The following is a 102,553-nucleotide window of genomic DNA, read 5'->3' on the forward strand; positions in this document are numbered from 1 at the left end:
AGCCACTTGGGGAATGAATCAGTGGATGGAAGATCTTTGTCTCTCCTTCTCTCTGCATATATGATTTTCCACTAAAAATAAATAAATCTTGGGCCTGGCATGGTAGTCTAGTGGCTAGAATCCTCGCCTTGAACGTGCTGGGATCCCATATGGGCACTGGTTCTAATCCCGGCAGCTCCGCTTCCCATCCAGCTCCCTGCTTGTGGCCTTGGAAAGCAGTCGAGGACGGCCCAGAGCTTTGGGACCCTGCACCCACATGGGAGACCTGGAAGAAGTTCCTGGCTCCTGGCTTCGGACTGGCGCAGCACCAGCCATTGTGGTCACTTGGGGAGTAAATTATCAGATAGAGAATCTTCCTCTCTCTCCTCCTCTCTGTATATCTTTGCAATAAAAATAAATCTTTAAAACAATAAATCTTTAAAAATGCATATTATGAGAAATCTGTAAATGGATTTCAAAAATTTTGCATGAAAACAAACATAATTTAAACATTTCCACAAACTTTTTAAAGTATCTGCCTGTATACTGAATACATGTCTATTGCATTATTCTGTAGTACTCTCACAGGGTGAGAGGTGTGATCCAGCCCCTGACACTCTACTATACAATATGTGCATTATTTTCCAAGCTACCGGGAATCTTGTTATTTTTCCATTTGTCAGGTCTTTATTCAGTCCTTACCTATATTGAAACTATAGTTTGTTTTTAAATGTAGATATGGAACCTTTGTTGTGTGATATTTGATGTGACAAAGCTAGTATCACTATGGAACTATTTGGGATGTATTTGAGATAGAACAGTTCATAAGTTTATGATAAATTTTAAAGTTGATTCATTTGAACTGGGAAGCCTGGCATGTGTTCTGTTTATAACACCGACAGATGGGTACTTCCTGTAAAAGAAAGCTGCTACCATCTGTAATATGAGAGGTCAGAAAGAAGCAGTTAGGGACTCCATATTAGCAATGTAAAAATTGACAGCACCTGTTCAAATGAAATGTGATATCTGTGACAGATGAAAACATGGAACCCTGATGGCCTTGGGCAGCCTAATTCAAAAATTCAACCCACCATTGTTTAAAGATTTTAGCACCATGGTCATTGTTACTCTCCAAGACTACTCACTACTCCGATACTGTTGTGTTATCATTCTGGTGGTAATTCTCACACAGTGCACCAAATACATGTGAACTATGTGGACGGGCTTTTCAAAATCTTTACTGACTTTCAATTCCTCGAGTTCTCCTCTTCAAGGGATACTGTGCCCTCTACTACTTCAGCTGTGCATTCTCAGGATAGATAGCATATCAATAACTTCAACCTGTCCCATAATCTGACTCCAAGTTTTCTCTCTCTGGTTCCTTCCCTGGAGTAGCCAAACTTCAGCAATCCAGCAACCTGAACAGAAGCACCAATCTGGTCACGCTGCCACCTCTGAGCCACTCCCCAGCCCCCTCTTGCCACCTCTGATATCATAATGTCTCCTTTGCTGTTACCTTCAAGCACTCTGCCCTCCTCTCCACAGGATACTTGCCTGGCCAAACCTCAGTTGCGGCGACTACCAAACTACAACTCAATACTTGCACATGAGTCAGTGAATAAGGTTGGGGGAAAATGCACAACCAACTAACTGGTCTCACTCTAAATTCATGACCACTTATGCAAGGGAGTCCTTATTATTATTTGGAAAACTTACAATATTTCCTTGTCAATTCACTCTCCCTCCATAGACTTTTTTATATATACCTTTCTCATCATCCCTGAGAGCTCCCCGCTTAATGACTACCTCAGCTATAGTCTAATTTACTGTAACAAACAGACCGCACCATGGCATGGTTGCCACACAATAAAAATTTATACCTGTTCAGACAATTGAGTCAGGGTGCAGCTCTCCTTCATCCAGGTAGCGACTTTCTTGTGGCTCTGCCAGCCTGAGGGCCTGGCCGTCATCTGCACAATCACAGTACAGTCACCGTGTCCAAGGTCCAGCTGGCAGAAAGGAAAATGCTTGAAGGAGGTGGCCTGATGGTGGTGGGTTTAACTTTTGTCCACATTCAACTGCCAGTAACTTAATCCTTGACCATATCCAGCTTAAAGGGAGGCTATGCAGTAAGTAATCTACATGTTCTGGGACACAGCAAGACTGAATTGTGATGGGTTAGCCACCTGCCCTGACAATCGTGCGGCTTGTCTCATCGGGAAATCACAAGCAGCTAGGACAGAATGATGTTCTCCTGCTCTCAGCTCTACCTGTTCCCTTTGGCATGCCCCATACACACAGGAGCCAGGGGGACTGGATCCACAAGGCCATTCCTGGTCAGGAAGCTGCCGGTTCCAAGCCTTCAATTAGAATCACGTGGTCATAATGACCCTCCCAGCTCATCACAAAGGGCCTTCCTTCCTTGAGCTTTTCTGCCTCTGCGGAATACTATTGGATACTACTAACCAACACTTTCTGCCTGGCTTTAGTGAAACCCCAGTTCACCTTGCTTCGATGACTCGGTCTAACCCTGGTTCTCTCACCACCTCTTCCCCCTTTCTTTGTTGGCGTCTTTCATCTCGATCAGAGCTCCTCAAAATTCGATGTGGTACAAAGCTCCCACGTGTCTGTCCCATGGAAGGTGCTGATTTGCAGCTCCAGGGTGGGGGACAAGGGTCCGTGTTCCAGCATGCTGCTGGGCCACCCGCCACACCGTGAGTGGCAAGACTCTACACTCTTTTTCCCTGGTTCTTCCTTCCTCTCGGAGTGCGGTTCCTGCTAGGCAGGTTCTCTCCCAATCTCATGTCTACTTCAGTAGTCTTTACGTCAAAACCTGTCTCATTAGCGCCATGCACCCCTTCACAGCCTTAAAACGAATCTAAACCAATGATCTTTTTTCAAAATCCATCTTTCTCTAACAATTGTCTCTTCCTACCTCTTGAGTAGCTACACACTCAAACCTCTGCTATCTTTCTCTTTTCCTACTCCCAATTCACGGATCAGTGGCCAAATTCTTTAGATTCAGTTTCTACACAGAGTGTGTTCTCACAACCACACTCAAATTCCTTCTGTCCCACATCTAGCTCTGTTAGCCTTCCTGGGACCCACTGAAGCTGTCAGTTTGTCCATTTCTGATTTCCGCGTACCTTCACAGAGATCAACAGTTGGGGAGAAAAGGGGGAAACCTTCCTTTCTTTGCTTCTCCACACCAATTTTTAACTTCAGAGAAGGCCAACTAACGGAAGTGATTACACTCCCCAACCCATCTGTGGGTCTATTTTCCTTCACCTCCATCGCTTCTCAACATACCCCGAGTCTTGCTAGTTCTGGAACAGGCTTGGCTTCTGAATGCCAGTGTGTTCTTCCATCCCCAAGGGTCCATTCCAAACGCATCCTCTTCCGTGCTGTCTTCCTTCCTGTCTGCCCCTCTCCCCCTGACAGCCCCCAGAGGTTTTCGGATGCTCTGCTGCGTATTTTGCACGTGACATCTGTCACTGTTTATCTCTCATCACTGTTTTAATGCCCTACTCATTGAGGATGAGGAAAACATATCTTCACCGCCGCTTTGTAACCCCCGGAGTATATTATTCTCCTATTTGTGGAGTCGAAGTGATTGATATAAGGGGGTCGTGCGAGGCTGCGGCAGGCGCCAAGGGTCAGCTGAGGTGCAGCTCAGGCATTGATTAGCTGGGGGGGAGGGGGAGGGCTTTGGGTAAGTCGCTCCACTTCGCCTGCAAAATGAGACGTCTACCGCGGGATGGAGCATCACGTGAAAGGGCCATCTTTAGCCTGGCGCTCCAGAGAACCGAGGAATGTTCGTTAGGGACCTCCACAGGGAGCGGATGCAGTCCTGCCATTGGAAATCCTCCCCGGCAGTACCGGTCCGACTTTTCTGACTACAGGTCGGTGCCCGAGAAGCCGGGAAGCCGGGCCTCCAGGGCCCCTCGAACGGCTCTCGGCGATGCTGCGGGGGCGTGGCATGGCGGCCCCTTCCCTCAGCCAGGCCTCTCTCCTCTCCCGCCGCTCGGGGAGCGAACGCTCACTTCGCCGTGACCCCGAGGACCGCTGGCGCCGCCGCCTACGTGAGACGTTTGGACCCTGCCCGGCCCCCGTAGCTCCCCTTTCTCCAGCAGGTGGTTCTAGTCCTCTCCTCCCAACTCGGGGCGCTGGCGTCAGCCGCGAGCTTCTAGAACCCCGCGCCAGCGACGCCGTCAACCGAGAAAATAAACAAACCCCCGGCGCGCGGCGGCGGCCGGCGCGCCAGGCCCCGCCCCCTCCCGCGGCTCTCACGCCGCCCCCTCCGCCGGGCTTCCCTCCCGCCCTGCGCCCGCCCGCCCGCCCGCGGCCGCGCTCGCTCTGCCCGCCCTCACCGCAGCCTGCAGCCGCGCTCCCCGCCGCCCGCCGCCCGGCCCCGCGGACCCGTTAGTGCCCGGCGGCGTCCAGCCCGCCCGCCGAGCCCACACGCGCGGCTCCCCGGCCCCGTCGCGAGCTCGGCCTCCGCCCCCTCCCCGCTCCCGACACTTGACCCCAACCCAGTCCCAACGCCCAGTGCGGCCACCTCGGGAGCCGCGACCGGAGGAGGGCCGAGCCGGCGGCCGGTGAGGCCCGGTGAGTACGGGAGGCGGACCGGCCTCGCGGCAGTCCGCTCCGGAGGCGCCCGGGGCGGTTGTGGCGGTTCGAACGCGCTCGTGTGCCTCGAGCGCCCCGGGCTCGGCTCGGTGAGGACACGGCCTGAGGCGGCGGGCCCGTCTGGGCAGAGCGTCGCCGGGCAGCAGGGCGCGGGAGGGCCGAGGCGGAGCGGGCCGGACCCCAGGCCGCGTCGTCCGGGGCCCAGACCCCGCGGGGGCCGCCCGAGTGACAGGTGCCCGCGCCGCCTCCCCGGGAGCCCGGCGCTTGGAAATTTCTGGAGCGACGACCTGACTGGTTTGTGTTGTGCCCCTGTTTTTCAGCTTCGGAAGCCGCTTCTCTGGCGGAGTTGGGTCTCGCCGGGCCCTGGTTGCTTCTCTCTGCACTTCGCGAGTAAGTTGTGGGGCATCGGGTAAAATTTGGCTTTCGTTCATGAACGAGGTAGAGCGGATTACTTTTTGAATCTTGTGCTCCTCCTCCGGGCCAGCTATTGAAACTGAGCGAGCCGAGTCTTGAGGTGTTTCCCCCAGGCGCCCCCGGCCCCGTCCTTTGCGTTTTTTGGTGCAGGGCTAGTTTTCAGCACCGTCTTTCAGAGTCTGTATCAGACCGCAGGCGTTTTGGGTGCTTAATCAATACTGACCAGTAATGACGAAAATAGCCTGTCGGCTTCTTGCTCTTCCCTTTTCCTCCCTTTTAAATCTTTGCCTCAGTCGGATTTTTCAATTGAGTGGGTGTTAATGCTTTCGTAAGAAGTGATAATGAAAAGTCATCTTTCTTCTACTGAAAAGCCGGTGATGTTTTCTTACTCACACCCTTTTAGCATTGTCTCTGTGTGGTAAATGTTTGTGCTCTGATTATAACTGAAATCATCGTTTAAGACGTTTGGGATGTATAGCTGTAAAAATATTGGAGAAATATAGCAAGTGGAAATACTAGAAGCCTTGAGCCATAAAGTCTACATGGAAGTAAAGAACACTGTGGGCAGGTGAAAAGATGAATGCTTTATTCGTGGAAGACTCCCAGAAGTCCCCTCTCAGTACCTGCTTGTACTCCTTCTTTTGCTCTCCCAGTCCACAGAAATTAGAAGCTATAGACTAGAAGGGGCAAGGCAGTACTTCATTATGAGGGAAACGATGGAGTTTGGATACATTATGTGGTTTGCAGAGTTTCCATATGCTCTTGGCATTTGCTGTGAACATTAGTTTTTAAGAAGCCAAGGTGAAGGATATGTTGAGAAACAGAACCCAAAGTGATAAAAAGTTTTTTATCCACTGTGTGTTAAGTCAGTGGTGCTCAGGGCCATTTTGTTTTAGGTGCTGTATATTTTTCTAAATCTACATTTTAGTGAGGCCATACTAATTGGCCTTTTTTTTTTTTCAGTGAGACTTTCTGATTGATATTTGGTGGGGGGAGTCTAAAGACAGGGAGTATATATACATATGTATTTTAAATATTTATTTACTTAATTTGAAGAGAGGGAGAAATGGAGACCTTCCATCTGCTGGTTCACTTCCTGAATGGCTGCTGCAATGGCTGGAGCTGAGCTGAGCTGTTCTGAAGCCAGGAGCCAGGAGCTTCTTCCAGGTCTCCCATGTCAGTGCAGGGGCCCAAGTACTTGAACCATCCTCTGCTGCTTTCCCAAGGTGTAAACAGAGAGCTGGATTGGAAAGTGGAGCAGCCAGGACTCAAGCATGCACCCATGTGAGATGCTGGCATCATAGGTGGAGGATTAGCTTATTATGCCACCATGTGGAGATGGAAGTACTAACATTACAGCATAGCAGTTTAAGGCATTGCCAGCATCCCATATGGGCGCTGGTTTGTATCCCTGCTGCTCCCCTGCTGATCCAGCTCCCTGCCAGCAGCCTAGGGAAAGCATTGCATTAAGGCCCTCTGAGAGACCTAGGTGAAGCTCCTGGTTTCCTGCTGTCCCAACAGTGGTCTTTACGCCCATCTGGGGAGCACACCAGCAGATGGGAGATCTCTCTCCCACTTTCTTGGTAACTCTCCGTAAATTAGTAAATCTTAAGGGCACTAGGGTGTGTGTGTGTGTGTAATATAGTGCTGTTGTTGCCACACAGCTGGTTAAGCTGCCACTTGAGAATTTTGAATTTTGAGTCCTGGCTGCACTGCTTCCAGTCCAGCTTCCTGCTAATGTGCCTGGAAGGCAGCAGACTTCTGCCATCTGGGTGGGAAATCAGGACAGGGTTCCTGGAGCCTGACTTAGGGCTGGCCCAGACCTGGCTGTTGTAGCCATTTGGAGATTGAGCCAGCAAATGCAAGAACTGTCTGTCCCTCTCTGTCAGTGTGCCTTTCATGTAAATAAACCTGAGAAGACAAATGGGATATATTTGCTTGTTCTGGTGTAAGGAATGTGCACACATAAATGTGCAGTCTGTTTGAGATGCCCTGATTTTGACTCGCTGGACTGAAATACACTGGCTTGCCATCTTTGCTGACTGTTAATGAGGTCAGAGTTTACAGATGAGGTCAGATGCCTGAGGTAGAGCCCAAGCATAACAACCTTTTAAAAACTCTGCTGGGGCCCAGCGCAGTGGCCTAGTGGCTAAAGTCCTCACCTTGAATGCTCTGGGATCCCATATGGGCGCCGGTTCTAATCCCAGCAGCCCTGCTTCCCATCCAGCTCCCTGCTCGTAGCTGGGAAAGCAGTCGAGGACGGCCCAAAGCTTTGGGACCCTGTACTGTGTGGGAGACCTGGAGAAGGCTCCTGGCTCCTGGCTTTGGATCGACGCAGTACCGGTCGTTGTGCTCACTTGGGGAGTGAATCATCGGACAGAGAATCTTCTCTGTCTCTCCTCCTCTTTGTTTGTATATCTCACTTTGCAATAAAAATAAATCTTTCAAAAAAAAACCCTGCTGCTTACAGTTTAGGCTATTCACATTTAATCTGATGCATCCAAGTTCAAGTCAGAACTTTAAAACCAAATGTGATTCCTACACAAATATGCTCTCTGACAAAATTAATTGGTAGAATAGTACTTACCATCATAGAACTGGAAGTAATCCTTGTTAATCCATGTTGCATTATAGGAATGGAGATGACCTGTTGTGGTTTGTGTTTTTCTGAAGTGCATCTTTGAATGCATAGATGATTGTTTACTTGGGGAAATTGAAGCATGAAATAAACACTAGGTCCAACAAATTTCTTTTCTGCACACAGGTCCTATGGTGGTTATTAAGAATAGGAATAAGCCCTTGAATTTCAGGATCTGAAAATCAGAATCCCGGAGGCAAGGCACAAAAGTGGATTTTTCAGTGCCATCCATTCAGTAGCAGAAAGGTGGAGTATGGAGCGCTCTCAGGAGGGAGTGAATCCCCGGGGAAGCACCTTACAGGATGCTTCCTAGAGCTCCTCGCACCTGGGCAGGCTTTGGGGCTGTGAAGAGATGAAGGGCATTGCCAGCAATGGCAGTGGGGTAGAGGAAGGTATGAACAAGTCAGTTGATTCTGTATTCAGGACAATATCCTGGAGTACATGTAAAATCTGAGGAGTGCTGCTGTTGAAAAGTCTAATATTAAAGTCAAAGAATTGGCTTTTGATGTATTGACTAAAATGTAGACTTCATTACACTTTTGACGTTTTTGTGACCTGAAGTACAGAATTAATAGTTTTTACTAAGTGGTGATCATTAAAGTATAGGAGGCAGTGGAGTAATGGAAGATACATTATTGTATGTGAGATGCTTTTATATTTGTAATTATGCTTTGTGTTTCTTTTGCATTCTGATCTTTTAAAACTTTTTAAAAAAAGATTTACTTATTTTTTTTGGAAAGACAGATCAGATTAATGGAAAGGAGAGGGAGAAAGATCTTCTACCCAGTGGTTTACTTCCCAGATGGCTGCAACGACCAGGACTGAGGCATTCGTAAGCCAGAAGACAGGAGCTTCTCCCGGGTCTCCCACATGGGTGCAGGGTCCCATGGCTTTGGGCCATCCTCTGTTGCTTTCCCAGACCATAAACAGGGAGCTGGATGGGCAGTGGAGCAGTTGGGACATGAACTAGCTCCCATATGGGATCCCAGCGATTCCAAGGTTAGGATTTAGCTGTTGAGCCCTTATGGCTCAAAATTATTTTTAAATTGTGAATTTCTTCCATCATCCTTCAACTATTTATATTAGCTTTGAATTTTTTTTTTTTCCAGTGGGCAAAGCAAGATTCATGTAAGGGGGAGTGAGAGAAGTCCACTACCTTAGTGACAGGAGGAGACTCCAAGGAAGGAAAGATCGAAAATTATTAAAAAAATTTTTTTTGTTTGAAATGTAGAGTTATAAAGAAAGGGAAAGAGATATCTTTCATCCATTGGTTCGTTCTGCAAAAGGCCACAACAGCTGGAGGTGTGCAGGTCCAAAGCCAGGAGCTTCTTTTTTTTTTTTTTTTTTAAAGATTTATTCATTTTATTACAGCCAGATATACACAGAGGAGGAGAGACAGAGAGGAAGATCTTCCATCCGATGTTTCACTCCCCAAGTGAGCCGCAATGGGCCGGTGAGCGCCGATCCGATGCCGGGAACCAGCAACCTCTTCCGGGTCTCTCACGCGGGTGCAGTGTCCCAATGCCTTGGGCCGTCCTCGACTGCTTTCCCAGGCCACAAGCAGGGAGCTGGATGGGAAGTGGAGCTGCTGGGATTAGAACCGGCGCCCATATGGGATCCCGGGGCTTTCAAGGCGAGGACTTTAGCCGCTAGGCCACCCTACTGGGCCCAGCCAGGAGCTTCTTTCAGGTCTGCCACATGGGTGCAAGGGGCCCTATGCAGTCATCCTGTGTTGCTTTCCTAGGCCCATTAGCAGGGAGTTGGATCAAAAGTGGAATAGTCAGGATCCAAACGAACCCAAATGGTATGCTGGTGCAGCAAGTGGTGGCTTAGCCTGCTGTGTCACCGCACTGGCCCCTAAAATTACTTTGAAAAGCAGACTTGAAAGGAAGAGGTGAAAAAAAACTGTTTCTGGACTAAAACCCCTGATTAGTATTTTAGAAATATGCAAATACCTGTTTAATGCTGCCATATTGAAAGGCTAATGTAGAGATAGCTTAGTGGTGGTTCAGTTAGTGTGTTTTATTTCTTAAGATTGATTGATTTATTAGAAATAGACTGAGAAAGGAGGAGATCGAACTTTCATTCACTGTTTCACTCCCCAAATGGGACAAAAGCCAGGATTCACCAGGCCAAAGCCAGAAACTATCCAAGTCTCCCACGTGGGTTGTCACCTGTGAATTTCCAGATATGTTAGTGGTAGGATGGATTGGAAACACATAATCCTGTGTGGAAATTGAGGTGTCCTAAGTGGCAGATAAACATGCTGTTCAACAGCCTTGGCCTCTGCTCTATTTTTATTCACATTGTGTATTCCTTATTGTGACATTTAAATGTACCTAAGTGCGTATATATCTGAATTTTAAAGACCAACTTTGTTTTTTAAATTTTATCTTACTTAATTGGAAAGCAATTAGAGAGAGGTAAAGATAGAGAGACATTAAGTGGCCATAGTGGTTAGAGATGGGCCAGGCAGAATCCAAGAGCCGTGAACTCCATTCAGGTGTCCCACGTGAGTGACAAGAGCCCCAATGCCTAAAACATGTTCTCCTGCCTTCCCAGGCAGATTGACGTGGAGCTGCGTTGAAGTGGAGCCTGGGAACTTGAACTGGTGCTCATTTGGGTGGTGCAGGTGGTGGCCTAACTCGTTGTACAACACTGGCCTCAGACCAACTGTGTTTGAAAGAGCAAGAAAATAGAGGAAGAAGAAGAGCTGTATTTCAATTTATGCTAATATTTCTTAAACATGGTTGTAGGTAGAGATGTAAAAGTTTAGGACCCCAGATTAAAAAAATAATACCCATAGTATCTTTGAAAAGCTTTTTGATCTTTGTGATGTATCTGTCCTTTTTTCTTGTCAAGATTTTTAAAAAGTCACAAAGGAATTCCTGGATTGTTTCACATGACTTTCTTTTCTGTGCAGTCCTGGTCTTTGATGGATTATATCTGTAGTTTGACTTCTGTGTCACTAACATTAAAAACCAGAGGCATCTCGGTGTAAATTCTACCTATAGTTAACTCTTCCTAAATTTTGACATGATACAAAAGTCAGTATTCTGCTGATTACATTATGTTTACTTTTTTCAATTTGGAAATACATGACCATTTTCTCACTTTAAGATTTATGTTCTTGAAGAAGTTACATGATATAGAACATTTGAGGAAATAATTAAAACTACAGAAAGGAAAAGAAACAAAATAATTCCATGTATTTCTTTCTTTTCTTCACTACCTGTTTTTTTCTCATCTGTCATTTAAAATGAGTATGTCTTCCTTTTCCATTTCCTTTTTTTTTTTTGAAGATGTATTTATTTTTATTGGAAAGGCAGATTTATAGAAAGAGAGAAGAACAGAGAGAAAAATTGTTCATCCGCTGATTCACTCCCCAAGTGGCCACAATGGCTGGAGCTAAGCTAGGAGCCATTAGCTTCTTCCAGTTCTCCCATGCAGTTGCAGGATCCCAAAGCCTCAGGCCATCTTTGACTGCTTTCCCAGGCCACAAGCAGGGAGCTGGAAAGGAAGTGGAGCAGCTGAGACATGAGCCAATGCCCATATGGCATCTTGGCTTAGCCATTAGGCTATTGCACCAGGCTCCTGCTTCATTTCTGAAGTACTGATTTATGTACTTTTGACACAATATGCACATTTCTCTTGTAGCTGTGGAAGTAGATGATATGTTGCCTATTAATTTTTTTTGATAAAATATAGCTTAGGGGACTGGCGTTATGGCTTAGCAGTTAAGCTTCCACCGGTGACACTGGTATCTCAGATGGGTGTCAGTTTATGTCCCAGCTCTTCTACTTCTGATGCAGCTCCCTGCTGATGCGTGTGGGAGAGCAGCAGCAGATGGCCTTAGCACTTGGGTCTCTGCACTCACGTGAGAGCCTGGCTGAAGCTCTGGCTGCAGCCTGGCCCAGCACCCACCAGTGTAGTCATTTGGACGATGAACCACCAGATGGAAGTTCTTCTGTCTGTCTCTTTGTAACTCTGCCTTTCAAATGAACAAGTAAATCATTTATTCTTTAAAAAAGAAAGTACTACTTGTTCACAGAATGGATAGTTGTTTCATCTCCTTAGCTCTAGAATAAAAAAAAAAATTTGATATTTACTATTCTTTGAAGTATAATTCAGGTGAATTCTCTTTTTTGCAGTTATTTTCAATTAAATGAGAAATCATATGTGAGCATTTACCCCACCATTCTTGTTGTTGTTACTAAGATTTATTTATTTCTATTGGAAAGGCAGATGAAATTTACGGAGAGAAGGAGAAGCAGAAAGATCTTCCATCTGCTGGTTCACTCCCCAAATGGCCACAGTGACTGGAGCTGAGCCGATCTGAAGCCAGGAGGCTAGAGCTTCTGGGTCTCCTATGGACTTCAGTTGAAAACACTTAACAGTGGATTTCTACATGCTTAATCACATTTTTAAATGGCTTATGCTAATTCTGTTAGACCTCATAGCATCTCAAGACACATTTCGGTCTAATAATTAGAATACCAGTAGATAGATGTTTATACTTGAGTGCTACTGGTCTGGGCATTTTATATATATTAACTGTTTTAGTCTTCACAACAGTTCAGTGAACCAGGCGCTGTTGTCTCTGTTTCAGAGAGTTTGAATAGGGTGCACACGGGCTCTCATTAATCAGCAGGCTTGATATGACCAGGCAGCTGGCTCTATGACAGCACTCTTGTGCTGGTGCCCTCTGCAGTGTGACCTTTTTTTTTTTAAAAAAAAAGATTTATTTATTGTATTACAAAGTCAGATATACAAAGAGGAGGAGAAACAGAGAGGAAGATCTTCCGTCCGATGATTTACTCCCCAAGTGACCGCAACGGCTGGTGCTATGCCAATCCGAAGCAGGGAACCAGGAACTTCTTCCAGGTCTCCCATGCAGGTGCAGGGTCCCAAAGCTCTGGGCCGTCCTCGACTGCTTTCCCAGGCCACAAGCATGGAGCTGGATGGGAAGTGGAGCTGCCGGGATTAGAACCGGCGCCCATATGGGATCCCGGGGCGGTCAAGGTGAGGACTTCAGCTGCTAGGCTACGCCGCCGGGCCCTTTTTTTTTTTTTTTTTTTTTTGAAAGTCAGATATACTGAGAGGAAGATCTTCTGTCCACTGATTTTACTCCCTAAGTGGCCACAGTGGCTGGAGCTAAGCCAGTGCAGTGCCAGGAACCTCCTCCAGGTCTCCCATGCGGGTGCAGGGTCCCAAGCCTTTGGGCCATCCTCCACTGTTTTCCAAGGCCACAAGCAGGAAGCTGGATGGGAAGCAGGGCAACTGTGATACGAACCAGTGCCCATATGGCTGGCATGTGCAAGGTGAGGATGTTGGCTGCTAGGCCACCGCGCAGGGCCATAGCACATGACTTCTGCATTACTAACAAGAAGGACCAAAAGCATCTCATAATCATGAAATTGGAAGGAGAACCACGTCTTCTTGGAGTGGACTAGAGAAGTAAAACTGCTTGTAAAACATTAGAGAAAGGCACTAAAATGAAATAAGTGTTGAATTTCTCAGAAACTTCAAAATGTTTACAAAGGTTCTGATAGAAGAAATCTTGCTTCTATGAGCATACATTTTTAAATATCAGGATTGCCCATAAAATGAGACTATACAATTCATGGGTGTTTAAATTTATATATCTGATTGAGGGCCCGGCGGCGTGGCCTAGCAGCTAAAGTCCTCGCCTTGAACGCTCTGGGATCCCATACGTGCGCCGGTTCTAATCCCAGCAGCTCCACTTCCCATCCAGCTCCCTGCTTGTGCCTGGGAAAGCTGTCGAGGACGGCCCAATGCATTGGGACCCTGCACCCGCATGGGAGACCCTTAAGAGGTTCCTGGTTCCCGGCATCGGATCGGCGCAGCACCGGCCGTTGCGCTCACTTGGGGAGTGAATCATCGGACGGAAGATCTTCCTCTCTGTCCCTCCTCCTCTCTGTGTATCTGACTTTGTAATAAAAATAAATAGATCTTTAAAAAAAATAAATTTATATATCTGTTTGAGAGGCAGGGAGATAAAAGAGAATGCCCATATTCTGGTTCACTCCCAGAATGTCTGGCTGAAGCTGGGAGCTGTGAACACGTCTCCCACAATGGTAGCAGGAACTGTTTGAGCCATTAGTACTGCTCTGTGAGGCTCACATCAGCATGAAGCCAGAACCATCTAGAACAGGGAAGCTAACACAGGGACTTAGAGTGGGCTGCAGGCTTCTCCAGTGCCAGACCAGACACCACTTTCTGACCTAGACTGTTAATGAGTGCTTCTTCACATTGAGTCCTCATTACAGTTAAGTAAAAAAGCAAATAATTTTTATTTTCTAAGCATTCAGTAATTTGCAACAGTTGAAATTATTTTTATAGGAATCTAAAGCTCTTAGCACACAGAGAAAGTACAGAGATATAAAGCCGTTTCTTAGAAGCTTACTCAGTAAGATGTAGTGCGTTCTTACTATTTGGATCCTGGAATATGAACACTGCCAGCAGTCCTGTGCGGATAGCTGTGATGAGAGTGTGGAGTGATCCTTTGTCACCTTCTACCCACTGCCAAGCACCAGATGAGACTCTTGTGTATGTAAGTGGCTGTCCCCAGGCCTGAAAATAGACTGGTAGTTTGAAAGTGTCTGTGAGCTTCACAGGTATGTTTTAGTTTGAATGTTTAGCCCCAGCAGGGATTCCAAATAAAAAATCACGGTTTCAATATCAGCTGTAGAATGAAAAGGAAATTTATTTGTATAAGATGTAAGTTATGAAAATTCTAGGTGATACTGCAGTAGCCAGTTGACATTGCTCTCAGCATAAAACAGCACAGTTTCCTTCTTGTTTAAGCTACATGTCCATCTCAGGTTTGTGAGGGGACTTTGTTCATTGTAGTATCAGGCTCATGAAGGCTCTGTCTTCATTTGTACTTCTGCAGTTCAGAAGCAGGGAAAGGAAAATGTAGTGAATCATGTGTCGACTTTGAAAGCTTTTTAGAGCTTATATTTTGCGGGACAAAGTCAGTTACATGGTTATGCCTGCATTCAATAGGAGGAAGATAAATAATTCTGTACCAGGGAGGGGCTGCATTAGTGAATAGTAATAGGGCTACCACTTAAAATTTACAGTTCCAATAGTTAAAGTTAAATCCAGTCTTAGTATTTGAACAGCTTTGTAGGATAATTTTATGCCAAGCTACTCAAAGCAAAATCAACCTCTTGTGGAAGTATTTTTTTTAAGATTTATGTATTTCGGGGCCTGACGCGATAGCGTGGTAGTTAAAGTCCTTTCCTTGCACATGCCAGGATCCCATATGGGCACCGGTTCTAATCCCGGCGGCCCTGCTTCCCATCCAACTCCCTGCTTGTGGCTTGGGACAGCAGTTGAGGACGGCCCAAATCCTTGGGACCCTGCACCCGCGTGGGAGACCCGGAAGAAGCTCCTGGCTCCTGGCTTCGGATTGGCTCAGCTCCAGCCTTTGCGGCCACTTGGGGAGTGAATCATCAGGCAGAAGATCTTCCTCTCTGTCTCTCCTCATCTCTGTATATCTGCCTTTCCAATAAAAATAAACAAACCTTAAAAAAAAAGATTTATGTATTTAGTTGAAAGGCATAGTTAAGCATATTTCTATACAGAGAGAGCTTCCATCTGCTGTTTCATTCTCCCAGTGATTGGGACTGGGCCAGGCCAAAGCCAGGTGCCTAGAACTCCATCTAGGTATCTCGCATGGGTAATGAGGGTCCAAGTACTTGGGTCATCTTTTGCTACCTCTCCTGGCAGAGGAACAGAAGTTGGATTAGAAGCAAATCAGCTTGGATTTGAACCAATGCTCATACAATATGCCAGCATCATAGGCAACAGTTTAGCTAGCTGTACCACAAAACCAACCCCTATTGAAGCTTAAAAATATGTCATAATTTATCACTGTGATATATCCTCTAGCCATTGTGCTTTATCTTAATTAGCATATTTTTGGGTACAGGAACAGTGAATAATTTTTTTAAAAGATTTATTCTTATTGCAAAATCAGATATACAGAGAAGAGACAGAGGAAGATCTTCTTTCCGCTGATTCACTCCCCAAGTGCCACAATGGCCGGAGCTGCACCAATGTAAAGCCAGGAGCCAGGAGCTTCTTCCAGGTCTCCCATGTGTATGCAGGGTCCCAAGGCTTTGGGCTATCCTCTACTGCTTTCCCAGACCACAAGTAGGGAGCTGGATGGGAAGCAGGGCAGCTGGGACAAGAACCGGTGCCCATATGGGATCTGGTGCATGCAAGGCGAGGACTTTAGCCACTAGGCTACGACGCCAAGCCCAGGAACAGTGAATCTTGAGAGCTTGTTTGGAGGTTCTAGCAGGGGAGCGCAGCTACTCGTATACCCTTGACCGAAGACCGGTCCTCCTCTAGGGGGGATGGTCGTCCTCTTCGACCGAGCGCGCAGCTTCGGGAGGGACGCACATGGAGCGGTGAGGGAGGAAGGGGACACCCGCCTAGCCAGCCAGATCAGCCGAATCAACCCTGGCGATCAATGGGGTGACAGATGTCGCAGCCAGATCGCCCTCACATCCAGGAACAGTGAATCTTAACATGATACAATAATAAAAATACCGTGGTCTAATGACTACCAGATGACCTCTCCTGTGGCTTTTCTTCATTATATAACCAACATATAGAAATCTTTTCAAACATTTTTCCAGATTGATAGAATTTATGTCTCATTTTTTGTTGCTTCCTGAAAATACACAAGCTGTAATGTGCAGTGAACTTTCACAGTCAGCCTACGTGTTCTTCACTTTTACGTAGCCTTCTCCCACATTGAGCATGGTGGTAAGTGTGTAACCAGCAGCATATTGTAGGAATGACACCAGCTTATCAGGTATGAGCCGTGTGGCCCAAGACAAATAATGATGAAACTGTAAAGAAAAGCAAAGGAAGAAATTAGACTGGAATGAAAGTGATCTGGATGGTGGCAGTCAGAGAATGCTGGCAGAAGGCACAGGGGTTCATTAATGTTTGATCAGTCTTGATCATAATTAGGGTGTTTATTTTGGCTTTTATTAATTTTCACTTATTTATATATTTGAAAGCCAGGTGACAGAGAGGAAGAGACCAAGAGAAAGAGAGTTTCTGTCTGGAAGTTCAATCCCCCATGGGTAACCAGACTGAAACCAAAGCCTGCAACTGCATCTGAATCTTCCACATGCTTAGAGCCCAGGCACCTAAGCCATCTTCTGCTGCTTTCCGGAAACATTAGCAGGTAGCTCAATCAGGAGTAGAGTAGCTGGGACTCAAGCTGGTATTCCAATATGAGATGCTGGCCTCTTGACCGGAGGTTTAACTCACTACACCACAAAGACCACCCCTCTGTTTTTAAAAAATAAATATTCTGTTTATGTTTGTCTAATATATATATATATATATATATATATATATATATATATTTTTTTTTTTTTTTAATATTACCTAGTTGATTAGGGTACAAAGGGTCAAGGGCTACAGGAAAGTGGGTAAGACCATTGTTCCCACACTAATATTTTTTTCCTGTATCTGGGGTCAGAGGAGAAACAAAGGGAAAAGCCCCACCCACTCTCCCACCCATCCCAGGTTCCCAATGTGAGGCACGCTCTGAGGGTCCTGCTCAAGCAGTTTTGATAGTTCAACAGGTCTGAATTGCTGCCATTCTCGCCATTGCAATCGCGATGAAACCTATTCAGAATCCATTGGCTGACATAGTCTCTTCCTGGTTGGGGTTCTGAGATAAGCAGTTCAGTTGGAGGGATCTCCAAAGAAACTTCATCTGAGATGATCCCAAACCTGATTCTTGTGTAAGTTTGCCAGAACAGGGTCTGGCACTGTCCGTTGCCCCAGTCAGCTTATGCTCATGCTGGTCGTTGCGCTTGCTGGGTCAATTCTCCTGTTTCCAGCCCTATCTTCCATTTGAACCAGTGGGTGTTGTAGTCCAGCTCAATCCTACCCACTTCTTACTTGATCCTCACGCAAACCAGTGGGAGCTGCAGCCTAGTTGGGGCGACTCCACACAACCTCCATCAGGCCTGCCCCCTACCCTGGTTCCATGCATTGCCAGTATGTACCGCAGACTTGTTCAGTCTGTCCCACATCCCATTTAGCTCTGATACTTGTCAAAGGGCATTGAAGCCTAGTTCAACCCGACCGACCTACGCTCCAGCCCACACACATACTGGCAAGTGCCTTTCTGTCTAGCCATGCCTGCCTAGTCCTGGTTTTCATGCTCTCCAGTGGGAGTGGTAACCCAAGAGGGAGGTGCCCACTATCTCCCTACTAGGCCACTTCAACTCCCGGATTATGCACTCTCCAGGTGGTTCTGGAGTTTAATTTGACAGATTTAGTCCCCAGTGCCAGCCTCTGCCAACTGAAGCTGCGGCAAAGTCCAACCTATCCTCACCCACTCTAATTTTTGCTTACACCAGCCGGAACAGTCAGCCCAACCTGGTCCTTCCCTAATCTAGCTCACATGAGGCCCACAGGTGTTGTTGCCCTGCCTGGTCTGGTCTGCCCCCATCCCAACTCACACTCTCCAGTGGGAGTGGTTGTCCAGCAGGGGAGCCCACATTCCCCTGCCGGCTTTGCTTCCTCCCCCCTGGTTCTCACGTGTGCTGTTTGGGCGCTGCAAACACATCTGGTACGGCTCTCCTCATCTTGGCATTCCTTAATGTGCACTGGTTTGCGTTGTGACCGAAGCTGGCCTGACCCACACTCTATGCTGGTGCTTGTATTTGCATGCGGTTGATGTGAACGGGTTCACTCTGGTCTGCCTCCTACCTATGCCATATGTATGATGGTGGGTATCTTCCTCTGGCCTGGTCTGGGTTGCTCCTTATCGTGGTTCTTGCGCTCACCTGTAGGGACTGTGTTCCAACAGAGGAGTTTCCCAAGCTCCTCCATCAGAACTTCTCCCTATGCCAGGTCTTGCGCATACTAGTAGGTTTCATGGGCCAGCCCTCCTTGCTGGCCTTCAGTCCAAGCAGGGAGTTGGATGGGAAGTGGGGCAGCCAGGATTAGAACTGGCACCCATATGGGATCCCATAAGGGATATGCTAGCGCGCTGGGCCCAATTCTTCCGCTTCTAATCCAGCTCTCTACTAGTGGCCTGGGAAAAGCAGCCAGAGTTTGCCCGAGTGCTTGTGCGCCTGCTACCCATGTGGGAGACCTGGAAAAAGCTCCTAGCTTCAGCCTGGCCCAGTCCTGTCATTGTACCAGTTGGGGAGTGAACCAGCAGAGGGAGCGCTGGCTCTATTTGTCTCTCCCTCTCCGTATGTAACACTGACTTTCAAATCTTTTTAAGAAAGATACTCCTGGGCCCGACGTGATAGCATAGTGGTTAAAGTCCTTTCCTTGCACATGCCAGGATCCCATATGGGCACTGGTTCTAATCCCGGCAGCTCCACTTCCCGTCCAACTCCCTGCTTGTGGCCTGGGAAAGCAGTCGAGGACGCCCTAAAGCCTTGGGACCCTGCACCCGTGTGGGAGACCCAGAAGAAGCTCCTGGCTCCTGGCTTCAGATCAACTCAGCTCCAGCTTTTGCGGCCACTTGGGGAGTGAATCATCGGAGGGAAGATCTTTCTCTCTGTCTCTCTTCATCTCTGTATATCTGCCTTTCCAATAAAAATAAACAAACCTTAAAAAAAAAATACTCCTAGGCCTGGCAAAATGGCTTAGTGACTAAATCCTCACCTTGCATGTGTTAGGATTCCATCTGGGTGCTGGTTCGTCTACCGGCTGTTCAACTTCCCATCCAGCTCCCTGCTGGTCGCCTTGGGACCCTGCACCTGCATGGGAGACCCAGAAGAGGCTCCGGGCTTCTAGATTTGAGTTGGCCCAGCTCTAACCATTGCAGCCACTTGAGGAGTTGGTGGAAGATCTTTCTCTTGATCTCTCCTCTTTGTAAATCTGCCTTTCCAATAAAAACAAATAATTTAAAAAAGATATTGCCAATAAGACTGTGTGTATTTGAATTGTAATTATTACTAAATATGATGTCAGAATTGTAGAGTGTGTGTGTGTGTGTATAGTTCTGGATTCTGAAACATTTTCCTATTCTTGTATACCCATGAGCCCCTTTTTTTTCCTCTCTCCACAGAAATAATTATTTTTGACAGAAGCATTTTAAAAAGAAAAATCCTGACAATGGCCTCGGCAGTACTTAGTTCTGTTCCCACTACTGCTTCTCGCTTCGCCTTGTTGCAAGTAGATAGTGGCAGTGGTTCTGATTCAGAGCCTGGAAAAGGCAAAGGCCGGAATTCTGGGAAGTCTCAAGCTTTGGGAAACAAATCAACTACAAATGAGAAGAAGAGAGAGAAGAGAAGGAAGAAGAAGGAACAGCAACAGAGTGAAGCAAATGAGGTAACAATGGCAGTTGTTTGTGTTGCTGGCTTTCCAAGTAGACTGTGATTACAGGTGCTGTCTTGTTCACTCACGTATTCATAGTACCTGCTCCATAGGTACTCAATAAATATTACCTGAATGAATGCATATAAGTGTGTGTATAATTAAAGGCAAATTGGGCCCGGCGGCGTGGCCTAGCAGCTAAAGTCCTCGCCTTGAACGCCCCGGGATCCCATATGGGCGCCGGTTCTAATCCCAGCAGCTCCACTTCCCATCCAACTCCCTGCTTATGGCCTGGGAAAGCAGTTGAGGACGGCTCAAAGCTTTGGGACCCTGCACCCGTGTGGGAGACCCGGAAGAGGATCCTGGTTCCCGGCATCGGATCGGCGCAGCACCGGCCGTTGCGGCTCGCTTGGGGAGTGAATCATTGGACGGAAGATCTTCCTCTCTGTCTCTCCTCTGTATATCTGACTTTGTAATAAAATAAATAAATCTTTAAAAAAAAAAAGGCAAATGCCATGAATGTTTTTTTAAATGATTTATTTATTTTTATTGGAAAGGCACATATACGGATAGAAGGAGAGACAGAGAGGAAGATCTTCTGTCTGATGGTTCACTCCCCAAGTGAACCAATCTGGAGCTGGAGCTGAACCAATCTAAAGCCAGGAGCCAGGAGCTGGATGGGAAGTGGGGCTGTCGGAAGTAGAACCGGTGCACATATTGGATCTCGGGGCGTTCAAGGCCAGAACTTTAACTGTTGAGCCATCATGCCGGGCCCCCCATGAATATTTTTTTCCTGATTGGAAGCTTAGTGTTTAGTTCATGAAGTTTAAAATGCGAACGTCTTAGAAGAAACTAAGTCATTTATATATAGATCTAGAGATATAAGAAATTAATACTTTGGGGACTGGTGCAGTAGCCTAGTGGCTGAAGTCCTCAGCCTTGCAAGCATCGGGATCCCATATGGGTACCGGTTCGTGTCCTGGTAGCCCTGCTTCCCATCCAGCTCCCTGCTTATGGTCTGGGAAAACAGTGGAGAACAGCCCAAAGCCTTGGGACCCTGCACCTGTTGGGAGACCCAGAAGAGGCTCCTGGCTTCGGATTGGTTTAGCTCTGGCCTTTGTAGCTAGCCGCTTGGGGAGTGAACCAATGAATGGAAGATCTTTCTCTGTCCTCCTCTCTCTACATCTAACTTTCCAATAAAAACAAGTAAACCTTTAAAAATCAATATTTTGGTTATATTTTCTGTACATATATCTGTATTCATAGTTTGTTTATAAATGGATAGTAATGTTTTAAAAGTGGTTTTTCAAAATCTAGAGATGTGCAATTTTATATAGTATTAAATATAGCTCTGCGTTATGTTTAATAATCTGTTTTTTAATTATATGTTTATGTCCTGCTTTATGGATTGAATTGTATCCTCTCTACAGATATGCTGAAGCCCTAACCCCAGGTCAGAGTGTTGAAAAGCCATTCTCTGCTCTCTCTCTCTCTTTACCACCTCTTTCTGGCTCTGACTGGTGGCCTCTAGCCTTTGCCTTCCTTGACTTGTGGCCTCATCACAACAGTCTGTGCTGTGTTGTTATGTGTTTTTTTTTTTTTTTAAGATTTATTTATTTAAAAGATAAAGTTACAGAGAGAGGAGGAGACAGATCTTCCATCCACTGTTCATTCTCCCAATACCCACAGTAGCCAGGGTTGAATCAGACTGAAGCCAGGAGTCACGAGCTTCTTCCTGGTGTCCCACATTGATGCAGGGTCCATGGATTTGAGCCATCCTCCACTGTTTTCCAAGGAGCATTAGCAGGGAGCTGGATTGGAATTGGAGCACCTAGGACTCAAATTAGTGCCTAGATGGGATGCAGGCATCACAGGTGGCTGCTTAACCAGCTGTTGCACAACACTGTCCCCTATCACATTTTTGTTTATCTTTTCTTCGCACCTTTGAGATACAGTCACACTGGATTAAGGGCTGTTCTAGCTTGGTATGATCTTAACTTGATTTTATCTGCAGAGACCCTGTATGCAAATAAGGTCATGTTCACAGATAATTGGGGTTAGGGCTTCTGCATATCTGTAGAGGGGTTACAATTCAATCCATAAAAAGCTCACTCTTTTTCTCTTTTGTTTCAGGTATCTTATTGGTGGAAATGATAGGACCCTTACTGTTATAGAATATGATTGTACCTTGGATTATAACCCTGCATTTAAAAAAATACTTATTTTTACTTGGAAGTCAGAGTTACAGAGAGAGGGCGGAAAGAAGCAGAGAAAGATCTTGCAGCTGCTTGTTCGCTCCCCAAATGGCCACCACGACCAGAACTGAGCTGGTCCGTGGCTGGGATCCAGGAGCTTCAGGGCTCCATGTGGGTGCAGGTTTCCGGGCCATCCTCTGCTGCCTTTCCAGACCATTAGTAGGGAGGTGGATCAGAAGTGGAGCAGTTGGCACATGTACTGATGCCAGCGCAGGGGATAGTTAGCCTACTGTGCCACCACACTGGCCCCTAAGCCATGTATTTTTTTTAGGACTAGTATTGTTGCCAGTGTGGCTTTAGGCAGTGTCTCACTGTTTAAACTTACTTTGTTGTTTGCATTTCCATAACATTGCTTGTTTTACTTGTAAACCTCTAAAGTAGCAAACCGAAATGAATTGTTAAAACAGTTGTGTGATAGCACAGCCCTTTTCATTGAATCATGTTTAGTTCACCAACACCTCATATACTGGCAGAATCAATATTCAGATTGTAAAAACCACAAATAGCAACTTAGAGTTTAGTATTAGGAGTGTTTAGGTGTTGAAGTAAAAAGAAAACACTTCCTTTACCCCTTTTTCTAAAAATCAAAAGTACTCTAGGATTAGCAAACTGAATTTAACATACTTTTTGCCTGTTTTATAGCTCAGGAATCTTGCTTTCAAGAAAATTCCGCAGAAATCCTCCCATACCACTTATAACACTCAGCATGAGCTTTCACTGTCAAATCCAGCGCAGAAGGAGTCACGGGAAGAAAACTGGCAGGAGTGGAGACAGAAAGATGAGCAGGTACAGTTAAAAAAACACAACTGGTTTTCTTTGTTTTTCAGTGAATTTTGGATTTTTAAGAAGGCAGTACAATTGAGTCCATATCACTAGATTTGTGGTCAACAGTCTGATTGGAATAATTCACATGTGTTTGATGCCTTTAATAAGATGTTCTTTTTTTGTCTACTGGAAAAGCAGGTCATTGTATTTATTTATGCCACTTTTAGCCATTCAAAGAAGTTATGTTGTGGTTTTTCAAATTCATTGGCTTTTTACAAATGGCCTTTTTACAAATGAGAGAGGGAATGTAAAGGAACAGAAACACATTATGTCTAGTAATAAAAAAAAAATCACATTTACATAGAGCTAGAGTTGTGAAAAACATCTCCTGGAAGTTTCACTTAAAAAAGGAGGACTTTGAAGAGAAAATTTTCCTTTCCAACTTTGATGGAAAACTGTTGGTTGTTTCTTTTGTTAACTTATTCACATGATATTTTATTTCTTTCAGTCTCTATTAAATATCATTAAAACAACCAAGTAAAATAGATAAATTTATTAAAACCAACACATTTCTTTTTTTTTTACTGTGTGTAAGAAGAAAACATACTAATCCTGGGATATACTCTAGGAGATACCGTATGTATAGAAAGTAAAGTGTATTTGCTTATCTATTTGATCTCTTAGAAATAGGTACCACTCTGGCTGATGTTTGGTAAAGTGGAGTGACTTACTATCGTTCCTGGGTATTCAGCTGTACTGTTAATGTACACTGTATTCATTATAACATTTTCTTTAGGATTTTGTATTGCTTCAGACTTGTCATATGAATGTCATTATTAATAGAGACATGCCATAATGGTGCTCAAAAGATATTTCCAGGCACTGTTAAACTGTATAAATCATCTTTTATTTTTACAGGCTATTTATTTTGGAGTCTAATATTTAATTGTGACAATTTTTTTTTTTTTTTTTTTTTTACAAATATACGTATAATAATGATCTGCTTATCCGCTCCAGAAAGAATTTCTTCCAGTGTCCCAAAGGTTACTGGAAAACTAGTGAAGGAAGCTGCTTACATTTGCACCAGGGTCAGGCATTTGGTGCAGTAACTTAAATCCCCTTGGGATGCCTGTATCCCATCTCCTGGGACTATTGTCCTGATCCCACTTCCAAGTCTAGCTTCCTACCAATGTGCACTCTGGGAGGGGGCAGTTCTTGCTCAGGTCCCTGGGTCTGTGCCACTTACTTAGGAGACCTAGATAGAATTCCTGGCTTTGGGCTCTGGCTTCAGTCTAAGTATTACCAGCAAATGGAAGATTTCTGTCTCTTTCTCTCTCTCTCTCTGTTTCTCTGCCTTTCAAATTTAAAAAGGTAATTAACATTTCTTAAAATTACGCCCGAAACTGTATCACATAATACAATGTAATCAATGAATAAAAAAAAAAAATTACGCCAAAGTGAATGTCATGGGTATGGGATGGGAGCTTGAGCCAAATCCCTCATTGTCTTTTCTCCCTTTTGTCACTAATTACTATCCAAATGGCCAGGTAATTTGAGTTTTTGCCCTTGTATAGAAATGCCATTAGAGGCTTAGGAACTTTGAGGAGTGTCTGCTGGATATAGTATTGATGAGTACTTAGAAAGTTTGTGTTAGTTATTTAAAACAGTTTTAGAGTTCTAGTTCATAGGATGTTAGGATATTATTACGCGCAGCTAATTCCCGCAACCTGGTTCTTTACCATGAGCTGAAAACACCAGACGCAACGAGGTATCTTAGGAGGTTTATTCCAGCAGGGCAGGAACAGGGTGGAGGTGGTGGAGAGAAGAAGGGGAAGGGGAAGGGGAGGAAGGGAAGGGAGGCCGGAAGGAGAGAGAGAGCCGCACCTGGTGGCCCTTCTTGTCTGCAAGGTGTGGGGGGCGGGGATTGGGAGGGATTGAGGGTAGGCCCCAGGGGATTGGTGCCTGCAGGTGAATGCCTAGGGATGATTGGTGAGTGGGCAGGGTTGGGGAAGGGGCTGGAAGATTGGGGGTGGGATTCTCAGGTGGATTGCCAGGTTACATCTGATTGGTGGATGGCTAGGCCAGCGTGAATTTCGTGAGCTATGAGGAAGAAGAAATGGCACCGGGTCCAGGGTGGGATATTTGAATAACTCCTTACAGTTTGTACCTATTTGGAAGTTGTTGTGTCCAGATTCTGAGATCCCCAGAAATCACCAGGAGTCTGAAGTCGATCCAGGTGCACAAGGATGGTCTATTCAAGCTCAGCACATCTGAGCCTGGGTTCTTGGTTGAAAGCAGGCAGCTGACTGATTGACCAGCCAGCAGCAGACCGGGACCAACACGCCTTACTGGGAGTGTGGCCCCGAACAGAACATTCATAGGGTTTTTTTTTTTTTTAAATTTTATTGTATAGTTGTTGACAATCTTTTCATAATTATGGTTAACAAAAAAAGGTTCAGGGGGTATAGGGAAGTGGGTAATACCACTATGTCCATATTGTTTCCATTGTGTATCTGAGGCAAAGGGGGATATTGAGGGAGAAGCCCCACCCGGTTTCCCGCCCACCCCAGGTCCCGGATGTGGGGCATGCTCTGAGATATTTGCTCAAGTGGTTTTAATAGTTCTCCAGTTACGAATCACTGCCAGGTTCGCTCGATGAGGTCGTCCACTGATTGATATGGTCCATCATAAAGTCTCCGTTTGCCCCATATTTCGCTGCCAACATATAGCTGAGATGAATGATTGACCTGTTCTGTCTTCTGTCTTTTCTTGGTTAGAGTTCTGAGTCCAGCAGTTCGATTGGGGAGATCTCCAAAGAAACTTTGAGGTATTCCCTGACTAGTTTCTTGTATGTTCTAGCAAGCACAGGGCCCAGCACAGTCCATCTCCACGATCAGCTGGTGGTTTCAATTGCTGGGTTGTTTCTGTTTTCGGTCCCAAGTTGCACTGGAACCAATGGGTGTTGCAGTCCAGTCTGGTTCTGCCCGGCACATACTCGGCCCTTCAACCAGTGGGAGCTGCAGCCTAGTCGGGGCGACCCACAATAACCCCCAGGCCCGCCCCCTACCCTGGCTTGCCAGTACGTGTAGCAGTAGACCAGTCTGTCCACCATCCCATTTGGCTCTTGTACTTGTCAATGGCTATTAAAGCTTTGTTCCATCTAACCAACTCAACTCTCCAGCCCTCACGGATGTTGTTGAGTGCCTCTCTGTCTAGCCACCCCAGCCCCCGTCCTAGTTTTCATGCCCTCCCGTGGGAGTAGTAACCCAAGAGGGGGGAACCCACTATTTCCCTCCTGGGTCTCTCTCAATCCCAGTTGATGCACTCTTTGGGTGGTTCTGTGGTTTGATTTGACAGATTTATCCCCCAGTGCCAGCTTCTGCCATCTGATGCTGTGGCTAAGCCCTAACAACCCTCACCCACTCTAATTTATGCTTGCACCAGTAGGAACAATCAGCCCAGCCTGGCTTTTCCCTGATCTAGTCCACATGCGGTGCACAGGTGTTGTAGCCCTGCTTAGTCTGGTCTGTCCCCATCCGAGCCCACGCTCTCCAGTGGGAGTAGCTGTCCGGCGAGGGGACCAGCCCCTTAATCCCCCTGCCAGCTCTGCCCCTCCCTTCCTGGATCTCACGTGTGCTGGTTGAGTGCTACAGTGAAATCCAGTACAGGCAACCACACCCTGACATTCCATAATGTGTACTGGTTTTGTCACAACCAAACCTGGCTCAACCCACACTCTGTTCTGGTGATCGGATTTGCCAGTGGGTGACATGAACTGATTTAGCCTGGTCTGCCCCTGACCCATGCTGAATGTGTGCCAGTGGGAAACTTTCCATGGCCTATTCTGGGCTGTTTCCTATCATGCTTCTTGTGCTTACTTGCAGGGACTGTGTCCTGCCAGAGGAGTTGCCCAGGCTCCTCCATCAGAACCCCTCCCAATGCCAGATTTTGCACGTACCAGGGTTCCTTGAGCCAACCCTACTCAGTTCACCTCCTGTCCTAGCAGCAACAGTGGCTTTTCCTGGCTGGCTTTCACCCCATTCTGGTTCTTGCTGTTGGATGTTTCAGCCCAGCCATGGCTCGTCCATACCCACATACAGCTCACACATGGCTCAGTAGGGGGTTGAGACCCAGCCTAGTCAGTCCCACATCTACCCTGGTTTTCCATGACACCAGATGGTGTTGGGGTCTGAACTGGCCTGGTGCATCCAGTCCCAGCCCACACCAGTGCCTCGGGTGACTACAACTGTTTCCTAGATAGAACGCAGCCCCCATTCCAGCACACGCGCCCCTTGGTGGGAACCTCAACCCAGTTAGGGTGTCCCCTTACCTTCCCATTTGGGCCTGTTCCTAGCCGTAAATCACGCACCTGCCCGTGGTTGCTCTGAGGACCATTAGGTGCAAGAGCCTAGCTCGGTATGACCTGTGCTCCATGCTGGTTTCTAGTTTTGCTTGTAGGCTAAGGTTTGCTCAGTCCTGCCCAGTACATTCCGTTCCATTACCAATTTACACATCTTGGAGCTACTATGCCCTGCTTGTGCGACCCCCAGATCTGGACCACGTACGTGTTCACCAGCGAGAGCTATGACTTGCCAGGGGAGTTTCCCAAGTTCCTCCACTTGATCCACTCCCAGACCCAGTTCTCATACATGCCAATGGGTTTTAGGCCAGTGCCCGGTGTACTCTGGCCTTCCATTTGGCCTTGTATGAGCTGGTGAATGTTGCAGCCCGGCCCACCCCACACCCTCTTCAGGATGCACATTTGGGTGCTGCTGCCTTGCCCAGTCCAGTCTGTCGCGGGTCCCTTTACCTGTGATTGATGGCAGGCTCCTTGGTCACACCTAGCTTAGTCCATAACCACCCAAACTTTTAGGTTTACCAGTGGGGCTAAACTTTCTACAGGGTGTGGCCCACACATCCTGCACAGAATCCACCCCAGGATAAGGTTCTAGAGTGCTAGTTGATATTATGGCCCTGCCTAATGTGACCAGTCTCCTGAACCATCATCATGTCAGCGATACAATATCCTGTTAGACAAGCCTGAGCTTATCTTTTGCAGGATAGGTGTTCACAGCTCAGCATTGATAAGTGATTAGAAGTTCTTCAAAGGAAGAATTACTGGCATTGGGGATCTTTAGGATTGACTCAGATCCCAGAAACAGTAGGGTCAGCCTGGAGCTACCAAAGCAGCGATTTGGACAACCAATACCCCAGAGCTCCCCTGCCGGGTGGACAGTAGACACAACCTGGCGCCAAATGGCGCACTGGCCGCCCGGGCCCAGCTCACCATGAGCACATGGCAGCTGGGATCGGGATCCGAGCAAGACGCTCCCTCCTGCAGCCCCCAGCAGTCTCCCGGCTGCTGAAGTTTAAACCCACAGGCCCAAGGTTGCGCCCCACCCCAATCCTGTCCACCGCCTAATGAGGGCGGTGGGGGGGCCCCGGACCCACCCAGTCCCAGAGACTCCCCCCGCTCGGTGTACTCACCCGAAAGAAAGTAGTCCCTGAATCCAGGTGGGCCCGGGCCCAGCTCACCATGAGCACATGGCAGCTGGGATCGGGATCCGAGCAAGACGCTCCCTCCTGCAGCCCCCAGCAGCCTCCCGGCTGCTGAAGTTTAAACCCACAGGCCCAAGGTTGCGCCCCACCCCAATCCTGTCCACCGCCTAATGAGGGCGGTGGGGGGGCCCCGGACCCACCCAGTCCCAGAGACTCTCCCCGCTCGGTGTACTCACCCGAAAGGAAGTAGTCCCTGAATCCAGGTGGGCCCGGGCCCAGCTCACCATGAGCACATGGCAGCTGGGATCGGGATCCGAGCAAGACGCTCTTTCCTGCAGCCCCCCATTCATAGGGTTTTTATAGGGGCAGTCCACAATAGCTTGAAAAGGGGCAATTCACAATAGTTGCAAGGTGAGGGGAGATACCATACATTCCCTACCTATCTTGGCTGGACAGCCCATACCTCCAACAACTAAGGTAAGCACCCACTGAATTACTTGGAGCCACCTGTGAGATAACCAGACTTAGGTGGGCCTTGATTCATTAAAGGTCACATAGGCCGCTAAAGGTCACATAGGCCATTTGGCCTGCAAGCTCACATGGTTTCTTAGTAGCAATGAGCCTTGAGCAAATGGTTGGGATTTTGATACTGAGGTTCTTCAAAGTCTTATTTGGAAAAAGTCGTCAAGGTCATGGGGAATAGATTTTAATGACTGAGAAGTCAGAAATTGATAATGGAAGCCCTTGTAATGGGCAGTGTCCCACTTGGAACCCGTTTCACTGTGAGGAGTAGTCAATTTCTGAAGCAACTACATTTGGAGGAACTAAGCAGTGACTTTACCAGAGAGAAAGGATACAGTATAGTGGGTGTGCTAAAATTCTAGGTATGATAGCTGGGTTAGACAAAAGCTGAATATGGAATTCTTGTCTGTTATGTGGCTGTTTCTTTCAAACATTCAAAAGAGGAACTGTCAGATAGTTTCTACTTCTGGTCTGGTGGATGGCTCAATTAACTGATCCTTCCCTTACAAGCTCCAGGATCCCATATGGGCTCCAGTTTGTATCCCAGCTGCTCCACTTCCCATCCAGCTCGCTGCGCTTGTGGTCTGGGAAAGCAGTGGAGGATGGCTCAAAGCCTTGGGACCCTAATTCCAAGTGGGAGACCCAGAGGAAGCTCCTGGCTTTGGATCAGCTCAATTCCAGCCATTGGATCCACTTGGGGAACCAGTAGATGGAAGACCTCTCTCTGTCTCCTCCTTTCTGTAAATCTGCCTTTCCAATAAAAATAAATAAATATTTAACAGTTTCTATTCCTAAATCACCATATTTGTAATGCAAATTTGGATCAGCTAAACCTCTCATTTTATATGATAATTCTAGTTAAACAACTACCAGATGGATAGTAAGGAAACATCTGTTACACTTATAATGAACAAACTGTATTGTAGCTGATCTCAGATATTAGCTAATTTCAGATCAACTGAGGAAAAGTTTTTGCCACGTGAAAGAGAAGCAACATTCTACTTAATTTTCAGAGTGAAACCATACTTTGAATACAGTTAACTGCAGGGAACAGAAGTTAATTTTAGATAGCACTTTCTGCTTTAATAAAAAGCAAGGGGCTGAAACATTTTTGTGAAAGTAAAGGGGCAGTATTGTTATATAACAAGGTGAGATACCATTATGGACTGAAATGAAACAGTGGTTGAGAAACAGGAGTTGAAAGGGAAATGGAAGAATTGTTTAAATTAATAAATGCATGACAGATAAAAACTTCATTAGAAAGACCAAGAAACAAGAGTACACTGTGAAAAAAATTAATTAATTGTATGAAGGAAAAGTTGAGATTCTGCTGACAACACTGCCATGATAGATTAGAGAAACAGAGACATGTGTTAAAGATGATGGTCATAAAAATTTTCCTGAGCTTAAGACTGGACTATAAACTTAGAAGAGCTGAAGTCAACTTTAAGTCTCTTAAAAAGTTTTTAAGAACAAGAAATAAGGCAATAATACTGTGTGTACGCAGAAGAAAATAGATTGCTCATAAACAATGAAAAATCAGGTTGGCCACTTTAAATCCAAGACTGACTGACAGGAGCAATACCGTTAGCTAAGAAGTCATTTATTTGAGTTAAATACTTTCTGAGATATACAGGACTGAGAAAACTTTCTACCATTATCCTTTCTGTAAACATTTTTTAGATAGCCAATTAAAAGTTAAATAAATCCAACTTACCGGTGATGCATCCCATATTGGAGTACCTGTGTTTTGCTTAACTCCAGCTTCCTGGCATTGTAGACTCAGGGAAGCAGAGGTGATGACTCAAGTACTTGTTTTCCCAGCTCACCCACATGGAAGACGTAAGTTGAGTTCCTAGTTTCCAGCCACTGCTGTTGAAGGTGTTAGGGAAGTGTGTCAGGGAAGTGTGTCAGCAGATGGGAACTCTATTGTTTTTTTTTTTTTTAAGATTTATTTATTTTATTACAAAGTCAGATACACAGAGGAGGAGAGACAGAGAGGAAGATCTTCTGTCCAATGATTCACTCCCCAAGTGAGCCGCAACGGCTGGTGCTGCGCCGATCCGATGCCGGGAACCAGGAACCTCTTCCGGGTCTCCCACACGGGTGCAGGGTCCCAATGCATTGGGCCGTCCTCGACTGCTTTCCCAGGCCACAAGCAGGGAGCTGGATGGGAAGTGGAGCTGCTGGGATTAGAACTGGCGCCCCACATGGGATCCCGGGGCGTTCAAGGCAAGGACTTTAGCCGCTGGGCCATGCCCCCGGGCCCCAACTCTATTTGTTTTGCTCTCTTTCTTCCTCTCAGAAAATTTTGGGGGGAGATGGGTAAATCAAAATAAGGATCATACCAGTTGGAAAAACAGTGGTGAACACTGAAGCTAGTTCAAGGAAAGATTAACTGTATTGGTTGTAAATGCCTTCATTAAAGCTAGTATAAGTTGTTTGAAGAATTTATCTGAAATAAAATCTGTTTATGAATATATCGTAGAGGAAGAAGAGTCAGTACATATTTAAAATTTTGTATATTGGTAACAATATATAGTTCAGAGTGTGATTTTTAAAATTCAAAAAGACTGATAATGACACTTTCATTCTGTGAGATACAAAAACTGCTTGAAAAAAAATAATATAGACATGGTCTGTATAGCAGAAGACACAAAGCAAAGGAAGTAGCAGAAAAGACTGAAATAAGGTTAAAAAAAGATAATAGACACTTTGTCCTATTGATAATTATAAATAGTTGATTTACCCATTAAAAAGCATAAACTAATGGAGATAAACTGTCTGAAACATAGTTTGATCTTAGTTCTGATCTTTACCTAGACATTAAAAGTGTTATATATATATGTGTGTGTATGTGTATATATATTTAGATTATATATGTATAGAGAAAAGGAAAAGATAGGCTCTAGCTGTTTGAGCTGCTGTCTGTTTCATGAGATATGCTGCCAGATGTGCTGAACACCATAGGGAATTTGATTGCATTATAAAGGTCTTTAAAGAAAAGCTTCTTAATCTTGTTTTTCATTTCATAAACTTACATATTTCCCAGAACAGCTCATTGTGGAAAAGTGGTTTTGCATTCTATGTCCACTTTGCCCAGATATATATGTCAAATGAGATACACATGTCTCATGCTTGAAATGGGTTAGGTTTATGTGATAGGTGGTATATTAATAGGTGAATTACATTAAAATTAAGCTGTTTTAAAACATATAGCGAGTAAAAAAAAAAAACATATAGCGAGTATGGCTTTGATTTGATTGTATTCTTAACTTTCAGTATTTCTTTTTAATACTGTGTCAAGATCAAATGATGTGTTCAACAACAGTTATTGTCCGTGAATAAATCTCAGGTATAAAATCATTTATTCATGATTCATTGATGTTGTTTATTCTAGTGTATCTTGTTTAAAATATTATATCCTCATTCAAAAATAATTAACAATAAACACATCAAGTTTCATTGTGTATATCTTACTATATTGACTCAGATTCCACATCATGGGTTTTATCCATCTCTAACATGAACTAAATGTCTATTAGCATGTGCACAAGTAATTGCTGTAACATCAGGGAAAAAAACAAATTGATGACTCCATAAAGCAAAATTGTGAATATTCACTGTCTTAATTTTCTATTTAGAATTTCCATTTTCAGCTGCTTGTATGACATCACTCTTGCTTAAAACATACAGATAATCTGTATTATATGTGTTTATGTTATCTATTCTGTTTACCATATTAGTCATTAATTTTTATTTTTGTAAGTTGTATTATATACATTTCTCTTTTCAGTAGTACTTTTAATCTTTCAGTGAATTGTTTACCCATTTTTGTACGTTGGAGATACATTAAAGAATATAATGGAGGCCAGTGTTATAGCTGGTAAAGCCACCACCTGTGAAGCCAACATCCAGTGAAGGTGCTAGCGCGTGTCCTGGCTGCTCCATTTCCTTTTTTTTTTTTTTTTTTAAAGATTTATTCTTAAGATGATATGATGTTATGTATAACATGTTATGTTATGTATGTTATATGTTGTGTATAAACTAAAATCGAAATGTCAATGAGATGGTCACAGAAGGTGGCTAAGAACTCGCATTTACTTTTAACATATTGGTTACTCATTACTATGTCAATTAATTCCATAATGATGTAAATTTTTGCTGATGGTATGTTGGAGCTTTCAATTGACTGGGATGATACTCTGCTGGCTCTGTCTTCAGACCAGAGAGGGTATACCTAAGAAGCCGTTGAACTTGACTGGACAATAAGATGCTGGACTCTAGGTTTGGTGTATGCTTGCAATGGGGGAATCTCAACTGAACTGTGGTTATGCAACAAGGTGGAGGAATCCACCATGGTGGGAGGGTTTGGGGAGGGGAGGGGAGAATCCCAGTATCTAAGAAACTGTGTCACATAATACAATGTAATTAATGAATTAAAAAAAAGAATAAAATTAAAAAAAAGTAAAGATTAAAGATAACTCAAAAAAAATAATTGGGAACAGCTTATTTTATTTTTTAGAGATACACTTCTAGTACTTGAAAGTCAGAGTTACAGAGAGGGAAAGGCAGAGGGAGAGAGAGAGGTTTCATCCACTGGTTCATTCTACAAAGCTGGGGATGGGACAGTCTAAAGCCGTGGGTCCAGGAGCTTCTGCCAAGTCTCCTTCACTTGGATCATCTTCTACTGTTTTCCAGGCACATTAGCAGGACACTGAATAGGAAGTAAAATATCTGGGATATGACCTGGCACTCACATGGGATGCCAGTTTCCCAGGTGGCAGCTAAACATGCTGTATCACTATGCCAAATCCAAAATACTCTGTTTTAAATACTATGCATTGTGTGCTTTCCCTTTTGCATTTGTAAAGCAAATACTTGATTTTTTCACTCTTTGTACATGTAAACCACACTTTGCTATTTTTTCATCTTAAAAGATAAAATGCAGTGGTATGATGTGGATGGAGATAAATTTTCTCACTCTTACAGATGGTGGGAGAATTTTTCTATTTTATTTTCTTTGTTTCATTTTTGTAGGATATGAGAAACTTATGATAGATCATATGGTTTCATTGAGATATAACTTTTATACCCTAAAACAATTTATCATTTACAATGTCATAATTCAGCACAGGTATTTTGGTGCACTAAAACACTGCTTAGGCTGCCCACACCCCATGCGCACGTGGGGCTGAATCGAAGCCCTGATCCTACTTCCAGTTGTTTGATAGTGCAAGCAGATGACCCAAGCACCCAGTCCCTGTTACCCCAGTGGGAGACCCTATGGAGCTCTGGGCTCGTGGCTTTGGTCTAGCCCAGTCCTGACTATAGCAGACATCTGGGAACTGAACTGACAAACTAATATTGACAGATGGAAGACTCTCTTTCTCTCTCTCTTTTTCTCATTTTCTGCCTTTCAGATAGAGTGAAAAGAAGTAAATAATTTTTAAAAGAAATGTATGTATTAAAGGCCTCCCTTTTCCCACTTCTGTGTAATTGTTCAAGGGATACACTTGTTCACTTGTTTTTCAGGATAAAAATCAAAACATGTACCATGTCCCAGAAGGCCTTGCATGCTACAGTTCCTGTCTCTATGAATCTATGTCTAGACAGCACTAACACAGTGCTTGACTTACAATCTCTATGCAATAAATACATGGGATGAATAAAAAATGAATATCCTCAGAAAGACTTACTTTGAAAGTTGGGCTACAGTTATATAACATGCAGGAAAAATAAGCCTTAGCACCCCAGAAAGATTTTCTGTTGTAAAGAGGAAATGACTTTTCTGGTATTTTTCCTCACAAAATCACCTACCTTCCGCTGATGAGGGCAGCACAGCGACTTTGATCAGACCTCTGCCTAATTCTTGGCCTTCTCCGATGAAGCAGTTGGTGAAATTTGCTTCAAATGCTGCTGTTTCTTTGTGTTCTAATACGTGAAAATCTTACTACACTTTCTTGTTTAGATTTTGATTTGTGGAAAAGTACATGACTGAGCCTTAGAGAAAACTAGGAAATGGAAAATGAAAACTACAAAATTATAGAAAGAAGTGTATTTCTGGAAGTAAATGTGGAATTGATTTTGATATTTTATTGAAAATTAAAAGTGAAATTTAGCTTTAAATTGCACTCCTTGTGATAAGTAGTTTTTGTTGAACTTGCAGAATGATCTAAAAAGGGAGATTGTTATATAATGGTTTTTAATAACATGTAGAAGTACTGCTGAAAGTTTCTGCAAATTAGAATTCAAAGACATACTTATTTTGGTGTGAAAAAACCTTAATTCATGCATAGGCATTTAATAATAAACATTCCTAGTAGACTAAAATTAAGAACAGATTAAAAATAAAAAAAGAACAGGAAAAAAGATTTATTCAGTTTATTACAAAGTCAGATATACAGAGAGGAGGAGAGACAGAGAGGAAGATCTTCTCTCCGATGATTCACTCCCCAAGTGAACCGCAACGGCCAGTGCGCGCCGATCCGATGCCGGGAACCTGGAACCTCTTCTGGGTCTCCCACGCGGGTGCAGGTCCCAATGCATTGGGCCATCCTCGACTGCCTTCCCAGGCCACAAGCAGGGAGCTGGATGGGAAGTGGAGCAGCCGGGATTAGAACCGGCGCCCATATGGGATCCCAGGGCTTTCAAGGCGAGGACTTTAGCTACTAGGCCACGCCGCCGGGCCTGAGCATTATGATTTTAAATGTTGTCCATGTTCTAAACAAAACTACTGCTCATCCTAATTACTATGTTCAGTTCATCTGTGTTAATGTATTTTATAGTCATTCTCTAAATGCGTCTACACTTATTAAGTCTGCATTTTTGTTGTACTTTTTAAGTACAACAAAAGAGGTTCCTGGTTCCCGGCATCGGATCAGCGCGTACCGGCCCGTTGCGGCTCACTTGGGGAGTGAAACATTGGATGGAAGATCTTCCTCTCTGTCTCTCCTCCTCACTGTATATCTGGCTTTCCAATAATAATAATAAAATCTTTAAAAAAAAAATCAGTGCTCAGGAACACAGTTATAACATTTCTGAGGAAGTAATTCTAACTTCTGAATTAGTGAAAGATTATAGTATACTTTGAAAATTATTGGAGGACTAGCCCTATTGCTATTATGGCTAATCAGTTGGCTATAAGTAAGATGTCTTCAGAATAATGCTCTGTGTTATTTTCTAACAGTATTCCCAAAGTACCTGTGAGAAATAAAGAGCAATTTCATCTGGAACTTCGTTTGGATTTAAATGGGTGAAATTGTTGTACTGAGATTAAATCATTTTTTCTACTTTGGTTGCAAAATATCTACTGTCCTTCAGGGTTGTGTTACTGGCTCTTCATGCTCCCTAACTATTCATAAACCCTTGAGGTTTGCTTCAATAGAAAAAAAAAGTCAGGGGTTGGTATTGTGATGTAGAGGGTAAGCCACTGCCTGTGACTCCGGCATCTCTTATACTTACCAGTTGGAGACCCAACTGCCCCACTTGCATTCAGCTCCTTGCTAATGTGCCTTGGAAAGCAGTGGAAGATGAGCCAAATGCTGGGCTCCTGCACTGATGTGAGAGGCCTGGAAGAAACTCCACGCTCCTGGCCTTGGTGTGGTGCAACCCTAGCTAGCTGTTGCTGCCGTTTGAGGAGTCAGCCACTGGATAGAAGATCTGTCACTCTCTGTGTGTCTCCATCTCTCTCTCTGTGTAACTCTGCTTTTCAAATGAATAAGCAGCTCTTTTAAAATGTGTATTTACTACTAGATGGAGAGTAGGGGGCAATGAAGGAAGCCAAGGACTCTATCTTGGGCACTTGTATGTATCTAATTCAATTCCGTAGGCCTTTTATCTTACTTGAAGATCATTTATTTGAAAGGCAGAGTTGGAGAAGGAGGGACAGAATGAGATCTTCAGCAGGTTCACTCCCAAGATGGCTGCAACAGCTGGGTCTGTGCCAGGCTGAAGAGGAGCCAGGAGCTTCTGGGTCACACAGGCAGTGGGCAGGAGCCTGAGCACTTGGGACATCTTCCTCTGATTCCTCAGGCCATCAATACAGAGTTGGATTGGAAGTAGAGCAGCCAGACTTGAACAGGCACCTCTGTGGAAAAAAAGGATAATTTGCTTTACAATTTTTTAACTTTTTGGTGATGGAAGAACAGCATGCATTCTCTTAAAACTGTATATAGAATCTTGAATTATGATCTTTTTTTCTTGACCAGTAGAATTGGGCATGATACTCTCTTGCTGTAGCTCAATCAGTGCTTACACTTGATCACAAATTTAAGCACCACTGCTGTACAGTGTCCTGTGTGGCATTGCTTGGAAATTTTGTATCCACTGTACTGTCTTCTATATCATACATTCTTTTACAGTACAGTCTTCAATTTCACGAGATATTCAGTACTTTGTATTAGATTATTTGCCCAACTCTTAAGTACATTTGAAGATGGTTAGACTAAGCTATATTCAGTAGATTAGCAGTATTTTCAGTGGATTAGGTATATTGACTTTTTGGCTTGCATATTTTTTTATTTACAGTGGCTTATTGGAACATTAAAAATAAGATTTTATTTTGTTTACATTTTATTGCTTAGGGCCTGTTTCGTAGTTAGACGCTTGTATTTCTGGACAACTATATTTATAACAGTTTTTTAAAAGGAAGGAAGGCTTCCTTCCACTTAGCTTCCTTCATTGCTTCCTACTCTCCATAAAGTAATAAAATATGTTTTTTAAAGATGTATTTATTTTTTTGGGGCCCAACATGAGAGCATAGTGGTTAAACTCCTCGCCTAGCATGCGCTGGGATCCCATGTGGGGCGCCAGTTCTAATCCCAGCGGCCCTGCTTCCCATCCAGTTCCCTTCTTGTGGCCTGGGAAAACAGCCGAGGACGGCCCAAAGCCTTGGGACCCTGCACCTGCATGGGAGACCCAGAAGAGCTCCTGGCTCCTGGTTTCAGATTGACTCAGCTCCAACCTTTGCAGCCGCTTGGGGAGTGAACCATCGGACAGAAGATCTTCCTCTCTGTCTCTCCTCCTCTCTGTATATCTGCCTTTCCAATAAAAATAAACAAATCTTAAAAAAATAAATAAAAAGAGGAGAGACAGAATGCAGGGTCCCAAAGCTTTGGGCCGTCCTCAACTGCTTTCCCAGGCCACAAGCAGGGAGCTGGATGGGAAGCGGGGCTGCTGGGATTAGAACCGGTGCCCATATGGGATCCCAGCGATGGAAGATCTTCCTCCCTGTATATCTGACTTTCCAATAAAAATTTTAAAAATCTTTAAAAAAAAAAACCCTCAAACTGATTTACACGTGTCATATAACTTGCTCAGAGTCACTCTAGTGTGAGCAGGATAGAAATTTTTTTTAAGATTGATTTATTTTTCTTACAAAGACATACAGAGAGGAGGAGAGACAAAGGTCTTCCCTCCGATGATTCACTCCCCAGGTGAGCGCAATGGCTGGTGCTGAGCCAATCCAAAGTCAGGAGTCAGGAGCAGCTTCCAGGTCTCCCACACGGGTGCAGGGTCCCAAAGCTTTGGGCCGTCCTTGACTGCTTTCCCAGGCCACAAGCAGGGAGCTGGATGGGAAGTGGAGCTGCTGGGATTAGAACCGGCGCCCATATGGGATCCTGGGGTGTTCAAGGCAAGGACTTTAGCCGCTAGGCCACGCTGCCAGGCGCAAGGATAGAAATTTTAATTAGCTACCTATGTGGTCTCCCAAAGCTTGCTGTTTTTTTTTTTTTTTTCTCCTGTTTAAGATTCGTTTTTTATCAAGGTGACTTTCCTTTTTCTATAATGGATCCTTAGGGGTGAGATGGAGCTGCTGTCCACTGGGCTTAGGGATTCCCCTTCACCCCTCAGCAGCAGCAGCAGCAGTAACTGGAAATGGGCAGGCTGAAGCCAGGGACTCAGTGCAAGGCTTCTGCGTACAGGACATGAATCCAGTCACTTGCACTATCCTCTCTTAGGGTCTGCATTAGGGAGCCAGAACCACACGTCGGACCTAGGCACCCTGAATTGTTGTGTTGGTGTGTTTGTTAGGCTAAATCACCTGTTTTTTGGCTCTATGCTTAATCACATATCTTTGTTCATATGGCTTCTACCTCTTATTGTTTATTTTGTTCTTTTTTCTACTTTTAAAAATTTATGTATCCTTTTAAAAAAAATTACTTTCTTTTTAAAAATATTTCTACTTGAAAGTCAGAAAGAAAGAGCTTCCTTCCACTGATTGATTCCTCAGATACCTGCAATAGCTAAGCCTGAGCAGGAAAAATTAAAACTGTGAAACTCCATCTGGATCTCCCGCCATTCATCATCTGTTGCCATGCTGCATTAGCAGGGAGCTGGATTAGAACCGGAGGAGCTGGGACTCAACAGGGGGTGAACATACCAAGCAGGGGCCTAGCCTCTGTGCCCCAATGCCTGTCCAGACGATCCTTTAAGTTCCAACTTCATGTGTTTCTGTATGTTTCTCTAAATACCATTTGTTGTCTCTTTTTCTTGAACTTTTTTTTTTTTAAAGATTTATTCATTTTATTACAGCCAGATATACACAGAGGAGGAGAGACAGAGAGGAAGATCTTCCATCCGATGTTTCACTCCCCAAGTGAGCCGCAACGGGCCAATGCGCGCCGATCCAAAGCAGGGAACCAGGAACCTCTTCCGGGTCTCCCACGCGGGTGCAGGGTCCCAATGCATTGGGCCGTCCTCAACTGCTTTCCCAGGCCACAAGCAGGGAGCTGGATGGGAAGTGGAGCTGCCGGGATTAGAACCGGCGCCCATATGGGATCCCAGGGCTTTCAAGGCGAGGACTTTAGCCGCTAGGCCACGCCGCCAGGCCCTTTCTTGAACTTTTGTAGCTCTTTTAATGTCTTGCTCTATTTCCATACTTTATATATGCTAGACTTTTTTTTTTCCTTAAAATTTATTTATTTGAGAAAATTAGGAGTGACAAGGAGTGTTCTTCCATTTGCTGTTTCACTCCCCAAGTGACCACAACAGCTGTGACTGGGCCAGGCCAAAACCAGGAGTTTCGTCCGTTTTCCCCTGCTGTTTCCAGGCTGTTGGCAAGGAGTTGGGTGGGAAATGGAGCAGCCAGGGCACGAGCTAGCACGCATATGACAGGATGGCAGTGCTGACAGTGGCTTTGCTGCAACAGTGGCCCCCTGTGTTAATCTTACACTTCCAGTTTCCATAAAAATTCTTTGGGAGCAGAAACCAAATTGCTGCTGCTTATTTAAACAGCTAGTGGTAGGACAGAGCACAAGAAAGAGCCTCAGTACTTAATATGATTGTTCATTAAGTGGCACTCTGAAAGATTTCTTCTGGTTTTTAGAGATTTTTTTTTTCCTACTGGAACTTCCTTGAAGCTAGGTTGTGTTAATAATTAAAAAGTAAATTTAAGAATTCAGAATCAAATTCTGAGGAGAGCCTTGTTTTTCATTTAAAAGTTCCATTTCATTCTGCTTTTCACAAACCATTACAATCAGCTACTTTAATAGTTGAATTCCATGAGTTAGCATGAAAAATAATAAAGGCATCATGGAAGACTTCAACTTTCTCATTTAAATTTAGTCACTGATTTTTAGAATCTTAGTCAAAATATTTGTATGTGACATTAAATATCAGCAACAATATGAATTTAAAATGTAGCTAATTGAACCACTTGCATTCAAAATAAACAAGTAATTTTGTTAGTTCTTAGGATAACTGCTGTATTTACAGTGAAATATTTTATATTTAGTTTGCTTTGAGTTTAGTTGGAACTGATACAAACTTTCTTTGTATAACACTAATATAAGTAATTCCTCTTATTAAAAAAAATTTGTTTTCTACTGGAAAGTCATATTTACAGAGAAAAGGAGAGACAGACAAATTTTTCATCCGCTGGTTCACTCCCCAAGTGGCCGCAGTGGCTGGAGCTGAGCCAATCCAAAACCAGGATCCCGGAGCTTCTTTTGGGTCTCCCATGCAGGCTCATGGTCCCAGGGCTTTGGGCCATCCTCTACAGCTTTCCCAGGCCACAAGAAGGGAGCTGGATGGAAAGTGGAGCTGCTGGGGGTGTGAACCAGTGCCCCATATGGGATCCCAGCACATGCAGGGTGAGCGTTTAACTACTAGGCTATCTCGCTGGGCCCCAAGAATCTAATTCTTTTCCTGTGGATCATAACTATTGGTTTTGAACATTAATTTATTCATATAGTGGTACTGTTAGAGTACCCATTTATTCATACAGTTAATTTACATAATAAATCCAAAGTTACTGTATTACTTTTTTCTACTCATTACTAATTTGGATTGAACTTGCTTTTTATTTCTTTTTAGTCATGCCATAGAAAAAGCATGTACAGTGTATTTAGGGCTTAATCATGTTTGCTGTATATGTTGTTTACCATTTTAATTCTAGTTTTATTTCCTGGAGTTAGAATTGTATAAGCCTAATCTTTTTTTGCTCTTGTTTTTAATGCCAAGATATGATAACATACTTTCAAAAGGATGTCCCTGGTTACAAATGAAAGGTTTAATTCAAGTTGTGGTTTTCAAGGTGTCCCTCTGAACAGATCACTCCCTTCTGCAGTCAATTTCTCTTCTATTTTAGATTTATTTTTTTATTAATCGTTAAGTAACAGAAACAATTCTAATTAGGCAAAAAAATAATGTATTGGACGGATACTGAGTCATTCACAGGTTTAAACTAAAACTTAGGGCCCAGCACAATGGCCTAGTGGCTAAATCCTTGCCTTCAGGGGCCAGGATACCATACAGGCAGCAGTTCATATCCCGGCTGGTCCACTTCCCTTCCAGCTCCATGCTTATGTCCTGGGAAAGCAGCAGAGTATGGCCCAAAGCCTTGGGACCCTTGGGAGATTCGGAGGAGGCACCTGGTTCCTGGCTTCAGATTTGCTCAGCTGCAGCAGTTGCAGTCACTTGGGAGTGAACCAATGGATGCAAGATCCTTCTCTCAATCTCTTCTCTCTGTAATTATGACTTTCTAATAAAACAAATACATCTGTAATCAAAGCAAGCAACAAAAAAAACTAAAAACTTAACAGGCCTTGGGAAAGGCAGAAGCTAAGGAATACCTGTAGAGTTTTTCTGAGACATGACCCAGTATTTGTTGCTTGTGGTCTCATCAAATGATCAGATTCCACTTGATTTATCCTTGTTCTCAAAATCTGATTACTGTGAGAACAAAGCGGAGATGGACCACTTCCCTGCATCTGTTGGTGATGACAGCAGCTTGTGTGTTCAAATGGAAATAGTGGGTAGTGTGCAGTGGCATGCACTAGGCTGTACTACTGCAGGAAAAAACAAAAGGAATAAAGGATAATGTTTCAAAAGAATAGAGGAAGGATTCTAAACAGACAAAAACAAGAAAACTCCACTGTTTTATGTTTTTGTTAGCCACTAAACAGACATAAAATATAGGATGTTTATTCCTGTTATGTTACAATTCAACATAATGTACAACTGCAGACACACTTATTCCGAAGAGAAGACAGTCCAAAGTCCTGTCTCAGGAGTTCTGTCAGGCAAGTGGAAAAAACAGTTTTTATGGAGAGTAATTTTATTTGAGGGTGCTGAAAGCAAGATTCTAAAGTTAAATTGGATGGTGAAACAAGAATAGTTCTTTTGCTACATAGTATAGTGCTGACATCTATTTATTGTAAAACTTGTTTTTTAGATAACATCTGAAATGTTTGAAGCAGATCTTGAGAAGGCACTGTTGCTAAGTAAACTGGAATATGAGGAGCACAAAAAGGTATTTGCATTTTTATTGATATATTTTAGAAGAGGTCAAAGGTTGGGGTTTATCCTAAAAGTTCATTGTTGCAACTAAACATTTTTGTGATGGAATTCCTTCTCAAATTTTTGAGAGGTGAAACTTAGGGATAAGCCTGGTCTGATCATTTGGGGTGTTTGGTTAATGAGTTCCTCCACCCAAATTGAGGGGAAGAGAGGGAATGAAATTCTTAACAGGTGATTTATTGAATTTAGAATTAATGTACATATATGACTACTGTCGTACAGAGGCACCCATTAAGAGACTCTCTACCAGAAATTGACTACTACTAAAATAACTGAGAAACTATTTGTGATATTTTAGTCTTGTAAGCTCAGCGTTTGTCACTCAGCAGCCTTTATCAGTTGTGTGTTGAAATGCAGAATGCAATGGCTGTGACTGTAGGAAGATTTAGCTAACAATTGGTATTGGTTTCTACTTTCTATATTTAAACTGTATAGGTGTCAGTTATTTTTATCATTAAAGATTTATTCAGTGGTTAATCTTAAATGGACCCTGGTTAAGTTGAGTTTTTTGGGTTTATTTTGTTTTCTGGTTTTTTTTTTTTTTAATGGCTGTGTCAGTGTGTTTTATCACTTTAATCCAAGATGAAGATGATTTTGTTATTTTAACTCAAAAGAATGAAAATTTCCAGGAAAGTAGACTTTGTTCACTGTATGTGTTAGTTTGGTTTTCCATATCCCTTATTCCTATTACCCTAAATAACACAGAATATATTGCTTATTGCTATATGTCTATTTAGACACAAATCAAGCAATTAGAAAAATAGATACAAATAGATGTACTGTAGTTCAGTCTTTTAGATGGATTTTTTTATTGTTCTTACTGCAGATATCTTCTTGTATTGCTCAATTAGGGGATACAATTTTATGAAATACTGATTTGTTGTTAGATACATGTTTAGATTCTAAAGTTTTAAGAAAATCACCTATATCCTTGAAGGATGAGCAGAATAAATGTTAATAAAATATTATAGTTCAGGCCATTTTTCTTGGCACAACTATTAACCTAAGGAGTTTTGTAATAACTACATTTGGGGATATTATTTTTTGTTCTCACTCATCGGCCAAATATTTGTTAAGTAGCCAAAATTTACTAAGCAAACAATCCAAAACTAAAACGTCCTAACCCCTGAGTTTAGTGGAGAGAGATATACATGTAATTATAATGTATAATATGGAGATATATGTTCTCAATGCAGTGGGAATTCAGAAAAATAGAAGACTTTTTATTACCTTTGAAGAAGGAAATAAATTTTAAGGAAGGATTTTTTTAAAAGGTTTATTTATTTTTATTGGAAAGATTTACAGAGAGATGTACTGATTTACAGAGAGAAGGAGAGACAGATAGATCTTCTGTCCACTGGTTCACTCCCTAAGTGGCCACAGTGGCCAGAGCTGAGCCAACACAAAGCCAGGAGCCTGGAGCTTCTTCTGGGTCTCCCTCACAGGTGCAGGGTTCCAAGCCTTTGAGCTGTCCTCCACTGCTTTGCCAGGACACAAGCAGAGAGCTGAATGGGAAGTGGAGCAGCTGGGATACGATCTGGTACCCACATGGGATCCCAGACACATGCAAAGCGAGAGCTTTACTCACTAGGCTATCGCACCAGGCCTTTTTAAGAAAGGATTCTTAAAATTTAAGTTTTTAAATTTCACAAGATATGCAAGGAAATTAGGCAATCTCATGGAAGAAGTGATAAGAACATATAATGTGTATATGCGCAAGAATATAGTATATTTGAAAAATTGTCATATAGAGATCTAGACTTGCTGTAGACGTAGATAGAAGGATAGGATGTAAAGAACCTTATTACCAAGTTAATGAGATTGGATTTTATACCTTTTCTAGAGGAAAGCTATTGTGTATTTTTACTTTTAGGTTGATTTCAGGTTTTCATTTTAGAAACTCATGCTGTAAGACCTCTGTGTGTCTCCTCCCTCTGTGAAATCTGCTTTTCAAATAAAAATACTTTAAAAAAAGAAACTCATGTTGTAGCAATGTAGAAGATGGATTGAGGAACTAAAAGGTGTTGTGATGTCCATGCAAAAGAAGGTAGGGGAAGTGAAAGAGGTTTTGTATATGGAAAATTTAACAGATAAAGCAATGTTAGGATGATAGAGTCTACACCAACTAGTGAGTAATCTGGATATAAAATATGTAGCAGAGTAGGCAAGGGTACATTGAGGTTTCTGTGCTAGACAGCTTTATAGGTGCTACTGGCATAGCAAGGAATCTAGAATAGGATCAAGTGAGGAAGCAGAGTCTAGGTGGAAGATGTGAGACATGTATTGTGGAGATGCTTATTAGACATACCAGACGAGTGGTCTGTTCATGTGGAAATGATTAATGTAGAGGCAGAACTTTAAACTTTGACTGAAGAGCAGTATGTACAAAATATGCTCAGAACAGGCTAAGAGTCGATTGTAATGAACAGCAACTGCGTTATTTGTGTGAGAGACAGAGACGCACACACACACACATACACAAACAAACAGAAAGAGTTCCCATCTGCTTGTTCACTGCCCAAATGCCTCACTGGCAAGGGCTGGACCAGGTTTAGAGCCAAAAGCGCAGAATGGACTCCAGGTCCCCCACCTGGGAGGCAGGAACTCTTTTAAAATATACATATATGTATACATATATATATGTATAAAATATATATATATATATATATGTATTTGAAAGGAAGGTTAGAAGGAGAGACAGAGATCACCCATATGCTGGCTTACCCCTCAGATGGCCACCTTGGTCAGAGCTGGGCTGGTCCAGAGCTAGGAGCCAGCAGCTTTCTCCAAGTTCTCCCACTTGGGTGCAGAATTCAAACTATCTGGGGCTTTCCCAGTCCATTACCAGAAATCTGGATCAGAAGTGGAGTAGCTGAGACCCAAACTAGCGTGCATATATGATGCCAACACCACAGCCTACTGTGCCACTGCAGTGTCTGAGCAACTAAGCACTTGGTGCCACCACTGCTACCTCTTAGGGTCTGAATTAGCAGGAAGTTGCAGTTAGGAACAGATCTGGGAATCAAACTCGGTTACTCCATTGTGAGATACAAACTTCTTATGAGGGGAAGTTCGAGTAGTCAGAAGCATATGGAACAAACCAAGAGGTACTCAAAAGAGAGTATCTGTTAGATTTGACAGTTAAGAGGAGATTGATCTTAATTTTAGTATCAGAGAACAGTAAGAAGTAAGATTTCAGTAGGTGAGAAGAAATTGTTGCTTACTGTTCTTAGATTTTGTCCTTAAAGGAAGGAAAAAGAAGGTGGCAATGAAGGATAGGATTATAAACTGAGTTAAAATGTTTTGTTTTATTTGACTTTCTAAGATACAAGAAATTGAGTATATAAACAAACGGGTATCCTCTTACAAAACTTGGCTAGCCTGCTTTAATTTTTTATCTGTCTTAATTCATGGGGTCAGCATTGTGGTATTGTGAGTTAAACCACTCTCAGTGGCACTGGCATTACATATACGTGCAAATTTAAGATCTGGCTACTCCACTTTCAATCCAGATCACTGCTAATACACCTGGAAAAGTATCTGTGGATAGCTTAAGTGCTTGGCCCCTGCACCCATGTCTGACACCTGGAAGAAGCTATGGGCCACTGTGGCCATATGGGGAGTAACACAACAGATGGGAGATTCTCTGTCACTTTGCTTTCAAATAAGTAAAAAATAAAACTTGAAGAAACAGTACCTCTCTGAACCTACTTATTCTTTGTCTTTTTTTTTCTAGGAGTATGAAAACTCTGAAAATGTTTCAACTCAGTCAAAAGTTATGAATAAAAAAGACAGAAAAAGGAATCAGCAGGGAAAAGATAAACCTCTCACAGTATCACTGAAAGATTTTCAATCTGAAGGTAATATATATGATATGTATTATGCTGAAATAACTATTTTAAGTCATTTTATATTTAAGCTGTAAGTACCATTCTGATTTTAAAAAGTAAGTGAAATTGTTATTGTAGCATTTAGAAAACTTAAAAATGTGAACCTCTCTCTTAGTCCATTTTTGTATTGTTTTAGCAGAGTATCTAAGACAATATAATTTATAATGAACAGAATGACTCAAATTTCTGGATACTGGACAGCCTGATAATTGATGAAGGCCTTCTTGCTATTTCTGCACATGTCTGAAGGCAAGGGGACCAGAGAGTCAGAGGGACCACTTCCCCTTAATTCAGACCCCAGTCCCACTCTTAGCAAGGTGGTGCCCTCCTGGCTCAAGCATCTCTTATAGGTCCCTCCTCTTACTGCTGGAACAGTGGCAGTTAAATTTCAGTGTGAGATTGATAGAGAACAAGTAGTCAAACCAGAACACTGTTCAGAAATTAAAACCATTTAATTTCTGATCATTTAAAATCAGCCATTAAAAGCATATACAACTTCAGTAAGCATTCTTGATTTCTTAGTTTGTCCCTTTTCTAAGAGTTAAAATAAATAAAAATTCACAGTAGTAGCTTTGAATGATTTTGAAATATATTATGCATAAAGTCATTGGGCTTATGGTATACCAAAAATAGCATCTTCTGATTTCATAGTTATTATTCAACCTCCCCAGATTATCTTGAATTGTATCTTAAAAGATTAAAATACAAGTTTTAGAATGAGTTACTGCTAGAAAATTACTTATAATAATAATTGTATTTTTATTAGAGGAATTAGAAATTATTATATAGTCTTTTAAATTCTTAAAGACATACCACAAAGAATATACTATTTAATTTGAGAAATGGTAAAAACTTAACCTGTGTTATACACTCTGGTATCCTCTATTCAGATGTGGCAATTTGAATATAAATTTGAATGAAAAATTTAGACTTTAGCCACATTTTTAATGCTCAGTAGCCACCATGAGACTTGCTTCACCATGAGACCTGAATAGTGCTGTGTCTGTATCAGAATAATTGCTGCCATTTGAACAGCTGTTTGTTCATTGACTGGGAGATTTATTTGAATCATATGGATTTAGCCTTAATTCATTATATTTTGTTCTATATGGCTAAATAAAAGGCCAATAATAATAATAATATAAACATTTAAATTTATTTTCAGAAAGAAGCCTTTCTGTGAAATTAGGAATGTATTTAGAAGATTGTATTCCGTTGCATATCAAGTTGTTCCTATGGTTTGCCTCTGATTAAGCTGCTTTACTTTGGAGTTAAAAGAAAATTCATATTAAGATTTTTCTAAGTCAGGCACAGAAAGACAAATGCCTAATGTTCTCATTTATATGTGGAAGCTAAAAGTTGATCTCAAAAAGTTGAGAATGGAATAGTGGTTACCAGAATCAGAGAAGGATGTGGGGAAGGGAGGGACGGAAAAGAATGCTCAGTGGACATGGAATGCCCATGAAACTTTGGTAGTATAAGTAAGACTGACAACATTTAACTAAATATTTCAAAACTAACTAATGAAAAGGATTTTGAATGCTCCCAACACAAAGAAATGATAAATGAAGTGATGGTACCCATTACACCAATCTGATCATTATAAATTTTATATATGAATTAAGATGTCACACTGTGCTAACATAAATAAATGCAGTTTCAAGTAAAAATAAAAACATAAGTAAATGAATAAAATGAAATCCCAAGCTTAGTAAGACTTCATATAAGAAAATGTTAACATAAGAAAAAGCAAGGCAGAAGCATGGGAAGAATGCTTTTTAATCTACTAATTTGTTTTCCATATGTTTATTTCTAAAGTAGAATGTGGCTGTATTACTACACTGACAAACATATCACTATGACAGTTTGAGGGAAGCTGCATGCTGCTGGCAAGTCATGATGTACAATTGGGAGTCTTCTTGGGTCCTGGCATCAAATTGTATGCTAAGTAGACCTGGAAGAATGATTGTGTAACCTGACAGAACCTTATAGTTTTATCCAAACCTCTTGATTTGGGCGTTTACTGTGTTTATGAACTCTATTCTAGTAAATATATCCTTGAGAGAATTAGAACAGCTCTTAAATTTCACATGTAAGAAAACTCTCCAGTTATTTTTAATTCTTAAGTAAAACTTACATTGCCACCATTGTGGCATGGCAGGTGCAGCCACGACCTTTGACTCCATAATCCCATATGGGTGCTATGTCCTGTCCCAGCTGTTTCACTTCCAGTCTATCTCCCTGCTTACGTACATGGGAGAAGCAGTGGAAGATGGCGGGAGTGATTGGGCTGTGTCACCCTGTGGGAGACCTGGGTGAAGCTCTTCATTCCTGGCTTTGGCTCAGCCCAGCCCAAGCCGTTTCAGCCATCTAGTGAATGAGCCACAGCTAGAAGATCTGTCTGTGTGTGTCTCTCCCTCCCTGTCTGTAACTCTGACTTTGAAATAAATAAGTATGAAATTTTAAAAATTGGAAAATTTCTGTTATACACAAGAAACATTTGTTAAGTGTTAGACATCCTGACCACCTCAAGAATATTTGGTCTGTTCCTTCTGTACTTCAGATTCAGCCGTGGGTTTGTCTAGATCCCCCAGTGTGATCCTGCCCTTATTTTGCTATCAATAATTCCTTTCTGGAAAGGCTGTTTCTCTGAAGTTAATGATTTGTTGCATCCAGATATATTTTGGAGTTATCATTTGTGTTTATTACATAAGCATACATCAATTTTTAGGAGATTTTACATAGTATCATCAAATTACAGATACATGTTTTTGAAAGAAATGTTAATAGTTTTAAAAGGCATAAGTTATTCTACTTACGTGTTTGTTTATTAAGATCTATTAGATTGGCAGTGTGGCACTGTGAGTAAAGCCGCTACCTGTGGTGCTGACATCCTGTGAGTGCCGATTCACGACCCAGATGCTCTCTCTCCAGTCCATCCGCCTGCTAATGCGCTTGGGAAAGCAGACGGCCCACGTGCTTGGGACTCTGCACCCACATGGGAGACCACGAGCTTTGTCCTCGCTTTGTCCTGGCCCGGCCCCTGCTGTTGCAGCCTTTTGGGGAGTGAACCAGCAGATAGAAGGTCTTTCTCTGCTTCTTTTTCTCACTGTGTAACACTGACTTTCAGACAGATTTGATATCTAGCTACATAAATAACTATATATATTTTTATGTAGATATATATATTTTACATAAAAGGTGATAAGAAAAAGAGAGAGAATGGCCTCAGTAGCTGAGGTTGGGCAAGGCCAAAGCCAAGATTCTGGAATGTTTCTTCATAGACTGCCATGTGGATGATGGGAGCTCAACTACTTGAACCCCCTGCTATTTCCCCAGACCCAGTAGTAACAGGGGACTGGATGGGAAGTGCAGCAGCTAGGATTCCAACCAAACTCCCATCGGAGATGGTGGCTTAACTTGCTGTTCCATGATATTTTGCCTACTGTTCTGCTTTTTTAAAGTTCATTCCACAAAAACATTAATTTGAACTTTTCTGTTGTTTTTTAAAAGGCTTATTTATTTAAAAGGTAGAGGTGGACAAAGAGAGGGAGAGAAAGAGCGAGAGCAAGAGGGAGAGAGAGAGAGATCTTCCATCCATTGGTTCTCCTCCCAGATGGCTACAATGACTGGAGCTGAGCTGGTCCAAAGGCAGGAGCTAGGAGCCTCCTTTAGATCTCCACATGAGTACAGGGACCAAGCATTTACACTGCCTTCTGCTGCTTTCCCAGGTACTTAAGCAGTGACCTGGATTGGAAGTGGACCATCCAGGACTCAAACTAGCATCCATATTGGATGCTGGCACTGTTACGGTATAGTGCCAGCCCCTAAACATTTTTTACAGTTATAGAATCTGGTTTGATTTTGGATATGTTTGTATCCCCTTAGTTTTTTCTGCCTCCCCACCCTAAAATTGATACTAAACAAAATAGCTGAAAGTGAACATTTGCCCTAAAAGCTAATCTGCCACTTAGGAAACCTAATTCCTTTTCCAGCTTCCTGTTAGGTCCACATAAGGGACTAGATTGAGGTCTCTGCTCAGGCTTCAACCTGACTCAGCTCCAGTCCTTGCAAACATTTGGAAGTGAACTGGCATATGGCGGCGCTGTTTCCCTCTGTCTCTCAAATTTTTAAAAATAAAAATTTAAAAAGGAAATAACTAAGTTATATAGAATTTACATGACTAAAAATAAAGCCCTTGTTATGGATTGCATTTTCTAGAACTCATGACTTAATCTCCAAGCTGAGCAAATTGGTGCTTACATAGTGAATCTTTTTTTTTTTATATAGATTTATTTATTTTTTATTACAAAGTCAGATATACAGAGAGGAGGAGAGACAGAGGAGAAGATCTTCTCTCCGATGATTCACTCCCCAAGTGAGCTGCAACAGCCGGTACTCGCCGATCCGAAGCCGGGAACCAGGAACCTCTTCCGGGTCTCCCACGCGGGTGCAGGGTCCCAAGGCTTTGGGCCATCCTCGACTGCTTTCCCAGGCCACAAGCAGGGAGCTGGATGGGAAGTGGAGCTGCCGGGATTAGAACCGGTGCCCATATGGGATCCCGGGGCATTCAAGGCGAGGACTTAAGCCACTAGGCCATGTCACCGGGCCCCATAGTGAATCTTAAACCTAGACAATCAAATGTGAATACAAGAAAACTGATGACTTCTGTTAACTCCTGTAGTTTTAAAATTCTTTTGATTTTCACAAGTTCATACATTTTATATGTTAATTTCCTTCAATGAAGTCTCACTTTTTTTTTTTACAGATCACATTAACAAAAAGACTGAGGTAAGTTTTATTGTAACCTTTATTCTAGAAAAAATGATAATTTTAAGAATAATGCTTTAATGTTTAGTTAGCACATCTTTTTTGAGACAGTAATTTAGAAAATCCATGAGTTATCTTAAGTGAACTGAGTCATGTTTCTTACTTTGTAAAGTATAAAATACAGAACAAAGTATGATTATGTGAAATATAATCATTGTTTGACATAATCATTCTAATTTGTGTGTGAAAGCCAAAAAATGTGCATGCCAAATTGAAGATTTCAGAATGAGTAAATTTTGTATTTTAATATTTGTGAAAAACTTATTTTGAAACTGTTTTTCAAATTTGGAATCATGGAGTTTATAAGGTGAGCCATGATTGTGTAGATAAACCCATGAGTAAGAGTAACCTAAAAGGCAAAGCTATCTTAAACAATAAAGCTGAAGGAATCACAATATATATTTAAAGTCATACTACAGGGCTGTAGTAAACAGGCTAGCCTGGTAACTGATACAAGACTAGAAAAGACCACCAGTGGAACAGAATAGAACCTCTGAAGAGCATCCACATATGTACAGCCAATTAACTTTGACAACAGAACTGAAAATAATCCTGGGAGAGTGGTCAGTCTCTTCAACAAATGCTGTTGGGAAGATTGAATATTCACATGCAGAAGTGAGAAATAAGACCCTCACCTTTCACCTTATACAAAAATCAACTCTAAATGGAACAAGGACGTAAATCCGCACCCAGACATCATCAAATTACTAGAGGAAAACATAGGGAACACTCTACAAGACATATGCATAGGCAGAGACTTCTTAGAAAAGACACCAAAAACACAGCTAGTTAAAGCCAAAATAAACCAGTTGGACTACATGAAACTAAGAAGCTGTTACACAGCAGAGGAAACTGTCAATATAGTGAAGAGGCAATTGAGAGAATGGGAGAAAATCTTTGTGTACTACAACCAGGTAGGGGGCTAATATCCAGGATCTACAAAGAGCTTCAGAGACTCAACAAAAACAAAAGCAAACAACCCTGTTAAGAAATGGGCAAAAGATATAAGCATTTTTCAAAAGAAGAAATTCAGGTAGCAAATTAGACATAGGAAAAAGTGCTCAGGCTCCCTAGCTGTGCATTTGGGGAAAAGCAAATAAAAACCACATTGAGGTTCCATCTAACTCCTGTGAGAATGGCCTACATACAGAAGTCAACAACTGTTGGTAACGATTTGGGGATAAAGGAACCCTACTCTACTATTGATGGGAGTGTAGACTGTTGTAGCCACATGGAAGTCAGAATGGTGAGTGCTCAAACAACTGAAAATTGATCTGTATGACACAGGCATCTCCTTCCTGGCAGTATTTCCAAAGCAACCTGCAGCCCTATATTTGTAGCAGCACAGTTCACAATAGCAAAGGTGTGGCAACAACCCACATGTCTGTCAACAAAAGAATAGTAAAGAAGCTGGTGCATTTACTCTGTGGAATACAACTCAGCCATAAAAAGAGTAAAATCCTACCCATTTGCAACAAAATGGTTACAACTGGAGGTCATCATGCTCGGTAAGATAACCCAATTCAAAAAGGACAAATACCATATGTTCTCTTCTGAAACAGCACAGCCTTAAATAGATAACGAAGAGGTACAGGTAATCAAGTACATGCATATACTCTGACAGGTGAATGGTTCAGAGACCAGCACACTGGGAAGTAGTTACATCATGGTGCATGTCCCTACTGAGTGCAAGTTGAACTCCCATTTTGAAACATGTGAATTTACTTGTATGGCATGATCCTAGAGTTTCTATTTCTACTTATACCTAACATGTCATGATATGCTTGAATAGCAGAAAGTTAATCTTGTAACTGCTGCCAACGGACTATATGACTGTGATAATCCAGGGAATAATAGCAGCTGCAGGAGAAGCAGGGTTGGAGGGAGGACAGGAAAAGGGAGAGAGAAACTCTTATACCTACAGAACTGTGGAAAAAAAAAATGTAAAAGTAATCTAGTTATACTGCTCTTATTGTTCACCACTAGAGGGTGGTATAGCCTACGTAACTTCCTGATGTTAGGGATGTTTTTAAATCACCCTCTGCAAATCTTTTTTGTGTTTTTATTATTATCATTTTATGATATAGTTCCATAGGCCTTGGGATTTCTCTTCCTCCATCCCTTTTCAAATTCCCCCCCCCCCCGAGTTCCCCTGTATCATTACTATAGTATAGTTCTTCATACAGTCATATGTCCATCATTGCAGGCATGGACAATGGCAGAGAGTCCAGTATCCTATTGTCAAGATATAGTAAACAGTTTTACTGGGAGTCCATCTTTGATCTGGAAGTAGAGATGCATACTACATTGTATCCTCATATCTACATATGATAGTCTCCATTACACAGTTACTGTATATCCCCTTAAATGAAAAACCACAAAACAAAATCAACAACAGGAAGAAAAACAGAAATTTAGAATACCATGAAGTTAAATAACATGCTACTGGATATGATAGTCTCCACTACACAGTTACTGTACATACCCTTAAAAATGAAAAGCCACAAAACAAAACAACAGGAAAAAAAAATGAAGAACCTTGTTGAAGAAAATGATGCTACTGTATGATGTATGAGTCATTGAAGAATTTACTGACAAAGTGTTGAAGAGATGAAACTAAAAAAAAAAAAATCCATGATATAGTTTCCACTGATCTTTGTTGTAGAATGTCATGTTGTTGCAGTTGACTGAGCCAGAAATGAATTCACTCCCAGCTTAGTGCATGCATAGTCCTGTCCCATAGCCTTTGCTTCTCCACACAAAATGGCCCATTTGCCCAGATACTTGCTGTTATTGCTTGGTTGGGGTAGTTTCCGATTTGTTCTGTCCTCCTTCCTTTGCTATGGTACCAAATGTTCTCTGCAGACTCTAATGGGCTGCCATATCCTCTGTGTACATCTAGGCCTGCCATCCACTGCTCTGTCTTTTCCACTGATGAGGGCATCCCAGGCCACCTGACCCAGGGCCCCTCCCGACCCTCTACCCCTGTGGCTCATGGACCCAAGTTAGGCAACCTAGGCCCCACTCCTGGGGCTCACAGACCTGACACCCACTGTACAGGCAGGCCTAAGGACTCAGGCCAATGGCACAGGCCCCACCTGACCCCCCCCCAGGATTCATGGACCTGGCACCCCCATATATCTTTAGGGGAAATATATATATGTATATGTAATGTGTATATATTTATGTATATATATAATGTGTATATGTATGTACACACACATACATATATATGTATAATAGGCCAGGTGGCTATGCTGGCACACTGGTGTGGTTAACACAGATTTGGTATTAAGCAGGCCCAAGATGCCTGCCAGCTATTAGCTGCTTTCCTCCTAGCAGTGTAACACTTGCCTAGGTACAGTGCAACCTAGGCCACTGTCCACAGCTGGAGTTGGAAATTACAAGTATATATACATGTATAGAAACTTTGTGTGGTACCCCGTAAATATCTGCAGGTTCTTAGGTTGTTAGTTAAAAATAAATAAGATTACCAAATGAGACTTGCAGGCTTTAATTTGATTAGTAACAAAAGGTAATCTTGAAAATTTTTTATTGGTATGTAGAAATTACATAATGATTTTTAAATGTAAAAGATTAATTCAAACCTATAGTAATCAACACAGTGTAGGTACAGGCATAAAATAGGCAGATTGACAGAACAGAGTCAAGCAACAAATACTGATACTTACGTTGAGTTGATTTTGGAAAATGATACCATGATGATTCATTGGGGCAAAAAAATTGTCAGCTAATGATACTGTATATCTAACATGCGAGAGATTTAATTTGGACCCCTTCTTCACACTATGCCTGATAATTCAGAATACAAGTTAGTACCAAATATAAGAGCTAAAATTGTGGAGATCTAGAAAAAAATATAGAAGGAAATTCCTTTGACAATGATTGCTTGGATTTTGGCTTTATGAAAATTTAAGTCCTTTTTGATGGATAACAGATACCAGGAAGAAAGCAGATGCAAAAAAAGCCCTCACAGAATAGGAGAAATAGTTGTACATTATATTACATAAGCTGTATTTCTATATATAAAGTACATCAAGAACTTAAGAGGCCAGGTAACCTACAGGTATTTCTCAGTGGTTAAAATACCACTTAAGAGAACCCTGTTCTATATCAGGATGCCACGGTTCTGTTTCTGGCTGTGTTCCTTGTTCAACCTTCCTGCTAATGTACATGCTGGGAGGCAGCAGCAGGTTGTGGTTCAAATATTTGTGCCTGCCATCTTCTTGGGAGTCATGGATTGAATTTCTAGCTTTCATTTCAACTGGGCCATCCCAAGATTTGTTCATATTTAGGGAGTGAACCAGTAGATGGGAGATTTCACTCTCCGCGTGTTTCACTGTCTAGAGACCATTCAAATAAAATGTCAGTTAGCAAAATATCTCTGCAGACATTTCCCAAAAGCTGCCTGAATGTCTCACAAACACTCAAAGGGTATTTAGCATAGTCTTCAGGGACATGCAGCTAAGAACCATAGTGAGATCCCAGTTCATTGCCCACAAAGGTGGCTATAATAATAGTAAGACAGTAACAAGTGCTCCTGCCTTGTTGATTGCATCTGATAATATCTCAGAAGATTAAACATAGAGTTACCATAGCATGACACAGCAATTCTACTTGTAGATATATATTCAAGATAGTTGAAAACGTGTCCACACAAAATCTTACACATGAATGTTCATGGCAACATTATTCTTAATAGTCAAAAAGTAGAAATAGCTCAGGTGATTATCAACACAAATGAATAGAGTAATAAACCAGAATAGGCAATTCTTTGGTAATAAATAAGTGAACTATTGAATTGTGCCATAACATGGATGAACCTTTAGGACATTTTGATAAGTCAAACTAGTCAAAAATGACATGTTGTAGATATTTCATTTACATGAAATATCTGCAAATTTATAAATTGATAGCAAATTAATGTTGCCTGGGGCTGGGGAGAAAGCACTAGGAGGAATGAAGAGCGATTGCTTCTTGCTGTGATGAAAATGTTCCAAGATTGAGAGTTGATACAACTCTTAATACCTTAAACAACCATTGGCTTGCACAAATTAAATGTATGGATTGTGTACAGAGTCACAGAAACTTAAAAATCAAGCATATTCAACTCCAGAACTGGAAGAAGGAACAAAAGGACATTTCCAGCTGTATATATACTGTTTGTGTTCTGGAGTCAGTGGGTTGGTTGTCTGTTAGTTACCAGTTTCCATTCCTTCCTTCCTTCCTTTTTTTTTTATTCTTGTGACTGACTAGGTTTATTAAAGGCATGTAATTTTGTGTTGAATGCTAGTAAATCCTATTTGTTTTTGGCAGGAATTGAGTACTTCTCAGACTTTATCACATGATGGAGGATTTTTCAATAGACTGGAAGATGATGTTCATAAAATTCTTATTAGAGAAAAAAGAAGAGAGCAACTTTCAGAATATAATGGAACAGATAATGGTACAACTCCCGAACATAACCAGGCATGTAAAATAGAAATTCTGTTAAATCATAATGGAATGATGCAAATTTTTCTTTTTTTTGAAAAAAATAAGCTGTGGAATCAAATTTTGATTGTGTAAAGTACTAGCTTAGGTAATGTTTTAGTCATTATCACAAAAAGATGTAAAAACTAGTAAGGATAGAATATGCAGTTTATTCATTTATGACTGTTTATTATGTGTTATATTCTATATACTGTTAGGGACTGAGAAAACAGAACACCAACATGGTTAAGACCTTTGTGTGTTTTTTTTTTTTTTTAAAGATTTATTTTATTTTTATTACAAAGTCAGATATACTGAGAGGAGGAGAGATAGAGAGGAAGTGGAGCTGCCGGGATTAGAACTAGCGGCCATCTCTGGGATCAAGGCGAGGACCTTAGCCACTAGGCCACACCGCCAAGCCCGACCTTTGTGTTTTTTTAAGATATTTATTTATTTTTATTTGAAAAAGAGGAGAGAGAGAGACAAAGAGAGGTCCTCCATCCTCTGGTTTCACTCCCCAAGTGACCACAACGGCCAGAGGTGAGCTGATCCAAAACCAGGAGCCAGGAACAACTTCCAGTTCTCCCACAACGGTGCAGGAGCCCAAGGACTCGAGCCATCTTCCTTCTGGTTTCTCAGGCCATAAGCAGGGAGCTGGGTCGGAATTGGAACAGCCAGGACTGGAACTGACACACTTTTAGGATACTGGTGCTGCAGGCAAAGCTTTAGCTGGCTATACCACTGCACCAACCGCAGTTAAGACCCTTCTTTCCTTAGGAACTCAGAGGTAGTGAAGATAGCAGAAAATAGAATTAGAAAGGCATTATTCTGCATAAAGAAGACTCTTAAGAGATAAGCCAACAGTGAAGAAAAAAATTTTTGGATGGAGAAGGTAATAGAATTGTGGTTAGGTGAATTGTGATGAGGATAGTAAGAAGTGATGTTTGAGGTAAGAGCTGATGATGGGTAACTGTAAACTCAGAAACAGGAAGGGTTTGCAGCCAGTGAGGGAACTGTAAGAACAGTGGCCCTGAGTGATGATGACCATAGACTAAATATTGAGGAGACATTGTATGGGTAAGAAGTATAATAAAATGACTGTGTTGTATCACAACATTCAAAAATTCAAAATAAAAATTTAACAAAAAAAATGACTGTGAGGTAACATGGCTGGTTAAATAGATTGGAATTAGGTTATAAAAATCTTCTGTGAAATTAACAAGTTAGATATTTATACTACACAACAAGATAAACTGTAACCCACATATAAAGTATGGTCAGTGGTCTGCTCTTTGAAAGGCTCACAAGAATGGAACTTTTTAAAAATTAGAATGGCATTTATATATATTTTTAAAGATTTATTTTTATTGGAAGGACAGCTATATAGAGAGGAGGAGAGACAGGAAGATCTTCCGTCCGCTGGTTTACACCCAAGCAGCCGCAGTGGCTGGAGCTGAGCCCATCTGAAGCCAGGAGCCAGGAACTTCTTCCGTGTCTCCCAACGCGAGTGCAAGGTCCCAAGGCTTCCAGTTTTGCTTGACTGCCCCCCCAGGCCACAAACAGGGAGCTGGATGGGAAATGGGGCCACTGGGATTAGAACTGGTGCCCAAATAGGATCCCAGTGCCTTCAAGGCAAGGACATTTGCCGCTAGGCTACTGCACTGGGCCTGGCATTTATACTTCTAAAAATGAATAATGTGGTTTATATTCATGACACAGTATTTTTCAGCTGCATCTTTGTTGGAGAAAGAGATCCCATCCACTGGTTCACTCCCCAAATACCCACAACAGCCCCAAGCTGTGGCTAAAACCAGAAGCTGGCAACTCGGTTCAGGTCTCTGTCCCACATGGGTGGCAGGGATGTAGTCGTTTGAGTCATTACCCCACCTCAAGGGTATGTAGTAGGTGGAAGCTGGAGTCAGGAGCCAGCACTGTGGTTGTGGTAGAGTGAGGGAGAGCAGAATGATCTAATTTTATTCTCTTGGAGCAGACTATCGATATTTTAATATGGTCCTACTTTTCATGGACTTAATAATGTAGAAACTGGTATATAGAGCACTTTTTCAGTTAACTGCAGATAACATTTCTAGTGATTAGTTTTTTTGTTTTTTTAATTATATATTTTTATTTTGAAGTTTTGAATTATGTGGTACAATTTCGTATAGACTGGGATTCCCTCTCAAACTCTCATCCCCTGACAGATTTTCCCCATTTTACAATGATATAGTCCTTCATAAGAAATCAATTCCATCAGTCTTTTAAGTGTACCCCGACATTGCTGGTACAGACAGTGTCAGACAGTCCAGCATCCCATTGTCTATATATTTTCAAATTTCATTGGAAATCCATTTTTCATCTGGAAGCAGGAATGAATGTTTCATTATACACCCACATCTTGATATGGTGGACCCCAGTACCCCATTACTGTATACATTTCCATATTTGAGAAGCCATGAGACAAGGTCAACAAGGTATGAGTTAGAACAACAGCAACAATGACAAAAACAAATTACAGCACCATGAAAAAAACGCGCCACTGAGTAACCAACACATGGGTGACAAAAAGGAAACAATAAAATCTCTTGGGGAAAAAGGATGCCACTGTGTAATCCATGAACCAGCAATGAATTTGACAAGAGAAAAGAAAGTCTTTGGAATAAAACTGAGATAAGAAACATCAAAACACATGGGTTGCAGCCAAAAAAAACAAGGGAGAAATAGACTCCAATGCGATCATAGTGGGAGACCTTAATACCCTATTAACATCAGTGGACAGATCAAAAAAACAGAAACTCAGCAAAGAAACAATAGAATTCACCCAAACTCTAGAGCAAATGGACTTAGTTGACATCTATCAAACCCTTCAACCTACAGACAGAAAATATACTTTTTTTTTCATCAGTACATGGAACCCTCTCCAGAATTGACTATGTTATAGGCCACAAAACAAGCCTCAGCAAATTTTAAAAAGTTGAAATTATACCATGCATATTCTCAGACCATCATGGAGTGAAGATAGAAACCAAGGAAGACTTGAAAACACATGGAGACTGAATAGTATGTTACTAAATGAGCAATGGATTAGAGAGGAAATCAAAGGGGAAATGAAACAACTGCTTGAAACAAATGAAGGCATCAACACAACATATCAAAATTTATGGGACACAATCAAGGCGGTGCTAAGAGGAAAGTTCATCTCAATCAATGCTTATGTCAAGAAATTAGAAAAGCGGGCCCGGCAGCATGGCCTAGTGGCTAAAGTCCTCGCCTTGAACGCCCCGGGATCCCATATGGGCGCCGGTTCTAATCCCAGCAACTCCACTTCCCATCCAGCTCCCTGCTTGTGGCCTGGGAAAGCAGTCGAGGACAGCCCAATGCATTGGGACCCTGCACCCGTGTGGGAGACCCGGAAGAGGTTCCTGATTCCCGGCATCAGATCGGCGCGCACCGGCCCGTTGCGGCTCACTTGGGGAGTGAATCATCAGACGGAAGATCTTCCTCTCTGTCTCTCCTCCTCTCTGTATATCTGACTGTAATAAAATGAATAAATCTTTAAAAAAAAAAAAAGAAATTAGAAAAGCATCAAGTAGATCAGCTAACTTTACAGCTGAAGGATCCAGAAAAACAGCAGCAAAGCAACCCCAAGATTAGTAGGAAAAAAGAAATAATCAAAATAAGGAAGGAAATAAACCAAATAGAGACCAAGAGAACTATGCATAAGATCAGTGAATCGAAGAGCTGGTTCTTTGAGAAAATCAACAAAATAGATTCCCCACTAACCAAGCCATTAAAAAAAGAGAGAAAATACACATCAATAGCATCAGAGAGGAGAAAGGAGATATAACAACAGATACCTCAGAAATACAAAAAGAATCATCAGCAACTATGTGCAAACAAATCAGAAGACCTAGAAGAGATGGATAGATTTTTGAACACATCCACCAAAATTGAATCAAGAAGTCATTAACGATCTAAATAGACCAATAACATGCATTGAGATTGAATCAGTAATTAAAGCCCTACCAACCAAAAAAAAGTCCTGGACCAGATGGCTTCACTGCTAAATTCTATCAAATGCTTCAAGAGGAACTTACCCCAATCCTACACAAGCTTTTCCAAACAATAGAGAGGCAATCCTTCCAAACTCTTTCTATGAAGCCAATATCACCTTAATACCAAAGCCAGATAAACAACAGAGAAAGAGAACTACAGACCGATATCTTTGATGAACATAGATGCAGAGATCCTCAATAAAATACTAGCCAACAGGATCCAACAACAAATCAGGCAGATCATTCACCTGGACCACATGGGATTCATCCCAGGCTTGCAGGGTTGGTTCAGCATCCGCAAATCAATAAACGTGATACATCACATCAACAAATTGAAAAATAAAAACCATATGATCCTCTAGTGATTCGTTTTTGTACGTCAGTTACTTCACATAATGTGTAAGTATAATTACCTCTACCGAGAAAAAAAATTTGAACATATTAGCTTAACAAAATTATTTTGCATATTACTGAGAAAGCACGATTTCTTGGGGTTTTTTTAGTCATAATGATAACCATCAATTTTACCAGTTTTTCATTTATCTTTTTAAATTTTCTGGTAGTATATGTTTACATTTTATCATCTCTTTCAATCTTTTCCTTTTTGTTATCTGTCTTTAGTGTCCATTTCAGAAGAGCCTTCCTATTCAAAGGTGATAACCATATTTATCTACATTTAAAAAAATATTTGTATGGTTGCATTTTTTTCAAACATAAGATAATATATTGATCCATCCTTACAAATTTAATTTTATTAAAAGGAAAATTGTAAACAACAGAGTGAAACCGTCTAAAATTTCATATACAAAAAAGTCATCATTAAATTTAAGTGTATGAGGGCCTGGCACAGTGGCCTAGCAGCTGTAGTCCTCACCTTGATTGTGCTGGGATCTCGTGTGGGTGCCAGCTCTAATCCCAGCAGCTCCACTTCCCATCCAGCTCCCTGCTTGTGGCCTGGGAAAGCAGTCGAGGACGGCCCAAAGCCTTGGGACCCTGCACTTGCGTGGTAGACCCAGAGGAGGTTCCTGGCTCCTGGCTTCAGATGGGCTCAGCTCCAGCCATTGTGGTCACTTAGGGAGTGAATCATCGGAGAGACGATATTTCTCTCTGTCTCTCCTCCTCTCTGTATATCTGGCTGTAATAAAAATGAATAAATCTTTTAAAAAAAAAAGCTGTTTAAATATCAAGTCTCTTCCTGGACATTTGTGGTATTTTGCTGTTTTATGTAAGTTCCATGATCGCATAATTACTTCTTGCTTTATTATGTATGATTACTTGGTAAGTATTTTCCTAGTGGGAGTCTTTACAGTCCTACTCTATCAAAGAGTAAAATCCAATAGAAATTCGAGCTTACGAGTTATACTTAGCCTTCCCATCTACAAATATACTTTGTGTAATTTTTCAAAATTGTGTAATTTTTAGAATGACTCTTACTTAAACTTTTTACATTTTATTTTGCTGTTGATAGATTATTTACTAGTTAGTTATCAACCTGGTAATTGATATTAAAGAGCAAAGTTCCTTGTTTTTGTTTTTCATATTTTGAATGTCATTTTTCAATTCTTTTGTGTTTTCAGGATATTAACTGCTTTCCCAGAGTACTTTCACTGTGTTCATTTCCAAATAGAATTTTATTTCAAAGTTTTGATACTGTTGTAAGGAATGTTTGTATTTTGAGATTTATCATAAATATCTTATTTGTGTTGTTTGTAGTTAGGATTATATAATTGAGTTAAAGTAGTAATGTAGTGCCAAGTTTAAGGTGGCCATAGAAGAAGTAATTATTTAATTAAAATTAATTGTTTTATTTATCATTTATTTTATTTATTTATTAAATAATTAAAGTCAGGATTTTTCCTTTTCAACTTTTCAGAAGGCTTTATTACAAACCAGGATTAGGAAAATAATTTTAGCCCTAAAAAGAGTGTTATACTTTATTTTAGGAAGTGGTTTTAAAAGATGGAAGAATTGAAAGACTGAAGTTGGAACTTGAGAGAAAAGATGTTGAAATCCAGAAGCTAAAAACTGTGATCACTCAGTGGGAGGTGTGTGTCTATTTACTGCTATGAAGGAAAATTCTATAAATTGTACATTTTGTTTTTCTTACGTAAATATGCTTAATATTTGATGTTAAAAGTAATTATTTAGGTTATTTAGAATTAGGTTTTAAAACTTATTTAAAGACAGGATTGTAATAAGTTTTTTCATGATGGAAAATATATATAACGTGTCCGTTTTAAGTGTTTAGTTCTATGCCTTATTGCCTTCATGATATCACTTAATCACCACCACTGTCTGCTTCCAGAACTTTTTTCATCATCTTGACCAGAAACAACACCCAGAAAACAGCCCTCTGTTCTCATTTTCCCAGCTCTTGGTAGCCTTGTGTCTATGAATTCCATTCCCGTTACTGCATATAGTGGAATCCTACTATGTCTATCCTCCAGTGTCTGACTTAATTTGTTTAGCATGTTTTCAAGGTTCAGCCATGTTGTAGCAAGTATCAGAATTTATTCTTTTTCCATTATATGTGTATAATGCATTTTGTTCATTGTGCAGATATATGATTCTCTGCTTTCAGTTCTTGGTTACAAACTTGAAAGTCAAATAGCTGGATCATATGGTAATTCTATGTTGAACTTTTAGATGAACTACCAAACTTCTCTACAGTAGTTGTTTAGTTGTTAACATTTTATGTTCCTACCAACAGTGTACAAGTTTTCTGTTTTCTACACAACCCAGCCAATACTGATGGTGTATATAATTTATTTTAATTACAAATTGCCTGTTACTCTCATCCTAGTGTAACCTTTTAGAAAAATCTCTCTCTTTTTTTTTTTTTTACTAACAATAACTCACTTAACAATACTTCTTGAGTGCCTGGAACATGTTTTCAAGTAATAGTGGAGGAAAATGAACAAATCAAGTTCCAGCCCCAAGTGTTTTTAATTTACTTTCATACTGAACTCATGTATGTAAAAATATCAGCTCTGCTGAAATGAATTATGACTGCAGTCGCTCTTTACTTGTCACATTTTCCACTGTTTTTTACACTGAGTACAGGGAATACAAAGATGAGTTAGCACACAACGCAGAGTCCAATGGGAGGGGCAAACGTGTAAAGAGTCAGAGCATAGTGTAGGGATTGCCGTTGAAGCTTCACAGTGAGTACTGCTACTAAGAACTAGAAAACATCTCACAGAAAAGAGGATCTTGCCAGATAGAACAGTTTATATAAAAGCATGGGAGTGATACATTATAGCTCATGTTCAGAGAGATGGGAAGTTGTAGGAGGGAAGATTGGAGATTGGAAGGCATTTGGTTGAATACTGGATACTAGAACAATAAGGTAGAAGTAGCAAGCTCCAGTCTGTTTGATAGCACAATGGGATGATCGTAGTTCACATTGTTTCACTGTGTGTGAGGTATTGGAAGGCTCCTAATGTAAAGAATTAGGTTTGTTTCCGGATTTGATTTGTACTATGTACATATGTTGAAGTATTCCACCTAGCCCATAAAAATATACAGGTGTTACATGTTAATAAAAATGTGAATTTGGAGGCATTGGGTTTTGAGGAGTGCAGTAAAGGTCTTTAGAAGGAAGTGATGAAAGAATTGTTTTATAGGATGGGAGTTATAACTGAAATCCATACTAAGGAGAGTCTGGCAAAATAATAAATATTGAATGCAAGAGCAAAGTACTTCATTAATTTTGTTTTGCATTTTGAGAGGCAGAGAGACCGACACAGGAGGACACTCCCTTCTGCTGGTTTATTGCCGTCAGCCAGAGAAATAGTCCAGATGTCCCATGACAGTGGCAGGGACCCGAATAGTTGAGCATCTTCGCTGCATCCCAGGGTGTGCATTCATGTGAAACCAGAGTCAAGAGTTGGAGCTGCTAATTGATCCCTGGCACTCAGAAGTGGGATGCAGGCAGCATAACCGCTAAGCTAACTGTCTGCTCCCCTGGGCATATTTTTGCACTGGTTTGGAAAGCTAGTTGATTCCACTTTGTAGATACTGAACTTGAAATGGCTGTGATAAATGCAGATGTGCATGATTGGGACTTAGTTGGACACAGTGGAGCCACAACATACATACATGTAACTTTATCCATTCTTTATGCTCTCTTCGTGAAATGAAAAATGCTAATTAGGGCATTGTGTATTTCATATTTGCTGTTTTTAATAAATTGCATACTACTATTTTATACATTTCTTTTTCTGTGGATGCATGTATTCAGGATTGTGTGAGGCGAACGTGATAACCACTACACTACGGAAACATGTATTCAGGATTGTAACTACGAAGTTGTGCTACTTTTCATAACCTAGTGAGAGGAATTTTTCATAATTTTGCTTACTTGTAATTTTGCTTTGGGGGCTGATTTTAGACTGTAAAGTAGTGTAAGAGGTGATGCCTGTTACTGATACGGACGTGGGACAAAAGGCTTGATCAAGAGGGTGAGTTCAGTGAGATTAACAGATTGAAACCCATTGCACACTGAGAACAGTTCCATATTCACAGTAACAGTTACTTTGAGTGTTTCTTCCCTCTCATGTTCTTGTTTCCATCTGACTTGCCTCTAACATGCATATCAAAGTTTCTCAGAAGTCTTACTGACTTTCTCTTGTGGTGTTTGTTTCAATTCATTGTGCCATTTACTGAAAGCCACCTTTAATGGACTTTAATAAATATAAATGAAATAAATATAAATGAAAGCCGCCTTTAATAAATAAGTGTGTTTTACAAATTTTGCAAATCAAGTAACTTCTATGCACATCTGTATACATAGATAAGTTTCTTATATTATGTCTTCATTAGGCTTTTGTTTTTCTATAGTATGTTATATTTATTATTTAATACAGTAATGTAAATTTAAAAGAATGTTACAGCACAGGCCAAATAAAGGTAGTGAAGGCAGAAAGTCACTTACAATGTGGATGTTAATGCGGCAGAATACTTCTTGTTCATAAATGTGCAGCTGTAAAATGTAACATGGAAGAAGCTAAACCATTTGGAAAAAGAAATTTTAAAAGACTTAAAAGCTATTTCAGTAAAGCACTACTTTATAGTAGCCAAAAACTACTAACAGTAATGACTTAATCAATGCAAGAACAAAATATTGCACCTCACCTGAGAAGATATAGAAAATATATGGCTTTACAGTACTGTGTAGAACTAAATAATTTTTCTTTTGGTTTTCACCTAAACTGTTTTGATTTGTATAAGGGTTTTATTTGGAGAAGAAGATTGTTTAGTATTACTCTGGCTTTTCTTATTCTCCCTCTTTTTTCCATTCACCTGTAATATTAGTATCTTATTTTACTAAATACTTAAGTGGTAGACAGTTTTGAATGTGTCTACTTCCATCATGTTTCTGTGAAAAACAACTTACGTCATTGAGAAAGCCCAAAATTTACATCTTGACAAATTGATAGTAAATCATTGAATTTTTACTATTTATTTTAAAAAGATTTTTTTTCTTTGACTGTTAGGCAAAATATAAAGAAGTAAAAGCAAGAAACGCACAATTATTGAAAATGCTTCAGGAAGGTGAAAGTAAGTGATTTGTGTATTTTTAAACTTAAAAGTTTATCTTAAATCTGCAGGGAATCTGAAAATATATGATTTGTCAACTTACTAAAATAAAGCAGTTTCCAAGGATGATAATAATATTTTGACTAAAATCATTCTTTTACAGTACCTTAGAATTATACAAGCTTGTAATTCAAATAAGATATATCCTTGTGATTTCAATTATTATAAACTATTTGATTTTATTTAAAAAAAATCAAATCTAACATTTGCTCAGTTTTTTTTTAAGATTTATTTATTTTACTTGGAAGAATTATAGAGATGGAGAGACAGATCTTTCAACCACTGGTTCACTCCCGAAATGGCCCCGATGGCCACAGCTGGGCCTGTCTGAAGCTGGATGCCAAGTAACTTCTGGGTCTCCACATAGGTGCAGTAGTACAAAGAGCTAGGACATCCTCGCCTGCTTTCCTAGGCCATTAGTAGGGAACTGGATCAGAAGTGGAGCAGCTGGGACATGAATGACCAGCGATATGGGATGCTGGCACCACAGGTGGAGGATGAGTATGCGCTGCCACTGAGCTGGCCCAGGCTTCTGGTTTTTTTTTTTTTTTTTTTTTTTTAAGATTTATTTATTTTATTACAAAGTCAGATAACAGAGAGAAGGAGAAACAGAGAGGAAGATCTTCTGTCCAATGATTCACTCCCCAAGTGAGCTGCAATGGGCCGATGCTGTGCCGATCCAAAGCCAGGAACCAGGAACCTCTTCTGGGTCTCCCACGCGGGTGCAGGGTCCCAAAGCTTTGGGCTGTCCTCAACTGCTTTCCCAGGTCACAAACAGGGAGTTGGATGGGAAGTGGAGCAGCCGGGATTAGAACCGGCGCCCATATGGGATCCCGGGGCGTTTAAGGCGAGGACTTTAGCCGCTAGGCCACGCCGCCGGGCCCCCAGGCTTCTGTTTTGTGATTACTCAGGGAGAAGACCTGTGGCACTGTACAGTTTCCTTCATGTTCCTTTCCTTCTTGTTTCCTTCCTTCCTCAACCCTCCCCTACTACTCCTACAGTTTCGCCGGTACACTATACTTCTTGGACAAAAAATTACCAGCAAAAAGCGAAAAAATGATCAGAGATAAGATTAATGAAGTTGATGTTATATGAAGGGCCCCCATGTCAAATGTGCTTCTGAATATATACCTAATGGTACCTTGAGACTTGTGATAATTTTTTTCAGTCACAACAGAAAGGGAAATACATATTATTTTTAAAATATGGTGTAGTATGTAAACATATTATAACCATAAGACATAGATTGACATGAATTTTTTCCTAAGTAGACAAAATAACTAATTTTCCTCATTGATAATGCTGATGAAATCCCAACTCTAACTACCACTTGTAGTACCATCATCCCATGTTGGAGTACCAGTTTGAGTCCCCCAGCTACTCTACTTCCACTCCAAGTTCCTACTAATACACCTAGAAAGGCAACAGAAAATATCCCAAGTGCCTGGACCTCTGCTACCCACATGGGAGACCATATTCTGGTGTGTTCACCCTGCAATGGAAGGTGGCCCAAGTGCTTATGCCCCTGAACTCACGTGGGAGACTCAGAAGAAACTCCCAGCTCCTGGCTTCAGGAGTAAACCAGCAGATGGAAGATTCTCTAACTCTGCCTTTCAAACAAATTAAAATAATTATTAATTTCCCAGTGATTGTGTGTAATCTGAGGAGTAGAGGAACAGAAAGTATCGATTTGTAAAAAATCCCATGTCAGCTTTTACGAGGTTGTGATTTAATTCCTGGCACAATATCTGATTTTATTAAGCATAATAAAATATTCATATTAAGTCTGATTTGTGGGCCATGAACAGTGGTGGCTCAGTTAGCTAATCCTACCCTTTCAAGTGCTGAGATCTCATGTGAGCACTGGTTCATGTTCCGGCTGCTCCGCTTCCCTTCCAGTTCCCTGATTGTGGCCTGGGAAGGCAGTAGAGTATGGCCCAAAGCCTTGGGGACCCTGCACCACATGGGAGATCCAGAAGAGGTTCCTGGCTCTTGGCTCTTGGCTTTGGATCGGCTCTGGCCATTGCAGCCGCTTGGGGGGTGAACCAATGGATTCAGGAGTCTTTCTCTCTGTTTTTCCTCTCTGTGGATCTGCCTTTCCTATAAATAAAAGTATCTGCGTTTCCAATAAAAGTATTTATTTAAGAAAATTTGTGCTGTGTATTATACTAAATATCTGAATATTTGTTTGCTAAATTTTAATGGTTTTACCTCTGCAGTATTTGCTACCTTGATCTTTAAAAGTTTTGTGTTTATTTAAAGACAGAGGAAGAGACAAGCATTGAAAAGTCTTCCATCTTCTTGTTTACTCCCCCAAACACCTGCAGCAGCCAGAGCTATGCTCAGCTGGAGCCATAAGCCAGGAACTCAATGTGGCTTTTCCACCTGAGTGGTAGCGATCCAAGTACTTGAGCCATCACCTGCTGCTTCCCAGGGTGTGCGTTAGCAGGAAGTTGGAACCAGGAGCAGCGCCCAGACTTAAACACAGGCACTCTGACACAGGATGTTGGTGTTCCAACCACTGTGCTGAACACTTGCTTCCCCACCCCAGCTTTTTTCCTTAATGTTTATTTTCGTCTACTTGGAGGGTAGAGCAGAACTGCTTGGTTCACTTCCCCAATGCCTGCAACACTCAGGGCTGGTCCAGGCCAAAACTAGAAGGCCATGACTCCATCTGGGCCTCTACCTCCAAGGATACATTAGCAGGAACTGAATTGGAAACAGGGCAGCCAGGATTCAAGCCATAGGTACTCCCATATGTAGGGAAAGCAGTGACTTAACCTCCTGCCCCACAACAGCTGCCACTCCCTTGGCTTGTTTGTTCTAAGATTTATTTTTATTTGAAAGGCAGAGTTAACAGAGAAGACACAGATCTTCCATCTGCTGACCCAGATGGCTGCAATAGGCTGTACCAACTCAGTCTGAAGCCAGAAGTGAGGAGCTTCTTCTGAGTCTCCCATATGAGTGCAGGGACCCAAGTACATTGGGCCATCCTCTGCTGTTTTTCCCAGGCTACAAGCAGGGAGCGGGTTAGGAAGTGGAGCAGCTGGGAGACAAATCAGTACTCATATGGTATACTGGCACCACAGGGGAAGGCTTGGGCTACTATGCCACAATGCCTAGCCCCCTACCTTGTTTTTAAACTGAAAACTTAAGCCATTGGAAATTCTTGGCCATTTGGAGATTTCTGGAACTTAGGAAACATAGGAACTACAGATAGAAAAACCTCTAGATGAAGCAGTAGTTCTGAAAAACCAGGTATTTTATGACCGTCATGGTCACATAAGCCACATTTATCTGATAGTGTTTTATTCATGTGAAAAGTCAGAAAATAATAGTAATTTTTTTTCTTTGTAGGGTACTTACTTAGCCCAACAATTTAGCATGAAAAAGCACTCTGCATTGTTTTGAAAATTGTGGATTTTTTCCCTTACATGTGTATTTTCTATATATTTCTCCCCTTTAGTAGAGTTGGGAAAATTAATCTTCCATCCCATCTGTGTAATATTTTAAAACACAAAAGTGTAAAATATTTAAGAGAAACTATTGTTGTAACAATAAAGACCAAAAATTTGCAAATGAGAACTCAGAGATCTGCAAGAGCCTCGACATACCTTCATTAAGTTCCAAGACTAGAAATTATTGTGACTGCACTGTATCACTAGAATATTGTTTACAGAGTATGATGAGCGAAGAAACTCCATGCTGTTCTTCCTTTTTTTGTCAGTGAAAGATAAAGCAGAGATACTTCTGCAAGTTGATGAATCACAGAGTATCAAGAATGAGCTAACTATACAGGTAAGAAACTATGGAACAAACAGGGCAGATTCTCCTCAACAGTTATTTGGTCCTAAATTATGAAACTTGACTAAGCAGAAATGTAGCCAATGGACACTTAAAGACGATTATGTAAATGACACTTTACTACTGTTATATAAGGACCATTAATTGAGTCTGTTTACTGCTTGAAAGGAAGTAGGTGTGTACTAAAGAATAGGGAGAAAATTGTATTCACTGAACTGTGAATATAGAGATAAAATCAATTGAACTTAAACACTGTTGCTGGACTGGACATCCTTATTCTGACCTTGTCTGATCTACCTTGTAACAGCTAATGGGAATTGCTGAGAGGGTTCTCATATTTGCTCATCTAGTTGTTAAAAATTCATCATTGTAAAGATATATGTTAAGAATTAGAGCATCTGCCTCAAAAAGTCTTTTTCTTATTGAACAATTATAGGTTACATCACTTCATGCTGCATTAGAACAAGAAAGATCTAAAGTAAAAGTATTACAAGCAGAATTAGCCAAATACCAGGTATGCTTTTATAATTTGGAGTGTTTTCGTCACAAACAATACATTTAAAATATGTAGCATCTAGAATAAATGTCCTATTTTATTTTTGGGCCAGAATTTATCCACCAGATATAGTAATAATTATTATTTATCAAATAATTGTGTCTTTAAATGCTAAGGTTACTATACAGACTGATGTGTACAGCGATAGTGAAAGTAATTCAAGAAACTACATGGGGAAAGACACATAGTGATGTTTGTCACTATGTGAGGTTTGATCACTTGGGTACAGTTACGCCTCCTGGCTGTCTCCACTGTAGAGATGTGTTTTCTTCATTAATTAAAAAGTAATGTGTGGGGTGATGCTTTGAGACTGTCTGAATGTCCTGTTCACCCAGTGGTTCTAACATCATTGATATTTGTCTTAGTTTTTGTTTTGGTATTATTTCCCATATACATACAATCTGGAATTTAGGTCTTTTCCTGGATAAACAATACAAAATATCATGATTTTTTTTTCTGAATAGATCAGCAGAAATGATCCGTATCACATGCACATGTATTTGTATATATACATGTGTGTAATTATTAATGTGGAAACAAGTCACTCACCAGCCATTGGTGGCATAGAAAACATGAAAGTTGTTGAATCCTAGCTTTGAAATCTAATCAATTTTTGAATGAAATTTCTTTTGCTTGGGGAACTTTGAAGGAAATACTGGAATGTTTATTTTGGTTTCTTTAAAAATCTCATTGAGGGTCATAGTGCCTTTCTGTAGTAAGTTATCTACCTCAAAGAAACTGTTTGCTAAGTTTACTAATATTTTCTTGTTATATAGAAGGAACTAAATCTTAAGGATTTGTCATCACACATCTCATGTCCCACAAAACACTCACCCTGGCTTTCTCTGTATAATCTTTGTACTTTTGCTCAAGAGTGAATAGTGGCATTCTTGGGGGGTTGTTTTGAAAAGTTAATGTGGAAATGTATTTCCCAGGAGGGAAAGCTAGCTATAAGCACTCCCCCAAGAAAGGAGGGGAAGATATCAGGGTAGTTAAAAAAAGGAACACTGTCATTACTAGGTGAGCATGGGCTGCACCTGCACGGTGAGCAGCGCCCAGCTCGCGGGGGGCAGCCCCACTGGCACACTTTCTGAGCTACAGATTGTAACCCAATTAAACAGGTCTGGGATGAAGACTAGGCATCAGAGGTCTTTTAATATTACTATTTACATGATTGCACTGATCACCTAAGTTTGGCTATCTTTGGTAGAGTTTATAAAAGCGGGAAAGACCATGTAAATAATGTCAAACCATTATGTGCAGTGAAATTTAGGGATAGTGTATGAAGTTTCAAAAACTTTGCCTTTTAAGTCAAAGTAAGGCATAAAAGGTTTTGTTAAGAAGTGATTTATGTAAATGTTTTATTGTTTTAAGCTGGCTTTTTCCTTGACTCTAGTCAAAAAGGTGTTTACATATTTGTGTATGCTTCTAAGTATTAAAAGTAAAGCCTACTTTTCTACTGACTTAACAAAAGCAGAGTTCTAATTCTGTTTGTGCAAAACTAGGCAGGGCTTACTTAGCTATAAATTGAGTTATAAAAATTGTATTACTCAATAATGAACTGAATTGTCAAATTTGCTTTTTATCATATGGAACAACTTGAGTGTGTGGTTTAGTTAGTATTAATCAAAATGTTATTTTTTTAATGAGCCCTCAAAAATAAGTTAAATTGATCTCACTAATCCTAATTCAAATAGAAGTATTTTAAATTATTTTCCAAAACCTGCTTTAACCTTTTATAAAATAATGAAAATTACTTAGTAGTAGTTTGTACAACTTTATGAGAGATTCAACAATGAAATTTCTCTCCTCTCTTATGCAAAATGCATTCTCAAATGTGAAATTGTGAGAACAGTCCCAAAGTGGCATTCCCTAAAGAATGTGTTGTGTTTTTCTTTACAGGGTGGCAGAAAAGGGAAAAGAAACTCTGAGTCTGACCAGTATAGGTGATTTCATTAGCTTTTCAAGTCAACACAAAAGCTAACACTTTCAGGGTTTTACAAAATGTATATATTTAATGCTATGTAACTGCTAAACTATGCAGTTTTTGTTGAAGGAGTTAAAAGCAACTAGCTCATTATAGTCTATAATTTTATGTTCTTTTGACTTAAAGAAAAAAGAAGAAATAGAGGATTCCAGAAACTCAGTGATTATTGTTTACTATCCATCCTTATCACCTTAGTTTTTCATCAGCCAATAAAATTTACTCTTCCACATGTATGTTTGATGTTTTTTGTTCAAGAAACTGTGTGAAAATATTTTTTGCTGATTGCACAGTGATTTCATTGGATTTGTTTAGATCAGAAAAAATTTTCCAAGTACTTTCTGCAATCTTAAAGGGCATAGAAAGCCAGTAAGATATGGTTGATAACATTTAATAGTTTATGCTTAGGGAATTGGGAGGTGGTTTGTAAAATAAGCACAATGCATACTTACAATACTTATTAAAGTGTGGCATCCTGTTATTTGGAAATCGAGAAAGCTTGCGTGAGATAGATTTCAGAAGGTGTATATTCCTTTTTTTTTTTTTAAAGATTTATTCATTTTTATTGGAAGCCGTATATACAGAGAGGAGGAGAGACAGAGAGGAAGATCTTCCATCCGATGTTTCACTCCCCAAGTGAGCAGCAACGGGCTGATGCTGCGCCGATCTGAAGCCAGGAACCTGGAACCTCTTCCGGGTCTCCCACGCGGGTGCAGGGTCCCAATGCATTGGGCCGTCCTCAACTGCTTTCCCAGGCCACAAGCAGGGAGCTGGATGGGAAGTGGAGCAGCCGGGATTAGAACTGGCACCCATATGGGATCCCGGCGTGTTCAAGGCGAGGACTTTAGCCGCTAGGTCACGCCACCGGGCCCAGAAGGTGTATATTCCTTGTGTGAATTTGTGGAGAGGCATTCCTGGCAGGAGTGTGATCTAGAATGCAAGTTTTAAGAACAGTTTGGCTTAAGTGTGGTGACATGATATACTGGAATAGAAGGTGTTTGTGTGTTTGGAGAGATGAACTAGAGATTTATTTTTGGAATAATCACTTTCTAGAATGATTAGTAGTTTATGGGACTCAGGATTTTTTTAAAGGGTATTTAGTGAAATAGTTATTATTAATTGAAATACAGGATTTGTGTGTAATATGTGTGTTTAATAACAAAGATGAACACATAAATCCTATTGACTTGCACAATAAACATTATGTGAATGATTCCACTTCATGACAGTCCTTGGAGAAAAAAGTACTTAAGCAGAAATGTAATAAAATTATCATCATTGCTTATATGTCTGGCTTCTGCAAAGTTATGTGAACCTTGCAAAGAATGGTGACAGCTTACTACCCATATTCCCAGTGTTTAGTCTGCTGTCAGGCAGAGTGGGGGCCAAAGAAATATTCACTTAATAAAATGATAGACGTTTTATGATAGTTTTCTCCTAAGCTGAATTATTTGATTAAGAATAGGTACTGAGGGAGGGGGTAATGCTGTCACTCTACAGACACTGATCTCCCACCTGCAGAAGCTGGCATCCCATGTGGACATCTCTGAGTTCATGTCCCGACACCTGTACTTCCCACCCAGCACCCTGCCTACGGCCTTGGAAAGCAGAGGAGGATGGCCCAATCCCTGGGCCCCTGCACCGGAGTGGGAGAGTCACAAGAAACCCCTGGCTTTGTATTGGCTCAGCCCAGGACCAGTTGGGAAGGGAACCAGCAGACAGATGATCTCTCTGTGTCCGTTTTTCTGGAACACTGCTGCTCAGGTAAAAATAAATCCTTAAAAAAAAGCACTCTAATTTAGTGTATAGGGATAGAAGAGCAGAGCACATAAAATCTCAATGTAATTGAGTTAGAGGAGATAACACATTAAGTATTTTAAAATTATAGATAAAATGTGGTAGATTCTGACAAATTTTATTTGGCGGCAAAGAATTTGGCCCCCATGTAGGTGACAGGGATCCAAGTACCCAAGCAATCTTGCACTACTTTCCTAGGTACAGTAACAGCTGGGTAAGAAGTGGAGCAGCTGGGACTTGGGTTACAGCTTAATCCTCTGTGCCACACTACAAATCCTGTGGGTTTGTGTTTTTTGTTTGTTTGTTGTTGTTGTTGTTTTCCTTTTTACTAGTAGATTTCTGGTAGCTTTGTAGAAGAATGTTAGCTGTAGCATGAATTTTCTAAATGGTTTTATTATTTGTAAAGCAGAGGGAAAAAAGAAAAAAATCTTCCATTCTCTAGTTCACCCCTCAAGTGCTGGGCTCAGCAAAAGCCCAGAGTCCAGAACTTGATCTGTTTCTCCCCATGGGTGGCAGAGATGCAGTGACTTGAGCCATCACCTGCTCTATTCGTAGGAAACTGGAATCTAGTGCCTAACCACTATTCCAAATCCCAACCCTTGGTCAATTTAGGAATTCTGTCTGGGTCTGCCACATGGGTGGCAAGGACTCAAGTTGCACATTAGGAGAAACCTGCATTGGATATAGAGGTAAGATTCCAGCCCAGACACTGCTGTTTGGGATACAAGCGTTCTAGAGGGCAGCTCAGCTCACTAGGCCACAACAACAGAATGAGGTGCACTTACTTTAAATCTGTATACAAGGCAGTTCCTTCTGTGTTAAAAAAAAAAAAAAAAAAAAAGGAACCCTGGATCCTAGTCCCTTAAATGCACTAAACTGTTTAGATCCTTCCGGGAAGGAATAGTTAGGGTTCTCTTCCCCTAATGCATGGATATGTCTGGGGCCCAGGGAGATTTGAAACATCTATTTCACATTTGTGTGAACTTTTAAATAGTAGCAATTGTTCCCTCTTCATAATAATTTTTTTTCAAAATGACACAAACTTTAAAAATGCATTCCAGAGGCTGGCATTTGCGCTAACAACACCCACATCCCACATAGGAGCACCTGTCTTCCAGCTCTGGCTCTGCTCCCAGGCCCAGTGGCCTGCACATGTGTGCTTGAGGGTCTCTGGGTCTCTGCTCCCTCCAGCGCCACTGTGGCCCAGCTCTGGCCAGTGTGGGCAGTTGAGGTGAACCAGAAAGGAATATCCTAGGAGTGAACAAAAAGAAGGCTCCAATAAGAGGGGATAACGTAACCAACTCAAAATCTAACAATAAATTGAAAAGTAGTGGAAATAATGGAAGAACAAGCCAAACTTGGCATGCTTTTTTTTTTAAAGATTTATTATTATTGGAAAGCCGGATATACAGAGAGGAGGAGAGACAGAGAGGAAGATCTTCCATCCGATGTTTCACTCCCCAAGTGAGCCGCAACGGGCCGGTGCGCGCCAATCCGATGCCGGGAACCTGGAACCTCTTCTGGGTCTCCCACACGGGTGCAGGATCCCAAAGCTTTGGGCCGTCCTTAACTGCTTTCCCAGGCCACAAGCAGGGAGCTAGATGGGAAGTGGAGCTGCCGGGATTAGAACCGGCGCCCATATGGGATCCCGGGGCTTTCAAGGCGAGGACTTTGGCTGCTAGGCCATGCCGCCGGGCCCTGGCATGCTTTTAATGTCACTAATAGGAAAAGGGATAATTGTCCATGTGATTTCTTAATTCTTTGGTCGCTTACTTAGCAATTGGCTTCTATTTCCAATTCTTCCTTTAGGAGAAAATAAAACTTCTTTCTTTGGAAATAAAAACACAGAAGTAGGGTGCCTGCTTAGACTGCTGTGCTATTAGGGGCTAATTTCTCTCGGTCCTGGCTCCCTCCAGCCATCTCATCAAGGCCACTGTCAGTTTACAAATCCTGCATTAATTTGGATACAGAGATGTTATTTATCCCCGACATGAAGTGACGACAGCCATGGGATTCCACAGGCTCTGCTGAGTGCGGGTTTGGCAAGAAGACAAACTGGATGGTGCTGAAAGCCCAGGCTGTGTGGGTTGTGCTTATCCATGCATGTATCTGCTGCTGCTCGTTAGCCATCCTTTGCCTTAGCCTTTCTGTCCCAAGACGTGGGGTTAAAATGCTGATTTTGCAACGATGTGGATTTGCATTAATGCTTTGGAGAGAAATCAGTGTTGAAGTGCAGAGTTGCAAAATAGACTCACTGGTTCTATTCCCAGCAAGACAAAATACCATTCACTGTTTAGTGAAGCTGTGTTTTCTTTCCTCTGGTGTGATGTAATCTTCTGACACATGATTAGTGCACACAACCCGAGAGAGTTTATCTCTACTTTGAAGCAACTCTTCCTTCTGGACCCTACTCTCAGCCTCTCTTTCCCCTTACTCTCCCTTTTTCCTGTCATGTTGACTTGCATAGCAGTTCTCAAAACAATGGCTATTTTGTGGAGGCTAACTCCTACAAAAGCAACTCTAGATCCCCATTTAATGATTCCATACATTTTTTCCTTAACTACAAATCCAGTGTGTTTTTAGAATAAAGTTAATTACATTATTTTTAATTCACAGTGTTTAAAGCACAACTTTATTTTTCTCAAAATTGAAAAATATCTACTGAAAAAATTTAGTGGTTTTCCTCCATGAAATATTGAAATGGGAAGTATGTTAGAGTTATCTGGCCCAGGCAATTGCTGGAATCCTTCTGTAGCATCTGTAATACCAGGTTCTCATTAGGCTTTTACAAGAACATTCACAGTCTACATAGCCCACTGCTGAACACACCCTGCTTGAAGTTTCTCCTTTAGAATGTGCTGAGTTAATGAGCTTAATTCTGTGTTCAGAAACTACTTAAGTACCTGCCTTGTGTTTGAAGATCACTTAAGTAAGATACTTTTTCTTTCCCAAGTTAAATTGCCCAGCCTTTTGAAGACAGTGTAGTAGACTGGTTTAACTTCACAATACACCTAGGCTTATCAGCAAGGTGTCATGTGACTTGTCACATCTCTTCAAGCATCAGCATGCTTAACCTTTAAGTTACCTGTAACAGGGCCCGGCGGTGTGGCCTAGCGGCTGAAGTCCTCGCCTTGAACACGCCGGGATCCCATATGGGCGCCAGTTCTAATCCCGGCAGCTCCATTTCCCATCCAGCTCCCTGCTTGTGGCCTGGGAAAGCAGTTGAGGATGGCCCAAAGCTTTGGGACCCTGCACCCGTGTGGGAGACCCGGAAGAGGTTCCTGGTTCCTGGCTTTGGATCGCCGTTGTGGCTCACTTGGGGAATCATCGGATGGATGATCTTCCTCTCTGTATATCCGGCTTTCCAATAATAATAAATAAATCTTAAAAAAAAAAAAGTTACCTGTAACAGCCCTCACAGGACTCTTGTGAGGAGGTAAAAGGAGATAGTGGGTAAAAAGCACTTAGCATAGGACCTAGTAATAACACTGAAAAAAGTGTAATTATTATTTCTTTAATTTACTTACTGGAAGAGATCTTCCATCTGCTGGCGACTCCCTAAAGGGCCCCAAAGGCTGGCTGGTCTGAAACCAGGATGTTGAGGTTTCCTCCTGGTCTCCCATGTGGGTACAAGGGCCCAAGCACCTGAGTCACCTGCTGCTGCTTTCCGTGGTGCATAAGCAAGGAGCTAGATAGGAAATGGAACAACCCACTACGCCACAGTGCCAGCACCCAAAAATTTAGTTTAAAGGCAAATGTGTTTCATGTCATTTATCCTTTCTTCCCTTGAAATCGCCTTCCTTTAGATATGCTCCTTTGTCATCGTCTCTCTTTTTAAAACACTTCTTTCTTTATTTTCACTTTATTTCAGAAATGAAAGACATCTTCCCTCCACTGATTTACTCCCTGAATGCCTGCAATAGTCAGGGCTGGGCCAGGCTGAAACCAAGAGCCTGCAGTTTCATCTAGGTCATCCCCCATTGGTGGCAATGAGCCAGCAACTTGAGCCATCAGCCACTACCTCCCAGCTACAAATTTTGAGCAGAGCTGGGACTTTGGCCCTGCCTCTCTGAGTCGGAATGTGTGCATCCTAGGCAGCAGCTCAATCAGAACATGAAACTCTTGCCCTGAGCTAGTCTTCTAAGCTCCATATGTTTGACCAAGATGACTCATGCCTTCCATGTTGACAAAAACATTGCACAGGTTACAAAGTACAAGTACAGAGGGCTTTTGATATGTTTAACTTTTCTGATTTCCCATGTACATTTTCCATTTTATTTACCAAGATAGGAGTTTTTGATCAATTATGTTGCTGAAGTCAGAGTGACTGTTTATGTGCCCATTATCCACTAGAAAGTTGGCCACAACTGTAATCAAGTTACTCTTGCATAATGATTTCACCAAACCCATTCATTTTCCAGTAGTCCCTGCTTCCTGTTGGCAACTCCCTGCTGATGTACTTGAGAAGAAAGTGGATGATGGCCTGGGCCAGGTGGAAGTCAGGAAACTGAAAGGTGGCAGGGCCAGGCTACTCATCTTCTGATGCTTTCCTAGGATGCTGGATCATCCTTCTGATGCTTAGCAGGAAGCTGGACAGAAAGCGGAGCAATAGGGGTTGGACCTGGTGCCCATATGGGATGCCAGTGTCAGGTGGCAGCTTAACTTGCTGCATCGTCCCAAAATAAACTCTTAATTCCATTTTCCATGAACTTTTTGTTTGTGTGTTTGTTTGTTTTAGATTCAGAGATAGGCAGCTCTCATTTACTGTTTCACTTTCCAAATATCCACAATGGCTGGAGCTGGACTGGGGCCGAACCCTAATCGAGCTCAATGTGCATGCCCTGTGTGGGTGGCAGGATCCCACTACTTGCTGCCTCCCAGGGTCTGCATTGGCCGGAAGCTGGCAGAGGGGTTAGGGCTGGGAATTTAACACAGGCACTCTGATGTGAGATGTGGGTGTCTTAACTGCTAGACCAAATGCCTACTCCCACATAAATTTCTGAAGCTTTCTTGTGCATTGTAGGTTCATTAATATTAAATTCATGGCCAGCAGCATGATAACTCATGCTTGGTAAAGCACATCACAGCCCATTGCAATGGAAACACTTCAGCACTAAGCGTTGGGGAGCATTTTAAATGGTGACTTCATAAAAAAAGCAAAGACACTGCCCTAAAGAGATGGTGAAAAAGACACTTGTTGGCACCATAACAGCTGAAACAGGAACCCAGAACAAAGCTTCAGGGAGGAGTGGATGTGGTAGGTGGCACAAATGTTTGCTGCCCTTGGCATCTTTTGGAATGGCCAGTATTTATTTTGAGGTTACAAATAAAGGCTAGCAGCTCAGTAAATGCTCAGCTAAGGCATCCACAAATAATGAGACTTGGCTGTGTTGTTTTGACCAATTTTCTATTTTATAACCCATGGCTCATCAATGCTGTTCCATGGCAAGAATGCCCTCCTCAGCTTGCACAGGCTCTGACCTTCTGTCCAGACCAGCGTGCTGGCCACCAAACTGGCTACCTTCTCATAAACTCATCTGATGACTTAAGCCCTGAACTGTTCAGAGAGAGACATGGGATGGGAACTACTTCACAATGGAACTTTAAAAACAATCTAAATTAATGAGCTATGTCACATATATGTGTGTTTCTCACTGACCTTAAGGGATAAAATACTATAGGTAAAATTACCACACAAGTTCCCCTTGTGTATACTCTAATTCTGTTCTCTCTCAGAGGTGATTGTTACCTGATTTTTCTGGTTTTTTTATGAACAGTTATAGTTTCAAATATTGTTTTGCACATTTTAATATTGGACATGAAATGCACTTCATATTTTCTACAAAATGTTTTAGAGGTTTTATTAAACTGATACATAAATCTCTGATTTTGCTCATTTTTTCCAGTTTTTATTTCTTTAAGAGTTACAGAAAAGGAGAGGAACAAAGGAAGGTCTCCCACGAACTGGCTCACTCCCTCACTTCTCCTCGGTGGCGGGGGAGCGGGGCAGCCCGGAGGCCCGTGCTGAGCAAGCCCTGGTGCGGCCTCGAGGCTGAACCGTGCTGCCCTTCATATTCACCCGCCGCAGCTCCATGTAGAACTGGCTCACAAGTTCTACAAGGAGACAGTCGTCACCAAGAATGGACAGAAGCGGGCCAAGCTGAGGCGGGTGCATAAGAATCTAATTCCTCAGGGCATCGTGAAGCTGGATCCCCCTCGCATCCACATGGACTTCCCCGTGGTCCTCTAAGAGGTGTGAGCCCGGAGGTAGCAGACACAGCATCCCTGCCCCAGCAAGAGACCCCAGGCTCCTGGTGAAGACTCCATTAAGGAGCCTAGGCTTGCGCCCACAGCCCTGGATAAACTCGGTTGGCCCAGAAAAAAATAAAGTATCATTAAGATTACTTTGATATGCAAATGAAATTCAGATTTCAATATCCATACATAATGTTTTCTTGAAAAACTGTTATGCAAATTCTTTAAAATTGTTTTTTCAATTGAAAAGGAGAGATACCTTCCATCTGCTGGTTCATTCCCCAAACACCTACAGTGGCCAGACTGAAGCCAAGAAATAGCTTTTCCACCTGGGTGACAGAAACCCAAGTACGTGAGCCATCACTGGCTGCCTCGAAGTACATTAATAGGAAGCATAAGGGATATGGGATACAAACGTTGAAAACGTCAGCTTTAACCCACTGTGCCACAATACCTGGCCCCTGCATGAGTTCATTTGTATGTGGTCTGGCTGTTTTCGTGCAACAGCAAGAATTACAACAGAGATTTAGGGTATGAAAAGCTTAAGATATTTATGGTTTGGGAAGCTGGCATTCCATCCCGGGGCAGTGGGCAGACAGGTTTACCTTGTATATGATAAAAGAGTTCAGCTCCCTCTTGTAATTGCATACGCTGGTGACACCTGGACCTCTTTGCATCATGCTATGGGTCCTGGGACCTGGATAATTGGTGCATGAATATTACTGGCATCTTCATGAATGCTACTGCAGTGAGTAATGAAGTCCTTCCTGACCTAGGAATCTTGTATCTTCTGTCCACACTCACAAAACTGACAAACTGGTGATTTTGCCGTAGGGTAGTTCTTTTTTTTTTTAATATTCATTTATTCATTAATTACATTGTATTACATGACACAATTTCATAGGTACTGGGATTCCCCCCCTTCACCCCAAACCCTTCCCCCATCATGAATTCCTTCACCTTGATGCATAACCACAGCTCAAGTTCCATTGAGATTCCCTAATTAAAAGCTCACACCATACAGAGTCCAGCATCCCACTTGTCCAGTTCAAGTTCAACGGCCTCTTAGGGAGGCCCTCTCAGGTTTGAAGGCAGAGCCAGCAGAGCGTCACCTCGATCAATTAGAAGCTCCAACATATCATCAGCAACAGTCCAGGTATGATGAGGCTGGTGCAGAGTCCACTGATTGACATAGTCCATCTTAGAGTTTCCCCTTGTCCAGTTTTCCGCTGCAAGCATATAGCTGAGGTGGTTGATTGATCTACTCCATTTTCCATCTTTTCTTGGTTAATGCTTTGATTCCTCCATTTTGTTCAGGGGAATCCCCTAAGAAACTCTGAGGCATTCCCAGTCCAGGCTCCTACATGTACTACTAGTAAGCACAGTGCCTGCCACCGTCCATCACTCCAATCAGCTGGTGGTTTTAACCCCTGGGTTGGTTCTATTCTGAGCCCCGACCTCCAGTGGAACCAATGAGTATCGCAGCTCTCCCCGGCTCTGCCCATCACACTCTCGTCCCTCACCTAAACCAGTGGGAGGTGTGCTGGTCCGGTGTTGCATTCCCTACTGGCACAGGCCATTTCACCTTGGCATTTTGTGTTTTGTACTGGGTTTTTTTTTTTTTTTTTTTTTTTCCGTAGGGTAGTTCTTGACTGTAGCAAGGTTAGAATGGTGACAGATACATGGCTTGCTGAGAAAGGAAGGAAAGGATAAGGCTGTTTGGTCGGCTTGCTGGGATTTTAGGGAAATTCATAGGAATCACCAGAAAACTTGGAGGAACATATTGATTACAGGATCATTCAGGCTAGACATGATTCTCTGTCTTACAGCTTATTAAAGAGGAAAAATTAGAGAGGTGGTTTTAGGCCATCTAAGGTTCCATGACAGTTGTCCCAACAGCCCAGTGGTGGTTGCTGTTTCTCTTCTGAATGGGAAAACAACTTTTGTCAATCTGATACTCTGCCTTGTATTCACGCTTTAGCAACCGGGACTCAGTTTCACTATTTTTGAGAAAATAAAGTGATCTGTATTGGCACTGAACATGAAGGGAAATTTGTACCTACCAGGGGCAGAATCCAGTGAGTTGTTGGAACCGGAACTGCTTTATTTGGGAGCTGAAAGGCTATGTGTGTGGATGCTTGTAAGGGTTGTCAACAATGGGAGCCAGCATTTGGGGCAGTGGTTTATAAACACTTGTTAGGATAACCTCATCCCATATGGGAGTGCCTGAGCTCAACTCCTATTTCTTCTTCACACTCCCTCTTTGTGCTAATGTTCACCCTGGGAGGTGGCAAGAGATGGCTCATTTACTTTTGTCACTGTCACCCTTGCAGGAGATCTGGTTGGAGTTGGGCATTCCCAGCTCCTGGCTTCAGCTTGGGTCCATCTGTTGTGAACCACACATGGGAGATGTGTGTCTGTCTCTCTGCCTCTCAAACACAGGAAAATGAATGAATCGATCAATTAATCAGTACATTTAAAGAAGAAAGTCATTAGGGGCTAGCATTTGGCCTGCTGGTTAAGATGCTGGGTAAGATACCAATTTCCTGGGCTGGCATTTTGGCTCAGTGGATTAAAGTGCTGCTTACAATGCTGGTCTCCCTTCTGGATGTCGGATGTTCAAGTCCCAGCTACTCCATTTCCAATCCAGCTCTTTGCTAATCTGCCTAGGAAGCAAAGGATTCTGACCATTTGGGACTGAACTGAGGGTGCAATGGAAGATAGCTTTCTCTACAAACTCTGCCTTTCAAATAAAATAAATACTTTTTGAAAATGCTCCTCAGTAGAGTTCCTGGAGTTGAGACCCAGCTCCGGCTTCTGATTCCAGGTTCCTGATATTGCAGATCCTGGGAGGAAGCAGTGATGGCTCAAGTAGTTAGGTCCCTCCCATACATATGAGAGACTTGGATTGAGTTTCTGGTTCCAAGATTTCTCCTGGCCCCGTCCTAGCTGCTGCAAGCTTTTGGGGGAAGGAACCAGTCATTGAAAGTTCTATATCTGCAACCTTTTGTCCTGTGTAGCAATCCTTCCTTCAGTCTATCATGTTAACCCTTTTTTTCTTTAAATATTTATTTTTAGTTTAAAGGCAGGTTTACAGAGAGAAGGAAAGACAGAGAAAGCAGGAAAGATCTTCCATCTGCTAATTCACTCCCCAGATGACCATAACAGCTGGAGCTGGGCTGATCCAAAACCAGGAACCAGGAGCTTCTTTTGGGTCTCTCACATGGGTATGTGGGTCCAAGGACTTGAAATGTCCTCCACTGCTTTCCCAGACCATAAGCAGGAAGGTAGATCAGAAATTGAGCAGCCAGGACAAGAACCAGTGTCCATGTGGGATACCGACACCACAGGAGGAGCCTTAGCCTACCATGTCATTATGCCGGCTTCATACTAAGGTGTTTTTTTTTTTTTTTTTTGGAGTCACTTTATTTGAAAGGCAGAGTGACAGAGAGAATGGAGGAGAGAGAGAGAGAGAGAGAGAGAGAGAGAGAGATCTACCTTCTGGTTTACTTTGCAAACGGCCACAAAGCTAGGAACCAGGAAATCCATCCAGGCCTCCCACATGGGTGCAGGGGCTTAAGTACTTGGACCATCCTCTGCTGTTTCTCCACACACATTAGCAGAGAGTTGGCTTGGAAGTGGAGCATTCAAACCGATGCTCTGCTGTGGGCTGCTGTGGGCCCCATGTGCAGTTTAACTGTGTAACAATACTGGCCCTGCCATGCTAATCTTAAATTCATCCGCAGTAAAAGGCTGGTAAAAGGTCCTCAGGTTTGTTTTATTTCGTTTGGGTTTTTTGGAACACATCTAGACTAGTAAAAGGAGTTTTGGTGCCTCACAGAAAGATTTCCCCAAGACAGGTTAAATTCTATGGGAAACCATACACAAGGCATTTAGAATATTAAGGCTCTTACTGCCCCAGATCTGGATTGCAATGCTGATGAGGTAACACACTGAAGAAGGAGAAAGAAACCCAAAGAAATCAAGGTATCTTCTTGCAACCAGCTCCACCATGCTAGAGAATGCCCCTAGTGCTCAGGTTTAATTTTAGACAGGTTTTTTTTTTTTTTCGGCTTTAGTTTTCTTTTTTTTTATTCATTAATTACATTGTATTATGTGACACAGTTTCTTAGATACTGGGATTCTCCCCTCCCCTCCCCAAACCCTCCCACCATGGTGGATTCCTCCACCTTGTTGCATAACCACAGTTGAAGTTCAGTTGAGATTCCCTCATTGCAAGCATATACCAAACCTAGAGTCCAGCATCTTATTGTCCAGTCAAGTTCAACGGCTTCTTAGGTAGACCCTCTCTAGTTTGAAGACAGAGCCAGCAGAGTATCATCCCGATCAATTAAAAGCTCCAACATACCATCAGCAAAAATTTACATCATTATGGAATTAATTGACATAGTAATGAGTAACCAATATGTTAAAAATAAATGCGAGTTCTTAACCACCTTCTGTGACCACCTCATTGACATTTCAATTTTAGTTTATACACAACATATAACATACATAACATAACATGTTATACATAACATCATATCATCTTAAATTAAGGCAAACATGTGGTATCTAACCTTTTGGGATTGGCTCATTTCCCTTAGCATTATGGTTTCAAGTTTGGCCCATTTGGCCACAAAGAACTGCATTTTGTTTTTTTTAATAGCTGAGTAGTATTCCATAGAATAGACAGTTTTAATAATAGGGCAGCAGATATCCCAGGTTAAGGTGGACTGCCTGAAAGGGTCACTGTTGTGTGAGCCAAGCCCAAATCCCTCAAAAGGGCACAAATCCTAGACTTTGAACACGTAGCCACCAGGGTTCCTAAGGCTGAAACAGTGCAAGCAAATGAAGATGTCACTGCCTCCCATAGGGCTTCGAAGGACAGAAAAAATTGCCAGTTCAGCTATGCTGTGGTCAGCCACTGCCTTGCTGGAAACAGGAAATGCACATTGTGTACTACCTGTCACTCTCTCCTGTGCTCACTGATCCCTCCCACGCCCTCTCCCCAACCTGTTTAACCTGCCTGGCATCTGATAAGGGTTCTGGTTTGTGGCCCACATGTTCTACTTTCAATCCAGCTTCCTGCTAATGGCCTGGGAAAAGCAGCAGAGGATGGCCCAGTACTTGAGCCCCTACCATCCCTGTTGGAGACCCAAATGGGGCTGTTGGCACCCGGCTTCAGCCTGGGCCAGTGCTGGATGTTGTGGCTATCTGGAGAGTGGAAGATCTCTTGCTCTCCTTCTCCTTTTCTCTATAATTCTTTGATGTGAATTAATTTTTAAGAATTAGTGGCCAGGAAAGGGACCAAGGTAGCACTAAGGGGGCTCAAAGGCCCATGATCCAACCAAGTACACTCAAGAACATCAGGGATGTGAGGAACTCAAATATGTAGGACTCTGTTAGATATAGATGCACACGTAACAGGTGCTGACACCACTGTTCTATCCAGGCCTATAAGAGACAGGGCCCTGTGTTGATCTGTGGGGTTTTGGCATGGTTCACTTGTGGAGAGCTAACATGAACTTGTGTGTTGTTGCTTTAAAATGCAGGGTGTGTGTATGTGTGTAGATACACATGTTTATTTGGAAGAAAAAGAAATTTTCATTTACTCTTCAAATGGTCCCAGGGGCCAGGACTGAGCCAGGATGCAGGCTGGAGCCTAGAACTGCATCTAGCTCCCCCATGTGGGTGACAGAGACCCAAGCACTCGGGTCATCTTGTGCTAATTTCCTTGATGCTTTTGCTGGAACTTGAACTTGACTGGTACTTGAGCCAGCACTCCCATATCACAGGTTCCTACTGCTGCTTTTATATCTGAATATATGTAGGAATTGATATGTTACATACATGTGTTTCCTTGTCCTGTAAATGTCAGAGGAAATCTTCCTACCTGGGAAAAGCTGCGTGTATAAAAGTGCTAGGTTGGGGCTGATGCAGTGATGTGGGGGACTAATCCTCGCCTGTGGTGCCAATATCATATGTGGGCACTGGTTCAAGTCCCACTGCACACTTCTGATCCATCTCCCTGTTTAGGGCCTGAGAGCTCATCTCTCTGTCTCTGTAACTCTGACTTTCAAGTACAGTAATTAAAAAGAAAAAAACAGGGCTCAGTGCAGTAGCCTAGCAGCTAAAGTCCTCACCTTGCACACACCAGGATCCCATATGGACACCACCAGTTCTAATCCCAGTGGCCCCGCTTCCCATCCAGCTCCCTGCTTGCAATCTGGGAAAGCAGTCAAGGACGGCCCAAACCCTTGGGATCCTGCACCTGTATGGGAGACCCAGAAGAGGCTCCTGGGCTCCTGGCTTTGTATCAGCTCAGCTCCAGCCATTGCAGTCATTTGGGTAGTGTATCATCAGATGGCACATCTTCCTCTCTGTCTCTCCTCTCTGTACATCTGACTTTCCAATTAAAAAATCTTAAAAAAAAAAAAAGAAATAAAGATGTGTATGCTTTTGAGGTTTACAGTCCCAAAGAGCCTCCTGGCTCCCAAGCTTTGATGGCTAATGATTTGGCTGATTGAGGCTTCTGACAAGGCCCGCCAGCTACCTCAGGGAGCGCTTGGAGTTTTGGACTCACGGCCTCCCTGACACAGCTGCCACGAAGACTCATTTCGAAAAGCAGCAGCGAGCCTGCTCTTGGGCTCTTGTTGACACCGCCTGAGAAATGCCTTGTGACCTTTGGTCTGACATTCTCATGTTTGGATGGCTCAGCTGGGACTGAGTGACCAATCTGCTTGTCAACTGAGAATGGAATATTCCAGAAAGGCGCTGTTTTGTCCCCAGAGGCATTTTAGATTAGTAAAAAAAAAAAAAAGGTGGCAGCTCTTCTTTTTTTCTCTTTTTATTTTTTTAACATATATTTTTTATTGCATTTCCTTTTTTTAAAATTAATTACATTGCATTATGTGATACATTTTTTTATGCACTGGGATTCCCCCCATCCCTCCCAAAACCCTCCCCCCACGGTGGATTGCTCCACCTTGTTGCATTTCCATAGTTCAAATTCATTTGACATTCTTTCACTGGAGGTATTTACCAACATAAAGTCCAGCATCTTATTGTCCTGGTAAGTTCAATGGTTTCTTGGTGAGACCATCTCTGGTCTGCAGGTAGAGCCGGCAGAGTATCATTCCAATCAATTAAAAGTCCCAACATAATATTTCCAACCATTTACAACATTATGGCATTAATTGACATGGTATTGATTAACCAATATGTTAATAGGAAAATGCAGGTTCTCAACCACAACCTGTGACTTCTTCATAGACATTTCAATTTTGGTTTACATTCAACCATGTTCTATACACCTTAAAATGGCTTAGATTGCTATTCAGCTGTCTCATGCCTATTTTAATTTTAGTCTTTAGCAGTTTATAGCATTGAAGCATGATTTCGCTGAACCTGGCTGTTTTTCGGGTGGTCTAACTCTATAATTCTAACAGGATATATGTCAACAGTTTAGGTGAGCATGTTTAGGAGGGGTGTGCAGAGAAATCTTCCCTACCCCAGTGAGGAGTAACTAATCTTTGTGTCCCACCCAGTGAGGCATAAGTGCATCCCTGCTGACCATTTCCTGTCTGGTTCTAAGCTTTCCTTGTTGTTCTCTATCTATTCTAGTTTTGTTTGTTTGTTTGTTTGTTTTGAGGGGTTTCTGGAGCGCTCCTGATGGTTATTACGAGAGGGGGGTGGGGACCCAAAGTTGGAAGCAGGCAAGGACCAGAGAAAGCTCCTCTCCCTAGTCCCGAAGGAAGTTTACTGTTCTTCTGGCAGCTCTTCTCCTGGGAGAAACTTTCTCTTTCTCTTCTTCTTCTTCTTTTTTTTTTTTTAATTTCCCCTGCCAGAAACAAAGTTGTTGCGTCCTTAAGGAATCTCCAGTCAATTTCTCCTAAATGTCTGGGCTGAATTGAATGACAGTTTGGTTAAACTAAAACCAAAGGGGTGTTATCTGAGTTGCCATGGCTGTCCCGCCTCAGTTCTGCCTGTGTAGAACAGAAAATGTACATGGTTATGGCATTCAGCGGGTGGAATTCAAAGCCAGCCACTTAGCTCTGACCAAGTTTTCATGATATATTTGTTTGTTTGTTTGTTTTTTAGATTATTGCTCTTTATTGGAAAGGCAGATTTTTACAGAAAGGACAGAGAGAAAGATCTTTCATCCACTGGTTCACTTCCAAAATCGCCAAAATGGCAGGAGCTGAGTCGATCTGAAGCCAGGGGCATCTTCCGGGTCTCGCATGTGGGTGCAGGGTCCCCAGGCTTTGGGCCAGTCTCTATTACGTTGCCAGGCCACAAGCAGAGAGCTGGTTTGGCATTAGAGCAGTTGGGACACAAACCAACAGCCATATGGGAGCCCAGTGTTTGGAGATGGAGGATCAGTCAATTGAGCTGTTGCACTGCGCCAAATGCACCTTTCTTTATTTATACGGACTCCTGGGCTGCTGCCAGTGGTCCGGCTCTTGGGTCTGCACTTGGAAACTACAGATCAGTGGACTGAAAACACCTGGCTTCGGGCGCGGTGGCGTGGCCTAGCAGCTAAAGTCCTCACCTTGAAAGCCCCGGAATCCCATATGGGCGCCAGTTCTAATCCCGGCAGCTCCACTTCCCATCCAGCTCCCTGCTTGTGGCCTGGGAAAGCAGTCAAGGATGGCCCAAAGCTTTGGGACTCTGCATCCGTGTGGGAGACCTGGAAGAGGTTCCTGGTTACTGGCTTCAGATAAGCGCAGCATCAGCCATTGCGGCTCACTCGGCTCACTTGGGGAGTGAATCATCGGACAGAAGATATTTCTTTCTGTCTCTCCTCCTCTCTGTATATCTGGTGCGTACTGGCCAGCATGGGAACCAGGGTAAGGGGCAGAACTGGTGGGGGTTATTGGGAGCCGCCCCAACTAGGCTGCAGCTCTAACCGGTTTCTGTGAGGACCGAGTATGAAGTGGGCAGGATCGAACTGGACTACAACACCTGTTGGTTCATGAGGAAGACAGGGCTGGAAACAGAATGAACCCAGCAATCCCAGCGACCAGCATGAGCATAAGCTGATTGGTGTGACGGACGGTGTTGGACTGTGTACTAGCAAACTCGCACAAGAATCAGGCCTGGGATCATCTCAGACGAAGTTCTTTGGAGATCCCTCCAACTGAACTGCTGATCTTAGAACCCCAACCATGAAGAGACTGTCAGCCAGTGGATTCTGAATAGGGTTCATTGCGATTGGAACTGAGAGATTGGCAGCAATCCAGAACTGATGAACTATCAAAACTGTATGAGCAGGACCCTCAGAGCGCGCCTCCCGTTGGGGATCTGGGATGGGTGGGAGGTTGGGTGGGGCTTTTCCCTTTGTTTTTTTCCCTGACCCCAGATACAGGGAAAAATGATATTGGTGTGGAAACAATGGTATTACCCACTTCCACCCTGTAGCCCTTTACACTTTGTTCCCTAATCAACTAAGTAAGATTATTAAAAAATAATTTAAAAAAATAAAGATTTATTCATTTTATTACAGCCAGATAGACACAGAGGAGGAGAGACAGAGAGGAAGATCTTCCGTCCGATGTTTCACTCCCCAAGTGAGCCGCAACGGGCCGGTGCGTGCCAATCCGAAGCCGGGAACCAGGAACCTCTTCCAGGTCTCCCACTCGGGTGCAGTGTCCCAATGCATTGGGCCGTCCTTAACTGCTTTCCCAGGCCACAAGCAGGGAGCTAGATGGGAAGTGGAGCTGCCGGGATTAGAACTGGCGCCCATATGGGATCCCGGGGCATTCAAGGCGAGGACTTTAGCTGCTAGGCCACGCCGCCGGGCCCCATAAGTAAATCTTTAAAAAAAAAAAAAAACACCTGGCTTTGTAGTGATGAATGGTGGGAGCAAATATCAGCTGTGTGAGTACCCCGTGCAGCTGGCCTGGGAGGGGCCCATATTCTGCTAAAAATCATCAAAATCAAACTACTAGTGCTGCAGGTACTGCCCTGCTTGTCACCATGGCTACTAATGGGCATCATTGTACTACACAGTATGTCACCCACTACTGTAGCTTGAATATGATTTGTACTGAGCTTTTGCAGAACATATTGGTTACTCATTACTATGTCAATTAATTCCATAATGATGTAAATTTTTGCTGATGGTATGTTGGAGCTTTCAATTGATCGGGATGATACTCTGCTGGCTCTGTCTTCAGACCAGAGAGGGTATACCTAAGAAGCCGTTGAACTTGACGGGACAATAAGATGCTGGACTCTATGTTTGGTATACGCTTGCAATGGGGAAATCTCAACTGAACTTGAGCTGTGGTTATGCAACAAGGTGGAGGAATCCACCATGGTGGGAGGGTTTGGGGAGGGGTGGGGAGAACCCAAGTATCTATGTAACTGTGTCACATAATACAATGTAATTACTGAAAAAAAAATAAAAAAATAAAAAAATAAAAATAAGCAAATGTCGAAAAAAAAAAAAAAGATTGAATCATTTATTTGAAAGGCAGAGTTACAAAGACACAGGAAGAGATAGAGGGAAAGATCTTCCATCCTCTTACTGGCCAGGCAGCTGCAACGCCGAGGGCAGAGCCCGGAGCTTTATCTGAGTCTGCCAGCAGTGGCAGGGCTCAAGCACTTAGGCCATCTTCTGCAGCTTTCCCAAGTGCACCAGTGGGGAGCTGGATATGGAAGTGGGGCAGCTGGAACTCAGAGGCCCATAAGGAATGCCAGCATCACAGGCAGCAGTGGTTTAACCCATTAGACCACACTGCCAGCCCCTCATGCAGAAGTTTCACTCCAAAGTCAGTATTAATGGTATTAAGAGGGTGGAAATTTAATCTGCCGACAGTGCTTAGAGTGATCTTCCTGGGATGGATTCCTGGTGGCTTTCTAAGTAGGGGGACAGAAATGCAGTCACAGACTCACAGAGATGCGTCTGTTCTCTGCCTGGTGCCCTACGAGGCCATGTGCTGCCTCTGTACCACGCTGGCAAGGCTGTCAGCAGGAAGGGCTGCCCCTGAGGACCTTCACTGCAATTTCTGTCATGCTGTGTAGACTGTCAACAAAACTGGAAGCTAAATAAATTCTTTTTTTTGAGAAAGTTCATTTTTTTAATATTTATTTTTTTTGCAAAGTCAGATACACAGAGAGGAGGAAAGAGTCACAGAGGAAGATCTCTTGGCAGATGATTCACTTGTTCAAGTGGCCGCAGTAGCTGGAGCTGAGCCAATCCGAAGCCAGGAGCCCAGAGCCTCTTCTGGGTCTCCCACACAGGTGCAGGGTCCTAAGACTTTGGGCCGTTCTCGACTGCTTTCCCAGACCGCAAGCAGGGAGCAGGGAGCTGGATGGGAGGCAGTGTCGGCAACGCCCGTGTCACCGCGTACCCCGAGCCGAGCGGAGAGACTAGGGTTACAAAAAGACAACACACAAGACAACATAAGACAACAAGCAGTGGGTCATTCTTGTAAAGAGAATGCCATTTATTTGAGGTTAGCCTGCCTCTTTTATAGTCTGCCCAGTTCCTCCCAGTATTTTCCCACTGCTCAAGCAACTCCTAAGCTCCCCTGGGGGCATCTTAACAAAGGGGAAGCAGGGAAGAGGAACTTGCTGTCAAGCCAGGGGCTAAATGTATCAGGCCAAGATTGCCCATCCTGTTACCCTTTAGAAACAAGCTAAACTGTGGAGTTAACCCTTGGGCAGGGCTGGTGGAATTAGTACCGGTGTCCATATGGGATCCTGGTGTGTGCAAGGTGAGGATTTTAGCAGCTAGATTGCTGCGCCGTGCCTGAGAAAGTTCATTTTTATTTCATCATAGTAATGAAAAGCAGAAGAGCTTGTGGAGCAGCAGGTTCAGCTACAACCAGCAACATGAGCATTTCATATCAGAGTACCTGTTGGAGTCCCAGCTGCTCTGCTGCCGATCCAGCTTCCTGAGAAAGTGCCTGCGAGAGCAGCAGGTGACCTGAGTCCTTGGCCCCCTTTCACCCACATTGGAGTCTCTGGTTCTCCAGGCCTTGGCCTGGCCTAGGGTTGGCTGTTGCAGTCATTGAGGAGAGTGAAACAGTGGATGGAAATCCTCTCTCCCTGACACTCCGCCTTTTGAATAAATGAGGCAATCTTCCAAAGAAAATTGACCACTACAACCATCAGCAAGGGCAAGCCTGAGTGATCCACATATCTGATGCAAGGGCTGGCACTGCTTGCCTAACTTGTGGCTCCTGACCAAACCGAACACCTTTATTCACAGAGATGAGCTCACACTCCTGGCGTGTTGATTATGCTGGACTCCCAGGGATACTGGTGACACCTCTGTCTCAGCTTGTGGTATTACTGGTTTGCTGCCATCAGCTGACCAAGTCGTATCACTGTGACCTTTGAAACTAATCAGTGTCATGTTTTTGACATTGAACCATGTGCAGTGAGACAATGACACAACTTAATTGCGGAAGCCACTCAACAATAGACTGATAATCCAAGCTCTTAATGACCCTTCCACCCTGCCACCAGCAAACATCACATTTGACTGACTTTTGGAGCAGTAGCCTCAAAAACAACTTGAAAAGAGCTCTCGTCTCTTCCTAATCCACACACTGAAGGTGACTGCTCCCTGAAAGGAATCTTCTCTTGGTCACTCCCTGGCAATGACTAGCATGAGATGGGCACAGTTATAAATCTCAGAAAAATCCAGAATTTTCCATGGGAATTCCTAGGTATGAATGCATCTTTCTTTCTCCTGGTTGCGGTCATAAGCTGGCCTGGTTGGTGCATTCTATGGGTGACAGTCCAGCCCAAAGGCTGCCCAGGGATCTGAACTTCATTTAGTGACTTGGCTTTTATTGAACCGACGTGTGTGCAGGTCAGAGGATAATGTATGCTGTGGAGTGCACTGCTCCCTGAGTGTCCCTAGAGTAACCCATGTGCCTTACAAGAGGGGACACGGTGCGGGGGAGGACACAGTGGTTAAGCTGCCACTTGGGGTTCTCCTAGCTTATATTGAAGTGCCTGGGGTCAAGCCCACGCCCTGTTTCCAATTCTACCTTGCTAATAAAATTAATTTCCTGCCAGCCATGTGGAAGACATGCATTGAGTTCCCATCCTGACTTTGGCTTGACGCAGCCCTGGCTGCCACTAGCATTGAGAAAGTAAAACCAGCCAATGAGAGCTCTCCCTGTGTCTGTCGGTCTCTCTTGTTCTAAAATTAAATAAAAAAAATTTTTTTAAGTGCTGAAACAATGATATTCCCGTAAGTTTTAGGAAAATCTCCTTCTGGTTTATGTATTTCACCTTTCTGAAATGTGAGGAGGGCACAACAGAGGCAAAGGTGAGGCTACAGCTATTGCTGACTCTGGGTGCTGGTGGAAGTAGATCCCAGCATCCTGGCACCACAGGCAGCTCAGGAGAGAAAGGCATGAGTGCTGGTCGATCCACGCTGTCCCTGGAGCTTTCCTCAAGAAGGGGAGTGCTCTGGAGAGGCACTCCTCTCCTGAACCAGCAAACACTTCAGATCTACTTCTCTGCTCCAACCACAGTCGTTCCCCTTTCTCCTGCATCCTAACAAGAAGCCCTGTGAAAACAGCTGAGTGGGCAGCTCCTGCACCTGCTGTGCAAAACATCTGTTAACTCCTCTGGGTATCTTCACTGTCATTCTGTAGCATGGATGAATGCCGCCCAGCAGGTGGCATGGAGCCAGAGTTTGGTTTGGACTGACTGCCTTCAGGCAGCTCCTCCATAAACAAAAGCCAGACTCAATTGTTCAAGTAGAACCAGGAGCCTGAGGGCCTGCCAAGGACCTGGGAAGCCACAAAAGAGGTACTCTGTACCTGTTCCTCCTGCAGACTGCAGGTGAGAGATCACACCTGGCGAGCCCCAATGTTTCCTTTCTCGGTGTACCAAATACACATCCTCCCAGGACCAGATTACTGGAAAGAGCACCCTAAGATGGAAGTCAGGCAGTAATTTGTCTCTGAGAGTACTGTGTTCTGCACCTTACATGTTCATCATAAGAGTGGCAAGCATTGCGGCATTTTAGGTTCAGCTGTGCCTGCATTGCTGGCATTCCCTAAGAGAGCCAGTTCAAATTCCAGCTGCCCCGCTTCCAATCCAGTTCTCTACTAATGTGCCTAAGAAAGCAATGAATGATGGCCAAAATTCACAGGCCCTGGCACCCACATGCAAGACCTAGATGAGGGCCTGGCGGCATGGCCTAGCAGCTAAAATCCTCACCTTGAACGCCCCGGGATCCCATATGGGTGCCGGTTCTAATCCTGGCAGCTCCGCTTCCCATCCAGCTCCCTGCTTGTGGCCTGGGAAAGCAGTTGAGGATGGCCCAAAGCCTTGGGACCCTGCACCCACATGGGAGACCCGGAAGAAGCTCCTGGCTCCTGGCTTCAGATCGGCACGCAGCACCGGCTGTTGCGCTCACTTGGGGAATGAATCATCAAACGAAAAATCTTCCTCTCTATCTCTCCTCTTCTCTATATATCTGATTTTGTAATAAGAATAAATAAATCTTAAAAAAACAATTTTTTTAAAAAAATAAAAAGACCCAGATGAAAGCTCCTTGCTCCTAACTGCTGTGGCCCAGTCCCAGCCACTGCAGCCCTGTGGGGAATGAACCAGCCGAAGGAAGAATTTTCTAAATCTTCCCCTCACTCTGTAACTCTGCTTTTCAAATAAATCTTTTTAAAAAGTTGATCATAAGAAAGTTTTAAATTTTTAAGAAAACTTCATCAGTAGGTCAAATGGCTCTCAGATAACTGTGAGAACTTGCCAACATGAGGTTACTCTGGAGTACCTGGAAGAGTTTCTCAGAGATAACTGATTTGTTATTCATGTGCACTTTATGCCTGCTGTTTCTATAATGGAGCCATTGTGGCTTATCTGATTTGTTTTATAACCTAACTTTAGCTGAAATGATCAGTGACATTACATTGACCCTGGAAGAAATTCAAGTTAACCTTAATTTACTGTTCAAGGTTATTTTACTAACAAAATATCCTTGGATATGCTCTTTGTAGGCCAAGGCAAAGTATGTGCTGATGGTAACAGATCCTGCTACATTTTGATTCATTTGAGATAAGTGGAAAATCAATATAAAAAGAGTACCTAGGAAGGAGCCAAAGCAGACCATGATGGTTTATGATACTTTTCAACTGATTATTATCTGGAACACTTAGGAACTTGGTTATTAATAATTGGCAGGTTGGTCTTATCCTGCTACTTGGGGTCAAACTGACAGTAACTGTTTTACTGCTATATTGACACAAATTAAGTGGAAATAGTTTAAGCCTTTGATGGTCATATTAATCAATGCCCAATAGAGTGGTGTATTCATGGGAAAGTTTGGTTGAAGTCAAGAGTAAAAAGACAAATGGTAGAGCCCAGCACAATGACTGAATTCGCTAACCTTCCATCTTGAAGTGCTGGGAACCCATATGGGCACTGGTTCATGTCCTGGCTGCTCCACTTCCCATCCAGCTGCCTACCTGTGGGCTAAGAAAGCAGAGGAAGCTAGCCCAAATCCTTGGGACCCTGTACACAGTGGGAGACCCATCAGAAGCTCCTGGCTCCTGGCTCCAACATCCATGTTGAAGACCTAGAAGAGGCTTCTGGCTCCATGCCTGGGATCTGCTCAGCTCCAGCCATTGTGGCCATCTACAGAGTGAACCAACGGATGGAAGCTCTTTGTCTTTCCTCTATAGATCTGCCTTTACAATAAAATAAATAAATCTCAAGAAAAAAATTGTCTCCCAATAACACTTTTCTTTTTCTTCTTTCTTCCTTCCTTCCTTCCTTCCTATCTTTCCTTCCTTCCTCTTTCTTTTTTTCTTTCTTTTCCTTCTTTCAGTCTCCCAATTTGGGTGCAGGATCCCAAGACTTTGGATTATCCTCCTTTACTTTCCTAGGTCACAAGCAAGAAACTGGAAGGTTGTGGAGCAGCCAGCATAGGAACCTGCAGCTGTATGGGATTCTGGCACTTGCCAGGCAAGGATTAGCCAACTGAGCCATTATGTCAGACCCAGGAGTTTCCTCATGATTCTGCACAACTTATAAAGAGAGGCACTGACTGCTTATGGGAGGCAGAACAATAGCTCCACGAAGACATCCACATGCTAATCCACAAGAACTTTGACTATCTTACGTGAAAAAGTGATTCTACAAATATTATTCAGCTCCTGAGGTGTGGAAATTATCTTACATTAGCCATGAAGGCCCAACATTATAAAGGATCCTCACAAGGTAAGGAGGAAGGCGGGGAAGTTAGACTGCCTATGGGAAGCAGAAAAATAGTGCCACGAAGACATCCACATTCTATCCACAGGAAGGATATATTTTTTCAGAGCTATCATTATCCTCTGGATTTCCTCAATGGATTTGTTTCATGTAAAAGACTTTGAAAAATGTGTAATCTGCTTCTTTGTACCACCAGAGAAAAACTATAATATCCGCATGGTATATTTACTTAGTTTATATTGCATAATGGCAAACTCTTCACAAAAGGTAACCACTTAAGATCAAGAAACACATTTTTAAGTATGATTTATTATTTTTATTGGAAAGGTAGATTTACATAGAGAAGGAGAGAGAGAAAAAGATCTTCTGTCTGCTGGCTCACTCTCTAAGTGGCCACAATGGCTGGAGCTGAGTGATCCGAAACTAGGAGCCAGGAGTCTTTTCCAGGTCTCCAACATGGATGTAGGCTCCCAAGACTTTGGGCAGTCCTCTGCTGCTTTCCCAGGCCACAAGCAGGGAGCTGGATGGGAAGTGGAGCAGCCCATAAGGGATCTTGGCATATGGCATCTTGGCACATGCAAGGTGAGGATTTAGCCATTAGGCTACCATGCCAGGCCCAAGAAACAGATTTCAAATACTTCTGTCTGGGATTAATTTGTCCGCAGATAAGCAATAATTAGCCTTGGGGTTTTGTTCAGTTAAGTTCAGGACTGAGTTTACTTACCAAAAATGTTTGTCCTTGTGTTCCTATGTTTTCAGGAGAACCAGTCTTACCACTTTGGCACATGATATTCAATGTTTGCTTTAGGAATTCTGTCTCATGTTATCAGCAGTACTGTGTTTGTAACAGAAAGCAAAAGAAACAGTCTTTGAATATTTTTAGGCATTTTTATAAGTTCCAGACTTGTGATATGAGATGAGGATGTGAAATGTAATACATAACTTAGATCAAACACAGGTTTTACAGGAATATAGACGATATGTAGCACATATTCAGGAAAAAATCCACATGGGCGTCTACTTTGAGTATCACAATGGAAACAAAATTAAGGCAGCTCTAATGGAATGTGATCCTTTGACTTCCGGTAACCTTTGGCACTGTCTTGTGTGAGAGCAGAAACGTAAGGAGAGATGCCAGGGTGAGGATGATTCCACCGCTTTTCTGAGCAGTGCTGCTTCTCAACCAGTGGGGAAGTCTTGCCTTCCAGGGTCAACTGGAGAAGATAAAGAAAGCGCGGGGACCGAGGCTGTCTGCTGCACGTGAGCCAGGCTCCAGAGCCCAGAGCAACTCCCTGAGTCCGTTCTCTTTTTCTCTCTCTGTGCTCAAATCAAATATGACATAAACCCGAGGGTCTAGATTACAGCTATTAGTGGACACATTCATTGTTTTGGTGCTGTCCCCCTAGGTACCAGGCAGTCTGTGTTAAGTGAATGACCCCTCATTAACACAGGCCTGTGATCCCCTGTCTCCAAGCGCTTTATGGCAACTACGCCTAGCTGTTGGCATTCCAAACGTCTATCCCTGATGTTGAACCACAATTTAGGATGCCTTTGTTAGGAAAAGCTGGGTGAAGGGCATACAGGACTCTACTGTTTTTATAACTTCCTGTGTGCTTATAATTATTTCAACATAAAAAAGTAATATTTAGAGTAGACCTAAATATGAACCTCAGCTGTGATCCTCAGAGAGACCCTTTCTCTCAATGCCAGGACATGAACCAGTGCCCATTTGGGATGCTTGTGTTGCAAGTAGTAACTTTTCTGGTTATATCACAACACCAGCCCAGAATTCACTCACTTTTGTGAGTATTAAGCAGTTCCCTGAAGAAAGACATTTATTCTTCTTAATGATCTGAATCGCCTTTTAAATGCTTACTGGAAAGGCTAGTCACAGGGAGAGGGAAACGTAGAAACAGAAAGAGAAACTAACCTTCTATCTGCTAGTTCACTTCCCAAAAGCCTACAACAGTCAGGTCTGGGCCAGAATGAAGCCAGGAGCGAGGAACTGCATGCAAGTCTCCCACATAGTGGCTGGACCCCAGTACTTGGGCCAGCATCTGCTACTTCCTAGGTACATCAGCATGAAGCTGGATCAGAAGTGCAGCAGTCAGAACTGAACCAGTAGTGTGATATGGAATGCCGTTGTCACATCACATTGAAATCATCTTTTAAAGTCCCTACATCGGGGCTGGCGTACTAGCCTACTGGCTGAAGTCCTCACTTTGCATGTGCCACCAGGATCCCATATGGGTGCCAGTTCTAATCCGGGCTGCTCCACTTCCCATCCAGCTCCCTGCTTGTGGCCTGGGAAAGCAGTTGAGGACGGCCTAATGCATTGGGAACCTGCACCCGCGTGGGAGACCTGGAAGAGGTTCCTGGTTCCTGGCTTCGGATTGGCACAGCACCGGCCATTGCGCTCACTTGGGGAGTGAATCATCGGATGGAAGATCTTCCTCTCTGTATATCTGATGTTGTAATAAAATAAGTAAATCTTTAAAAAAAAAAAAAGAAAAGAAAATCACAATCCAGTATCTGGCCTTTAGTATGTCCCAATCTTCTCTTGAACATACCTTTCAGACCAGAAGAACACATCAACAATCTCATAACTATTTCTTTGAACATTAAGTCTCCTTACAGATAGGAATCCATAAATCCCTAACAACTGCTTTGGGAATCCACCCCACCTTGATTACACCACAAACACCCAGAGCCACCAAGTCATTTAAAACTAGCTTGGGGATGGTGTGGTGGCACAGCTATTGGAGCGTCCCTTCAAGTTTTGCTGCTCTATTTCTGGCCCAGCTTCCTGTTGAAGCTCCCAGGAGGGCAGGAGATGGTCTGAATGTTGGTGGCCCTGCCTCCCACGATGGAGGCTCAGATGACATTTGTAGTATCTGGTTTTGGCCTAGCCCTAACCAGACCTAGATGGCTAGAACTGGGTCAGTTCAAATCCAAGAGCCAGGAGCTTATTCCTGGTCTCCCACATGGGTGCAGGGGCTCAAGCACTGGGGCCGTCCTGCACTGTTTTTCTAGGCTCATGCACAGGAAGCTGGATTGGAAGTGGAGCAGCAGGCCCAGCGGCCGTGGCCTAGCGGCTAAAGTCCTTGCCTTGTATATGCCAGGATCCCATATTGGCACCTGTTCTAATCCTGGCAGCCCCGCTTCCCATCCAGCTCCCTGCTTATGGCTGGGAAAGCAGTCGAGGACGGCCAAAGCCTTGGGACCCTGCACCTGTGTGGGAGACCCGGAAGAGCTCAATTAATTCAATCTTTTTTTCCTCTAAGCAACAGGTAAACACTTAAGTTTGAATAATGAATATTTTCAACATGTAACCTATCCTAGCTGGCTCATTTTGGCACATGAATCTGAGTGGTAAAATTTCTGGGGTTTTGCAAGCCAGCTGACCCACTGTGGTAGTCTGAACTGACTACGTACGCTGAAGAAACTGGCAAGTGCTGTTAGGATTGTTTTCTGAGGGCTGAGTTCTTCAACTCACACTTGTTACCTGTACCACCCACCCATCACCATACACTGGCTGATTCTCATAAGATTCCTGATGGCAAAGGCTGAGTCTTTCTTTTTTTATAAGATTTATTTATTATTGGAAAGGAGAGGAGAGACAGACAGAAATATCTTCCATCTATTGGCTTACTCCCCAAATGGCTGCAAAGGCCAGAGATAAGTCAATCTGAAGCCAAGAGCCAGAAATTTCATTCACATCTCCCATGCAGGTGCAGGGTCCCAAGACTTTGGGCCATCCTCAACTGCTTTTCCAGGTCACAAGCAGGAAGCTGGATGGGAAGTCGAGCAGCTGGGACATGAACCAGTGCCCATATGGGATCCTGGCATTTGGAAGTAGAGGATTAGCCAATCAAGCCATTGCGGCAGGCCCCAAAGACTGAGTCTTGTACCCTCAATGACCTGGGCATTAATTGTGTTTGTTAATATGCATAGATTTTAAAAAATGCCCTGATAATTTTCTTCAGATTGGTCATTCCATAAACAAAAGCCTCACAAAAAAATGCCTCCAATACACATTCAGACTAGAGAGTGGGCGTAAGTCCTAATGCTTGCTTTAGCAGCTGAAGTTTTCAGTAAACACAGCCAGGTTTTTCCATGCATATACTGTTTACTGGCTGCTTTGTGATTCAAGGGGAGACGTGAGTATTTTAGATCAAGAGCTTTAGGGCCTGCAGAACATAACATATTTACTAGCTAGCCCTCTTACGCAGTCTGCAGGTCCCTGTCAAGAACACTATCATCACAGCTCCAACACTCCCTTGGAGAACTATTTCAACAATGCTGTAACACCAGATAACTATTACCAAATTACCTTAGGGATAAATTATATTATCTCAAAAATTGTGGCACAAATATCAGAGATTTTTAGAAGGCAGACACTTAGTTAATTTCTAAGAAGATTTCTTTTTATTTGAAAAGCAGTGTTATACAGAATGAGAGATCTTCCACCTGCTGGTTCCTTCACAAATGGCTGCAATGGCCAGAGCGGAGCCAATCGAAAGCTGGGAGCTGGGAGCTCTTCCCAGCTCCTACATGCGTGCAGGGACCTAACAGGGACATAAGCACTTGGGCCATCCTCTGCTGCTTTTGCAGGCACATTATCATGGAGCTGGATCAGAAGCCGAGTGTCTAGAACACAAACCAGTGCCCATACGGGATGCCACAGGCACAGGATTAGTCCACTACTGTACAGCACCACCCTGATACAGATAATTATAGCGCAATTCCTTAAGAGCTGAGTTATCCATAGGGTCTTGACCAGCATACCAAGATACCTGATCTCTAAATGGTAGGGAGCCGCCTACCTGGGCCACGTGACAGAATGGGAAACAAGACAGATTGTGTGGAAGCTAGGCAGTTGAGGACAAGGCAGAAGCCATCCTAGCTGCGTGAGCTGAACGAGGTAAAGGATACAAGTACAGAAACCAGCCAACGGGGAGCTGGTACGCCTGGGGGAGATACCAAAGGCTTGCTTGTCCAGTGGTGGCGTTTTCTGTCTTGGGAAACCATGGTTACCTTACGTGAGCCACACTCAGGCCTTCCTTCAGCAGAGGAGCCTCCTCTCACTTCCTCATGGTGCACAAATGCAGCTGCAATTTTGCCCTCAGAACTTCTAGATACAAAGGATTCTGCTGGGAAATACGGTTTATGCTACCTTGTCAACTCTCCTGAAACGGTTAACAGCTCAAGAGTGGGAAAACGCAGTGCGTGTTGG

At 42.6% G+C, this 102,553-nt stretch overlaps 1 protein-coding gene across 3 annotated transcripts; it reads left to right on the forward strand.

Annotated features, from left to right (window-relative positions):
- The first annotated feature begins 4,487 nt into the window (after nucleotides 1-4,487).
- On the forward strand, nucleotides 4,488-73,286 carry GKAP1 (G kinase anchoring protein 1). Of its 3 annotated transcripts, none has more exons than XM_058672619.1 (13): nucleotides 4,488-4,587; nucleotides 4,929-4,998; nucleotides 19,758-20,020; nucleotides 22,903-23,046; nucleotides 42,722-42,799; nucleotides 46,583-46,706; nucleotides 51,505-51,527; nucleotides 56,904-57,060; nucleotides 63,059-63,156; nucleotides 66,610-66,673; nucleotides 70,440-70,510; nucleotides 70,953-71,030; nucleotides 72,975-73,286. In XM_058672619.1, the coding sequence occupies exons 3-13, from the start codon at nucleotides 19,805-19,807 to the stop codon at nucleotides 73,020-73,022; spliced, it is 1,101 nt and encodes a 366-aa protein (XP_058528602.1). In that variant the 5' UTR covers nucleotides 4,488-4,587; nucleotides 4,929-4,998; nucleotides 19,758-19,804; the 3' UTR covers nucleotides 73,023-73,286. The 3 variants fall into 3 exon arrangements, with proteins under 3 accessions (XP_058528602.1, XP_058528603.1, XP_058528604.1); XM_058672620.1 differs by lacking the exon at nucleotides 4,488-4,587 and adding an exon at nucleotides 4,640-4,697; XM_058672621.1 differs by lacking the exon at nucleotides 4,488-4,587 and having other exon boundaries at nucleotides 4,953-5,046.
- Nucleotides 73,287-102,553: the final 29,267 nt, after the last annotated feature.

Source organism: Ochotona princeps, chromosome 14 (genome assembly GCF_030435755.1).
Source record: "Ochotona princeps isolate mOchPri1 chromosome 14, mOchPri1.hap1, whole genome shotgun sequence".
NCBI lineage: Eukaryota > Metazoa > Chordata > Mammalia > Lagomorpha > Ochotonidae > Ochotona > Ochotona princeps.

Bases quoted from the DNA above. Each gene is read 5' to 3' on its own strand.
- GKAP1 (XM_058672619.1), top strand. From the start codon at position 19,805: ATGGCCTCGGCAGTACTTAGTTCTGTTCCCACTACTGCTTCTCGCTTC. The intron at 42,800-46,582 runs GTATTTGCATTT...TTTTTTTTCTAG, and splicing joins AATATGAGGAGCACAAAAAG to GAGTATGAAAACTCTGAAAA. The intron at 57,061-63,058 runs GTAAAATAGAAA...TATTTTAGGAAG, and splicing joins TCCCGAACATAACCAGGCAT to TGGTTTTAAAAGATGGAAGA.